The sequence below is a fragment of the Seriola dumerili genome, unplaced genomic scaffold (genome assembly GCF_002260705.1).
Source record: "Seriola dumerili isolate Sdu_G_001 unplaced genomic scaffold, Sdu_1.0 BDQW01000121.1, whole genome shotgun sequence".
NCBI classification, from domain to species: Eukaryota; Metazoa; Chordata; class Actinopteri; order Carangiformes; family Carangidae; genus Seriola; species Seriola dumerili.
Window position 1 is genome coordinate 2,224,367 of NW_019174376.1, and position 144,179 is coordinate 2,368,545.

A 144,179-nucleotide genomic window follows, 5' to 3' on the forward strand; every position below is an offset into this window, starting at 1 on the left:
GGTGGTCTTTCTCCCCCTCTCTCCCTCCCCCTAACCTCCCTCTTTCTGGAAGGTGGGAGTTGAGGAGGAGGAGGAGGAGTGTTGGGGGGTGGGTGGGGGTGGGGATTGCAGGCATCACGTGACGCATGTTTCTTGCTGAGAGGACCAAAATGGAATCTGGACAAAAACACACCACTTGTTGCTGCCTGCCTCTGGGTACGTGTGTGTCACGTGACCGACGGACGATAATGCCAACACAGAAATTAAACACATCATCCAGGTCATTAATGCCAGAGAGAGCTATGAGGAGATGTTTCCAGATTCTGCTGCATTGTCACTGCTCAAATTAGCTCTTTACATTTCAGATTACAGATTCAACACACCGGCCTCAAAGAGGAAGGAACCCAGAGCACTCAATGCAACCGTGTTCAGCCTGATAGAGACTTATCACTGCTCTGATATGGCTGTGATAAACCAGATCAGCCCTCTCCTGTGTCTGGCTATAAGAGGACAGTTGCTTCCTGTATGGTCTATTTGTTTAAGAGCATTCCCATTAAGGAGCCTTTTGGCCTTAACAAACTTGATAAAGACCAGGGAGGGCGAGGAAGCTCCCCTGCCGAGCTTTTCACACGTGGCCAGAGGACAAGTGCACTTTCCTCCCTCGAAACTCTCCCCTGTCTCAACCTTGAGAAGGGCCCGAGTGCCTCTCCGTAATGGATTACATTCAAAAAAGCCCAACCCATACTGCATCTAACATTTTACTTGATTATATTTCCTGTTATGATCGATTTGCTATAATCGAGTAAAATGTCTCAGGTGTTTGCACGCCGGTTTTCCACTTCACACAAGGTTCTTCTTTACACTCGAAAACTTAATCAAGTCATACTTACGAAGTTATAACAATTTCAACAATTTCACAAAATATCATGAACTCTGACTATATTCTTTTTTACCTCTTGTCCAGCGTAATGTTTATGAAAAAGACACCGATGATGCACAACCCACACTCTCACTCTTAACCAAATAAATCGTAAGTATTGTCTCTTCCTCTCGTGTTTTTGGAGATCTACTAAAGACCTTTGTCACTTACAAATACACTCTTTCTCTATGTATGTGTGTGTGTGTGTGTGTGTGTGTGTGTGTGTGTGTGTGTGTGTGTGTGCAAATACTGTTTAGGAAGGTTGTAGGTTTGTGTGCTTAGCACTTCTCACTGTCACTTTGGAATAAATAAGTGTTTGGCTCCTCTATTGAATCCAGTGTTGACGCTCTTCAGTCCAGGGCCACTACATGAAGACCAGCAGCCTAATCTTTCCACATTAACAGCTACACTCACCTCATACAGAGATAATTAGATTAGATTCAATCATCTATCTCAGATTAGAGGTTGATTATGGAAGGCTTCAATGCATGAAAGAAGGGAAGAAATGCTTTTTGATTTAAAGCTAAATAAGCAGCCAGCACATTTCAAGAAGCGCAAAAGTTACTCAAATATTTATCAGGGAGTTAATGGGGCATTTACAGGAGCTTTTCCACTCCTAAAGCCCCACACAATCTTCAGTGATTGTGTTGTTTTGTTGGTGTCCTCACAGAAACTCACATTTGGAAAAGATATTGGCACCTCAAGTATTTCAGGTTACAAGAAACAGCTGTTCTCGGGTGGCCCATGCCACCCTTAACTGTCCCAGATGATTTTAAACTAAGCTGGCAGTCAGACCCCCACCAGAAGGACTTCCTAAAGACATGGAGGCATGAAGCAAAAAAAACTTGCATTTTCTGAGCTCTGAAGTTTGAAGAACCTACGTCCATGCCTCCACACAGACAAAAAAACACTGGACGCTACTTTGCACAGTGAAGGAACCGAATGAGTGAATGAGTCCACAAAACCCAGGGTATCAAAGTGGCTGAAGCATTATACTTTGTGGTCGGTTAGAAGAAATATTGTGCTGAATAATTACTTAAATTTGGAGTGTAGAGGAAATGTAAAGTAGCCATTTTTAAGTAAGTCAATGCTCCCAATACGTACAAATCACGCACCATCACCTGAAGAGGTTACAGCTAAAGGAGGACTTACTTTACCAACTTTAATGACACATATGCACGGTTTTTTTTTCTACTTCAGAAAGTACGCAAGTGATTAATCTCAAGCCGAAGAAGAAAACGCAACTTTCCAAACATGAAAAAACGTGTAACTTGTTATTTATCAGTGATTTCAAAAGCGAATGTGAATCATCAGCTCTGCTTACCTCAGGATAGCGCAGGGATATTCAGCATGAAACTTTCTGACTTGTTTCCCACAGTCCTTGGAAGAGCTCAGTGGGTCCAAGGACTGTGAAAGTCTGAGTTTCCAGTAAAGCCTCCCGTCTCTCTCTTCTTTCTCTCTACTTTCTGGCAGACGCACTCGGATGGAGATGACTGACTTCTTCACAGAAACCGGGACTTTATCCTGCTTCAGAAGCGCTTTTCCATGGCGTTTTTTCTTCAGAGTCACTTTACGCAAACGGAGACAAAATTGAACCCCATGTTCGGCTATGGAGTCCCGCAAAGCGCCCTGGAGTTGGCTGCACAGCCAATGCGGGAATGCGCACCCCCTTCTCCTCCTCCCTCCCTTTCTCCACAGTCTGTGGACCACCCCGAAACAGGAAGTTCACTTTTTGTTTTTCTTAAAAAAGGACCATGCTGCTTCAGTTTTCCCCTCAAAGTTAACACGCTCCAGTTTGTCCTCTCAAACTGATAGGTTTTCAATTTCTTCCCTTTTTTTTTTTTGTAAATAAATACATGTACAGCGACACAATTAGTTATATAAAGACATTACAGCGTGCATATGTTTATAAAATACTTGCATGGACATGGCTGTGTCTATATAAAGTGCGTTCCTCTCTAGTAATTGAGATAATGTGTCTATAAATGTTTTTGTTTACTTTAATAGTGTAACTTCATAGCAGCTTCTCGGACAGCGTGTGTGGCAGACTACGTGTGGGGATGCTGCAGATTGCTGCGCCTCGCCAGTAAAATCCACCACAAAACCTGGACCGGAGTTCAGTCTGCAGCTCAGGACCAGGAGCAGGGCTACAGGTCTGTAACGCTGTCTTTGTGTTTTGTTTAAAATAGCATAGGCTGGAGGAAATCTATACCAGTGTGAGGAAATGGATTAGGTAATAGATGTACTGATACATTTTTATTACCTCAACAAAAAATATGATGCATTTTCCCAGTCTTCTTAATCTTTAATATCCAAAATTAGCCGAAGCCGGATTAGGCAAAGGACAACTCCCCGAAAGGGCCCCTAGTCTCGCTGTGTGCCAGTTGATTTGTTGTGGTTTGAGAAATTGCAAATTTGTTTTGGAACCGAAAGTAATAATAATAATAATCATCTGATGCAAGGCTTACGTTTGTATTGGCTAATCTAGTGGCCATGTCATGTAGTGTCAAATTCTAGTTTTAACATCTGTATGCTATTATTTATAATATATGTTTATCTTGTGCTCATATGACGTATAGTCCTGAATAAATTTGTGTTTGATCAACTTACCAGAAAAACCTGGGGCTTAATTATCCCAGCACAGGGAAGTTTCTGTGTCTCTAGGTTTAAAATGAAGCTGTGATGTATAGTCTGCTGCACTATATTTAATTGAAAGGTAAAGGCAACACATACGTACAATGCACAGGAGCGCAGCAGTTGTGGGGTAGAAGGGGCCCAACATGAACTTTTTGCCCCTCTGCTTCTACATAGAGTGTGTAATATATTGTGTTTGTGTTGTAAAAATATACTTCTGTCATTTACAATTTACAGGAAAATGGCATTTTGCTGGTGTTTCTCTACATTTTAAAATTACTGGTGTGGGCATTTTTTTCTGCTTAATAGAACAAATTCACCATGTCTGTTGCAATCAGTGAATAATTACCTCATAGGCCTTTTTTCATGGAAGTAGGTTTGAATGATCACAGCAGGAAAAGCACGGCTCTAAATACTGAAATTAAGGACGGGTGAACTCCATTTAGCTCACCGCCACACTGTCATGACTTACTGGGGCACTTGACTAGAACAGCCATTGTTAATGTTATAAGTAACACCTGTGTTGTCCTACTTTGACGAATCAAAATGCCTGCTGTGAAAAAGGCCTTGTTTAAATTCCTGAGGCATCAATAACAGCCGCAGTCTTTGTCAAATCGTTTTCCTTCACGGTGTTTCATGTTATATCTGTTTTCTGAGGCCTCACTCCAAATGGTGGCACATGCCAGGCACTGCTGTTGCCACGGTAGATCAGTGAATTATTGCCCTCTTAAATGTTTTGAATGACTAATTGCCTGCGGTTGGATGACTGGCAGTCAAGTTCATCCCAAGGTAAGGCAATATTTTATGATAATTTAGGCTGTTATGAAATGCAATAGCTCATCCTCATTTTTCAGGCCCGTGTAATGTTTTTTTTTTACAGGCTGGGGTTGTTTGTGGTTTAAGACATTAGCAGGATCCAGTGTTATTTCCTGTCTGTGTTATTCATCATTGATTCTCTCTTTTGTGGTGTCTGTGCTTCAGCTTGGGATCTTGCTGTTTTGTCTTTAATATTTGTGTAATATATTGATGCTATCAGTTAATCATAGTAAAATGTGAAGGTGGTATGAAGAGATCAGGTTAACATTTGTAAAAGTTTAAAGTTCCACTATCATAGCTTCTGTTGTTTGCTGTTTGTTTACTAGGTATATACTGTACGTTACTGATATAAGGTGACTTGATTTTGTGTTGAACTGATGCCAGTGGTACAAAGAGCTGTGGAAATTAAGTCATGTATATAATCTTACATATGCAGTCCATAGCTAAGAGGCTTTGCTGTAAATAATATCCACCTCTGAAACAGCAGCCATCACCCCAGTACAATGTAATATAAGAAATACATTTAATAAATCAACAACATATCTTTACTGGTTATTTAGGATAATCCACAAACCTCAATGGTAACAGTTTTCATGGGAACAATTCTTTTGCTCTGAAACTCATCTGCATGGTGAACCACCAAAGTAGATTAATGCATGTATTTTTTGTCTTTTCGTAATTTGAATGAGCTGACCCACTAAAAAAGGAGTATCTCTAATATTTATACTTGAATAGACCACAAGGTGGACCAACAAGTCAATCAGCTACTCGCACAATGCTGCAACTTATATTCATTTTGCAAGAGGCATTCTTGTTGGATACTCATCGTGTAAGTATATGGATCTAAAATTACTAAACTACAAGAAAGAAAATGCAAGTTAAAATGTCATATTTTTAACGTGAAATTATATACCATTTTTTAGACTGGTATACTGTGTTTATTGAAGTGATAAAAGGGATTAAAAAGGGTACAGTAGATAAATAATCATGATGAGAGATGAGTCTCAGTCACCATGATTTAGCCAAACAGTGCTGTTTGAATCACAGGATCATGATTTTGTCTGGAGTTGTGTTTCCAGGCATGAAGAAGTTTTAGTTTAAATTTGCACTGAGTCAAAGTCGGAACAGTTGGTGACCTGAACTGAGGCTGGAGTCCATTGAGAACATACGGCCAGTGGTTAAATCAGATTTTGTCAATGAGAGTTGTGGGCTTTAGTCCCAGTTTAGCTGCTGCTGTAGCAGCCAAGCAGGGAATTCTTGGATGTAAATCGGCCCACAGATGCTGGAGCCATATGCTTCATCTGACTGCAGAGAGAATCCAACACAGCCTTCACTCTAGATTATCAATGGGGAGGGATTACAAAGGTGAAACAGACAATCCAGTGAGTCTAAGTATAGATGGTATTACTGGTCTTACTGGATTGTGTAAAACATGTATTTTTGGTATTTGCAAAATCATATATTTTTAAGTTGTATTTTTACATTAACACAATTTACACAACACACCAGTATTATCTGAACATTCAAACACTGATTACTTATCACCTCTGTATAATGGAAATGATAGTTGAGAGGTGTTAAATGTAAAACTATTAAGTACTGGAAAACACTTCTAAAAATTTACATTAGTTGACTGACAAATAATGATCATCAATATTTGAAAATCAGATTCAGAATCAGAATGTGCTTTATTGCCAAGTTTTCACGTATGAGGAATTTGCTTTGATGTTTTGGTGCATAACAATAAATATAGTAAGAAGAAAAAAAATATTAAGAAAAATAAAGGCTCAGTAGAGCAGAGTGGGACTGCAGAGTAGAACTCTTTTCACATTACACTCAATAATTAGATTTTTTGTCAATAAAGTCTAATATGAAAACAAAAATCAAACTTTAGCAATGCTTCCATACCTGGAAGAAATATTGCTTGTTTGTTTGATATGCTATTGTGAAATGTTTTTCTCAATGAAGTACTGAGAGGACAGGTGATGGGATAGAGTTAAAGTACCTCAAGCCTGCCTAAGCATGTTATCACAAAACCTTTCACTGTCCTTAATCACTAGAAACAGTTAAGAGGTGTTTGATTTGAGTTACACTTTTCTCTTAATCTGGGGTGATTTATATGCATTGATATGACAATGTGAGACAGTCCCACAATTATCTAGCAAGAATATCCACGTAACAAGTGTAAATGGTGCCTTGCAGTTTGCTAAATGAAAAACAAAAATAACTTTAATATTTAATTGTCAAAAGAAAGTGTCATTTGAGGTCTACTGAAAGTTAAAGAAAGTGTTGCATGGGAGGAGGGTGAAGGAGCATCCAGCATTTAAGGCCACTGGAGGATACACAGGAACGTGCGTGTTAGTCAAGTGAGAGGAAAGCATCTGTCACTAAGACTTGGGGCAGCTGGACACCATTCCCCCGTGCAGCAAAGTCCACAAAATCTTTTACAGGATTTGTTTTTCCATTGCAGATGGTCCTCTGCACATGTTTTCTTCCCATTGGTCCGGGGTCCCGGGCTGACTGTGCTGCAGCTCTGCAGGTACTACATAAAAGGGCGCTCTGTGCCTGCACTAGGTTTCACCTCAGGCCCTGACATACTGAAGACAAGACATGGCAGAGGAGAGACTGCAGGGGGCAAACACTACACAAGGAGGAGCAGGTCTGCATGAATGCTGTATGCCTCCAGGCACTGCTGGGTGCACAGGTAAGAACTGCACAAAGATTGTATTTTAGTTTATCTAGTAAAATGATGCATTGTGCATGTAGTGCAACTGCTTCTGCAATGCATGCACACATTTAAATGAATTACATTTGCAGGGATACTTGATATTTGCAGCATATATTTATAACACATATACTGTGTAGTAGTTGTAGTTGCACTGGAGTATTGCAGCATGCTATAACACATTCAGTTTCATAGTATCTCCACCATGCAGTTGAATTGGTAATCGTTATATTATGTCAACAATTTGTTCAATCAATGCATTTGTTAATATTAACAGAATACATGCAGCTGTAAATGCAGATATTTTGCATACCTAAATACTCAAGCATATTCTGTAGATAAATTGCATTTGTGTGTTTAAGGTTCAGGATACTTACAGACAAAATAAATGAAATGGAGGTATTCAACAAGCAATAAATATATTTGAAGAGTTGTGACCAACGTAATCAAATGTATACTGCAAACTGTATATTTGTTTGACAAATGATGAATGCAATCAATCAATAACTGTGTTTTAACATTAATTAGTTCTGTGATATGTACTTGAAATATATACAACACCTAAAAGATAACATTAATGATAATTTTTTTTTATTTCCCCAAATAAACCCAATTTATTCCCACAAATATTCTTTTTCCTTTGATTTAGTATAATATATTTTATTGTAATAGTAGACACATATACTGTGTTTAATGGCCTGGATTGTCATTGTCATGTTTCTCTAGGTTGTCTCTCTCTTCTTTCTTTGTGATGGTGGAATATTTAATTCACTAATAATGAATAGAAAATAATAACTGAGGAAGACTCTCTAGCGTGCGTTACAAACGGAATGGCTGGCTCACTAGCCAGTCTCGAGTCATTGTAATCCACAGTACTGTTTTGAATGGATTATATACACCAGACTGTAAGACAATTTGTACGAGAGACAGGCCAAGTCAGGGCATTTTACTATTTGCATTTTTTTCTTTTTAATAATTTAATTAGAATAAAATAATAATATAATAATAGTATAATGAACAATAAAAACCAACAGTTTTCTGATATGGATATTCATTTAAAACAGTCACTTTGTTTCACCCACAATTTCCCTATATAATCAAATTTTTAAATGTTGCAAAAGAAAATGTAACATTTTCTAATGAAATATTATAGTTGATTAAGGGTTCAAAGTACTACATATTTATATGATTGTATGGTATTAGAATATAGTCCTTTCCCTGTGTGATTTGTACCCATTCATATATTGTTGTGTCTATGCCATATCTTTCTGTCTTTTTAGATATTATGTCAATAATTGTTTAAATTAAAATGCATCTCTCAGAATGTATGCGGATATGAGTGCATATTTTTTTCATGCCTTAATACTTCAGGATATTCTAAATCAAATATGATGTGTATTCAATGCTCAAGACAGCTACAAACACGTCAAGTAAATGCTATAGATGTATCCAACTTGCAATAAACACATTTGATCACACTGTAGTTTTTTGCCAGTGTAACTTATTATGTAAATGTTTCATTTTGCCTCTTCATGCATGTTATTTAAAAGGTGCTTTCTTTTTTTATTTGAGTCACAGTCACCAGAGGGCAGCATAGTACAAGCCTGATAAGAAGGCAACCCAAAATGCCATGAAAACAATTCTGTCCTTTATACAGTATACACCATTATAGAACCGTGTATATACACAGGATGTTATTTCTTCGGGTAACATATTCAGTATATTCATAATATCTAAAAATTGTTTATAGAGGTATATGCATGCAGTTATAGATACATGGGCTCTAATGAGGCACACTGAAGCGTTCAGTTTATGGTTTTATATGTTTTTTTTCTATTAATATAAAACATTTAATGTATACACACACTTTGGATATCCATTATTGTAAAGTTTAATGTCAAAATGTTTGTATCTTTTGCACACATATTAATATCTGTTGTCCTACATGTTTGTTTTCTTTGTCATGTGTTCATTGCAGACCCAAAACTTCCAGCAGCTGGATTCCACATCATCTGAGAAAATACTTTTTTATATATCAAGAGAGACATATATAATTTCTTTGTCCTGGATTAGGTATGTATGCAATAAAATGCAATGTACAACTGCACATATGATTGACATCTATACCATCTGATTTAAGACAAAAGGTATATGAATATTCCATCATGTACTTTCTCTCAGTTTAAATCCAAATTGAATGTGAGTGGTCTACCTTTTCCTCCTTTGCCCTATGTCCTATATTGTGTCTATACAGTTGAAAATTTAAAAAAAAAATCTATTCCAAGCAGTAGCAAAAATGTAGAACTTCATATTACATAATATGACTTTTACCTTCATTTTTTTAAACCAGAATCTGAGAGAAAAGTTGCTATAAATCTTGATTACAATAATCATTAATATTAATTGGGCCACACTAAAGAGATATTCATTGCTGTATTTAACTGAGACATTTACTTTTTTAATCTTGACTAGCATACACTCAAAACTACATCTGCAAGCTGTCACATGAGACGGTGGCATACAATAACCTGATTGGATGGATTGTGTTTAGTCTTCCTTGACAGAATTAGGTCCACACAGGAAATTGTGTGTGGTAAGACCTGAGTGGGGGTTGAGGTGGAACAGCAAGGACTCTGACATTAATTCCCTGAGCTGTACTGATGCAAGCTCCTGCTGGATCATGAACTATTTAAATCCAGCAGCCCCTGTCCTCACTGAAACGCTTCCTCACAACCTGCCTGTTTTTTCGAACATACTGATCTTAAAAAAAAGGGTTCAATGAAAGGAGTCGCAAATCTTAAGGTCAAGGTTAGAGACTATTTGAAGAGTTTATGTACAGTTTTCTTTTTTCAGATCTGAGTAGAACAGTTTTTATAGCCACTATTTGGAGTGAGTTTCAAAAAATCTGACTTTATCCCCTTAAATGTTACAGCCAAAAATTACATCATGGCTGACAACTTTCACATCCCCTTCCCACCCACAGATCTGGTCCAGCAACACTGAAATAAATGGTCTGAAAAAAAAAACAAAGTTTATACCAATTTTCACCAGGACTGTCCCAAAAATCATTATCAGAATAATCTGAAATATGGTCTAATTACATTAAAAACTCACATGGTGTGTTTTGTCTTATTTCTCTATTCTGTAATTTTGGTAATTTGCCTCATTTTCCTCACAAGCCACTCCTAAAAAAAACTGTCCTAAAAGCTACTGAAGCATTGTAGCAATGAACTGACAAAGAACTATCCCATGACTACGAAATTCCTATTAGTGTTCAAATGCGTTTTAGCCTGTGTCAGCTCATTGTTAGGTGCTTTACTGTTTTGGTTCACTCTCAGTGCTCTCATAGTACGGTTTTTGGTCACAATAAGCAGCTGTTTTCAGAGAAAAAGAACCTACTAAAAAACCTACTGAGCACTACCTGTCGCATACCAACATCAAACAGACAGAGTTAGAGACTAGCTGGTGAACATAGTGGCGCATTTAGCAGCTAAAGGGCCAAATATTTACCTCTGGAGTCACTGGAGACCAAACAGAGCTATAGGAGAATAGGAGAGTGAATACTGGGCTTAGATTCATCAGATGCACAAAAACACAACTCCGCATCTTTTAAATGTGGTGGCAAATGTTCAACTTGTACAAAAAGATCACCACATTGGCTTAAAAGGTCATAATACTGTATGTCATCGTGGGACTTACAGATTGTTTCAGCTGCCCCCATTTGGTCAAAATCTGGCCAACTATTGCAGATTTAAGAAATATCTTATTAGATAACTGGTTTTCCGAGAAATACATAGTATATATGGCCCTATAGTGATGCTTTTGACCACATTTTGGTCAAAAACATTCAGAGTAGTTGAGAGCCCAGGTGGCATAGACAGAAAACACCCACCACAGACATTAATATGACAGTGGCATAGCATTGGGCATACTCTGTTTACATCAATGTGATCATTCTATGAGCTACTTGCCCTGTTTGCTTGACATCTGACACATGGAAAGTACAAACAATGATTGTTGACCATGTGCCATTCCCATAAGGACTGTGGACCAACTGAAAGTGTGACCAAGTAGCTACACGAGTCAGGCTGGTTCCTGGTGCACTGCTCAAATTCTCGTGTACCCGAACCCCAACCACCTGAGACCAAATATCTATGTCAAATTGCTTAGACTTTGGGGGGGGGGGCATGGACAATTTCAACTCAAAATCAGCTTCTCTTAACAGCACCCAGACTAGGTTAGGGCCAGTGATGAAATAAGAATCAGAGCAGTCTATGCCCCAGTTTTGGGACAATTCATTCCTTAGCCATTGTTGGACCAAGCCATTTTGGCTATGTGGGTTGTTGAGCACATCTGCTATGTGTTCATGTCCTCATGCCTCAAACTAATTCAGCAAACAAACTCTGGATTTTTCAGAAGCTCTTGTCCAAGATTCCATCTATCAGTACCTCCAGGCCAGTTCCTTACATGTTGACAAGACAAGTTGGTCCTTCTCTTGGAGTGACAGTCAAACAAGGTATGTATGTCCATCACATAGTCACAGGTGCTCACCATGTCAGAAAAAATTAACTTCTGATGCATGTTGTATGTAAAGATTTCTTGGTCAATATGCCCAAGATTCATAGCTCCTCAATTAAAGAAACACAAGAAACCAGTAAGGACAATGTCTATTGCCTTTTGAGCATGTTCTAGCTTCTGTTATTGGTTACTGTATTGTTGTTCGTAACCTTATCTAAAAATTCTAAACAGTCAATATACCAGGAGCACTACAAAAAGGCTGAGTTAGCGCCTAGTATGATCATAGCATAGTGTTTTTTCGCACTGGTACATCAGTTCAAGTCATCAGGCATACCCTATTCTTTGGATACCTTATTCGTGCAGTATCCTGCTCAAATAGTGTCTCCAAGAGCTGGGCATGTATTACTTAATCTTACTTTTTTCTGTCCACTTTGTTTTGTCAATTCATATTTATTAGATCCATATGGTGCCAAAGACAATCCACAGTGTGGGACTGTCTGTTGAAACTGAGTGTCCTTTTGCAGTCCAAAGTCTAGGCTATCAAGTAGGTACTGTCAGCTGCAAGTAACATTAAGCTGTCTAATGTGGTATGATATTGCTGTAAGGCATTTGAAATGTGCATGTTTTGATATGTTCATACAAGAGACTCATGCACCAACTCTGACTTGCCGCAGGCTGAGGGCTTACCAAGGATTCCGAGAATCCTGCCTTTTCTCGGGCTTGAGAGAAGTTGGGTTTTGGTTCTTCCAATAGTAAGCCAGTATTCCAAAATGTGCTCACTTGTAGATATCAAATAATTTGATCAAACAGCTCCAGTTGGAGGCTCAATGGTTGGGTCCTGTCTGACAAAGTAAAAGTGATGTTTCAGTGAGCTACAGCACCTGTAGTCTTAAGCATAGCTTTTCAGTCTCACAAAATGGCTTATTTGTGAACAGGTCCTATAACACTTCTTTGTGTCATCTTTGACATATAACCTGCTCCAAACATTTAAAAAGCCCTCTTCAACCATTTTGTCATATAAGAACTGGGGCCACTCCGGGCCATGTCCAGAGAGTAACGTCCAGACATTGTCCAGAGTTGCCCTTTCACACATGTAGCCCTCAACAAGAGATTGCCCTTGTCAGATGTGTTCTCACCCACTGGAAATACTCTGATTGATTTAGGCAAAGGGTGGCACTGGATAGAGCTTTCAGGAGGCAGGATAGAAACGTTCGACACAGTGACCTATACTCTTTTCACACATTGGCTCAACCAGATATAACAGATTTTTCTACTATAGGGAGCTGGAAGGGTCAAATCCATTGAATGTCCAGTCCAACTGATTTATACATGTTCACTCTCACATACAGCTCCAATGGGTAATGAGGGTTCCAGTGCATGTGTGAAAGCACTACACCTTACTAGTCAAGTCTGGGCATTTTCTACAGAATTCTATAAACTTCAAAGTACAGATGCCACTTTGCAGGGCAATGGTGTGTTGACACTTTTACAACCTCTTGATTTTCCTCTTGATATGACACACATGATGACACACAGCAGAAGCATAGTCCAATTAAGTCTTTAGCAACAAGCGGAGGCTTGGAAATCAGATGCTACTGCCTAATCATTAGTTAAACATGTTTGACTTGAAAATTCCAATTTGGCATGCCCAGACTAACTACTATTAAAATGATGCTCATGACACTTTCAGAAACAAGGTAGCCATAAAGACCCAAATTGTCTTGAAGTAAGTTTTCATGTGTTTTATAGTAGTATACCCAACAGAAAAGCATGGAACAATATGTGAATATAGGTCATGGGGGTTGCTGTTTATCCAAGGATACTTTTTTTTCTACACAGACTCTAGCTAAGTTCACAATGTTGGTAGAAACATTAGTAAATGAGTTTAACCCTAACCCTTCCCTTTCTCATTTTAAAATGTGCCTTGGGTGAGTGTTCATACTTGCAATGATCAGTATTCCCATCAGTTGCCTTTCTGCTCAGCAATGGGCTAGACTACCTGTGATATATGGATACTACTTAACAATGCTGTTTGACATGTTATATGTCTGAAGTTGTCTTCAGGCTCATGATCATTGTTGATCCCAACTGCCAGTGGCATCAGTAAAAAGTTCAGTCACCACATTACAAATCATACACAGTATGGGACAGATGTTTGATATTATGAGGGACTTTATGTCCACAATACTAGCTGTTATCTGCAGCTTCATCGCCTGCCATTTTCACAAGTCTAGTGCCCTCTGCTGACCAAACTGTAAATAATCTTAAAAACAGATGCTAGATTGTCTCTCTTATTGCTGACATCTTAGAACTGTGATAAACAAGAGGCTGCACTGACATGCTGTTCATAATACTTCAGACAAATGTTTGCCCAGATATGATGTTTTGATTACTCAAGACCCCTGACATTAGAACAAGAATACCACAGACAAGTTTTCCTCCCTCAATATTAATTTGTACAAGATGGATACTGACACAAATTAGTGTTATTTTCTTTACTTTATGGAATTTCAGCGCATCAACTCAGATATTAGCTCTGCTGGTCTCCAGCAGTTGACAATCTTGGATTTTGAAAGGTAAACGTGCGGAGTAAATCGCATGATCACAGTAAAGAAGGGGTCAGTTTAATTGGATTTTTCCTTGTAGTAAATCTGAACGAGTGACCCTCAGTCTTATTACTTAAATAACGCCACCTAGTGGCAAAAACTAAGAAGTTTGAATGTGACGCTGAGTTTTGTCAACATTGGCAGTATAGCAGCACACAGTACTGTTTTGGTAGACAAGCCACTGAATACATTTTATTAAAAGAAGAAAATGATCAATAATCTTCCTTGCAGTTAGAAATAATTTGATATTTAAGTGATAGCTGATCAACACCAGTTAATATTAAATGTACATTTGGCTTGACTTTTTAGCTAGTGAGCAGCATCAACACTGCCAGACATATTATAAGAAGTTATCCAATATTGAGAGAAATGGGATTTTAAGATAGGGTGACTCATGAACGTATTATTTCTACAGTGCGTTTTACTACATATTTATTCAAAGTATTTTGTATGTTTTGATTATATTCTTGAAGAGTTATGTGAAATTCTCTTTATGACAATCAGATTTTTTGAATTTGCTATGATGAGAGTAAGTTATGCTCCAAGATTTCATTTGACAGGTTTTTTAGTAGTTGCCACAATCCTTATTTGACAGTTATCTAAAATGTGACTTTACATAAAGTACATTTCTATTTTTTTAATTATTGATAGCATATAGACTTTTATTATTTCTACTACTTTATTTATTTGGAAGACAGCTGAAACTGAATGACCTCTACTACAGTGGACACCAAGTAAAAAGCTAAGCTCTAACTCAGTGCACATTAAGGATGAAGGATATTGTTCTGTAACAAGGTACTTGTTGTGTAACACACTGAGATATAACAGGTAACTGGGTCTGTTGTAATAGGATCATCCAGTGGATTTAAAAGTAATGTGTAAAGTAAAGTGCTTTATACGCAGGAGCAAGAATGCAGGCAGCATAACAGATCTAGGGCTTTTGAAATGGTTCTCAGTATATGACTGGGGTTTAGTCCTATGTCCATAATTTACATTTTACGCCAACTAAAGCAGTGTTTCACTTAACTGATTATTTGGAATGACTGAATACATATATAACAAGTTAAAATATATTCTCTATAATAATACAGTAATATTCTGTGCTTTCACAGCCTGGATTCCTTCAGTATATGTGATCACTGACTGATTTACTAAAGTTTTAACACTGCCAATTAGATGATTATGATCAGTAATGAAATGAAATAATACCATTAACTGTCTATTACGTGAGACTGCCATAGAGATATCTCAGTGGAAATATCAGTCAGCAGTCAACTGAACTTCACATTTGTTTCAGTATAGTGCTTTGTACCAGTTCACTCAGTTGGCTAACCTTAAACTGGTAAATTAAATAATTGATCTGTCCTCTGCTTAGGGATTTAATTTGACCGAGTCAACAGCGAGTCAACAGCGAGTCTGACGGTGCTTCTGTAATCCAAGCCAGACTCACTTTTCAAGCATATTTGCAATATGCTGTAGACATGGGTAGTACAAACGTGTGAATTCATAACCCTGAACATATTTCATAGAATGATTAATATATGGCAAATAATCATTACTCTACATAGATGTTTGTGCTCTAATCTAAACACCCTGTTGTTTATTGTTTTCCTGAAGACTGCTGGGGGAAAGGAGAGTGTGAGAGGGATTTTTCCCAGGTTGTCCTGTCATGACACTGCGGGGGACGAGTCTGACTGACACTTTAACCCTCCCCGGGGGATTTGCAGGATTGTGAGTGGAGTGAAGGATTAGGGTTTTAGTGGCACACAGCAAACAGTGTGTCTGTAGGTCAGTGTGTCAGTATATCAGTGAGTCAGTAGGCTTTTATTTTTCCAAGAGTAGGTCAGCTATTTGCTTTCCATGAGCGAGGCCAATGCAATTACTTCTTAGTGTCAAAGAGTACTCACTTAAACACATGTTAACACTGAACTTTCATCATGATAATGCTCTAAAACCATCACATGTGCATCCACACACTCAGCCGTCACCCATGTTGTTCACCCAACATAAACAAAAGGCGTTTTACATGTTGGAAATTGGATGAAAGGGCTCCGTGCTGGCATTTTGGTGGCCACACCATTGTTTGACAATTTATTGATTTGTTGCTGATTAGATCCTGTGGCTCGCTTCCAGTCACTGTGAAATGCCACACATCCGCAAATGCTGTTGTGATGCCATGCCACCATTTACTCACTAACTTAGAAGCCAGAAATGTTTTTTATCTCCTGACCAGTACCTGCAAATCTAGCCAGCTGAAAGAACCACAAAAGCACAGATGACGCAAGCAAGAACTACCTGTTGTTTAAAGGGTCAGTTCAACTAAATGACTTATTGCTTGGGGTACTAAGCCAGACAGACTGTTTTGTTGTTGTTGTTGTTGTTGCGCAAGATTTAAGGTATCTGCGTCTGAAACATTTGTAGCCACCCAAACACAATGGATGGATGTGAGTGGAAATTTTGTGTCATTCAAAGCAATAAAACGTTTGTTCTCAACATCAATGTCACCTTTCGGATAAAAAGTCCTTATTTCTCTGGATAATCCACTAGCATCACTGTGGAGAGTTTTCACTTTTCACTTCAACTACAAGATAGTGCCACAAATGAAAGCAATTGGGATGACATCTTCGGCAGAAATCACCTTTAATCAGATATCATGGTCTAGGAAATATATGTATGATATATATGAGTGTTAGAGCTATGGTTTCTGGAAAGACACCTTGCATTTTGCAAAAAATTTCATGTCATTTTTATTAATGCCTTTAGCACAAAAAAAACCAAAAAAAACAAATTCTGTGCACTTTCTTTCTATTGTTGTGGTGACAGAAAACCCAGGTAGGATATCCCAACAAAACAGAGATCAACATTTCCTGTCCAAATATATCACAACAGGTTGTGCTATTCCAAAGGATCAGCTAAACTGCAGTTAGGCATGTGCTCTTCATTAGACAATGACACAATCTACTGTGTGCTGGCCCCTTCCTTCATTTATTGGTGCCCATTCTTATCAACCTGGTACTTGGTTTGCTAATTGCCACTGAAGTAAAGTCTTAACGCTAACACTATAAAAGCAGCCAGGTGTACCGCATTGTTGGCTCAAACACTCCATTAACTGTTGTTTCCTGTGAGGCTGGGAACAGGAGCCTGTATGCTGTGGCGAACCAACAGCCTCAGTTTAGGCTGAAATTTCAGACTGAGATAAAATAAAGGTGTGTACTATCGAGCAGTCTGTTCTCAAGTAATTTATTATCTAATACACTTTCAGTTGTTTCAGAGTTATTCAGGAAGTATTTGCTATTTGCTGATTCGCAGTTAGCCTCTATTTTGCTCCTTACTCGTTCCTAGGTAACTACTCAGGATTTTATGTACTATGTAGTGAAGTGTTAGCATTAATTGTGTTCCGCAGTCATCTTACTCCATTAGAAAAGCAAATTACAAATTCACATTTTTACAACAGTTCACCATCACCCCAGTAGGGGGTGCCCAGTTCCTAGATTTCATCAAAACTGGTGGCATCAGCAGAGTTAGCCATCAGTAATTAATAAGTAGATAGGACTATATCTGATTTATATCTTTATCTATTTACAGATTCTTACAGATTCTGATACAATTTCTAGTGGCACAGTTAGATCTAATCATATATGCATGTGTTGTAATGTGTGGGGGGCGTGTCTGGTACTAATGAATGAATGTATTTTCTAGTGAGTCTAATGGGTGTGTCTTGCTGGCCAAAAATGTACAGACACAGTAAAACTTTTTGAACAGTTACGTGGAAACGAGCTTGCTCACTAGAAGTTACTTACCCTACACACCGCGCTAGCTTTTTCTGTGTTACGTCTTTGTCTATCTGAAGTCATCTCACCACATTTCATATTATTGTTCAAACACTTATAATAATGATAATGTGAATCATTAAGGTCTAATGCAGGTGTGATGTATTAGGCACTGGTAGTTTCTCACATTATTACCCAGTAATCTTCAACAGATTGATGAGGCTGTTATACATTTTCAGCTGACTTTACAGGAGTGTCAGGAATGGCACTGCGGCTTGATATCAACCTAAGCATGTCACACCAATGTGATGCACCTGACACCTACTTAACGTTTCGTCAGTCTACTACATTTATTTGTGCTCACAGTTCCGGTCAGGTGCAAGATGCTGGTCACATAGTTAAGGTATTGCTCTGCTCAAATTTCAGCACTACCCTTTTCATGGACAAGTAAAAGTATTCTTGCAGGGTTCGTTGTTTAACGTCATCTGCTAATTTTATGAGTTCTATGCGCTTCATGATAAAACACTTGCTCCTTTGCAAAAGCGGAAAGACTGATCTGGATAGGGTTAGGTGTAACTTAAGGAAGAAAAGAGGTGATTAATTTGTCATGATTGAGTCTACATACCAGTCATAGTGGTTTATGTGGGTTGGTTATTAGTATATCTAAATATGAGAGTATCCACTGAGAGTATCTGCTGCGTTATCATGGAGAAAGTTGACATTTTAGACCAGTACTTTGGACAATATAAACAGTATAAACAACCTGTATAATCTAAAAAAAATATTGTGTGTGATTACCCTCAGACACTGATTATAGTCCATTTTGGATGGTGAAACATCAGCACCGCTGTTGGCTGTGCAGGGGGAGTTGGCAGATTTTGGCAGAAAGGAACATTATGTTATGACTTACTGTTTTTGATACTGTTTTTGATAAGTCAGAGATTTGGGGAACTGATCTTTAGGACATTCAACTTGATATGATTTTAAAACATGGAAGAGAGGTTTAGATGAATTTGCTTGAGTGTGTATTGTTCGCTAATTCTCTTCAATATGATAATTTAATACCATGGGTGTGGTTTAAAAATCAGAATAGAGCATAGAAATCTTTACAGGTCAGTGTATGATTGTGGTGCACCATAAAATGATGTGTTGTTGTGTTGTACTGTATTGATGCAATATATACATTCTTTCTAGTTGTGTGCCTATTTACAGTTCATAGGACAGTGACCAGTCCCAAATGCAAATGCGTGATGTGAAAATGATATCATGCCAAGGGAATGTGACAACTGTTTACATACCAAACACAGACAGTCCATAAAGCCACTTCTACTATTTGTATGAGCAAATACGACCTTTGCCTTACAGACAGTACCAATGTGATTACATGGCAGGCACCTTGTTTCTCATGCTGGGTAAAATTGGAAAATGAATCACTGTTTTCACATACAAAAAATTACTTATAAAGATGCATTTGAATCTGTGCCATCAACATGTGCGCTACTAAGAGGAATACCACTGACTTTTATCAAATGTATATTCAAATTGCTTGTAAAAAAAACAAACAATGCATTGTTAAAAGCATTGAGGGGAAACTTCTAACATTTCCTCCATCAAAACATATTCCAACTGCTCCCAGCCAATACTACAGTCAAAACTGTAACAAGGAGAGTCAGAGATATTTCTGTTTTAATGTACATTATTTTTTCTGCTGTGGTCAGTTCAAGTTGTATATATTTTTCTAATGACCATTCTCTTTTTTCTAAGGTGCAGTGTGTTGTCATTGTCGCTAAAGAGGAGAGATACAATGATTAAAAAAGAATAATAGTAGCAAGAATTAGGTTGATTTAAAAATATTTATTCATTTATTAAAAATATATTTTAACTGTAATCATGTCATTTCACATTGAGACAAATGTGTTACATTTATTTGCTATACAAATAATTCATTTTACATAAAATATAGTATGATATAAAAAATCTTCTAATTTCCAAAACTTACAGTATACAGAAATTGCTGCATCATCTGTGTGCTTTGCAAGCATATACAAAACCACACACTGAAACGCAACTAAAGCTTAAGAAAATAAGCTGATTGACATTTGCTCTCTGTGGACCTATTGACAGACCCTTCAAGCAAAATTTGCTCTAAAAATACAGTAGGGTGATAAAGTGCTTAGCAAGTTATTATACGATGGCACCTCAATGTCACATTAAGTCCTGGGACAGGAAGTGCTTACAAGATAAAACAAACAATAAACTCCAGCATTTTTTACACAAGCTTGAACTATACAGCATTAATACAAATTAAGCTTTTAGAGGCAACAGAGAGAGGTGAACCAAAGTTGTGGACTATTTGGTCAAAATGTGATAAAAGATCTTGTTTATAATCTGTATCATGGCAGTACAATACAAAACCTTAAGTACAGTTTACTAACACAGTAAGGACAAACCCATTAAACAACATTCAGAAACCTGAGAAGATCTTTGACTTTAACACTGCTTAGTGCAAACAGAGGTGGAATAGGCCTATAGATGTATTTAGTGCTAGCAGTGTAACACTTTAGTTCTTAGTTGGTATACAAGGAATTATTGCATTATGACATCAAATTACACAAGGCATGTGCTGACAGATGTCAACATCAACACCACCTTAAATCTAGTGAGATAAGTATTGATGCAGGCATATATAAATATACTTCACTTGGTCATTTTCCTGGTATCGACGTACAACTGTACATGCTCAGAACAATTGTGATACGCAGATGTTTTAACGTCCCCCCAAAATGATTAACAGATTACCTTTAGCTGGAGAGCTTCTAATTTTACATCAGCCCAGAAAACTTTAGACTTTGAAATATATAAATGCCAACGTGCAACAGCACATGCTCATTGACCCAACTGCCTCACAGACCTTCACATTACCTGACACTGAAGCAATATCTAAATGTTTGCTCACGCTGCTGAAAAATGACCCTGGGTTCATATGCTGTCAGAGTCACAGTTACCCAACTGATTAGCCGACTTGTGTAAATAATACAGTGGAGATGCTGATTAAACATATTTCAATGTGTGTGCAGCATCGACTGCTGTCAGACAGAGAACAGGGCAGATTCCAAGCTGGTTCAGTTCTGTTTAGAAAAATTAAAATATATCAAAATACGAGCACAATATGAGCATTTTGTCACAGGTCCACATAAAAAGAAGGTCAAGTATTAACTGATACTCTTTAATATTTAGACTTCATTTAGCCAAAATGACTTGATGCTCATTGTCCAAGTTGCACTTTGTCATCACGAGTTAAGGAAGAAGGCACACTTTAAATCAAGGATCGCTTACATTGTTTTCAAAGCCTTGCTTTAAAATGGCAGCAATTAAGTCGACCAAAAAAAATTTGCCATGAAAATATAACTGTAATGTAAAATAAAGTATTTAGTATTTATTTGATTTATTTATCTATGTTGTATGTGGACCCTGTGACTATAACATGAAACATACCAGAAAAATAGATAATGTGTCCTGAAAGAGTTAAAAGTGATTTCACTTCTGTTTGCAATTTCCTGAGATCCTTATAACATTTTACTGCATCTTTGAACTGAATCCCAGCAGCAATAGTGGAAAACAAAATAAATACAACATATGACAAAAATGAAAAAAAGATTTACACTACAGTAAAGGCGTCATATTAATCTCTATGTGTATGGTGTGACCTCCATAAACAATTTCTTTAATGTAAGTGGGACTTCAGTCAGCCCTGTCACCACTATAAAACGTTACATTAAAGCCACACCTGTCTTTTCTGGATAGGCTGAGTTTTTCAGCCTGCTCTTTTCATATTGCATATTACAAAACTGTAAAATTAAATGAAAACTGTTGATGAGTGATGGCAGTTGCTTTTATCCAAGGCGACTTACAAGTCAGGGCCAACATGTCTATTTCAACATGCCTGTATCTAATTTGGGACAAAGTAAACCTGTTACCTCTTATTTTTCAAAAGAGTTCTACTAACAACATATGTAGAGCTTAAAAATCTATTCTTTTGGGGGGAAATTAAACTCTTATTAGCCTATCTATAGTGCCAAGAATACATCTTTATATGATGGACACTTTCCATTTTGTTGCTCAAAATGAGTCAGGGTGTGGAAAAGTGGCTTAAAAGTTGGTTGTCCAGAGCCAGACACATCTCCTCTATTCATGTGTGTTTGTATCTTTATGTGAGTCTGTCTGTCTTCAATACACACAAAACCAACCTATGTTAACTATACCATGTCTTTCTTACTCTGTCCTTTATGTACATCCACAGGACTCCACTATCATGTCAGGAACGTCCATTTTGACAATGCTGTGCTGAGAGTCAAAGAAAACCATGGACAGTGGCCGGCGCTCAGTGGGAACACAACATGAAGTTGTAGCTGTGTTGATGCCGTTGATTTTCAGCTGGCTGAAGACAGTGGCATGGAACGAGGATGCTATTCCTGGGGAGCCCGACAGATGCTGGGGGCACTGACCGATGCAGTAGTTCATATGGTAGCCTTCAGGTGCAATGATCCACTCATCCCACTGTATATCCTTGAACTTGATGTAGAAGTCTTTCTTGCAGCACACAGTTACATCGTCACCACAACGCAATGAGCGCTTCCTGAGCAAGTGTTTGGAGTGGTCATCACGGAGACGCACCTGGGCCACCAGGAAGGGCTGGTAGGGGGTGTCAGCAGAGCCATCTAGGGAGCAAAGGTTCTTCCCATCTTCATCACAGCTTACCTCCAGCCGTAGCCGACGTTTACCACCGTCGAGGAACGCCTGCAGGATGCGGGTGATGGGGAAGGTGTGCCAGTTACTCTCCTGGACTTCCAACATCTTTTCCATCACCAGGGTGCGGTTAGTGCCAGACACCCCATCGTCTGCGGAAAGGAAGACTCTGGCTGGGAGGCGAGAGTCCCGATGGGGGTCCTCAGAGGAGCGGGCATAGATCCACAGAGAGGACTGGAGGACCTGGATACTCTGGCCACGCTCCTGCAGAAACTGGAAGGTAAGGCTGAGGCTAGCCTCTTCACCATTCCCTGTCTCACCTAAGAATCAAAGGCAATTTAAAAACAACACAGACTGTTAATATTTTGGACACTAGAGAGATTGTGACACCAGCAAAGGGAAAATCATTTTAAACCATGCTTGTAAGTTGCAGAATCATGTATAAATAAAGGACAAGTCAATGTATTTTCACTTATATTAGGCATTTTACCTTATGATTTGATTGACACTAAATATAAACTCACAATAAGCCCTGGAGGAATATTATACTTATGGTTAAATCTAAAGATTGGTGACAGACTGTAATCCTAAACTTTTACAACATCCTATGGAACAGCACAACAACTTAATAACAGGGCAAATGGAAACCCTGACCTAATCTGTGTATATTTCAAGCAGGTGAAGCGCAAGCTCGTGAGGCGTTTCAGCGCCATACAGAGGAAAGAACAGCTTAACGTCATAAAAGGTGATCACAAAACTTACTTATATCTGCAAAGCTCACTATTTCATAGCCTTGCTCTTTGGTAGGTACATTGTTTTCTAGCTCAAGAGTACCGTCCTGTCTGACGCGCCCCGAGTGCAGTTTGCGCAGCGCAGTGAGGAGCGCCGCTCGGGGGACCGTGTGAGTTATGTTTGGTCTCTCCTTCAGGTGCAGCTTCTCCAAAATCTGTTGCTTGGCGATCTCTATCATCAGCCTTTCCTCTGCGTCTTTCTCCATCGCCGGTAAACCACACGACGCGCAGCCCGGGGAGCCACTGACCCAGAGACCCTTCAGCAGCAAGGACACCAAAAACAGAAGTGATGGGAATAAAAAAGAAGGCGTCATCCTCAACCCTGAAGTTAAAAAAAAAAAAAAGCCTATCTGTGCTCGACTTGAGTAGAAAACGAATAAAGAAATCTTCAAATCCTCTTCCCTGAGTTGTTCTTTAGAAGTCACAAGTTCTCTAACTGTTGTCAAAGGTCCTTATAGACAGCTGGACACCGTGAAGACAGGAGCTGAGAGAAAGGAGTGGTGTTTCACCCTCCTGAAGTTGAAGATATCATGTGGGGTAATCCACCAAAACTGGTGACACGTTGGAAGGATGCACCAATGAGCGCATCGGGGCACCGAGAAAATTACTGGCAAAGCATCTGTCTGTCCTGTGAAGTTACAACAGACAGACAGACAGACAGACAGACAGACACACACACACACACACACACACACATACAACACGCACTCACACGTAGGCTTCTGACTCAATCACCGACTCAGAGAGAGGACGTCTTGTGGCTCACGGAATCAATAAAACTCTGTCAGTGTGACACACCTGGTGCAAGATCACACTCGCTATTTTGCATTAGCGAAGCCGCATAAATAAAAGTGGCCTGATTTGATACATTTTTAGCTGGATACAATAAGGTCGTCACTTTCTTTATCACAACAGGTAATTTCTGTGGCACTTACGTTGCCCTCTACAGGGTGACGGAGCGAGAAACGCAATCTGACATCACCCTTCCCGTTCAAAGTTGAAATTCAGTGCCCTTTAACCCAGTTACTGGGTCCACCAGCGTCATCGCCACCAAACAATTAAACTGTAGTTCAAAATGTGCGAACGCGCTCGAGGCTATGAGGCGGGGACCAAACCCCGGTATTTGAAACACGTTTCGTCATGTTGCCTGTGTGTGTGTGTGTGTGTGTGTGTGTGTGTGTGTGTGTGTGTGTGTGTGTGTGTGTGTGTGTGTGTGTGAGAGAGAAAGGGAGACAGAAGGGTCACACACATACACACACATACACACACACGTCTTTTGTATTTTATTCATAAAATAAAAACGACCAGTCCAAAGACATGGCATCACTATTGATAGGCATGGCATTGAATGATGTTGTTGCGCTAGATAGGCCTTTATGACACAGGCCTGCAGCACACACGCTGACTTGATTTAAATTAATGTTATAATGTCTTCTGTGGGCATATAGTAAGTTTGTATGGTGTTTCAAGAAAGTCAGCCTACTGTAACAAATGACCTCTGTAGCCTAGTGTGGACATGCACCAAAACATGCTAAAGGGTGTAGCCTATCAGGTTGCTAAGGTTTAATAAGTTAGTCTACTATTTTACAACATTGGGTAGGGAGCCTTATGCACCTGTTGAAAAGGAATTATTGATTTTGTGTGTGTAGCCTACCACATGGACACATATCAGACAGGGATTGACAATCAAATCAAGAATAAGTTTATTATAGAAATATATGTTAGGCCTACATCAGTGTTACCTACAGTGAAAATGTTTTTTCCCTCTTTGGTCTTTGAGTCTTAGGGTAGGACATAACGTTGAACGACAAGGCCTTACCGTGACACTGAAGTACTTGCCTGCCGACATGTGGGGACTTTTAGGAACTACAACAAAGTTTACTTCATATATTGTCAGTGTGTAAGATGTAAAATACAAGCGTGCAAATTAAAAGTCAAGAAAACTTTTTATTTCACCCCCATAATCACGAATATACATGATTTCTTAAGGAAGATTGAAAAACAGATTAAAACGAAATCATTCGATTTTAGACTTATGATGTTAATATGCAGGCTATATTTTGATAGACTTATTCGATGGGAATGAACTGGTATGGGGGATATTCAGTGATGCAAGAAGTAGGGTACTCAGATCTTTTACTTGAGTAGAACTAGCAAGACCACAATGTAAAGACAGTTGCTCACAAAATAGTGAGTTATTGTAAAACAAGATCGAAAATCGTTTTTTTTTTCAGAAATTCAGAGCCTCCACCGTTGTTGCAGAACAAGTTACAATGAGTAATTCTTATTAGTACACAGTGACCTCATGTAAATCCCAGCATAACTTTGTACAACTCCAGCCTGAGAGGTCTAATCTACAATAATGCATCATTTTTAATAAGCTGATCGTATGTTTTCTAACTAAAGTCGCAGTAACTAGTAACCACAGCTGTCAGATAAATGTAGTGGAGTAATATTTTCATCTGAAAAGCAGTGGAATAGCAGTATGAAGAGATATAAATTGGAAATACTCGAGTAAAGTAAGTAAATAAAAAATGTATTTAAGTACAGTACATGAGTAAATATACTTAGCCTACTTTCCACACTGAACATGCTGTTAAAAATAAAAGCACCCTCATAAAATGTTGCAGTTCATAATGTTAAAAAACCTTGATTGCTTTCCAATCATAGAAACTAAAAAAGTAAAAATGGCACCTTAATGACATACAGTAGACTACGTTCACAGACACAACATTTTGACAGTCAGTAACATTTGACGGTGTATAAGTTTACAGTATCCTGAACGTCTCCCTGCGACTGTGAAGTACGCCGCTGACGTAAACTGTCGGTGAGGGGGAAAAAAGTGACGCTGACACACTCACACAAGCCGGAGCAGAGAAGGGGGAATAGCGTTTTGTTTCTTTTTTCTTTAATTTGTGTCCTTTTATTCTTTGACGTTTTGTTGTTATTTAGCTGTATTGCTCTAAAAGATCTGACTGCCTTGCTCTTCAGTGCTTGCTCTTTATCGTTAACGTTCATGCCGCTCTCCCCTCACGCGGCGCTATTTTGACAGTCGGGGTCGCAGTGAACCAACTCAAGCTAGCAGCACCATTATATTAGCATCGGTAAGTCATTCGGAAAGCTAGCTGTCCGTACTAGCTAGCACCTGTTATTTTGAGACCTGACAGTGCGGATAGAGTTTTCTAACAAGGTTCGCCTCATTGTAAATACATGCTACTTTGTTGGCTAGCCAGCTGTAGTATAAACGCTAGGTTTTGTTGAAGTTGGGTAGCAAGCGTACTCTGAAAAGAAAAGGCTAGCTAGCGGGCTAACATTAGCTAGGCTAGGTGCTCTAGGTGGCTAATTATACTCGCCGGAGGAAGCAAGCTAAAGCTGTGAGCTAGCTATTGTTAGCGTGTGGGCAAGCTAATATTTTCAGTCAACTGCACAGCCAAGGCTTTGACCATACTGCCATCTGTTCCCTACAGACACAACTTGAAGGATTCTACACACGGACTCAAGACGCAAAACCAGCGAAACGGTGAGCTGAACCTTTAAGATGACTTGAGACGATTTGAAGTCGACGATCCATGATCTTTAGTTAGATATGTAACGTAACGTTAAGCACCATCTTTAAAGTCCGCGTTCTCTGTGTTTGACTCGGGATGGCCATGTTAACATTTTATCCATCTAATCTTAACTGAGAGACGGTACTGAAACTCAGTGAACGAATGCGTGACTGAAGTGATCGTGAATAAAGTGATCAATTATCTGGTTGAATCTGAATGAAGTCATTGAAAATTGTTTGTAGCTGTAAATTGCATGCCTAAAGCCCTCCTTAACTGGTGACAAAAAGGTGATATAGTAGCTATGTGTGTCCACTGATGGTCAGAAACGACAGCAAAGTTTAGATGCAACAACTAATTAACCGGAAGTTACAGATCCTTAGTTTGTCTCGTTGATTGAATGGCAGTGGGTTGTGAAGCTAATCTAAGTGCTCTGATTAAAAAAAAAAAAAAAAAAAATTCTCAAACAAATAGGCTAAACTCCTAGGTTTTGTTTGTTGCACGTGACACTTGAAGTTTATATTTTATTTAATTCCTAAGCTTTCTTTGCATCTATAGTGTAAGGCCTTTGCTCAGTGAGACATGATTATATGTATATTTTTTCAAGATTAAATAGAAGCAAGCTTGCCAATCATTCTATGTTTCAATCCATAGTCTGTAAAATACATGAACGAAGAGGATTCACACTTGACTGTGTCTTGGCTTTTGCACTACTTTTTAACACTAGCTGAAAATAGATAGCAAGACTGTTGTGTCAAACAAGATGGGATGACAGCACAGACTTGCGAGGCTGTGATTCAAACATCTGCTCTGGAAAAACATGCATGTGTGTCTGAAAACATAAATATTCATATAAACTGGCATTAATCAACCATGTGATGTTGAGAATTGGCAAATGGCAGGCATGGAGTGCCAGCATAGTCACGTTTGATGTTGAGATTGTCTTGAAAATATCACAATTTGTCAGTTCCTTTAGTTACTGTTTTGAGCAAGATCAAGGTCAGGTTAAGGAGGTACTGCTCCTCACAATTTCAGCTTTAAAGCATTGGTATAGTGATTCTTAGTGATTCTTATTGTACCAGATGTGACCCTATTACAGCTCCTTTCTCTGCATTTGTACATTGGGCACCGATCTTTCCTAAATAACACAGTCCAGTTACTGGTGTAAGGGTAGTATCATTGAGAAAAGGATTATCTATAGTAAGATCTGATGGAGGTGAGTCATTGAATCAACAGTCTACTGTTGCTAAGGCCAGCAATGAGAAAGATGGAGTACTCTGCCCCCCCGATACCCTGCAACTTTCAATCTTCATGTGCAGAACCGTGTCACATTGTGAAATGTCAATGAATTGTTAGCCTTATTTATTACAACTAGGTGAACGGGTGTAAGAATTTATATTTCAAAAGGGTCTTTATTCGTTTATTTGGTTTGCAGGATGCATGACTATGACCAATTCTTTATTCATACACCAGTAGGACATGTGATTTTATGTGTTAACTTACTTGCTTTTTCTGTATTCATGTGCAATGATCAAACATATATACAAGCCATGATGGTCAAAGTGGCTCTAATCCTGTATTTTACAGGCAGATGTAATTTGAAATAGGCAGTTATTATCCAAGAAGACGTGATATCTACGTTTATTTGTCAGCCAGGTATCCATATCTGCTTCTGTTTCTGAATCTCTGTTTGCAGCAGCAGAAGCAGAAGAGTGGCTTTTTCTAGAGAGATTTGAAGAGCTATTTATAGATCTCTGCCAGAGCACCAAGCGTGGTGCTGTTGCTGCTGCTCCTATCTCTCTCTTCTCTTAACCACTCCTGTTTCTCTGTTTCTCTCCATCTTTATTTGTTCCTCTTCTTTTCCTGTTCTCTTTGTTTTCTGAGCTACTTTTCCCTTGATATTTTCACTTCTCAATCTTCCCATTTCATATCTATCCTTCATTGCTTGCTTTGATGTAAATTATTGATCAGAGCAGGAGGGAGGTGACTGGTTGCAACACTGTTAAGTCTGGCCTCTGATTGGGTATAGGTGCCTGACTGACTTCAGTGTCATTGCTGCAAAGCTGTAGGGCTTTCACATGATACTTCAAAGGAAAAGAAAACAGAGAACTTGTCACATGTTGAAATTCATCATTAGATTGTAGGATCCAAGCAGGGTTGGACAAAGCATGTGTTTTGTTGTTATTAATTTTTTTTAAGGTACATTTATTAATACTTTTATTGACTTAATGCAAATGTAGCTTCATTTATTAAAATTTTTGAGCCAAAACAGGCTTCATTTAATCCATGTTGAATCATAAGTTAATAAGAAACTGGTTATGTCTAAACAATGTCATTCAGTAAAAACCTGTTTTGAGTTGTTTGTACATTTGAGGTGTAAACAACCATTTCCTCCCGTCTTTCCTATTAGCTTTACCTCAGTTACATGCTGTGTGTAGCGACGGCAGCACCTTGTCAGGTGATTGTGTCCATGAACGTTTCATCTGTGATGTCTCTGGCCGCTGATCCTTGCTCAGCTCCTCCCCTTTCTCTTTCCTTCTCGCTAAGCCTTTTGCTGTCTTGTCAGTCTGTCCTGAGAAAAGAGGCTACCTGGCTGCAAATGCAGAAGAAGCTGTTGGACTTGGATTGAGGCATTAGGTGGCATTAGTGCATGCCATCCCCTTTATTCCAGTCATGTGGTCAACCTGAGACAAACCTTTTTCCAGGGCCATGCTAGGATTGCAGAGTCATTGGTTGGTTTTTTCATCTTAACATGGCTAAATAAGGAGAGAGGGCCAGTTCTGTGCTAAATCATCATTCATCCATTCATCCATTACCTGTACCTGCTTATTGTTGTGCAGCATGGACAAATCATCATCTTGCTGTGTGGCAACATTGCTTACCAATGAACCAAAAAACTGCCCCGATGCTGAATATAAACAATTTAAAGTGACTCAAAAACAGAATAAATATAGACCACTGATATGCACCCGGACAGATATGTTAACAAGAGGATCTCTGTCCAAAAGCTCAAGGAGAAAATTGAGTCGCTTATTGCCGATAGTCAAATCTATGATTTGATCCACATAATTTAAGTGGTAGACTGACTTTGTAGACAAATTCACAACAACCAAGGTGCTTTTATAGGGATGTAGACCCATTTTCTTCCTCAAATTGTAGTGCTTTAGAGCATTTTAGTGCCATTTTTGAAATAAAGATTTGAAAATTGGCATGCTTAACTATATTGTGGTAGATCACAGCACCTCAAAACAGCGTTTAGAGAAAACAAGATTTTAGTGGAACTTCAATACAGTGGTAAATGGTAAAAGTATTTTCTGATTTGCATGACCTCACTTTTCTGTAAATACCTATGCATTAACTAGACAGTCATACCAGAGAGCATTATTTGCTGTCACATATAATGGATTTAAAACAATGAACAACCACAATAAGCCAACAAACTTCTGATTGAGCAGAAATTTGGTAACTAGCCAAACACTGGTACATGGTCAGGGAAAATGAGAAAATTGCAGTTAAAATTCATTCACTATAAACCTTCTTTTACCAGTGTTTTTTTTGTATGGTGCACAGTGCAATCACCATTTGAAAATGTTTAGGATTACTTCAGGATCTAGTGCTTACTTCCTCAGTGAGCATATTTGTTTCACTTTTCTAAGTGTATTGTGGCAATGCATATTTTTTTGTCCAATAACATTAAGTTGTCTGTTGTGTGCTTTTTCACTTAATTCCTTACCTAAGAGTCTAACAGACATCCCTGGACTTCAGCCACCTTATGTAGAGTTCCCTATTGACATTTACTTTGATGCTGAACTTTTGACTGCCTCTTTTCCACTGCGTCTTTCAGCTGCTGTTTGCAGTGAGGGGGCTGCAGGGAGAAGATGCAAATGTCGTCTTGTGGGATTAAGGTTTTTCTTAGCTAATGAGGTAGTTTCATTACATCCCCCCACTAGTTTCTCTTCAAAACCTCTTGTTTTTATTATTTCATTTTGACCATTGCAGCAGTGCTCTGTTTCACCAGCAGCTGTCACTACTTTAAGCTCATTCAGTTTGTTGAGACACAGGCTACAGATAACAACCTCATACATTCCCATGAAATGGAGAGATGAATGATGACTTGAGTGTGCCTGGACTGTGTCTTCTGCCTGTTTGCAGATGGAGGCTTATACCTTTGTTTTTGTTTTTTTGAAGTTCAAAATCTTAAGTTGTAGTTGTGAAAGAATAAATCTATTTACTGTAATCTCTCATAAGTATCCTGCTGTTGTATCAAGTGACAGACTGGCTGATCCAAGCAGCCCTCTAAACAGCTGGGCTTCTTGTGAGCCATGGGTTGGCTGTCATTGCAATTATATTGTTGCACAGAGGCAGAAAGCAAACAAGATATGTAAGAGAGAGAGAGAGAGAGAATCCTAACGTAAGGGAGGGTTGGAGGAGAAGGGAGCGGTGCAAACTGTGCGCATGATAGCATAAGAGCAGTAGAGAGAAAGGGAGCCAGCCAGCAAGCAAGGCTTTCCGTTTTTCTGTAGTGCTTGTGCTTCATTCAGAAAAAGAAAGGGGGCAGTCCAAATAGAGTGTTCTGTACATTTTACGGGAAACCCATTAACAAAACTGTGCTGTTGGTACGTACAGACAGGAAAGGAACAGAGCAAGTCTGGAGAAGAAGAAAGTATAATGAGCTGAAGAAAGTGACAGAGCTAAACACCCCTGAATCTCAGCTATTTACATGCTGAGGGAAATGGAAGTCATTAATTTGTACTACTTGGCGAGATAAAACTAATATCAGCGTTGTCTTGGTCCAGAGCTGCTTCTGTTGCTGCTTCTCCTGCGATAATGTGCTTTTATCTGTGACACACCTGATCCGACTTGGCTGGATATTCACAGAGCTGAACGCTAAATACAGTAAGCATGTGCTGTGTGTGTATGTCTCTGTGTGTCTTTGTCAGTGTGTGCTAATAATTTGTAGGTGAGATGTAGCTTGTTCATGGTGCTATTCACAGCTCTTGAGATTTCGTTTGACATGTAGCCATTGCCACTGTTATAACTGTTTCTTATCTTGGCATTTTTCATTGTTGCACTTTGTAAAGTTTGTGCTGCAATTTATTTAATTATGCCTTAGTAATGGTGTAAAAATCATATAATGGGGCTTGCTGGAAGATAATTTCATATACAATACCTACATTTGTAATTATAACTGCAGCTCATTTTATCAGTGTGCTTAAGCTGTAAGGAGAATCAAGGTTGGATTTATGTAGATGGATTTTGTACATTACAGGCTGAGAGATGCTAATTTGTGATCCTTAAATGGCGTTTGTGTGTGTGCCTGGTGGTCAGTTTATGTTCATATGTACAGACACACAAAATGTGTTTAGTGAAGCAAATGCTGAGGTAATGAGGAATTCCCTTCCACTGTGTCCTTGTGTGAGAAGAGGGAGGGTGGAGGTGGCCTTGTGGGGGTGGAGAGTCACTAAGAAGTAGGCGTCACTCTGCAACACTGTCATGCCGAGGAGGGAGGGGTACAGTAAAAAAGGAGAACCTATGGGCTTACAAAAGGCATGTGGGAACTCCTTTCCCTCATCATTTTGACTGTTTATGAATGGATCAGGCGTTAGAAATCTCCTTTTTGGTTTCTAAAGAATATATACTCTTATACCTGCATATTTCAGTGTTTTACCCCTTTATTTGTCGAACACAATGTGCGGGAACAAAGAGGATAGAGTGGAGGTGAGAGAGGCAGCACAAGCGTGAGAGAAAGCACAACAGCAGAGCTCTCTTGAATAAAAAATCTGTCGCTATAAATAGCAAGCCATCCTCATGGCCTCAGCACTGTTTCGGGTCTAGAAGACCTGGCTTTTCCTTCTCCTTCTCTGTTCTGATGGTTATAACCTTGCAAAATCTGACTCCCAATCCTCCACATGACTTCCGTTTATCCTTTTTTTTTTTTTTTTTTTTTAATTCCCTCGGCCCAGATCTGTCTTGTGCTGAATATGGGCTGTTTACATAATGACTGTGTGTTTGTGTACATGTGTGTGCATCTTTGAGCATTATAATAAATTATGATGCATCATTGTCCAAAGCAATACACTCTTAATTCAACTAGCTAGATGTTGGCTCATAAAATGATAAGGATCTCATGATTCTACCCGTCTGTCAATTAGAAATAGAAAAGAGACAATAACCACAGCAAACCCCTGAAGAGATCGAAGCCACCCATTTGGTGTCAGGTTGCTGTAGTTAATGCAGTTTTCTTCCTGATGTCATGTTAAAATTGATAAAAGCATAGATAGCTGAAGTGGCTAAAACTCGCTGCGTAGCCCTTACTGACGTAATACAGTCCATCCCCTTGCATTAAGAGGTTGTGTGTGCACCCTTGTCTTGTGCATATGACAATAACTTTTGTTGTTCCTTTGTTTGTGACTCCCCAGGTAGGTGCTCCTGCAGCCTCACTCCTGCATACTAATTGCCATTGCGTGGGAAAAAGACTTAGTCTGACAGAGAGGAAGCATGAGAGAGGGACGAAGGGAGGAAAAAAATCGATAGCAACCCCTGGAGTAACTATTGCTGTAATTGCCTTTAAGTCAGAACGTTCCCCCTTTCTCATGCAAAGCTTTTTAGGAAAAAATCCTTATACATTTTTTATTTTGATTAACAAATACAGAAGATAAACAACACTAGGTCAAAATCTAGTATATGGCTGGGATAGTTAATGGTCAATGTGCGAAATTGAGTTGAAAATTTCGAAAAAGCTTGAAAAGTAGCTTAATGTCGCCAGATGACATAATATGCCAATTAACATATTCACAACATCATCTTGCCATATTTGAATTCTGCCCAGTATCAGCTAGTTTCAGCCCTTTTATCTGTTTGCTTCTCTCCTACTCTCTGGGCTCACATATACAGTTTTTTCTTACAGTCGAATACCCAAGAAAGCTGTTCTCATTTACATGTTTTTCTGTTTCTGGAACAAGTATGAAATAGTAACTGAAACGTGGCATTAAGACTACATGTTAACCAGCTTAAAAGCCATTTCCAAGCTGCTGCTCCGCACTGCTTAAATCCTGATTTTTATAACCACAACGTTGTCTGACAAAATCATCTCACACAAAAATTAAAAACAATGGCTGTGCCATGATTTTGCCTATATTTACTTGTAGAATGATCACTCAGAGAGAAAGCTAGAAGCAACAGAATAACTCTCATTTTCACTGAAATTATTCTCACTGAACAGAGTTGACACAGAGAGAGGTGTACTGGCAACTCTCTTCTACGTTTCTACAGTAGTCTGAAAATGAAAAATATTGTGGATCCACTGTAAACGCCCCCTGATGATATAATGGCAAATGTTTGCACCAAATTATTTTGAAAGACCAATTGCCAGTGGGAGAAGTCCAACACCCGGCTGACCAATGATATAACTTCACTATAGGTGATGGGCTGCAACTCCACCGTATTGGACTGCAGCTGGTGACGGTGGCTCTTGTTCTGCTTAGGTGGGGAACTTGTACATGTGGCTCTATGTCAAGCTGACCAAGGCTGTAGAGCAGAACAAGGACTGCTGTCGCCAGCTGCAGTTAGCAGGTTTCACAGTTAACAGTTAAAAGATTTGAATATAGCAGCCTTTAATAATGCGATCTGTATCAACTCTAGCATTCATTCACTCACTGCTTGAAAACCTCCACAATTCTGTTCTGAAAGTGTCACCCTACACCCCCTTGTCCCTTCTCATGGCCTCTTCTCTCCATATTTCTCTCTTCAGTCGAATTTTCCCTGCCTTGCCTTCAACTATCACATTTTATGAATGTTAAACATTCGTTGACATTTATTTTGATCATGTGATTATGTCACTTTAGTTTGTTCCTTTTTAATGCTGATAGCTAATACTGGCTAGCAGGAATGTGTCTATGAAACCAATATGTGACATTTTTATAACAATAAAATATAGAGAAAACTTTTATATATACGTAAACCAATAGATTGCTTTTTCAAAACACAAGTCAATAAATAAATGATAGAAAAGTTGAGAGGAGGGTGGAGGACCTGCTATATATAACTAGAACAAGTTTAGGAGTGGTAGTTTCTGATATAATTAGAAGGTTGTGATGATGAATAGGGATCGTGAGGGACAGAAAGGCAAGAAAAACTTGAAGGTGGAGACAGATAAATTGCTATCCTTAGGCAGCCGGTGGTATTGGGAGTGGTTGGCTTTTACAGGTAAACAGATGGACTAGCACAGCGCGACGCTGACCTGCTACCGCTGTCAGGTCAGCCACGTGATGTAGTGACTCGCTGCCGTGTGCAGTTTCTCTAATTAACGCTACCTCTGTGCTGGGGCTGTAGTGCTGCCAGTGCCATACACACTCACTCTCACACATGAAATGGATGAGTAGAGAGCAAAGCATCTAATGAACTTAACAATGGCAAACTTCAAATACACAGAGTTAAGGTTTTCTCAATTTACCATGCATAGTGTATGTGGTGAGAAGGAGTCCTTTACTATAGTCAACCCTGTCTCAACTAAGAATGTGTTGTAATGTGGGCTCTGGAAATTTTGTTCCAAACATGTCATGTAGGAGATTGGCGACAAGATCAGGATCTACACAGCTGTATTCAGATTTAGTCTTAGCCCTACTTAGTTGAGCTTACATGTCTGTCAAATGGTTTCCTCAGTATGCATATCATTTTGTGCATGTCAACAGCAGACCTGTCATCACCCCCCTATTTTTCTATTTTAACATAGTGTCGTCATTGTTTGAACATTGCGGTCACTTGCTTCTGGTGTAATGGTAATGCATAAAGGACAGAGGCCATATTTTATCTCTCTGTGCTGACTTATTGTTCTGGTTGCTGTTGTTTCTGCCTTTTAATAAAATCTGTGTTGATGGGTACTAGAGATCTCATCTGGAGTGTGATAGAGAGAGATCTTGTTTTGGGTCTGTTTTGTTTTCAGACCCTGACCTGACTGTGGCCTACAGGATTCGAAGGAACTATATTTAAATTGCTATATGCCCGTGGAGAACCCCTGAAAAAGAGTTGATGGGGGATGATGGGTGGTAGTCTGAGCTGAGTGTTGGTTGGCTGGATGTTGGCTGGATGGTTGTCTGAATGACTGGCGTGTTGCCTTCATGTTGGCTGTTTTGGAGTGCACAAGCCACATTATAAGAGACCACGCTTTCTGCTGGCCCAACAGAGACAGCCTTGCTGGTTGACTGGCTGGATGCCTGATTTCCGGGTTAGGCTGGCAGCACTCGGGTGTCCATCACTGTTTTGGCATGGCAGCCCAGCCAGCCAGCTGTTGTTAAGTGTGGCTGTGGCAAATGGAGGTGTTTGTGCAGATCATAGAGGGCACTGGTCCATCTGGACACATCGAGCTGTTTGTCAGTGCATTATTTAACATATACTCAGGTTATAACTAAAAGCATAAATTTCATCATGTAGACAGAAGTTCCTCTCTGTCTCTTAGGCAATGTTCAGACCAAGAATAGCACTGTGTTTAAAAAATAAAAAATAAAAAATAACGCCAAGAGGCTTCATTGGTGTGGGTGTTTTTGCTACAGACACTAGTGGAAAGATGACATGATCCAGGAAGTCCAGTTTGATAAGGACATCCATCAGTTTGAAGACTAATCGTAGGAAAGGAAATTTGCTAATGAATGATGTTCCTTTGCTTTGCAGCAGAAGTTGTGGCAGGTGCAACTATTTCCCATGAAACAATGTGTTTTTTAGCCAAAGAAAAAATCAATGCCAATGGCAGGTGTATTGAGCTGCATTGCGAGAGTGACTGTGTACTTAACTTGCTACCAGTTTTTAAGGGTTAATGGTTCAGTTTTTAGTGGTAATATTGTGTGAAAATGAAAGTGTTGGTTCTCTTATTTCAAACAAATTGATTATTTATTACTTTAACAAGAAATGTAAAACCCAACACTGTTTCAAGTAAAGTCATTTCTAGCTCAGGTTATCTTTCATTCAGATATGAGCAAAGGCTATACTTAAAATGAACAGAAAATGATCAGCTGACAATTTATAAGTAGTGAAAAGTGTAATGCTCAGACAGAGATCAGCTAATGAGTATAAAGTTTTCACAGCAATTATTTCAACATCAACAGAGAAATTGTTCTTTTTAAAAGTCATATCATCACAGGAGATGGTGAAGTTATCATGGGTTATGCTTGATTGCTTTGGCAGAACATGCAGCTATAACACACTAAATACACATTCAATAAATACAAACATGTTAAAAGAAAAAGAGCTAAAAGAAAATCATGAACCACCTCAAAACAAGACTAATTAGTAGATGCTTCAAAGGCTATTTAAGGGAGCATTTCTTAGTGCCTTACTGAGGTAAAGGATAATTTTGACCACTCGGACAAATTGCCAAAGTTTTCAGTCCTTACTTGAGAGCTACAGGACTGTGGAAGAGGGATTAAGACACCAGCAACTATAGATAGGAACAGGGTGTGGGAGCAGAGTGACATGATTTTGCCAGGAACGCGAAGCAGCTTGGAACATTGGATTTCTTCCTTGTTCCAAGATACTAATCCATCCCACAAGCACCTGTATTCAGATAAGGTTAAATTTTGTTTAGCTGTATATGTAAGAATTTGACCACTGTTTTGCAGTCACAGGGCATATGGTCCCTCACTGAGGTTATTGAAGTTTGCAGTATGTAACAGATCAAACATACTGATTTCAAACGTGCCAGGAACTTCTTGCAGAGTTCACTGTTAGTAGATGAAATGATACAACTTAGGATAACGACAAATTTCACATTCAGGTTGAAACTGTGACGCTGATTTTATAGACATTCATGGTACCTTTTTTTTTTAATTGCTTTGTGCTGAATTGTGCAGCAGGAAGAAAATATTTACTATATTTGCAATGGAGCATAAAAGAGTGGGATTTCTCTTGGTGTGAGCGGAGAGCAAACAGTAGACTGGGAGTGGAGTGATTACGAAATGCTTTGAGGGGGAGCTGAAACTGCTGCTGCTTCACTCTACTCTCAAACTTGATAGGGCAGAATATAACACATATTGGGTGAGAGAGACACAGTCAGAAAGAGACGGTAATAGTGGCAAACAATAAGAGACAGAGATAGACATTTAGAAACTAAAAGAAGAGGTCTGACGAAGTTGTACAGTGAGTTGTATCATCTTTATCATGCATTGGGCCAAGTCATTGGCCTTACAAATGTGGAAGAAGCAGCCTGACGGTGTAATGAAATATGCATTTTAAGCTAGAGGCAGAGCCAGTTGGCTAAAGACCACCAGTTAAACTGAGACAGTTAGAAACATAGAGAAGGGAGAGGGACAGTTTGAGACATTCATTGTAGATGAGAGATTGTAGCAATAAAATTGTGTGATTTAGGCACCAGCAGTTATTGGTGGTCCCTCCCTCAGCGCTGGGGTCCCTGCCTCGCTTCCTGGCTAGGTGAGGTATCCGAAGAAATTCCACTGACTAAGCTTGCTACCCATGCTCTGCTTTCAAACCAGGGCTTTGCTGATTAATGTATCAGTTATGAAGACTTAATATAAAAGAAAATAATATGTTATGTAGTACGCTAAATTTGTTTTATTTTTATTTTTTTTTTATTAAAAACATACCTTGGCTATATTTTATTTTTTTTTTTTTTTTTTTTCTTTTTTTTGAACAGCCTGCATTTTCACCCACGACAGGCTATGTGAAATGAGTGTTACTAGCCTGTCTTGGTTGTGATGCTTTTCATACACATGATATAATACTTACCACACAGAGCCATCATTTCAAGCTCTCAAAAATGGCATGTGCTGTTTGGTGTGCCAAATTCTAATGGAGTGGAAACGACACCCAACCAGCTCTAACTGATACTGTGCTGGTCAGGTTTTGGAGCACACCCACAAGTGCAAGCACAGCAGATTTGCTATTGCCTGTACATGGATCAGACCAAACTAGGTTCCTTCATTTCACCAATTGCTTTTTCTTGGTTATGAGTTATCATGTCGATGATCATGTATGTGCATATTATCATGTATATGTCCTTATGGGGTGTTGACACATATTTTAACGCTTTGAAATTATTTTTTTTTTGTAATGCAAACTCTTAGGCAAAATGGATCAAATAAATATTGCAAATATATTACATCATTCTATCATTATGTTAGCAGTGTGTATTCATAGTCACATGTTTAAAAAGTTAAACTCATGTTTATCCCACTCAGCACCCAGCAGTTTTTGTCTGTCATGCAGCTGCCAACAAAATATGGTTGGAGCGTATTTGAGCGTGTCTCGCTCCTTCCGGAGGCTTCACCTCTCAGCTTGCACTGCTGTCATAGCATCCACAGTTGGTTAATGTGGCAATGGTTAAGCAGCAATCCATTATTATTATGCTTCCAGTAAAGTTTTAGGGTTAACCTCAGATATTAAGCCAGCAACTTTAGTCAGTAAAGCTAGTTGAGTTGAGTAAAGGTGGGTTGGTACATAAGCATGATACCCTCTGATGCTGAATACACTTTGTGCAAATTTTTGTCTGTGAGGGAGGGACAGTCTCTTTCTATCTGCCGGGGTCTTCTTCCTTATCTTGTGTTTCTTGTGTCTATGAGCTCAATCTGTTTAGTTCAAGGATCAGCTCCACAAGACCTGATAGTCACTGCTCTCATCAGGACAGAGTGGGACAGATCTGTCTGCAGTCAGACAGTGTGTGAGGGGAGTCATCACCAATCTGCACATTTAAATAACTGTGTGTGTGTGTGAATGACTCACATTCTGATCACTTCGTAAGCCCCATTAAGTGTGTATGCCTGTGTGTACATGTGCAAGCCTTGTTTGGTCACATGTGCGTATGTTTGTTGTGTTTGTGTGATTGAGCTGTGTTGTTCAGGCTATAAGTAACACATGATGGTGTTGTGCGTTTTGTGTGTGTGTGTATGTGTGCTGTTTAATTTGTGTTTATGTGAGTACCCAGTGATAAATACACTGGGCCTTGTAATTGGGGAAAGGAGGGGGGTCGTGAGAGAGAAAGAGAGAAAAATATGGGGGTGTTGAGGGATATGGCTGCTTTTCTCTTGGTGACAGAGCCTGTTGCCATGGAGCTGGTCCTCCCATTGGTGGAGGTTTGGTCCAATCGCTTAACAGCACAGATTGTTTCATCATTGAGAAGTTTTTCCTCTCTTCCTGTCTCACTAGCCACCCCTTGGTCCTCCATCTTTCTCTGTTCTCTTTTTTCTCTCCTATCTCTCTTCCACTATCTTCCACTATTCTTCCCTCTCACATTAAGAAAAGCTGATAAATTACATAAGGTTTCTAATGAGTGCAGGAGCTGCCACCCAATTTCATTTTGACATAGTAATTCATATTCTTATCAGCAGCTCAAGTTGTGGAGGCAGAATCTTTCACAAATCTCCTCACTGTACTTGAGAATACAAGACAACACCACAATCCCACATTTAGCCCTTTATGTATTTATTGGACAGCTAAGAGATTTCTTTATTTTGATGTATAGAAATGTATGGTAATGGTCATGTGCTATTAAAACAATTTTACTGTTATCCTTTTTGCAAGGTGAAACTGTGGAATCTGCTCTGGTAGTGTCATTAACACACTCCCTAAGGGCTCCCTCTTGATAGAAACACTGATGAGAGATGTCTAGGCTCAGCATTACATTGTCGATTGATGGGACCAAAATAGAATTGCATTAAGACGCAGGGATTTCCCTATTGCTTTTGAGACTAGGTCGCCCATGGTGTATGTGTTTTTTGGCCTTAAAGACCTCATGTGATGTATTTTGTGGTGACATTTCAAGTGGTTGTATGAATTTCATGGTTTAGTGCAAAGCTGCACCTACAGCAAAATATGTCTTGATTATTATAGTCTTCTTTCAATCAGGAAAAAAAACATTTTCCAAATCCGAGTGTAACCCTTAATTTGGTAGAAATCCAGTGTTTATTTCAGCTTTGGCATCAACATGACAAATTTATTCCCTTGTCTTCAAAATCACAGATGGGGTTTTCTTGATTGCCACAAATTTTGTCTCTTCAGTTGTTGCTCTGAAGCGTTTTTGCTGTGGTTGTTCACACATTAGATTTGTCTCTGCCTCTGCTAGTGATGGGAATTGATAAGATTTAATTGATACCAATGCCATTATTGAATCCTTTAATGATTCCGGATCAATTTTATGTGTGGGTGGAAAAAGTGGGCCTAGTTTTCAGCCTCAGCACAAATGCTTTATTTTCTCTTAGTCTGAACACAGTGTAGAAACAGAGTAGGAAAAGGCCATCATGCATCTAACTCAGGTGTGCAAAAGTTCCACTCTTTAATCATTGTTTTCATTTATGCTTTCTTAGTCCAAGAAAAAATCTGCTAAGCCTGCCTGTGTGGCATTAATTTCCATTATCATAACATAGGATATTTACCCTTGGTAACAGACGTGCTGCTCAGTTGGGAAGCAGTGGCACTGTGTGTAGAGTGTCAAATACATGGAATTTAAGCTCATGTTGTGTAGAAAGATGTTTCAGCATTTTTCTAATGCCTCCACCCTTATATGAAATGACAATTTTAAACAAATTACAACTAGCCCTGTCATCTTTCTCTGAAATGAAGGCACGCTTTCCATTTCTACCTCTTCTCCATGACTCTTCTTCCTGTTGTTGCAAGTTTCCAGCGGTTTAGACATATGCGTTTGTTGTAATTGTTTTGCACTGCGCAACTTAATACTTTGTACAAATTTGTTAAAGTATTACAGCCTCTCAGCTCCTGATATCCTATTAGTTTACAATTGAAAGTGCACTGTTATGTCCTGCCCCAGCATCCTTTTGTAACAGGAAATGTCGTATTAAAGTTAAAGATACCATTTCAACATGTTAATGGCAAAAAATCTCTGGCTCTGATCAACATGGAATAATAATAAAGAAATATTTTCGTAGTTACAGAAGAAAGATAATGTAATTTATAGTGAGTTGAGTGTTTTCTAATTATTCTAAATAATGTACAGTATGGGTCATTATATCTACATTAATTAATGCAATTGTTTCATAATTATTATTTACGTGTTTAATTTTGGCCCACGTGGTATTCCATATTTCTCTTCCTCACCCACATTCCAGCACTCCTGCCTTCATCAGTAATACATGTTAGGTCAGGATCCCCTCTCTATGCACTGGCATTCGTTCATCATGCTGAAGGGAGACTGTCGTTCACTTGGCCAACACATCTTTCTTTCCATCACCCACTTTCTCCTTGTGTTCTTATTCATCAGTCTGATTTGTTCTGTCCATACACCTTCTGTATGTTCCCCCACACACAGCAGAGAACTATACATAGGTTGTGACTAGTGAAAGAAACCGAGAAAGAGAGGGAGACTTGGAGAGAGCTACAGAAAGGTAGGTAGGTAGGTAACTAGGGAGGGAAGGAGGGAGAGAATGAGTCATAGCTCGTCCCACAGGACTGAGTGGGCTGGCTGAGTGGAGGAGGATGGCGTCAGCAGCAGGCCTGACAACTTAAGAAGACACATTAAAAGAGGAAGAAAAAGAGAGAGGGAGAGAGAGACAGAGATCTAACACTTCGTAGTGGGTGGATGGAGAGAGAGATGTTGATGGGAGGGGTAGACACGGAGGGGGCGGAAGGTAGGAAGGGGTATCCTCACTGAGACTGAGAGAGAAACGAGAGAGGGGGTGGCAGGGAAAAGGACAGAGAGACATAGATGGAAAAAGAGAAATCCTGTCTTCCGCTTCATGGCCGTTCATGTCCCCTTCATCTGTGTTTTGTGTCTTGTTAGTCTCCCTTTAGGATGTTTTTTTTTTTCTCTTAATCTTTGTTGATATTGTCTTCTAAATTTCCTGGCACTGCTTTTCTGAGCCATAGAGTCATCCTAATCACCTTTTACATAACTCATGGCAGAAAATATGTACAGTATTCTAGAGTAGCTTTGTGTGTGCTGGCCAATGATGCATGTGCCCATATTTCTACTGTGTGAACCACAGACTGTTTTAGTGCGACTGTGTCTGGACTGTTCCTCTATAGTCCCCAGTGCTGTGCCAGCCCCCTCATCCCCTCCCTGTATGAGATTGTGCAACCGACGCAAAGGGGAATCCTCTCTGACACAGACAAACAGTGCTACGCACACACTGCAAGTGCTGCTGATATATAACATGTGCAGCCACTGAGCTTGCACAAACTCTGCCATTACTAGACACGTCAGCCTCCACTCTGAAGACATTACCTTTGCTTCCTTTTGTGAAATGGGTTTCTCTGACGTCAAATGGGCAAGGTGCACGGCTGAATACAGAGAAGAATTGGGTCGAGCTGCCTGTGTATGTCTCTCCCACTGCTGTCTGTGGGTTTGTAAGTTCTTGCTCACTCCTGTTTGCAGCGTTCTGCGCTTCCATTCACCTTCATCTTTCATTCAGCCTCTGCAGAGAAAATGGAGAGGCATGTCTGTTACGCATGCTTCTCCATTATGAAATTTGAAATAATGCAATGAATGAAATAAAGTAATAGTAATAGCTTTCAATCATTACCCATACAGAAGTGTAGGAATACACAGTGCTCATTCTGCATTCACTTGCACTCTGGCTATTGGTAATGAGAAATAACCACGGTAGAAAAAACAAAACATTTTTAATGTCTGTGCTGTATGCTGTCACGACAGCACAGTGTCGTGCGTCTGGCAAAATAATGCAGTTCTGTGTAATTGTGTTGCAGTGTTAGTATAAGTTATTCACTATATAATTTTGAGTTAGAGTAAATTTTTATTTAAGAAATTAAAACTACCAATAGATTAAGGTTGTGGTCAGTTACTTTTCAGCACAACAGTGTAGTTTAAAATTATGTTTTAACCCTCTTGATATCCCAACTTGTCAAACTAATATATTGATTCTCTTAGGCAACAGCTGGTATCAAAGTGTGGCTTTTGGCTCAATGCGCATGATGTCTGTAGGTTAATTAGAAATTAGTTTTCTGAATAGTTAATGAGTTAAACGACTTGATATACACCAGCTTTCTGCTCTTACCACTTACAATGCAGTAGAATTCTTCTCATTTCACCAGCTTGCCCCGCTGCTAACTATTGCTGAGACCCTGACCCAGCTTGACCTGGAGCAGCTAATTTTGACAGTGATCTCATACCTGCTCGAAATATTTAGTCCAGCTAGCCTACTGTCTGAAGTGGTCATATACATTCTGTGTGTCTTAACATAAACACACACACACACACATCCACACAGTGTTGACCAGACAGATTGCTCTCCCTGTCTTTTTCAGTCACTGGCCCACTCACACATACACTCAATGTCTCACTCACGGCTCCCTTCCATTGGCAGTCTTTGGTTTGGTAACATGACACAGTAGGCAGGGCAATGTATGACCCGTGTGTCTCAGCTGGTAGCCTGTCATCAGGAGGGCCTATGTAAGAGTCGGCAAGGCCGGTAATATGTGTGAAGTGGGTCAGAGTGCCCTGCACGGCATTATGACAGCTGATGAGGATAATGGTGATTTTGTGAGTCTGCTTGTGTAACCGCTTGTAAATCTATGCGCTTACCTGTGGTGTGTCATGGTGTTTTGTGAAGCTTGACATTTTCCCCTGACATTAGTATGGATTTTGGACAATTCTGAAAACATTAAATGGGCTATTAATATTTGCTGTTAAATGCCCGGTCGAAGCATCCCTGCCCTGCTGTATTACACCAGCCTGTTAATGTGGTTTTATGAGGCCAACATGATGTGGATAGCCTCTTTTGCTATGATGTAACTGGCCCAACTCTGCTGTATATCTGCAGCCACATGAGATGATGCAGACAGTTGGCAGAGAGATGTCAACATCAGGCCCACCAACATACTGACTGAACTGGGACACACTAGGCAGAGATCAGTGCTGCTGCTGCTGCTGGCAGGTTTTGTAGTTGTTGAGTCTACTATGGGCAGCTCATATTATGACATGGAATAGTTCTTATGCCTGGATGATATTTTGTGTTACTACTGCATAAGAATAGGGGTATTCTTTACTAGTACTAGCTACAGTAGCAGTGTTGTGTTGAGCTCATTACCATCATCAATATTTTTTGTCAATTGGGCAACAATGCTAGTAGCAAATTCTTCCTCTTCATCTGCTTTCCTCAGAGCTATGATTAAGTTTTTGTTGACGCAAACAAAACACTTCCTGTAGCTGCTCCACATTTAAAGCACCAGTCAGCGTTGTCAGATTTTTATTGTTAGGTGTTATTTTAGTTATGGAGTTTTCTAGGGTAATTGTTCATATGCATTTGTTTGCAGTGATTTGCCAGGTGATCAAGAATAAATGGACTTGATATTACGATGTCATTTGTATTTATCTATGGTAGTAGGTCAACTAGGTAGTCAACTGGACTCATTGTGGAGTTGTTGAACAGGCTAGATTACTCATCTGAGAGGCTTAATTAGTACTGAAGCTCTAATTTGACTTTCTACCATTTGATATCCCATGACTTGGATGACTGAGAACCAACATTGTTTGTACAACACGCTAAGATTGCTTGGAAGAAATGGTAGATCCTTTTCATCCTGCCCTGTTCTTTCTGCTTCTGCCTTCCCATCCCTCTCAGTCTGTGCACACTGCAATCCATGTATTTATTTTTAATAATATTCTTCTCTCTGCCCTTCTCACTGGTACTTGCTCAACACAAATGGCAGCAGTTGGGAATGACGTTACCATCTCCTTGGCAACCCTGTGGGCTGGTTTGTGTGTGTTTGTGTTTGTGTGTGCGTGTGCATGCGTGCGTGTGTATATGTTGAGGGAAGCAGGGGGGAGTGCTGAGGAGAGAGCTGCGGGAACATAAGAGAGGAATGGGTGGAGGAGGAGAGAATAGTTAAAGCTGGTTTATTCATAAGCACCCCACCTCTGCCTCTTATTCACAATTTTTCCTGCAGCCCCTCCCTGCCATTAAACCATGACGGTCCGCTCAGCCATGAGGATGACACTTGAGATGAATGATTGTCTTTGCTTTCTAATCCAAAACCATTCATTCTTTTTGTGCTAGAATATACGCTGTATGTGTGTGAGCAGGCAAAAGGGGGAGATTTTTTTTTTTTTTTTTTTTTTGAAGTGACTGAATCAGGCATTTGTATCTGCCTACAGTACATGGTGTGGCTGTATTCTGTGCTGCTGTATGGTCGGCTTATATAAGCAAAGTGGGGTGGGGGCATGTGGGTGTCCTGGTCAGCGATGTGGTGTAATGTTGCTGATGCTGCTGCTGATGACGCCTTTGCTGTTGCATTGCCTGGGTCTTTCCCACAGTGGGAATCCCTGCCTCGCTTGTTCACTCATCTCTCATCTATCCTGCAGCACGGCACAGCAGTACAGAAAGGGACATGCATGAATGGCACCCATCCACGCTGCATGAATACATGCAGACAATCAAGATTGCACTTCATCTCATCTCATCTTTTGCTTTATGCTCATATATGGGATTTCATGCATACTTTTTTATCTTTATTTCAGCACGCACACACAACTTCTGCTGCTGTCGGACAGAAGGATTGTTATTCATCTGTGTTGTCTGTCTGCATAGGTGAATGGTTGTAATGCCTAAGACGTCAAGAGTATGGAGCTAGAATTCACCCCAAAGCTGCCTGTGCTTCTGTGTTATGTTTTTCTATGATGGGAAAATAGGTTTAATTATGTAATTTAGAAAAAGTGAAGAACAGAGAAAATACATGACAGGGATGTGATCATTATAGTTATTGCTGTAATTAACATTTTCGTTGATGATGATTATATAGCCCTAATTGAAGCTGTTGTGATTTGATAGAAGTTGAAGGAGCTTGCTGATAGAAGATGTCTAAATTTTTTTAAATGGGTAAAGCTGGTGCATGTGTTTATGCTGTATGTTGAACCAGGCAATTTACTACCATCCTGTTCAAGTCTTGCATTGCAATCTTAATTGTATGGTGAATTGCTCATATTAACCTTATTAGCTTATTTCAGTGATTCTTAGTATAAGCAAATAGAGCTGACTTTGATGTTTCTAAAATTCCCAGAATCAAAGCATTTTCTTAATAAGTGGTAGTGCCTTACTAAAGAAATTCTAGTTACAAGAAATACAAAACTAGTTGGCACTATAAAGGACCTCAAGTTGAAAGGACAATCATTTTCACTGCACTTGGTCTAAAGCTTTGCTAGATGGATCCTTCATGTATGACATTTTGCTGCTACTGCGATTAATAGTGAAAATGTTTTTTTTTTTTTTAGAATTTTAACCTATTCTTTCCCAGAAAACATATATTTCCCATTCATAAAGAGTGGTGCCCACACTGCAGAAACCTGCATTTTAAGAAGTGACAAATATAAATAACAAGCAATTTAGCAATTTCTGGGAATATTAGACCTGAGTTGTGTTTGTGATTTGTAAACCCTGTGTGCCAGTAGGCTGTGAGCTTTCAGTTCTTTGTCCTCCACCCTGCTAGAATGAGCAGCAGCAGCAGCGATGAGTCACTCAGTGTGTGAAATATGACGTCATCCGTGTCTTCCTCTTCTTCTGCTTTTGGTGCTCAGGGCTCCTAACTGGAGGACAGACCATGCTGCTGCACTGAGCCCGAGGAAAAGAAAAGAGAGAGGCCTCAGAGGACCGCTGAGGTCGTGGCTGGCCTGTTGGTGTGTGCCCCCCCCCCCCTCCCCCTCCCCCCTTGTTTGGCTGGCTAACTGCTGCCTCTTCAGTTCACCTGATTGCTGTAAATATATCTTCCTTTTTTCCATTTGTGCATGTTATTTTTTTGTTGCATTATTGTTCTATTAAAGATGTGTCTTTTGGAACAGGTTTGTGCCCATATTGGGAAAATTAAACCTCTAAATATGTTTAAATGTTATGTTTTTTTAAATTGATAAGTTTATTTTGTAACTGATTTTCATGATTGTAATGTAAAATGTTAGCTTATGCTATAGTACCTTGGTATATAAAAGAAAGTAGAAGTTATAAAACAACCTATTCAGTATAGATTTCCTGATCAGCTGTTAATGTATCAAACTGGATGAAAAAATTCAGTCTGTTTTATCCATCAGTTGAGTTGTCACTCGGGGTCACGTAAGCACTCTAAATATCACATTGGTAGAGCTTTGGCCATACAGTTTTCTCTGATAAAATTAACACTTCTTACTTGTTACAAATCAAGATGTTAATAACCTTAATTACTAAACAACAATATTGTTACTATCTCCGTTCATATTAATCTGTTGTTTTTTTATTTTTATGTGGACAAATTTTGGGGAACATTTCCCCAAAATGAGGCAGCTTATTCTTAATAAGTAGAACAAACCAGTTTAGGAGCTAAATAATCATGTTGTAATTAGCAGTCACGTAACTCAGAAAATGAATCATTGTTAATAGATTTTTAGCATTTTTTCTTCTATATGTTGTTTCCTCACAGCCCAACCCCAAGGGCTAAGGTTTGCTATGGATGTCGCTTCGCCCCCTGCTGCAGCGCTGCCCAGTACACTACCTTAGTGGGTTCCCCTCATATTCCTGTGTGGTTCCCATCCAGACTCCCTCTACAGAGTCCAGCACAGATCTGGTACCACCTACAGGTAGATAGTATAGTAGTGCAGTCGCACACATTTACTATATGTGGTCTGTCTCTACTTTCTCTTTTGTCATTTGTTGTCAAAACGTCACTGCCTTTTGGTGTGTGAAACTGTAAATTTCCCTTTCTTGTCTCTTTTCTCCCAGCCACTCCTGGGTTCTCCACCCAACCCCCTCCCCAACTCCCACCCTCTCCCCCTCCCCTAAGAAGATGTCAGTGAGCCTGACAACAGACATCCAGCAGGAGGGAGAGAGTGGGCAACTCATCGAGCCTTGCAGTCGAGGCAAGACCTCCCCTCAACCACAGGGCACAAAGGAGGGTACAGGGGAGGGCGTGGAGCCTGAGGATAGCTCCCCACAGGATGCACAGGTCAGAAGAAGTGATGATATAAGAGTTTTAGTATGAATTTTAGACCATTACATTGTAAATGATGATGATGGATTTGTTAAATAATTGAATAAAACAAATTAAAAGCAGGAAATTTGAGTGCATTAAATGCTCTTCGATAACCTGGCTTTTTTTCAGTTGTTTTGAATAAAGGAGCACGCTGCTAGAGAAGACTGTCAGCTCACTGCATTGCCGTCACAGAGATATTTTCACAGTCTGACATCGGTCAAATGCACATGTGTCTTTTAAAAACCCTGTTTACATACCCTTTTAGACATAGATATGGTCAAGAAAAATCACTAAAATTGATTTTTTGTGACTTGGCATTTGAAGTGTACCCAAACACAAATGTTTATCTGTAACTATCCATATTATATAGTTAAATCTGTCAGGTAGGGAATTTTTGTGTATTTAATGTGTGCCTTATTATTAAGGTTAGTAAAATAACACATTTCTCTTGCAGAAACGGGCTCCCAACCACAGCCATGGCAGGAAAAGAGCCAAAGTAAGTCATTCATTTTGTTTGGTTTTTGTTTGGTTTGGTTTTTTTTTTTTTTTTTTGCTATGAAGATAGGTATTCACCTATCTGAAAGTAACCCAGATGACTTTATAATCTTGCTCCCTCAAATAACCCTCTGCTCGTTTGTTGTATGGGATGACCTTCCATCATTAACATTCTAATCCTCTAAACTACGGTGGACCACCTTCTTCTTATCATTGACTTAAAACCTTAAATCCCATGAGAGGGTTAAAAGTAGGTGTGTGTGTGTGTCCTGGTGACCTTAGTGAGGCTATGAAGAGAAGGATACACTTGAAACTGTTCAGAAAGACTATAAGTAGTTATATTCAATAACTCTTGTTGTTGTCAGTGTTATATTTTGACAGACTGAACGGTAATGATGATTGCCTACTAATGTTGTGAGCACCCAGCTCACATTATTATACTATAATTCCAAAACAATTTCCCAAACAATAACACTTCAGGACATGAACATTTTGACAACATGTTGTTATAATATATAATAGGGGTGGAACAGTTCACAAAATCCACGGTTCAGTTCGTATCATGGTTTTTGGTTCGGTATACGTTGTTATTGTTGTTTTTTCAATTTTTTTTAACACTCCAGAAATACCATACATCATATGGCCTAATAATCGACCATTTACAGTTTTTAAAAAAAAAAAAAAAGTTATTCTCAAGGACATGTCATGTAGTCATGCAAAAACTGAGGCAGAATGAGGCAGTTTGATATTAGTTACATCATTGTGACAGTCTTAGGTTAAAGCTAGGTGAGATTTTGGTACAACAAAAGGGGGCGGGTCTGCAAAACGGAGCTTTTCATCTCCCACTCTGAAGTAATGTTATGGGTAGCCCTGGAGGTCCATCCATCAGTAGTAAGGCCTACATAGGCTGTGTCGAGCAACTCTGACAATTCCTCGTCTTGTTTCTTCATAAAGTTCGGGAATTACCGTGTTGCTGACTTGCCTGTTTATTTACTGTTCTTTCCTACCCGACTCTCAACTCCTTGCACTGTCAATCGGGGTGATGGGGGTGATGTCTCCGTAGGTGAGCCAAAAAAATGGACATGATGCCGCTAGCATGAACAAAAATTCACTTGGTTACTGGCACAAGGCTTTTTCACGCATGCCCTGAACCGGGACAAGCGAACCAAACGGGACAGATTTTTTTCATGAACTGTTCCATCCCTAATATATAGTAATATAATATAAAGTTAATCAACTGAAACTCACTCACCCTGAATTCTGTGTACAGATGAGGATGTCTGTGTTTGAGGTGCTTAGATAAGTTTGAGGTTTTTCTTCCTGTCATTTGAAATGTTCTGTGGCACTGTTTGCATATTAGCTTTTAGTTGTCTACAACCTGTCCCTGATGATCTATGTCAAATATAAAATATCCCCATACACCAGTCTGGTGGCGCACCTGTAGCTGCACCCGCACTTGGCGCTGCCATTCCATGTGTTGTTGTTATTGTTGACTGTGCCTGCCTCCTCCATCTCTTCACGTTTGATGTCAGACTAGGATGCTTGTAGGGTTATTATACTGCACTCATCAGTCTTGGAGGAATCACATTTCAAAAACAAAAAACAAATACCGTCACATTTTCAGAATTTTGGCATCAACTTGAAACCATGAGTTCTCGTGACAACCCTCCTTAGACATGAGAGTTCAGAACTGTCCCTGTGCGTTTTGAAACTGACTTTTTCTTCTGTGACAGTCCATGCTCATAAATCCTCCTGTTAGAGAGGTTAGATTAAATTGCTGTTATCATAGTGATAACATTTTGGAAGTTGGATCACCCTTTTCCCTCTTGGTTTTAGTACATAATCTGCAAAGGGACAGTGTCCTAATCAGCTTTGTTGAAATGGAGCTCTGTGTGTTCTCCATGTCTCACTTCAGCTTCTCTGCCATTCCTCAGGGAACTCAATTATCAGACATTATTCAGGGTTTTATGTAAGCTTTACACTCTTACAAGGGATTTAGAGTTACTTTTTTATGGTATGAAAACTCAAAGTAACAGCAGAACTTCCTTTAACACAGCAAAAGACAGCCAGATACTGAAATTGAGTAGAAAGGTTTTATTTTCTTATTAAAACATCAGGTCTAAGAAACACTTGTTGCACACACAGCCACACACCATAGGACTGTACAGAATCCATTTTGTTATTTTAAATAATTGTACCTAAACTGTTACTCAGCATCATTATAAATTAGGAGCAGCCCTCATTGTTTTCTCATTTTTAAATAAAGGCAATATAACATCCAGTATTGAGAGATATAATACAGGTTACTAGAGCTCATTATTTTAGTTTTGATTTTTCAAACAAAAATCCTGGAATTGATCTTATTTCGATATAAACAAACAATTAAGCAAATTGGGATACATTTAAAATGCTTCCTGCAACTTGCAGTGTGAGTACTGTTATATAACCCTTTATTTATTTTTACTTTGAAGGACTTGAGCAGCATGTAATTTGTATATATTTTTTCACTTCATAGTACTGCCAGATTTTCTGAGTTCTTGCTGGAAGAGGACCAAGTTTACTGAAAACTACAATGATCAGTGTGGTCAATATTATTAAACACCAAATTTTCAGTGAACATGCCTAAAAATCAAAAACAGTCAGCTTTACAGATAAAACATCTGTGATTCTGTTTCAGTCTAATGCCAAACTGAAGCTGGTACGGAGTCTGGCAGTGTGTGAGGAGTCCTCTGGTCCGTTCTCCAATGATGGACCTCCAGAATCGGTACTGTTCTTGTGTCTAACCTTATCCCCTAACTCCTAACCTTAGTCCATACCCTGGAGTTTGCCATTTTTTGTGTTTGACAATACTTAATAGACTAAACAAAATTAGAATTCAAAGTATTACCATCTTTTCTCATAGCAGTGGAATGTGGTTTTCCAGGATATCATCCAGCTTCACATCAGCTGTCCATCGGACAAGGAGGAGGAGAAGTCCTCAAAGGACGAGTATGAAAATGAAGAGAAGGAGAAGAAGGACAAGACTCCGCGAAAGATGCTCTCACGTGGTAAGACACAAATTTGGAAGTGAAATGTATTTTGTAGCCTGTTGTTCTGGTCTTAATCACACCTATGTTGACAACAGTTTTGGTACAATGTATAATCTTACACAACACAAGATTTAAATCTGTCAACTATGAAAAGTGGAGTTGTTTTTTTATTTTTATTTTTTGCTACAAAAATACAATGAATGCTAAATAATAATCTGAATATAGTTAATTAAAATATTCTGCATATTACTGCATTAGTAAATTTAAAAACGGTTTCATTGTATCGTGTCCGTTGCATGTAAATATAATGTCCACTGTTTTATTAGTACCCAAACTAATATGTCAAGCTAATTTCTCCAGAAGATAATTGGATCCCTCCCTCTTCTTTCTTTAATTACCTGCCTCACTCCCTCTCTGCAGAGGCCCTCAGGCGTCATTAGACTCTGAGAGCAACAGAGATGAAATGGCTAGCCCAACTGTCTAGTGTAGTGGAAAATACTGGAAAATGATCCCCGGAAGAGTGTGTTTGTGTGTATTTGTGAAAGCATAGAACAGCTAGCTGGTGTCTCATGCTATCTGCTTCTAATGTTTATCCTCCCTGAACAACCTGGAATGCTGTTGCTGGTGTGTTGAGGTGCCATTTTGGGAGCTATGCTTAGTAGCAATCTGACTTTGCTCTTTCTATCTCACTTGCACTTTACAGAAGTGTCACCTGCTCTGTTTTCCTACTCATTCTGTCAACCCTTTCTTTCTCTAGCCTGTTTATTTACTTTTTTCTTCTCTCTGTTAGACTCCAGTCAGGAATACACTGACTCCACTGGCATTGATGTTCACGAGTTTCTGGTCAACACACTGAAAAACAATCCCAGGTATGAGATTGCCACCAAAGACTGACTGATAGACATGGATGTAATAACAAGAGTACAACAGAAAGTGAACAAAATGTGAAAATGAACTAGATGGAACTGAGCTGTTAATTTACTTTAATTTACTTGGTCATTACACATTTATTTATATTTGGAAAAAGCAAAATGACTTTTGGTCAAGCTGCTTGGTCTAACTAAATAGTACACTTTTGATCATCTTTTATCCAGTATCTTACATCTGTCCTTTTATTAATGTGCTCATTAGGTAAATACTTGCAACAGATAGATTGAGAGAAGTGTGTAGAGGAAGCACTGACTATTACCTGCCTATTATGGAAACACCTAATTGACCAGTCAACAGGCTAATAATATTGTCTGGCAAAGTCAAAGTTCCCCATTCTTTACAAGAGTTTGTAGATAAATTGTTTGTATGGTGTCTTATAACCACAAAATAGCAACATGATTGTGTCCATTTGTTTCAAGGAAGTCAGATTAAAAAAAGAAGTGATTCAACCATTATTAGAGGCATTTATTGCTGTACATCCTACCTTTGATCTTTGGTCGGTATGCTCACAGCTCTGTAGTCACTGACCTGCTCTCCCCTCTGATCTCTCTCTCTGTCTCTCTCTCTCTTTCTCTCCCCCCTCTCTCTTTTCCCCCTTTTGGCCCAGCAGGGATCGAATGATGCTGCTCAAACTAGAACAAGATATCCTGGAGTTTATTAATGACGACAAGTAAGCCACGTTCTTCATAACCTCTCGCTTGTATTTAAATTTAGCTCCTCCACGTCCATTCCTTTTTTATTTATAGACTGCTGAGGTAATGAGATAAATATGGCAAGTTGCAGTTGGTATTATGGGGCATGTTTAGGTCAGTATTTCTGACTAGGACTTTGTGTTATCCTGTAACCAGAATAGTGTTATTAGACTTGATTATTATAAAAAAAAATTATAAGTTTCTGAAAACAGTAAATCATCTTGTCCACAATTTAACCAAATGAGTTGTCTCCATAGTGTGACATCCTGCTGGTTATACACTTCAGAATCTGAAAACAACAACAACAACCTTTTTTTTTTTTTAGGACAATTCTTGTCATGATACAAGACAATGGATGGTTTTTCAGGAGTTGAAAAAATCCCATAATTAGAGTATTTACCACTTCTTACTTTTCTTACTTTTCTAGAAAATATGTAGGATACAGTTTTGTATGAAAAGGGATGTTGTTTCAAACAGCATGGTTAAACTCTTGAAGTGTTCAGAGTCCCTTAAAATGCCAATCCATTCGTCATGTGTACACATAACATTCAACAAAAAAAAAAAAAAACTTAGCAAAAAATTAGCAGTTCATTATAGTGTATACAGTTCATAGCAGTGTTGAAATAACATAGGATACTTACAATTTTGTCTTTTGTGTCCCCCACAGTAACCAGTATAAGAAGTTTCCTCAGATGACTTCTTATCACCGTATGCTGCTGCACCGTGTGGCTGCCTACTTCGGTATGGACCACAATGTGGATCAGACGGGCAAGGCTGTCATCATCAACAAGACGGGCAACACGCGCATGTGAGTGTAGTTCCTTTCCTTTGGTTCAAGCTTCAGCAGCTACAGTCATACAGCTAGGAGAAACTCGGATCTAGAATGTTTTCTAACCTTTATATAGGTATGAATACCATGTTAAAGAAATCACAGTTTATTCTGACTTTTCTCCAGTCCACATACCGGGATTGTGGCTACTGTGTGTAAATGAAGTCAAGGTGGCTATGTAAATAATAAACAACCTCAAGTTAACACAAACTGTCATGGATGAGGTTGCTGTGATAACAGGAGGCACAGCATAAAGGTAACAGGAGAATCCAACAGCCATCATTTCTGTTCAGGCAGGATGAAGAACAGCCTGAACCAAACATTCAACAGAACAGCAACATATAACTGAATGGAAAGTTTTTCCGTTGAAAGCTGGCAGAGTATCAATACACATGAGAAATGAAACCAATGTAGGCCCTATATACACCTAACTGATTCAACACAACACCCCGAAGAATGGCAAAAACGCAGTGTCCTTTCCATACTGTTTGTGCACTTGAGGCAGAAAGAGAATTTAGTCATTTAGCAACCAGGAAGTTGTTTGAAGTTATGTTATACCCCACAGCTACTAAGTAAAATACGTGTAGATTATAAATGTAACTGGTAATTTTGGAAAAACATACCTGTTGCTTCACAAAGCACCAACAGTTGAGCCATTGCATCTTTTAATATGTAAATTTTTATGGTTAAAAAGTATTAGTAATCAATACAATATTTCCAAATGTGTTAAAATATTACAATTTTCCATCGTGCTTAACAGAAGAGACTGGCTGATCCCAATCAGGGGCATTTACACATTTAAATCATGAAAGTCTAACAATCAGGACAAACAAAATCTGGGCAGATTTGATTTACACATTCTGAAGTACTAATATTGCTACATTCACTGTGAAACTGCTTTTAAACACCCATTTTTGTTAAAAACATTGCTTTTGTCCTTTTTATTTGTTCTACAGCCCAGAGCAAAGGTTCTCTGAACACATCAAGGATGAACGTAACATGGACTTCCAGAAGAAATTCATCCTTAAAAGAGACGATGCCAGCATGGACAAGGATGATAATCAGGTTGACTGCACTATATACCATGATATTTTTGAACTGTTATCATATTCACTATCCATTTCTTTCATTGTTGCCAGATATGTGTGTTTAACAATTTAAGACTGCATTTTTGAGATGGTCCTTTTTCTTAGCCCTGGGAAATTCTTGCTGCAGCTTGTTGCATCAGTTGGAGATGGATCCCACAAGTGTTGTTTCAGCAGAAGTAGAGGGACACAGTAGTGTGACTGTTTATTATCTTTTCCAGCTCAGATGAAAGGAGGCAAGGTCTGTTTGTGATGGCAACTAAGCTGTGAATCAAACACTCACTGATGTCTAATACTGAGCCCCCAGAATAGTTGGGCAGAGTGGTTTCATCAAGTACTGCAGCACCATTTTGGCCCAGCCATGTGTTAATAATTTAATACATCTTATTCAAATGAAGGCATATAACTTCACAGATAAGTCTCACTAGATTTATCAATGGTAGCTATGTGTAACGGCATGCAAAGTCTGAGCAGTGATTACTGTACATTATTGTAGTTACACAGTTGGCTGGTGGGTGTGGAACATCCATTCCAACAGAGAACGAAATTGGCCCGTGAAAGGAGGTTTAACAATCTCTAAGACCTGGGTGGTACCGAGGTACCAGTGGTACCAGTAATGGAAGACACTCGGCCCCCAGCTTTTGGTTGTGTATGTTAAGTCCAATGTTTGTCAGTGATAACGATATTATGCTGATTGGACAATATCATGTTTCTTGTGAACACAATATTTTTGGTTGTGTTAAATTGCTGATGATAAATTTAAGGTTAGAATTGCAGATGGCATGATACCACTTTGCTTTGTTACTATGCAGTAACTTGCACGTTCCTGGTACTGTCTCTTAAAATGACACACAGTATACACTTTTCCTCCTCCACTGCTCCTGATTCGCTGTGTGTGAGCCACAAAACAGTTTAGCCTGAAGCACCGCTTTTTGAGATGCAAAACCTGAATCTATCCAGCGTGCTGTCAGACTTAGCAAAGACACAAGACACACATTTAAATTCTGTTATGAGGTATAAACTCACTACTGCAACGTTTTCCGTTTGTTTCAAAAGGAACTTGATACCAAGTGTGTACAGACGTGCAACAGTAGGTTCTGAGGTTTTGAATTAGGCATCGAGACTCTACTCTCAAAAGACTCCACTATGTACTTTGTGTTCTTTGTTTTGATGGTAGGCAACGGCTCTTTATCACATGCTGTTGTCATTATCTTTTAACTTGTTTCTACTTATCTTTACACAAATCAACAAACTGTGGCTATATACGTATTTGCATAAAGTTCAGGGTGTATTTGTTAATTGAGCATATTAGATTGTAACTTTATTTATTTTATTCATTTATTTTTTGGTATGATTGTTTTCACAAATGTTAGATCCGTGTGCCACTGCAGGATGGGCGGCGTAGCAAGTCTATCGAAGAGCGAGAGGAGGAGTATCAGCGGGTACGAGACCGGATCTTTGCCCGAGAAGTAAGTTTTGGACCTGGGCAGATTAACACACAAGGACAAATTAACATTAAATCACAAGCCATTTCATATCCATTAGCTGTTATCTTCAGCTCTTTGATAAGAGAAAAATCAGGACATCTTAATTAGAATAGAACTGTTTAACTGGTGTAGTGGCGATATTTATACCTGGTTCCCAACATTTTCTGCTAGTGACCCATTAATACAAAGCAGCCTTTACATGTGACCCCTCATCACAGGGAGCACGTCTGTGAGTTGTGAGCAGTTTGTTTGAAGAATGATTTTTATCTTAGCTTTAGGTGACAGTGCTATAAGTGAAATGCATACACAACTTCTGAAAGGTTGACATACACAGAATGTTGGTCTTAAGTGCTGCTGGTTGAATGAAGCATTTCATAATGTGCAGGTGTCATTTTTTTTACAGTCCTCTCAAAATGGATACATCAACGACAGCAGGTAAGATGATGAATCCTACTGGAGACTCTCATTTGTGCAATATATAAGACTCCATTCTGTTCACCTATCCCCTTGAAATTAGTTTGCTTGTTAGGTTTCAGTTATGAGTGTTAGCAGGCTATAGAGCCATAAACATAGCATACCTAGCAGAGTATATGTTGATTCTTCTACAAATCTGAATTCCTGGAGTTTACAAAGGTCTGGCAAATTTGACCTTGTGTAATGTTTGCTGTCAAAGGAGAATTCACAAAAGCAATATACAAACATACAAAAGTAATAGTTGCTTTATTCTTGTCATTTTCTGGCAAATGTCCAGTATGCATTTGCAGATGTTTCTCTTGTATGTCAGATTTTTATATCTAACATTTTTTTCAATTTTTTTGTTTTATTAGGAAAAGGGTTTTATGCTGAAACTGACTATGAGGGACACACTGTCTTGAAGAAAGATTTGTATGTAGTAGAACTAATTTTTTCTAGAAATAAGTTGGCTCACACAGCAGATACAGCCAGCCTCCATCCCAAGGCACCCTGGCCATTGAGGTTGAAAGATTAGTACATAATATGCTGAGAGAGAGAGAAAGAGGAAGCGTGGGCTTTTCAACAGTCAATTTCTGCCTTGTGTGCATTTTTTTTTTCCTTTTTTCTTCTCAGGGGTAAAACTTCTACACTACTGTGCCTACCTCTACCTCCCACTCATCCTTATCTCACCCTTCCTTAAAACCCTCTCCTGTTCTTCAATCCAGCCCTGTAACCCTAGCATTTTCTCCTAATGTTAACCCCAACAGACTTTCCACTGAGGGCTACTGCTCTAGCTCTCAAAAGAGGAGGCAGATCTTTAGGTATTGGGGTGCTGCTGACTTTGACTTGTGTGTTGCCATGCCCATTTTTGAAAGTGATTTGGTGATGATAGTGGTGACTTGTGGTGGTTTTTATATCTTTGCTTGGTGTAGTCGGCTGATTGATGGCTATTCCAGCACTGCACCGTGGGGCTTCCCATGGCCCATGCATGGCTGCTTTGTGGTTTCACTGGGGACTGATTGACCTACTTAACCATCCACCGTCAACTACATTTTTCTATAAAGTAACTGCATTGCTTTCACAGTAACCTGTTTGTTTTGTGGTTGACTTAGTCTTGTAATTTTTGTTAACATGTCACCTGTTGCATAGTAGCGCAAAAATGTGTAAGCAGTACATCCATGAAATAGTGCTGTTAAACTGACAGTGAAATGTAACTGACAAAAGGAAAATAAGAAAAATTAGACCGTGAAGTAGAACACTGTATTAGAGGCCAAGTTGTTTATTTATTTTGACCCCCCCCAAAAAAAAGATTTTCAGTTTACTATAAACCAGCAAATATTCATATTTTAGAAGATCAGTTAAACTAGCACTTCTTTTTAATTGTTAACTATCATATAATCAAACTTATTGATCTATAGTACAACTATCTATACAACTATATATATTTATATATCTATATATAGATATACATTTTTGTTTTGATTGTATAAAAGTATGAAGTCTATACTCTGCTGTTTATAAACATTGTTGCTTGTGTGCATCATGTAATTTAGAGGCTTTAGAATTAGCTTTTAGATATAGCCAACCTTTAATTTTTTTTAAGCTTTTCGTATATGTTTTATTTGCCTTGTGTAGTTGTAAGATATTTTTCATCATCAACCTTTGAATCATGTAATTATTTGGTGACTGTATGTTTGAAGTTTTTATTCTTAGCCTTTTTACACTTAACCATTTTTAGTGTGTTAGGTGTTAAAGACTGAGAGTGGTGGAACCACATAACAACAACAGCCTAGATTCCCTGCTTCTCCTGTTTGTGATGGGCAGTGCTGTCGTGAGGAGAGAGAGAGGAGATAAAATATCATGTGATGAACAGCAGAATCCCTCCTCTTCTACCTCCTCCTGCTCATCCTGCTCTCATCTTTGTCTGCAGAGCAAAGCGAACAAGTGTGTGTGCCTGTACAGAGAATGGCAGAGCAACCACCCTTCCTTTAAGTAGGCTGTGCAGAGAGAAGACTCAAAATAGATCCTCCATTAATTACAGTCTCTCTGAAATATTTATCAGCCACAGCCACTCACTATCACTAGGGTTTTACAACCCTCACCACATCCCCGTTTTCGTCATGGAGATTCCCACAGTCAGCCTTACATGTTTTGAATTCATTCTACTCGTTCCCTCTACATGGACATGCTCGCTCATATCCCTCTTTCAGTCCTTAGAGGATGAAAAAACCAAGTGTTTACTTGCTGTTTTTTCTCTCTCTGCTGTCTTCACTGCAGAGTGGTCGGTGTGTACACCTGCAAGGCTTTCTGTCTACATTAAATTCAGTACCTATACCACAGTATTTATAGCAGCTGACACATTTTTCTTTTTTGATTTTCATCTTTATTTAAATTTTTTATATTCAAGCACAAGCACTGTCGGACATGTTCAAATGGAACGATAATATTAATGTTGACATGTCAGTGGCAGACCCGACCATTTACTTGTGATGGAGGGGTTGCCCCAGAGTGGTGGTTACGCTTACAGTATGATCATTGGTTTTCTTGGCAGCTGCCCTTATCCAGGGTGACAGCATCACAACAACACAATGAGTGTGTATACAGCAATATAGTTTAAAAAAACCATAGTGGTGAACCAGTGGTAGCAAGTGGTTATTTTGTAGATAGTGTGTGTGAGTCTGGGTGTTGATGTACATCTTCTCTTGATGTCTGATTGTTTGTGTAAATCTGGTATTAATTTACAGGTGTATGTGTGTCTTGTTTCTATGTCATTCTTTGTCTTCAATACAAAGTGTTTTAAGCGCATGTGTTACTGTTCATTTTTATTCAAATGTATAACTCATATGTATGCAAGTATTCTGTCATTCTGGATAGTCCTTTATGTGAATGTTGTCTCTGGTCTTAGATGGTTTGTGTGTTGAATTCATGGAGGTTTGTCTCATCTAGTGTCGCTGTAATATCCTCCTACACCCTGGTTTTGATTGTCTGGAGCATCTTTTCTCCCTGCATGTTAGTTTTCCTCTGTGGATGGGTTTGTGTGTGTGAATGTGTGTGGTTGTATGTTTAAAATTGGAGATAATATTGTTTGGTGGCTTGTTGCCTGATTTTGTATCGTGATTTCACTAAACTATCCAATATGCATCTGTGTTGAATGCCTCATCCTAAAGCTCAAACTGTCAAACTTGTCAAACTGTCTTTACTACCTGTTGATGACCTTCCCCTGCTCTTCTGCTTCTGCTCTCCCCCCCTCTGTCCTATTCTGTCTTTCTTTCTACCCCAACCTACCTTCCTTTCTGCTTCACATGTTCACATCTTCTCTTTTTCAATATGTTCTTCATCTTACCCTTATACATTTTTGTCTCTCTCCTTCTCTGTCTTCTTATTCTTCTCTCTGTAATTTGCATATCTGTCACTTTCTACCCCTTAACCATCCTCGCTTTAACTCTGTTATTTCACCTCTTTCTTTCCCCCCTTTCCTGCATCTATCCCCATTTTGTGCCCATCATTTCATCTCTTTCTCTGTCTCTTCTTCCTCCCTGTTCTGTCTTCTCTCAGAGGGAATCGTGAGAGCTCTAGCCGGGCATCTAGCAGTCGTCAAAGCAGCACAGACAGTGACATGAAGTGCCTGGAGCCGCGGCCTTGGAGCAGCACCGACTCAGACAGCTCCAACCGCACCCTCCGGCCGCCCGTCACGAAAGCCAGCAGCTTCTCTGGCATATCCATCCTTACCAGGGGGGATAGCCTTGGCAGCAACAAAGGCTCACAGGGAAGCTGCAAAGGCTCTCGCTCTGGTAAGGACTGAGGAGACAAGTTGGGGAGAAAGGAGACATCTAGGTCTCTCCAGTGTAGGTCACTAAAGCTAGTTGTACTTAACCTCTTACTGAAGTATTAGCTTTTGCTATCCATTATGATTATTGCTACTGAAGCGACCATGGCATAAAGAAATGTGTTGCCCTGAGTCATGCATACCCTTTATATTAAGTGTAATGTCATAATACATATGTTATGACTTATGGTCATTGTAGTTAATGAATGGGGGAAAAACTATATAGTACTATATTGGCCTTACTTTAACCCTATTTATAAGATGACACCCTCTTTTCTAACAAACTGACATGGAAAATGCATTTTGAATGCTTTTTCTTGAAAAAGAAAAGTGAAATGTAAATACCACATTTGACTGGCTTAGTCCAACAGTCAAATACTTGCACACACTTGTGTCATTCTCCTGGAAGTGGCCAGAATGATTTTCTATATCTGTTGGAATTTTTTCCTTTTTTTTCCTCATTATGAAATTCTGTGACATCTGTAACTCTTGGCTGCTTGACAGATGATGCAAAATATGCAGTAGAGATGTCCGGAGACTCATTTTCCTTTTCTCATCCAGCAGGTTAAAATGGGCTTACTAAACACTTTTAGGGTTAACTCTTAAGAGACGCACTATAAGACATTAAAGCCGCAATCAATCCATAATGCTACGCTAGCATTACACTGGCACTTGCTCCTTTCAAAAAGAATGTGATTTTGTAAATATTACCACCCTAGCCTTTTCAAACATGTCATCCAGGAAAAAAATATTGTCTTACATTCAGCTTATTTAAATTTCCCTGCAAGTTAAAACAATCGGGGACCATTTGTAACTATAATTTAACTCCAGGTCCTAAACATTTAAACTAGAGACAGTCTTCACTTTTGCTGAGATTTTAACTTGAGCTTGCATTCTACCGGTCTGGTAAACATACATTATTTTATAAGATATAATAATAATACAAGAATACTTACCAAGACATTATTGTAATTCCCTTGGTTTCATAAATAAAATTGCTTTAATAGGGAAGTTTTTTGGGTTCATCATTTTTGCTCAGCACAGAAATGAATGAAGAAATTATTTCCTATATCTATCATGTCTTTTCTTGCGTCATTAGGCCTGCCCCTAGTCAGTCCTGATGTGTGTCCCCCACCCGCAGCCTCCCAGTCCAGCCGTAGCCTGCTTCCCTGCCCATCACAACAGCCACAACAGCCACAGCCACAGCCACAGCCCCAGGCTCCACCTCAGACTGCCCTGCTGCCCACCCCACAGCAACACCCCATGGGCAACCACATGATTGCTCAGGTAAGTACCTTCACCACCTGTATTTATGTCAACCATACCACTAACAATGAAGATGCACTTTCAAGCTACAGAGGATCCAATTTTAATCAGGGGGTCAATAGCTTTAGTGGTCTTTTGTCCACATTCCTTCTCTGATAGGGTTAGTTATTAAGGTATTGTCACAAATGAGGGTGGAATTTGGTCACATATAAGGAGGAGGAACTTCGAGCAACAATATGAAAGTTTTTGACAGTCAATAACAACATGTCTGATAGCAGCCATTTCCTTTCTTGTTTCTCTCTGAGTAGAAGAAATTGCATTTTTTGTATGCATTGATTTATTGCTTTTGTATAATATTTAGAAACTACATTTGATTTCTATTTCTATTCATCTGTTCATTAACAACTTTTCCTCTGTGTTCTAACCCATATCTTTCCTATGTCTTAAATTCTCTTTATTCCCTTCTTTCCGTTTGCTTCTGTCGCCCTCTTTCTCACTGGCTTGCTCCATTCTCTCTATGCTCTACCTCTTTATTTCCTTCCTATTCCTGGTGGTGTGTATAGCCGGTGGCATCTCTGCAGCCCTCTCAGCCTGTCTCCTACTCCAGTCCTTCCTGCCCCCAGGTTCTCCTGCCAGTTTCTCCTCCCCAGCAGTACACAATGGTACTGACACCTCTTGTAGCGTCATCTCTTGATAGTAATTCAGTTAAAGACTGCATAACTGTCACTATCACACTTCACACTTAACTAATGCTGTATTCTACTAAAAAACTCTGGCACTCTATTACCCTGCTCTTATTCACATCTGTGTGGTATTTAATCACATTGATGGAAGAATTATGTCTTTGCTGCTCTGAACCAGTCAAGTATGACTTTCTCTCAGGCTGCATACCTACCTGGAATTCCCTGAGAGACTGGAACGAGAAAGTGTTTTTGCTATTCCAGGATGTTAATGAAAAAATGAAGTGACACAAAGACTAGATGGTACAGAATTTGTATTCTTTAATGTGAAAAATATACCGTGGCATTCACTTCTCAAATGAATCCATACAATCATGGATTCTCATCTTAGTTAGCTAGACAAGCATGTTCTGCCATGAGCAATGTTTCTATAGACCCAAACTTTACAGGAACACTATATTTTGGGAAATATACTAGTTTTCTGTCAAACCCACAGTCAGACGTGAAGATCAAACTACAGAACTGTGTCCTTAGGTTTAGCTCACAATATTGCCACCATTACATCCAGGTATTGGTGTTGTACAGGATTGCCAAACATTGTACTGGATGCAAAGAGAACTTCTCTTCTTACACCTTGCAAAATGGCAGATGGGTATTTTCCAAAATGGTGCTTAAATGCTCATGTCTCTGTTGGTAATGATCTGTGCTAGTGATCACTCTCTGATAGATCACTCAGTTAGACCTTATACTACAGCTCCAAAATTCACAAAAGGTACTGATATATATGTACCAACTGCAAATGACCACTAATGACATCATTCCCATTCCTCCCAGGGAGAAGAGCTGGCGCCCCAGTTCAGCCAGATGACACTGAGTCGGCAGGGCTCCAGTGAGAACCCTGAGCCTCCCCCTATGTATCAGGCTCCTCCCACGGTGCTGTCCCAGCACCCCCCTCCTCAGACCAGCTATATCATGGCTACCACGGGTCAGCCTATGCCGCCCCCGTCTGGCTACCAGCCTGCCACTGGACACCCCCATCCTCCACCTCCACCACCCCCTCCATCTCAGCCAGTCATGCAGGCTCCACCGCCCCCACAAGGCTACATGCAGCCTCCTCCACCTCAACAGGTACAACATTCTCAGGCATCAGGCATGAGTTAAAATTCACTTCTCAAATTTTTTTTTTAGGTTTTGTTTGAATGTTCTTAGAATACCAATGAAAGGAATAGTACTGTACCAGTGAAATATTTTGATATAATTCTGGGACCTCCCATGCTTGGCACTGGTAATCTTGAGTTTATGATAAGTAATAGTAATTGGTCCCAGGTCAGCAAAATAGACTGAAGTACTGTTCCCTTCATTTGTGTAGCAAGTCAGGCTTTCAAATTTCCAAGGGTACACCCGCAGAGAAACAGAGCACATAAAATAAACTGAATTTGACTGTGATGTCTCTTTGTTCTAGGGCCATCATGCTGGGCAATTAAAGTTTATTTGGAAGTCTTAATTTGATATTCCACACATGCAGAGGGGTTTCCCTGCTTTCCAAGCCAATACAAATGTTTCATAATAAGAAATAATTTAGAGCTTCAACAGTTGACACCGGGCATGCCTAAATAACAGGTCATCTACCAGGACAGATCCTAGGAAAGAGATCACATACTCACTTTCACCATAGCTAAAATGTAAGCAGTTAGTTATTGGTGGAAGTCTGACTAGCCAGTTGCTTGACTTTTGTTATTTGAAGAAATCCAAATTTTTGTCAAAAAAAATTAGGATGAGACTTCTCCATTGAAATATTATCACTGTTAATGCTTGTGAACTGCTTCAAACTTGTTCACAGCCAATTTGAAGATCAGCCCTGACTTCTGGAAGTACTGAATGGCGCACTTGAGCACTTATCGCAGGAACACCATGTAACTCAGGGCTGTGGCTGACAGTACATATATGTGGTGATGATAATGCACAGTACCAATATTTATCCATTTTATCTATTACAGTATATTTGTGGGGTATAGGAGTGAACCTTATGCATAAAAGTAACATCTTAGTGACTCACAGCATTATCTTTTTTTCATTATGTTAATGTTCTTTTTTGCAAAAGTATTGAAAATCAGATTAAACATTAACGTAAATATCAAAAGGAAACCTACGTTCATTTAACAGTTAACTGTTGTTTTTAGTGTTTCCCAGAAGAAAATCCTCTCCTTTACAAAATATGTTGTCTTAGGCCTTTCAGATCTCACACAGACCTCTTTTGGATCATTTATGACAACTGTGATCCACAATAACTGAGAATTTTGGTTATACATTATGGTTATAGAGGAACGATAAACATTATTTACACATGAAGAATTAGAAATAGCTTCTGGATGTTTTATAATAGCTCTGTTGCTTTGAAGCTTTCGCTTCACTATATTTTGTGAATGGAAGAGTTACATTACCACTATGGCCAAACATGATGCATCTAATTTCTGGCAGCAAAGGACATTGTTTATGTCATTGTGCGAATGGTCACATTGCATAAACATAATATTAAATAAGGAGCTGCTACATATCCTGGAACAGTTCAGTTTTAACAAATGCATTTGTGAAAAAGTATTTTGTGTTTAAGTATGAATTTTTCCTTTAGATTTCAGTTCATTACAAACACTCTCTCACGAGCTTCATTCATATCGGACTGTTCCTGCTTCCAGATTTTTGCTACTGTGGAGCATCATGTTCTTTACACCTCATTAATTAGTGTTAATGTAAAGATTTGTTAATGAAAGAGAACAGTACGCTGTGTGATCATCCCTGCACCTTGTTAACACACAGATACAGAGAGATTAGGCCTGATTGCGTTCTTTAATTTAACATTGAGAAAGTGATATGAGAGTCTTTATGGTGGTTTTCCATTATAGGAACTTAAATGCAACAATAACTGTCATTCACCATCCCTTGTAATGACAGAGCTAAACGACAGAATCATGTTTTCTGCTGCTGCTTCTGTTATAAAATAAGGTAAAATAAGGCCCAGCTATTACAGTTAAACAATATCACACTGTTTTCTTGTGAGTAATCGTTTTCCTGGCACAAGGAAATAACTTGTTTAATTGACAATGGCTCAAGCCAGCTCTTCTCACAGTAAATACATAGTTTCTGTTTCAAGCTGTGGTGCAGGTATGCCACTTGTCTCTCACTAGAAAATTTCCAAAAAATGTGTCATCATAACCTGAGTTCTTGTATCAAGTGTCAATTATTGACAAAAATAGAGCCCAGTGTGCCTTGATTTGCTTGAAGTGCTGGCCAATTGAAAATGCAACACCATAGATGTCACATCATTCTCCTTTGCCTCTTGTCTTTCTCTGCTTTGTAAAAACCCCAATGCTTTATTTTAAGGGTATGTGATTTCTGAACAACGTCAAAGTCATTTAATATGTTTCCTACAAAGAACCAGGTAATCTGGTACTAATTACAGGAAAAGTTGTAATTTCCATGAAAGCACTGCTCCAAAACCCGAGAAAATCTTCAGTCATTAGGCACTTACTTTATTTCCTTTTAATATGTTGAACTGCATGCTTGCCTGTATACAAATTTTATACTTGCGCATTTTCACCTTATCTGCTCTGCTTTGATTTAAATAATAAATAAAAATAGATGCCGTGAAAATCACAAATTAAAAAGATCAAGTTCTTGGAAAGGTGGAAAAATTCAGATATTAACTTTCTTATGTACACTTACAGACTGAGGTGTGACATGTCAGCGATGTGATTCCTGTGAAGTTGCAGGATTCACCCAGTGGGGAGTTTGGTCCTCTCACTCAGAGCGCTGTGTGTCACCTTCACAAGCTCAGTCTCAGTCAGCAAGCCTGTCACATTCTTCAGATTGCAGAGGCGGTGACAATAATGAGTTCTCTCACTCGCTGTCACTCACACACTTCCTTCCCTCTGTCAGGCCTTTGCTTGAATCCATGAAATAGTTATTATAATTCATTTGAGGAAAGAGAACTAAATTGACCTGGCCATTAAACACCCTGTGGGAGACATTAGGCCCTGTGAAGTAGCTCTGGGGCTAAGCTGTAAAAGAAGATAATCTGTTTAGTAGAGATTTAATAGCTGAAGTCACAATTTTTTGTTTATTTGAAGGGAATCAGGTGTGAATAGTATTTCATTAGAGCAGGTAAATCATGAGTGAAGTACACTATCCCAGAACCAGGGGGACTTTTTCACAGTAGGTAATTGAGGATTTACTGGAATCAGGTGGACATTTTAAAGTACCCAATAATTGTAGTGCTTTTATGTTGCTTTTGTGCATATACTTGCTTATTGGACCTCAAATGATAAATGCATTGTTCATATATCTAACTATTTGCAATCTTGCAAATAGTTTTTAGATATTCCTGCACTGTAAAACCTAACAATTTTTATAACTGATCCATCTTGTCTCTTGTTTTGTCTTTTCATAGCTTTCGTTCTCCTTGCTTTTATTTTGTAGTTCGCTCTGACCTATATAGACAGTGGCTTTTCATGGCTTTTATCACCCTACACACCTTTCTATATTATCCTCACACTTAGATCTCTGTACTTGTATAAACAGTATTGGCTGGGAAAGGAAGATGCACTGTGTTGTTCAATGTGTGGGTGGTCGGCAGTGTAACAGGAGTGCAAATATTGACACCGCTGCAGCCGCTAGATGGGTTGAATGTTGTCATGTATGCAGATGAAGGTGGAGGCAGAACATATCGATCCTCCTAACATTCATCTTATTCTGTTTTTCCATTTGATGTCTTGTTTGGAAATTCTTCATGCTACATTTAGAATGGCTATGTTAGACACAAGCTGTTCCAGCTAGTACTATGGACACGTACAGCTATGAAACTACTGTGAACTGCTAGAATATTCTTGTTTCTGTGCATCATTGTTGAAGAAGCACAGAACAGAGTTCTCGGGGATATTGTTTTAAAGTTGCTATAATTTTATTTTTACAATGGATCATATGACAATTTGTATGTGAAAGGGGTCTCTCACAGTTTTTAACCTTGCTGCTTTGGTTCTGTCTCATCTGTCATCTCTGTTAACTATCTTTTAATTTTTGTCGCTGCTCTTTTCAACAGAAAAGCTGTAAAAACTGACACTATGCTACCTGTCCAGCAACAAACAGCATACAGACAAAGTTAGTGAGTAGCTGGTGAACACAGTGTGGCATTAAGTCAGTAAAGAGCCAGATATTAACTACATGAGCTGGTGGAGAGCAAAAACAGAGCTAAGAGAGTGAATACTGGACTTTCATTCATCAGATGGACAGAAACATGACTTCAAATGAATGTTAATGTTGCTCTGTACATGCTGGACGTGTAAATATGTAACTGTTTGCTAAGAAGTTTGCCAAATCAATGTAGAAGATGATAACATGTGAATGTAGTGTTTCTAGCATGTTTCCACTGCCCCCAGATGGCAAAAAAAAAAATCATAGGTTTTATGTCTTAAGCTATAATAGTGAGGTCTAACAAGATTTTTTGCTCAGCTTTTTACACTAACTTGCAATTTGTTCCTTAGTTGCTTTTTAAGTATTGAATATTTATGAAAACCTTTTTAAGAGCATAAATCTGCAGTTTTAAATGTTTTCTTAAATGTCTCAAGAACCTGATTCTCTGGCAGAAAAAAAAAATCAACTCATGCCATTTGTCTCACTAAGTCTGTGGTCTTTGTCTGGGGTCTGCAAAAACTGGTGGCAGTGCTATGAAATATATGAGGGGGTCCTCAGTGTTGTTTCTCTGGGGAATAAGGTCGAAGGAAACTGATATAAGTCGGTGCGATTCAGCAACAGTTTTCTTCTCCTCTTCAAACTGTGTTTATTACTTTTTAAACCGTTTTTTTTTTTTGTGTGTTTTTTCTTTTTTAAACCGTTTTTTTTTTTGTGTGTTTTTTCTTTTTTAAACCGTTTTTTTTTTTGTGTGTTTTTTCTTTTTTAAACCGTTTTTTTTTTTGTGTGTTTTTTCTTTTTTAAACCGTTTTTTTTTTTGTGTGTTTTTTCTTTTTTAAACCGTTTTTTTTTTTGTGTGTTTTTTCTTTTTTAAACCGTTTTTTTTTTTTGTGTGTGTTGTTTCTCTTCAGATACAGGTGTCATACTACCCTCCTGGTCAGTATCCCAGCTCAGGCCAGCAGTACCGTGTGCCCCAACCCATGTCCCACCAGGTGTCTTATCCTGCCCAGCGCACACAACCCATGCCTCAGCCCACACAGCAGTCAGGTCAGTACATTGTGCTGTGTTGTATTCTTGTCTCCATAAATGACTGGATATATATGGATTACTACTGTACATGTAGATATACAGTATTAGTGTTTCCTGTATATTGTTCTAAAGATATTGTTAATTGTTGTTCACACGCACACAGTCTTTTTGGTGCTTGATATTTTTAAGTGTTCACATATAGTCTTACCACAATAAAAAAGAATAGAGCTAAATTATGACATGAAAATATCCTAAATCATCCAAAATGAATCCAGAGCAGTATCATCTTGTCCCTGAGCTAAAAACTGCTAAATCATACTCAGTGTCAAGTCTAACAGGTGAAAGGTTGATTTTAAACAACCTTGGTCCTGCATTGTGCTGCCAAGTCAAATATGCTCAGACCAAAATAGAGCTCTGTCTTTTATTCATGGAAAAGCCTTGACAGCTTTATCCTTCAGTCTTTTTCATTTAGAGTCTGTGAAGACTGGCTCTGTGTTTATACAGTAAATGACAGATAGACATTGTTGACAACTTAAATGGACTCTGGCTCGTAGCAGAGGCCTGCCAAAACCACATGGATCATGAAGTTGCAGCCAGTTGCATCAATCCAAGGCTGCTGCCTGGTTTGAAATAAGAGTTTTGTGATGGTGAAGATTTATACATAAAGAAACCATGAACAGTGTGAATTAAGCCCCTCTGGACTGAAATAATTTTCTTCAACTCCCTTCACTCCCTCCACCAAGGAGGTTATGTTTTCATCCATGTTTGGGTGTTGATTTGTTTTTTGGTTTGTTCATTTCTCAGCAGGATTACGCAAAAAGACTAAAGTGATTTGCACCAAACTTGCCGGAGGGATGGGGCATGGGTCAGGGAAGAACCCATTAAATCCAGGAACTTTCCATAACATTGCAAGATGTCAACATTTTTGGCAATTTCTCAGGAAATAGTGTATGGGTCTTCAAATCGGACATATTTCTGGTGTTGATCTACGAGTTTTTACAGTTTCGTGAATCCACATTACAACCGGAGTTGTATTATTATTATTATTAGTGAATATGGCACCAGCAGCGTTTTGCAGTGCTTATAGTAGTATTTAATTCAACATGCAACTAATAAAATTACTGAATAACAATAGTGGTTGCAAAATAGCAATGAGACAATGCATACAATAATTATATAATGTTGATGGCATCTTTTCACACAACAAGTAAAACCATACAGCTGTCCTGTGTAAGGATTAAACTCAATAAATAAATAAGGCTAAGACATGTAGGATTGTTTGGGATGGCAGAGGTGTTTGCTCTACTAAATGCCATTCTACATTGATTTTCTCCTCAAAAGCAATGGCTCACCCGCCAATCCCAATTTCCCCTCTCTTGTGCTGTGCTCCATCTTTACCACCCTTGCAAAATTTTCTTCTCCAATTGTTGTCTGTTGCCATCAGGTCTCCAGACGATGATACCCAGCCAGCAGCCGAGCTACCAGAGCATGATGGGTGTGCAGCAGCCCCAAAACCCTGGTCTGCTCAATTCTCAGAGGGCAGGCATGGGGGGACAGATGCAAAGCATAATGGTCCAGTACCCACAGATGCCATCATATCAGGTATGGATGATTTTAATTCAGCCATAAGGTGTAACTTGTTGTTACAGCACGTTTCTTTTTTTTAGTCGTTATTCACAATGGGTTGCTGTATTTTTTTTTGTTTGTTTGTTTGTTTTTCCACAAAAACTCCTCTTGCATAATAGGTTTCAGATCTTTATAATTTTTGATACAAACATATTCTGAATTCTTTCAATATAGATTCATAACGAAAAATTAGAATCAATTGCCAGTCAGTCTATACTAGTACAGTAGTAATGTATGGGGGGAAAAACTCAGTAACTTTTCCAGATACTTTTGCAATGCTCACGGACAAAAAAAGATGAAAAACAACAGACATACAGTCTTAATTAAAACAGAGCAACACGTATTGGACCAAATCAGATATAATAGTGACTATGTCACAGGTCTGGTATCCCTCTGTTAGTCTTGTCTTCATTTCTCCTAACTTCTCTAACTTTGGCAGTCGTGAGGTAAATCATCAATTATTTTTACCTTTTCCTAAAAACTTCTTCTCGTTTGACCTTTTACCCAGGTGCCTGTGGGAAATGAGAATCAGCAGGTGGTGCAGCAGCAGTACCAGCAGCAGGTGATGGTACCAGTCAGCCAGTCTGTCCAGGGGCCCATGCCTGTCTACTACAGTGTTATCACACCCACACAGCAGAATAGCACAAGGTATGTATGAATATATCATATTTGTACAAAAGAGTTGTCATTGGTATTGAAATATTTCAAATTATATCCAGCCTTCTGTGGAAAAGATATACTGTGCATTAAATGTAAGCATCCGACACTGTGATGACTGAAGCTGTTGCAGTAGCAGCCACAGGTTTATAGGAGCATTCCTTCATATCAATAAAGCAGTTTTTTCTACTCTGTTGTAATTACCATCTGCATGAGCAAGATGTAAATGCTTGAGCTCTGGAGTTTTCTAAATGAAGTTGCAAAATTCAGTATGAGTACAACCAATTTTACTTTGAGTGCATCTGCATCCTTCTGACCAATGTCTGTTAAAGAAACCAACAATAACTGTAATGTAACCTCAGCAGAGTACGAATGTTATATGCTAACAGATAACTGCTAAACATTGAGATTTCAATCCTAGGTATACATATATGAAAATTTTGTTGATTTAAAATTTGGATATCCCTGTAATCGTCTTCTCCCCCTTTGTATGTTTCTCTCCTGAAGCCCGTCAGTAGGATATCTGCAGCCCCCCAGCAATGAGCAGTATCAAATCACACAGTCGCCGTCCCCCTGCAATCCTCAGCAGTTGCAGCAGCAATATTCAGGTGAGTACAGTGAAGATGTTGTGACCATTAGTAATGTATTTTTACCCATTATTTTAGCTTTTTAAAGATTTAATTTTCTTTTAACTATTTAATTTGTGGGCATTATTCTCTCAAAACAGATTCCTTTAGTATTTATCATACAAGTGACATTCATAATACATGCATTATGTTGTTCTTTAAAACTGTAGATCTCAAAATCAAAGTTAAGCCCACTGCAAAGTTGGTGTTGCTCCAAAAACAACTGAGAAAAAGATGCATCACCTTCCATACTGTTGTCCGCTACTGAACATGGTGATAAGACTGGCCAGGTTGTACACCTGTTGTAAAGTTATAATGTCCTTTATACCTAGTAACCCTACATTGACTAATAGTAGAGTTGAAACTTGGAACTGTCCTTTTATAAAATCAGGTGAAAGGTATTCAGGGAAAAGTTCAGTCACACCGTGTTCACACGCTGAGCATGCAAATCGATATCCTTAAAAAGGTCATGTTTGAAGAAATCAGGGAAAACCTAAACCTCACAAAGGCCTTGTGTTCCCATTTACCCTTAAGTAAATGTTGATCATGGTCACGTTATCCTTTCAACCTCAGCTGTGTTTGTGCCATTTACTCAGGTGTATGTTTATTTGTTGAGGGAGTAATAGACCTGAGTTTTGGGTGTAAATTATTCCTAAAGGTAAGTGTTAGTGGGGTCGCCTAGTTTGAAATGAACATTTCCTAATACTTTACCTTCGTGATGAATTAGATGTACATTTTTACACTTAACCTGCACTACTTTATGAAATGAGAATTCAGAATACTTTATGTAATTTTGTTTTTTGAACAGAAAAGACAAGACTTGGTTAACTTGGTTAAACAGAAGCTTTCACACGGCTGTAGGGGCCTGTCAGTATTGTTAAAACTCTATGGACGCTAATGATAGCATAGAAGACCTGTTTTAATTACATGTATGCCTGTCTCATGGTACACTCCCTCAGGAGTACCCCCTCCTGGGCCTGGGGTGATGGTCATGCAGCTCAGCGTCCCCAATGGACCACAGCCTTCCCAGAATCCTCCTCTGGTCCAATGGAACCCATGCAAGTACTACAGCATAGAGCAGAGACCCAGCAAACCAGGAGAGCTCTACAAACCTGACAATACTCCACAGGTACACACACATACACATTTCAACATCTCAGTCATTGGGTGAAATTCTTGAAGTGCAAAGAACCTCATGAATCCAGACTGCAACCCACACATCCATTCTTTCATCTGCATGTATTTGTGCATTCATTATTAGCCTGTCAACCCCCTAGTGGTCATCTGTAATACTGCTTAGCTGTAAAATGTGCTTTAGATCAATGTGATGTCGTTAGATGAAATTAGTCTGTAACTTAGAGTAAAGTCAGGTAGAGCTGAAAAGTTTATCGCTTCATCGGGAATATGGGGCTCTAATGTCGCAGTATTTTATGTTATGCTTTCTATTTTTTGTTTTCTTCTCCAGGCCAGTACCCAGCTGACGAGTCCCCTGGCCTCCCCCACTCAGTCTCCCACCCCATCTCCCTCCGGCAGCGTCAGCAGCGTCTGTCCAGGCCTTGGACCACTACCCCTCATTTCCCAGTTTCCCCGGCCAGGAGGCCCAGCCCAAGGTACAGTTGAACAAGAAAATTGAAGGTTTATGTTAATGAGGAAAATGCATGTAAATTCTTAAATGCAACCGATGACAATGGAAATGGTACATACGCAGTCAGGTATCACACCTGTGTAACCCTCCACAAATAGAATACTGTACGCTTGACACTTGTCTAGGTACTGTATGTTGCTCATTCAACAAATTTTATCCCTGACTCTTGCCATTAAAAGAATCATACATTTTTGTTTTATTCCAGCTGTGTGTTTAAACACCTGCTCAGACTCTTGCTCTTTCACCCATTTTCACTGGAACTCTCTAAACCTTGTCAGGTGGCTTTTGGCCCTGGGCCAATAGGCTGTCATATCACCTTACTACAACTGGTTCACATCGCTGACACCATGCCACCCAGTCAAACCTGCGGCACCCACACATGGCTTTACCTCATCCTTGTCCTTTGACCTAAACATACACTCAGAGTCACAATACCTTGACTGACAAATAGACCTACTATTTGGAATGCATGATTACACGACCAAATACGGTCTTGCATCAGGCTACGATTCCTGTAATGTCACCATGACACATCTGTATAACATCGTCCTCAAAACACCAAAATCAAAAAGTACTGTAGTAGTGAACTGCATTAGGCCATTTTACCCATTAATGATTATTTGCAGCTTTTTCTTTGAACTCTCTGAAGTTTTGTTGAAAGAAAATCTTGAATGTGAAATCTTTGCCAAGTCCGTAAACCCTCATTAAATACACCATTCATCTCCTTTTTGGCTGTTCTATGTCAGCATATTCATTGTTATAACACTGTTTTCTGCTGCCCTTTGGACCAGGTCTCTCTTTAAAAAGAGATTTTTATGTCAGCGAGACAATGACACCTAGTTAGAAAAAAAGAAAAAGTGGTTATAAAGTTTACCTGATCTCTTCTGGGATAATGAAACTCTAAATTGAAGTGTTTTCAGGATTGATTGTTCTGATTTTAAATTTACGATTTAAATTTTTTAGGCGATGGGCGCTACTCTCTGTTGGGGCAGCCTCTCCAATACAGCCTTTGTCCGCCTCCCCTCATACATGGCCAGTCCTCCTACAGCTCCCATCAGGTCAGTACTGGCAGGCCTTTGCAATGATTCCAAAGGGATGCAGAATTGATTATTATTACTGTGCTTCAGTTTATTTCTGGCTTAAAGAGAGCCATCATGAATTCCGCACTCTAAAAACTGAATAAAATACAGAACAAGGCACAGAACTGTTTTCTGAGTATAGAAGTGGCTCAGAAGTGGAAACTCCTAATGCCCTGCAATTCAGTATAGCTACACCTCACTTTTAGATCATTGGTTCAGATTGTACCCCTGAAAAAGGCTGTGGTCTTTATTTTGATCTAAGAACACAAGATGATAAATGATCTGCTTGTTTTGTAATTTGCTCTTAAAGGGTGCAAAGCGTGGTAAAGTGGGTGAAAATGACTAGTAATGACAGAATATCGTAGTTCTGTGTATGAAGATATTGTTGTGAAGTTGGGGAACAGACACGACTTTTTTAAGTCACAGTCATTAAATGTAAGCTATGTGGAAATTGTTTAAAATCTTTCTTTGCAGCATGTTGTGTAGCCATGAGGTAGTAACGTAACTTAAGAAACATTTCAAATGGAAGCCAATGTGAGCTGTCCATCTTTCTGTCTCTCTGCTGCAGGCTTCATCACCTCTCCTGTGCCCACTAGTGTGCAGTATTTTGTAACCGTTGGTGTCTCCATTTACCAAAGACGTATACGTTTAAGGCTTCCACTGATTGGTTATACTGCCATCTAGTGTCTTGTCATGTTACTGCATCGTAATAATAGGCCTCATAATATTGTCGTTGCTGTGTTCAGGGCCAAGGAGTAATGAAACATGGGGGACGAGGGAAAAAACAAACACTCAAATCTGCATCAACAGATCTCGGCACCACTGATGTTGGTAAGTTACAGATGCACCATCACCGACCAGCACATCTACAGCCATTGAATTTTTCTCCAGGTGTTGTACTAGAGGACAAACCAGCAAAGTATGTGGCTTTTTTCTTCCTCATATGCCCCAGCTGGTGTGGATGCCATTAAATAAACATTGGGTTTTTGTGAAAATACTGGCATTAGCTGGTAGCACTGCAGTCAAAGTTCTACAGCCATTGTAAATACACCAAATTGGATTTCTTTTCCAGTATCCTGCTGGCCTCAGGGCCCCTGCACACCCTCATTGGTCTATGCACTGCACATTGCAAAAAAGTCTTAACCCGAAATAAATGAGCACATCTTTGGAACAGGTGCTCCAAGTCGGTAAAGATACAGCTTGAGCAGTGAAACCTGCTGACTTGGTACATCTCTCTCTGACTGTCTTTGCTTCTTCTTTGTCCAGTGGTGAGTCGAGTACTCGAGGTAACGGACCTGCCAGAGGGGATTTCACGTCCGGAAGCTGAGAAGCTCTTCAACCAGCTGTCGATGTGTGGTGCCAAGATCCAGTGGCTGAAGGAGCCCCAGGGAGGACGAGGAGGCTGCGGCCCCTGTCCTGGTGCAGGTCCCTCTGGGCCAGGAGCCACCGCTGGGCCCGGGGCCACTGTGGGGGGAGCAAAGGGCGATGGCAACGACCCCGCTCACCTCTACACAGTAGTGGCAGTGTTCCCCAGCACCATGGCTGCCCAGAGTGCTTCCTTCAAACTTAACAACAGCGGGGCCAGCCTCTTCAAACTGAGGGCCGCCAAAAAGAACTATGACCTGCGCGTGTTGGAGAGAGCCAGTTCTCAGTGAAAGGAAAAGAGAGGGGGAGGAAAGAAAGAAAGTGAAAGAGACAGAAAGAAAGAGAGACTCTTGGTGGAGTGGTGGAAAAGGAAGGAGGACTGAGGGGGACTGCTCTTAGTGTACAATTTAAAAACAAAACAAAAAAAAAAACTTGAGTTAAATGTATAAAAGGGAAGAAGGTGTGAATCATGAGGTGGCTGGTGTTTGGTTGCAAATATGATTTTGTTGTTTGTTTTTATTCATTGTTTTTGTTTTGTATTTATATAGCAGAAGAGCACACAAGACACGCGAGCATGTGTTTCACTGTTGCCGTGGAATGTGTGCTGCCGTTATACAACAACATGCAATGCCACACACATACACAAACATACCAGGAGACACAGACACACAAACGCAGGCAACAGGGTGACGTAGCACATAACAAAAACACACTGGACAGTCGACCTCAGTCAAACCTTTTCCTCCTCCCCTCTGCTCTCCAACCCTCCCTCCTTTTCCTCCTTTTTCTGCCTATGCTTTCTCTCGTTTCTCAACTCTCTGTCACCCAGTCGTCTCTTAATCTCACATATTTATACATTTTCATACGCACAGTTGCGCACTCTCTCTGCTTTCCCCCGCCGCTCCTCCCTCTTTTCTTGCCATGTCTCATACTGCCTCCTACCTTTCTCTGCTCCTCTGTCCCTCTCATGTACTCTCTCTGCTCTCTCCTCTCTTGCTTTCTGTTTGCCTTACTGCTGTTGTGGGTTTCTGTATTGCGCTGTTTTTTTCTGAGAAGTTTTTTTTTTTTTTTTCCTTTTTTTTTTTTTTTTTGTTTTTTGGGGTTCAATATATTTATATAAGTGATGTAAGGAATAAAAGAAATCTATATATTCAGTGATTTTTCTTTCTTTCCCTGAGTGACAAAGTTTAGGCCTTCCTTTATCCTTTACTCCTTCCCTCTTCATCCCCTTCTCCTCTTCTTCTGCCCTCTACCTCACTTCTTCTGTCCTCTCCTCTCTCCAACAACTGCCCCTCGCGCCCCGCTCCACCCCGACGCCCCACTGTGTTTGCGTTTTTCGTTGACAGCTGTGCAGAACGTATCAGAAGAAGTAGTTAAAGTGCACAATGATTGCATATGTCTACTGTAAATTTTATTTAATCTGTTATTTTTTGTTTGTTTTTAAAAATATAAAAGTCGAGAAAAAATCTATCAAAACATCCTCTGTGTCATGTGATTCATTGTTTGACTTTCCTGAAGCTGGCTGAAGACTGAACTGCAGAGCCACAGTCAGGTCAGTTCCACCTCGGTTATGTGTCTATACAGTAGTATTCTCTATGTGCATTTACAAATGGAAAGACATCTTAACAACTGTCCTTAGCATACTTAGGAATTTTGGTGACGGTGGAGAGCGCTGTCAAACACATCACTCCTAAATCTCCCATAGGTGTTGGGTTGAGATCAGGTAATTATGAAGGCTTTAACGTATGATTCAGATCCTTTTCATACTCATCAAACCATTTAGCGCCTTGTATCCTGTATAAAAAACAGCTGCATTCTTTATTTCAGGCCTGTTTTCCTAATGCATCACCCCTCTGTAAATACTGAGCACATTCATGCTCCCCAGAGGAAGGATGTTTTTGATTTTAAGAAATTTCACCAATTTATTATCTCACCTGGAGATAGCACCATCTCATCGATATTGGCAGCAGCCCAATCCAGCGTATCTGAGACGAGCGTGATGACAAGGTAACTGAGGTGGACGAGGAAGCTGAGTCTTGCGCTCCCTGCTCAAGGGGCCTGGAGGTTGAATCAATCCCTCTTTCTCTGAAATGTTCTGCCTCATTTTTAATGTACATTAATCCTAATTTTATTCTGGCTTTGTTTGACATTTGTATTCGGTTGGGGAAAAAAAAACAAAAAAAACATAGTGGCAAACTGTGACATACAGCCACTACTAGAACTACTGTTGCCACTGAGCACCTGCGAAGTGATGCATTATATAGCTATGAGTAAAAATGACTGGAGGACTTCACCTTTGTGTTTTGACAGTGTGGGGGCCCCTGATGGCTGTGGGGCCTCGGGCAGGTGCTTAACACGTACTGCTGTAAACATGTTTATATCTACACGGTAGAAGATCTGTCAGGTTGTTTCATCTTTTTTTCCGACAGTTTCTCAGATCAGTTTCTGTTCAACTATAGGCTACAATCTTTATACCTCAATCTGCTCAAATATGTACATGTAACATGTTTGAGCAGATGAAGTAAAATCTTACACAAAATGTTAAAATATAATCTGACATCTGTTTTCCTATTTTGTCCCTCACTTGTTTTTTTACATTTTAGGAAAAAGCAACAGATAATTTAACTTCATCCCTTTTGGGTTTTCAGTCATCCATCTGTGTCTGACAGAGATACGCCCAGGACATTCCAGCATCCAGGTATGGATGCTTCACAATAGGATTTAAAGTTGTTGACAGCTAATCAATAAACCCTGAAAAACACCTAACATCTGCTTACAACAATATAGTGTGTTATAAATCATGTATTAATTGTATATGTACCAATTAGAAACCATAAATGTGGGGGAGTCAAAACTGCATTAGTCCGTTTACGGTGGAACCAAAGATCAATGATTGTTTTATTCAGTATTGGAAGATGTACTTTAGGTTGTCATTTTAAAGTTGACAGTAGAGATATAGACATGAGGACAGAGAAGAGGACTGACATTTGTAATTACACGAAACACATCTAGGTATTGGGGATAAAATATTTTTATTGAAAGAACAGATATAGTTCTTGACTCCAATCCCAGAGGTGTTATTTAACAAACTCTCAAGACTCTCACTTGTAGACTCAAATAAGTGCATACAGTGTTTCGCTCTCCCCATAAGAATCAAGTCATATTCTGACAAAAGTTGTGGTCATGTGTCATTTAAACATTTATTAAACTCATCTACTTTGTATCTGGAATTATTCAGATTTAAATCCATTATTAGATGGACCCATTGTATTCTTCTAAATGAGTATCTGTCTTATTTCCAAGCTAGCTGCACTGTTGTCCATTCAGTTTTCCCTTTCCCTTGTTTCCATTGCTCCAGGGTTGGCTTAATAATAATTAAGCCAATGAATGGTGATCATTTTAGTATCTATTAGAACCAGGACTCTGAGCTTGTAGATTTCAAGGGGACAGAGCTTTATATTTTATATAAAACACATGCACAACATGCTGAGTGAAAATAAATATTTTGTAATTCAGCAAATTATTGATAATTTTTGGTTGAAATCAATGTTCATCTTCTTGTGTGTGTGTGTGTGTGTGTGCGCACATGTGTGTGTGCGCGTGTGTGTATGTGTGTGTGTGCGCGCGTGCGCGTGTGTGTGTGCATGCATGTATGTGTGTGGTGTGTGTGTGTGTGTGTGTGCATGCATGTACGTGTGTCTCCATGTGTGTGTCCATGTGTGTGATAATATTCTAACTTTAGTCTATACTGAGTGAAGAACCAGAAGCAGAGCGCTCTGGTTTTTTACCACTCAGCTGGGAGAGCTTCTCAGCTTTTAAAGTGCTCAGCTGTCCCAAACAGTCACATGGACAACACAAACACACACACACACACACACACACACACACACACAGTCGGGGCTGGGCTGGGTTGGGTTGGCCTGCTGGCATTACTCATCCCAATGTCCCACCTGTTGGAGCCTCATTTGGAAAGTTGAGCATGTAAAGGAACAACAAGACTGGTAGAAAAAGCTAGAAAGAGTCCCCAGAAGTTTTGTTCTGCAGGGACGCATCCTGACGGCAGTGGCTGTACGAGAACCACATCTCTTTGAGAGGAAGTGGAATTCAAGTTTCACGGTCAGTTGATATTAATTATGCATGTGTGTTCATCCAGAATAATGATCTACCGTACCATAGTCATTTCTAACCCCTTGTTAACAGTTGCTGGGTGCTTGTTGTTTTTTGTTTTCATTCCCTTAACATGTTTTCTAACATAGAGCAACTTGAGAGGGGGGGAAATGCTCCAAACCCTCTGTAGATGCATTGGACGTATATCTTGTACCAGGTTACAAGTGAGTCCTGTTTTAACTTTTGCTAAGATCAAGTTGCTTCCCCAGAACAGACCTAAGTGTCCGCTGCATCTTGAATATAACTACACTTTGTTCACTGATTTCTAAAGTAACGCCAAACATAATGCGAAAAAATTAACAATTTGTGGACAAGTCTGACAGATCAAAGGTAACTGGTTGTTCAGTAATTGTGACTGGAGGCCAAACAGACAGATTATGTTATATTATTAGAGATCTAAAGGGAAAGAAATCCCCTTTCCAGCTACAGAAGTGATGCTGGTGTGTTTTCTGTCTGCAGTGACATCTGCTGGTCCAACCTCTCAATATCTGGAGGAACAAAACCTCAGCGGACCAAACACCATGGCTCATTATGACTCGTGAGTTCAGTCTGGAGACGGAATAAAACACTCTTGATAAATTACCTCATTCACTTGATGGAAAAATGACTACAATAGAGTTTTTCCACACTTGTAAGGAACCTAACAGAGTGGGAGGTTTGTTAATTAAAGGTTTAAATACTTTAAAATAACATTATAGAACAAATAGAATATAGAACATAGAAACTTTAAAAACCTAGAGTGTAACATTTGAGACAGGCACTGACATATTAAGACCACCTTGAGAATGTCACAATTTATTTTCTGCAGTCAAACATTTGCCTCTCGCTGTGACATTTGCTACCCGCTGATGACAGGTTGGATGACAAGGACTCCGTGGATATTCATGACAACCCACCACTCCCTGATAACGTGGTGAGGGAGGAGGACAACACGGTGAGACATCTAATATCCAGCACTTACCATGTGACACACACGTCAAGTGGCTGTTTACAAATCAGATAACCAGAAGACTGGTTACTCAAGCTTTGGTACAGCTTATATTAAGATGTGTTCTACAGATCACAGGTTGTATGAGATTATACACACATACACTCACATGAATTAATCATTTTACTCAAATTCCAAAAACCATATATTCTATCTTAGCACTAGTAGCATCTAGCCATGCAGATAATTTTAGTTTTATTTGCTCAGGTTTTGAGACCTGCTGCCATAGCAACACAACACAATTCTGCTTTAACAAATAACATTTTAAAAACTCTGGATAATCCACAATACACACTGTCAACAGATTTCATCGGGAATATTTTTAATAAGTAGTTTCAGTGATCACAGTATGTTTTGTGGGTAACACTGTCTAATTATTCTAGATGTAGATTTTCAGTGTTGTGAGCACAACAAACAAACACTGTATTGGGATGGAGGCAGGAAGCTTGGATCATCAAAATTAGATGATACAGTATGGACAGATATGATTGATTTACGAGCGATTTCCAAAGTGGGCTTGAATATATCACCTGTAAGCCGACGAACACACTGAGGCATGGTGGTTAGTTTGTTTAGGAATCCTGACAGCTAAATAGAGTTGCAGAGTAATGGTGCTGTAATGTGTGAACTGTCCCTGGTATTATCAGTTATTGTAGCGTAAATCCACAGCCTGACGGCCACAGGACACCTCTAATCCTGCCAGTGATGGAGAGATGGAGCCAGTTCAGTCTGTCAGGCGTCCCCCTGACTCTCTGTGTGTGTGTGTGTGTGTGTGTGTGTGTGTGTGTGTGTGTGTGTGTGTGTGTGTGTGTGGCATCCTTATGGCTCTGTTTGACTAGACTGGAGTCTATTTAGGAGTAGCAATGTCAAGCTTTTGTTGCATTCAGTTGGGAATTCTGTCAGTCTATGTCGGAGGCTATTTTGAGATCTAAGCCCTTTCAACCTGTCCTGTCTGTGATTTGCATATGTGTGTGTGAGTGTGTCTCCATGCAGGAGTCCGAAAAAAAAACAAAAAAACAAACACTCCCAGTATCATGCAAAATTACTTTCTAAACTCAATTATTGGATTTGAGCAGAATGATATTTAAAAAAGAAAAAAGAAAAAAGACAAGCAGTAGTCTTGACACTTGTGAAGTCATTATTCGTGGATCTGGCTCTGGCTGATATGATACAGTTGGTGCGAAGACCAGTCAGACTCCATGTGGCTCAGACCGCAGGGTGCTTCAGTATTAATAGAATTGTTCTCATATAAATCTGTCAGGTGGTGGGTGGTGCAGGATACTGGGACTGTTTGGGTTAAATAAAGAAACAACCAGAGAACAATTCAGTGGAATCCAAAGATCCAAGTTTCTTGCTCAATTGAAAACAGACTGGCAGATAAAATGGCTCTATGATATACACTGTTGGCCATTCTCTACTGTTACATCCAATTGAGGTGCATTGTGTTTCATGTTAAACTGCTTTCTTGTGTTTTGTCTTCCAGCAGCGGTCACATGACCCATTTTTATTCTGCTCCTTCCAGGTATATTTTGTCTACGACGAGGAGGTAGAAGAAGAAGAGAAAGAGGAACCTCCTCCCCTAGAACCAGTTAAACCAGTCAACGACAAACCACACAAGTTCAAGGACCACTATTGCAAGAAACCAAAGTTTTGCGACGTCTGTGCACGCATGATCGTTTGTATGTTCCTCTTGTCTCCTTTTGTTTTCTGCGTGACAAACCAAGTGGTCTTCAGCGGTCTTTAAAAATGATGTCATTCATAGCTTTATTCTTGTTTCTTTTCAGTGAACAATAAGTTTGCACTGCGATGTAAGAATTGCAAAACCAGCATCCACCACCAGTGTCAGTCCTACGTGGAGTTCCAGAGGTGTTTTGGCAAAATTGTGAGCTTCATGTTCCACAGTAGTTTGATGTTAAATCTAAACTTAACTGCAGATCATATATTTTATATCCTGTATTTTTCATTTTCTCTTGTTTCCTCTTTTTAGCCTCCAGGATTCAGAAGAGCTTACAGTTCTCCTCTGTACAGCAGTCAGCAGAATGCCACAGTATCTCAGCTCCTGCCTTTTTGTGAGTCCCACTAATGAAGACTGCTGCATGAAGAGGAAATTCACCCATAAATCAAACTTTCTTGTCATACCTTACAGGACAAATTTCATGTAGTAATGTTCAAAACATTTTTGTCTATTTTGCACGTCCTCAACTAAGTGTTTATTTCATTGTTTAAAGGAGCTATTTATGAGTTTTGCTATTGCTACATAGCCAGCGTTAGCATTAACAGCTGTTTACTCACTAGTCTAGAAGAACTGTTGCAAGTTCAGCATCAAACTTCATTCCTTTACTTACCAAGAGCCGTCTACAGCACTGGAGAGCAATGCCAATGTCAACACTGTCACATCTTTTCTTCAACTGAAGTTAGCACGCTAACCAGCTAGCCCCGGCCCGTCCTGTCACTTTCTGATATAGTGACTCACTTTAGCTTTTCATCTCAACTGAAAATGTAGCGCTGCTCAAAGGGCCTATTATTTCCTCATGTCTTGTAAAACCAATGATTGGCCGAAGCTCTTGTGAAATCCCAATCTCAGCCACCCACTCCCAACAAGAAACCATTTTCAGCTGCACTGAAAACTTACAAATAGCCCTTTTAAATATTCACTAAAGAGGCTTATGTTAAGTAATTGGTGATGAGGTAATCGTTGAAATCATCATCAGACACAATTACAAATCAAAGGACAAGCTGAAAACAAATTCAATATAGGATTTCAATATTTTTGGAAAAATAAGTTGAGATTGTATTGAAATTTAAATACCTGTACGTTTTTTTCTTACCTGGATTCATGTTTTCTCTCAGCACAGTCAAACCGCACTGACCCTGTGTTTGAGACGCTGCGGATCGGTGTGATCATGGCCAACAAGGAGCGTAAAAAAGGGTCGGAGGACAAGAAGAACGTGAGTGTGGACACACTAATAAAACTGAAGCTGTCCTACTACACAAAACCACTTAATTGTCATTTTTCATGATTAGTTTCTAAGCTGCTATATTGCTTTTGCTGAGCTTTTTCCTTTTGTCAGTAAAGGGCTATATGATTGTATGACTATTGTCTTTCCTAACTTGTCCAGATGATGATGATGATGATGGAGGAAGATGAGTCCCAGCCCAAACAGGAGGAAGAAGGAGGTGAAGGAGGTGAGTATATGCTGAACAGGGTTTCAGCAGTAGAAAGAACAAATGGTTTAATGTATGTCCCAGGTTTGAGTCCAGCTGGGACCTTTGCTGCACTGTGTGCCACCTCCCCTGTATCTCGCTGTCTCTGTCTCCATGCTCGCTGTCTCTCTGTGATGTTGGACGATGCCTGATGATGATCCCCGACTCATTTTTGTTGTCTCATTTGTGTACCAGCAAACACAGAAGGAGACAAAAGAGGAGACAAAGCTCCTGCTGATGACAAGGTAAGAGAATGTGGAGCTGAAGGTGACATGATGATGATGTGAATGAAAAATATAGTTATCATGATATCAAGTATTAAGTGTGGTTAAGATGCAATGATGTTGAATCAGTGTTGTGGTGTTTATGTTTGTGTTTTTCCAGAATAAAAAGCTTCAGCCAGGGAAGATTGGTGTGTTCAGTCAGTCTCACTACTATCTGGCTCTCTATCGCTTCAAGGCCATAGAGAAAGACGACCTGGACGTGCAGTAAGAAGCCCGTCTGGTGTTTCTCAATGCCTCTTAAAAAATCTCTGCCTTGCTTGTGTCATTATTTAATATTCAAATATTCGAGTACTCATATCCAACTTATTCTTCAGTGCTGGGGACCGCATCACAGTGATAGATGACTCCAATGAGGAGTGGTGGAGGGTGAGTCTGAGCTCACACACTCGCACAACATATTGCAGTGTGTTCATGATCTAGGTGATGGTTTCAGTTTAGTCTCCTCTCCAAAAGTTATGAAATTTTACAGAGAGACAGCCAGAGGGCTCGAGGATCAATTAATTAAATTCTGGTCATTATCTCGGTCTGGGACTTTTGCCATTAGATGATTATGTTTTTTTGAGCCAGAACAATTAAACTGATTTTATGTGCTGGAGGGAAGGCTCAACAGCAAGTCGCCTGTTTTAGAGCATTGTTTACAATATTTATTTAGCTGTTAAGCCAATCAATATTCAAAGGACTAATGATGAACAAACGTAAACCATGAGGGCTGGCTTGGCTGAATTTCTGCCAGGCCACAGTTTCATTTTGGTCTGCTCGTCCATCATGTAAAGTAAGTTGTACAATAGTTGACAGTTCTCAGACAACGTAAAGTTTTCCTACATTTGATTGGATGAACATAGCACTTGCTAGACTGTCACTGGTCTTTTTTTTTTTTTTTTTTAAACCAAAGAAAAAGTGGTGGCTCTGGAAAAGTGATCAGGATTTTCCCAAAGTATCAGGTTCTAAATAGACCATGCAGCTGAATCATGCTTCCTTTTACAGGTAGTTCCAATTGTTTCCCAAGAGGGTGTATGTTTTATGAAACAGTAATGTCATCATCTAAACACTCTGGTTGGGTTTAATCAATTCACACCAGATGCTCTGTATAATCTTCTAGTAAAAACACAGCTGATCAGACGTGGTTTGACTTTGTGAGGCTACATCTCTTGGTCCAGAGCTGAAAATATTTCAGAAACATTGTTTTCCCACAGTGGATGTTTACTGATCATCCATACACCTATTTTTGTCAGTCACTCAGCTTTCAAAGCCACACCGACCGTACTGTATGTTCATGTTTAAATCGAGCCAAGTATTCTACGTGTGAAACTGGAGCTGTAGCACCTCACTGTTACAGCTTCTGTTCCACCAGGGGAAGATCGGCGAGAGAACAGGCTTCATACCTGCCAACTACATCATCCGAGTGCGAGCAGGAGAGAGGGTCTACAAGGTGACTCGCTCCTTTGTCGGCAACAGAGAGATGGGCCAAATCACTCTGAAGAAAGACCAGGTCAACACACACACACACACACACACACACACACACACACACACACACACATCATTATATAACCGAACCATAAATGTCTCCACTATATTTAAACCTAATCCCAGGCTTATCTCCAAACTGAAGCCCAAAACACACTGGAGTAAGGTAGACTTATAGGTACACAAGCACAAACATGCACAAACATACACACGCACATACTGCATACTTTACACACAAATACACAGAGTAAGTATCCACAGCAACATGCAGCCTAAAGCACTGTCTGATAATTCGTCTTTGAAATTAATTCTCTATAGATTGTTTAATTAAAATCTTAATTAATGCAAAAGAATTTAGGTCACTCAGCTGCTGAAGTTTCATATGCCTTTAAGTTAATAAACATTGATCCAGATGGAGGAAGGTCAAAACAACAAACACAATCATTTTGCATTTCTATATACCAGTAATTCAAAAAGTGATTTAAAAGAAAACACATGGTGCCTTCCAGTTCAGTGCAATAAATATGGTCATGTGTACTGACACAACAAATACAATAGACATCAATAGACACATCAATATAAACACACACCATATACAGAAATACACAGATAAAAGCATGCGTCATGTTAACATAAGGAGAGAAATGTTGCCGTTTCTTACTCACCGGCCTCGCTGCTGTTAAACCTCACACCTGTTTACATTTAACCCTCACAGTAAGCTATAGCCTGAACTCTTAACTCTAAACTCTTATTCCTCTCGTGAAGACGTGAAAACTGTTTCAGTGGCACGCTCTGCTGTCTGCCACAGTGTCTTTATCACATATGGTACCACAACATGCTGTTGGACAGTTGGACAATTTCCAGATCTACACATAGTGGCTTCAACACATCTGCAGATCTAGATATAGGAATGTTCTTTTTTTTGGATTCTGAGTCACATGAATTGAGCTGTTAGAGTCAAATCCTTTTCACAATCTGTCTGTAAAGGGCCTATTTGTAAGTTTTCTCTGCCACTGAACGTGGTTTCTTGCCAGGAGCGGGTGGTGGTCATTGTTGCTTGACAAGAGCTTTGGCCGTCATTGTCTTTATAATACAAGAGGTTATAATAGATCCTCTGAGCAATGCTACATCTTTTAGAGGCTATAGTGAGTCGCTATTAGAAAATGACGAGACTGGCCAGGGCTAGCTGGTTAGCATGCTAACATCAAGAAGAAAAGATGTGATAGAGACAAGAGTTACTGGCGTTGCTTTCCACCTCTGGAGACAGGGAATGAAGGAAAGAAGTTTGATGCTGAGCTCCTTTAAAAGACACATGCAAAAGCTAATGGACCAGTGGAGGATGATTCGTCACTTCATGGTCAGATCCGGTTTGTTCTGCCTCACTTGTTTGCACAGGAGAGTGTTTGCTGTAGCTACTGTTGAAGGTTGAATTTCAGATCAATTTCTGCTCAAAATTGTTGTGTGTTCTCAATAATTTAGTTGTTGATATAACACAGACACAAAAACACGCTCAAGCATCAAGAGGAAAACCTACAGTAATGCCCACCTGCAAAACATATAATTTCCCAGTCTAAGTGTGTGTTTGCTGTGTGTGTGTGTGTGTGTGTGTGTGTGTGTGTGTGTTCTCAGATTGTGGTAAAGAAGGGTGAGGAGGTGAACGGCTACCTGAAGGTCAGTACAGGACGTAAGCTTGGCTTCTTCCCTGCCAACCTGCTGCAGGAGATATGAAGAGGGCCAGCAGGCGTCCCGTCAACCCTCCAGCTCTCATGGCGGTTTCATCACCTGCTGTCGCTGGAAAGCTTGTTCTCGGTCCAAAGCAGCAGCACTGAAACACTTTCTACTTGAATTTGTATTTCAACGCATTTTCCTTTGTTCCTTTTCAAACTTCACACATGACCATCCAAAGCCTGCATGCAGAATATATTGTGTAAGTGTACCTACTTACTATGCGGAGACAGATAAATAGTTTGCACCTGTTGGTTGAGTCTGAGGATTATGGCTGTTATCAAAAGGATTGAAGAGCAGCAACTTTTTTTTATTTATTTTTGGCTTTATTTTATTTTCTGGCTTATACAAAAAGTGGTTGTCTGGTAACAGGTGAAGCATTATTACTCATTTGAAATATGCTTTTCATTTCATTTTACATTGAAGCAACATGTTGTTTGTTATGTTTTGGCATAAAAATACAACAGCATTTCTATTTGTGTGTCCAACTTGATTACTATGTCTGCTTTTATACCAGCCAAACAAAACCAACTGAGTCACAGGGATGAGGAAGGAAAGTAGTTTGGTTTGCACATTTGAATCAATCACAATGTAGCAGATCTATGACTTAAAGCTTCCACATTCTGAATCCTTCCAAAATTACAGCAAAATTATCATTATTATTATTATTCTTCTTGTTGTTATTATTAGTGTTGCTGTTGTTATAACAATAGTGGAAATCTTTCTTAATCCTACTTAGATTAATGTGAGGTTTACGAGTACCAGATGTGAACCCAAAAGCACAACAATGAGGCATCAGAGTCTCAATGAAAGTTCAGTTTACCGACTACAGGCAGAGTCACAAACCAGGTAATCAGACGATCAAGCAAACAAATCCAATGGGGGGCAGGCAGGAAATCAAAGGTCCAAAAACAGTCAGGCTGGGTCAAAAACAGGTAGATCAGGCAGAGCCCGGAAAGTAACACTGGAAGGATTGGCGGTAAAACACAAGACAATCTGGCAGAGGTCAAGGGAAAATGGACTGAGGGACTGATGAGAGCCGGGGAAAACCAGTTGAAGGTGATGAGCAGTGTGCATGGGCTAATAGGGAGGCGGGATCTGAAATAACAGGAGAGTTAGTGATGAGACAAGGAAACAAAACTAGGTGAAAACAAACTAAGAGTTGGAGGGATTCATGACAATTAACACTATTTGAGTGTTTCATTATACTGATGTGTGTGTGTGTGTGTGTGTGTGTGTGTGTGTGTGTGTGCGCGCCTGTGTGTGTGTGTGTGTGTGTGTGTGTGTGTGTGTGTGTGTGTGTGTGTGCGCCTGTGTGTGCCTGTGCGTGTGTGTGTGTGTGTGTGTGTGTGTGTAAAAGAGGTATAACAGAAGCAGAAAAAAAACCAGGTGAATCTGGGAAACAATGACAGATTTAAATGAGATGGAGGCATTTCCAGAACTTCAAAAGGACACAGAGGTATTTTCTGTATCTACCCTGAGTGCAGTGTAATTAGCCAAAGGAGAGTCTGTGTGTGGGGAGATCAGGAATGCAGGGAACAACATCTGTAGGTCTGTGGAGACATTCCAGTGGTGACGACAGGCCTGAATAACATGGCACCTACAGACAGAAACACTTTCACCTTGGCTTCTCTCTCCATACACCCTCCTTTACCTTTCATCTTTTCTTCTAAATGATTTTTAGTAAAGAACCCTTCCCTTCTTTGTTCTACTTTTGCTTTTCTATTTGTTTTTCTAGTGTAGATTGATTTCCTCCTTCAGTTGCTTCTCTGTGCCTGTGCGTCTGGTTTCTTCTCCCTCACACACACACACACACACACACACACACACACACACACACACACACACACACACACACACACACACACACACACACACACACACAAATACAAATACACTCAACAGCCGCGTTCAGATGCAGATGATGAGTTGTCTGGTCACGCCTCCTTTCTCCTCTGTTGTCTGTCGGAGGAAAGGAGCAGCGTGGCCCAAGCAGGTAGCGTTGCCAGGCTTCAGCAGTCCTCTGATTGGACAACAGAGCACCCCCTTCAGACACGGGTCGCTTCTTTCTGAGAAACAGCCTCTGCTCCATGCCGCTCTGGACTGAGGGACCGCATGGAAGATATCACAGCTGCCATGTTATCATCCCCGACCCCCTGACCCTGCCACTCCAGACAGGCAGGATGGAGCAGGGATGCCAAAATGTCTGTGGCTTTGTGTGGGTGGATGATTTTATATGCGAGTGTGCTGGTGAGAGGGCAAGGGCACGGAGGGGGCGACAGCAAGATGCTGTGGCAATGAATCTGTTCAATTCAAGGGAATTTCATTTTTGTTGGGGACACCACATTGAGAGCCAAACTTCAAGTCCAGCTGCAGGTGAAAGGACAGAAAAATCACATTAGTAAGCAAAAGGGGCTCATTTATAACCTGTACCTAAATAATACAGTACAATATTTACATCTGACAAAACGATCTCAACTTAAGATCCACTTAGAGGAGGGTTTGCGCCATTGCCACGGAAACAGAAAGCAGATGTTCAAACCAGCTGTTTTTTCTGTGCGATTCATCCATGTTGACCTAAGAATTGAGCCTCACAGTTCACCTTTGGCCCCAGAAACAGTGTGGCAGTTTAGACATACATGTTTCCATGGCAACTTAGGTAACTCAAGCTGATGATGACTCTGTAAGATGGTCAAAAGCTCCAGTATAAGTGAGTTACCGGAGCATGAGTTGAGATTGTTTTGTCGATTGTTGTTTATAAGATCGTGTCAAGTCCAGTTTTCTCATGTTCTGGAGATTATTTTAGAAAAGAAAGACAATATTAATAAATAGAGCAAAGTTCATTTTTGATGAAGAAATAAGATTTTAACTTCAATATCAAGTGCTTTAAAAACTTTCAGCAAGAACTTGTCACAAGAATGTTTTCCACAATGTTTAACTACAAACACAGCCCACATATTGTGCATAGAAGGGAATTTTAATGATTAAAACTAACACATATTGCAACAATATATTACAGACTGAATAGCAGCATGTTGTATTTGGACACAATTAACATGTAACAGTGATTTTACCCAACAGAGGTCCCTGTTGCACCGGATATAGAGCAAAGCAAAGTGTCATTCTCACTGAACCAACCTCACACACCACAGGGAGACAGTGTGTTGTGTTTATTGTGAATAGCAGTTGTGAAGCTGCTGTGTTGTCGGTACAGGCCAAAGGATACCGAGCTCATAACAACAAAATGTGTTATTTCTTTATCTTAATGATCATGTGGTCTAGAATAACTGCAGAGCTACTGGAATGACTCATTTGGTTTCTGAAAATCGTAACATATCCCATATTTCCATAGTTTTCAGACAATTAGATGCAAACATTTAATAGGCAATGGTCAGTATAAATATTCTGTATGAAATTAAATCCAGTCATCAAATTACTGTTAAAAGTTCCACAATCCTCCTCTCCTTAATTTGCGATTCGGAGGTGTTAAGCATCACACCCATGGATGCATTTTGAGACTGCACTCAGCTTGTTAGTTCAGCGGAAGCCTCCCTGAATGTGTGATATGTCATTTGCAACACATGTTGGCAAAGCATCATGCAGCACTGGAAAGTAATACAACTTTGTGCAATGTCAAACCACACTTATTGGATGTGCATAAAGTGACACATTCCTGTTGAAGAGTGCAGGCTCTGCATCATCCAATTGACCCACCACGTTCAGAATCACATTTAGCATCCAGTCGAAGAGAAAATCCATCTTTCCTCTGCTAGCCGCTGAGAAATGTAGCATGTGTGAGGAAAAATAATAACATAAAACTATATTAGAGATCCCCTTTGCCTAGCAGAGAAGGTATTGATTTTTAGAGAAAGGTTTCAGAAAGTCTCTTCCAAGGGCCAATACTAATGCCACTTCTCCACCCAGACCTCAAAGCACCACAACAACATTTTAGGCCGATCACAAAGCTTAGGGACTGGATTTATTTTTAGAAAGTTTTTTTTAATTCTCTTGCTCGCTGTCTGTTTTTGTGATTTACAGATGTGTGTGTATGTGCATGAAGTAGCACAAACGTGTATGAAATCTCATATTTCCTGACAGAACATCTGAAGCGTTAGATTAAAGCCCTGACATGATTCTTTTAATAACTGTTGCAGAATAACACGCCTTTTATTCCCTTTCATTTTCCATTGAGGCGCCAAAATTCAATTATCTAATCTGATTTATAAAATTATTAATCTCCATTACTCATACATTCAAAATGATTTTGGAATCCTGTGAGATAGAAAACTGTGTCTTTATTTAAAGTCAAAATGTAATGAGGTGAGTGATGGTTGGGTAGGGTTCAGAGTGGACCACACAGAGGTGGTAAAGAGATTGAAACAGTTTCCTGTCTTGCACCATTAAACAATTCAAGGTGTTTATATGCACTGGCTGCCAAAAAGACACCACAGGGGAAGATAGCATGCAGCCTGTTATCACAGTACAGTACATAAGTGTGTGTGTGTGTCAGTGTGTGTGTGTGTGTTCACTTCTGTCCATCCATCTGTGCGAAGAAAGGGAGAAAAGGACAGAAAGACAGGAAGTGCTGGTGCATACGTGAGATTTCATGCTTGTGCAAGAATAAATTTATGATCGTGATGACACTCAAACACACACACACACACACACGCACACACACATAAAGAGAAAGACAAGTTTACAGAGAGAGTCCTGAGGCCTAGAGAGAGAGAGTGAGTGAGGGAGGGAGGGAGGGAGAAAAGGCTAGAGAGAAGACTGCAGGGTTAGAACCAATTAGGCCAGGAGAGGATCCCTCCACCTGCACTGTGAGGCCCCCAGGGGAGAGTCCCAGTGACAAGATGAGGGATCATCATCATTACCATTATTTATTTGCTAAGCAGAGGCCGACTCTGGGGCCAATCCTAATAGGATTCACGAATTACAATGAGCGCCTTGCTGTTGGGGCATATAGGATGCTCAAGGAGGAGGGTAGGGTTAATGCATGGATAAAAGCGAGCATACATTTAGAAACATCAGCAGCAAATACAACTGGCTTATGCCAAAATAAATGCCTTTTAATCAATTATGCAGACCTATTAAAGGCTCCCAGACTGCCATCAATAATGTATGGGGTATCCCTGTACAGTAGTTTGGTTATGCAAAGAAGTCAGGTCAAGCTGACCCCCTGAAATCAATCCTGCTAATTCAGATGCATGCTACTGAATTCATGTGAGCAACACCAGGATAGCCAGGTAGATGACACAGTTTGTATTTTTATTGTTACAACTTCCTGTCCATCATGTAGTTACCATTTCCACTGGGTTTCTTTATTTCTGTAAAGTTTAGGGTATTTTTCTTTCTCTTACAGAGACTTAGGGCTGGTCAGGAACTGCTGTCTATATGAATACTTAATGTCACTGAGCAGTTTTCTCAAACTGTAACTTTTGAAGATAAGCTTAAATCAGTCATTTGAGGCACTTGCACTTTCCTTAACTGTTTTCTTTTCATGCTACTTTATAGTTCTACTCCACTACATTTACCTGACAGCTTTAGTGACACACACAACACATGGAGAGTTTCTAAAATAAGATGCTTTGTTTTAATTCAGTAGAGCTGCAAAGGTTACTCTATTAATTAATTAGTTGATTGGTAACTATTAAATGCAGAAAGGTATTTCTTGGTTCCTGCTTCAAATGGCTGAGGGTAAATGTGACGGCATTTCTCATCACTTTCTGCATTTTTACAAACAATCAAACGATTAATCAAGCAGATTCATCCATAATGAAAGTAATCATTACAGCTTTACATAAAATAGTATAGACAAAGCAAATTTATTTGTAGCTCATTTTCATACACAGAGATCATTCAATGTGCTTTGCAGGGAAGGAAAAGTACAAAAGTAAAATGCTGCTTTTACATTAATGCTATATCATAATGTGATATAATTATACATAGAGTAAATTATAACAACAATAAAAGTCATAGGGGACATTTTTCTGCATTGAGCACTTTTACATTAGTAAAGGATGTGCCGCTACCTCCATTGTTGCTGAACATAAAAAAAGTTCCCCCGGACCGGAACTTCGGATTGCTCGTTTTTTTTTCTTACTCAGGTGCACGTGTCAGTAGGTTGGCAGGAAGTGGTCGTTCACAAACGTTTGGTGTCTGTGGAGTTAACAGACAACATTCATCAAACATGGAACCAAACTTCAAACTACATCAGTAGAGACTCCAGTGGCCGCAGCAGCTGAGGACACGTGTGTGAGCAGACACAGGTGAGGTAAAGGTATCAGAGAAGAGTAGTTACCGGTCAGTGTGAGGTCACCAGTCAACACTCCTCCACGGCCCAGCCGCAGATTGTAAAGCGCTACACCAAGGCCGTTCACACACATTTGTTTACGAAAAAGGGAAAACTAACATTTTTACTGCGGTTTCCTCCATCCCGACAATGGACCAGGCTTTGTTTTGAAAAAATCCCTCAATTACACTTCAAACCTGGACATGATTAACAAGTAGACAACAGTGACGGTTTAAAAGAAAAAAGAAAAACACAAATCAGTGTTTTATTACCAACCACACCTCATCAGACCAGGTATAGATAAAAAAAAAACAAAAAAACACTTGGACTTGTTTTGGACCATGATCTAGAGAAGTGGAAACTGATTTCCCCAATAGAGGGAGAGGGTTTTAGGTCTTTTGGCTTAGTTATGTAAAATGATCAGAACGGTTAAAAGAAAAAAAATGCCAGTAAAAGTCCTGTATTCAAAATTTTACGTCATAAAACTACAGCAATGCCTATTAGCAAAAAATGAGGTCTACCACAAGTGATTATTTTCATTATCGATTAAGCTATAGGCCTTACTTACATAATAACCTGCAGTGAGAAACCCAGTTTAATATTTTATAAAACTAAAAATCAACAGCAAATATTCATATCTGAGAAGATGTAACCAACAAGGTTTTCGTATTTTTGCTTAAAACGACTCAAATGTTGAATCTAATATCAGCATACTTTAGTTGGCAATTAATTTTCCATGAGCCATCTAATCGATTAATTGGTCTAGCCAACAAAATATAAAAGTATCAAAACGAGTGCTCATTATCTGCACCCACTGACTGGTATATTGTTATATAATTTATGTTACTGGATTATTATTATGGACACATTAATGCATTTTAATGTTGTTGATTTAGATGGTGTTACTGCACTATTACCTGCTTTTTAAAATGTCCAACAGTTATTTTATAAACTCACTGCAGATTTTGAACGTACATTATTATCGGTCATGTAACTAGCTATGTATTGGAGTAAAAAGTATAATGTTTCCTTCTGAAGTGTAATAAAGAATAAAGTGGCACAAAATAGAAAGTAAAGTACAAGTACTGGGTGAATTGTACTCCATCAAAATTCTTTGATAAATGTACTTGCAGTAAGTCACTTACCACCACTGTGTTTTCCACACAGACGATCATTTTCACTAAACATGGATGAGGCTGTGCCTCATACAGGAAAGGCCTGGTTACTGCAGCTGAGCCACGAGACAAACCTCACCTGTGCACCAGTGACTGAAAGGATATTATCCTAAGATGGTTCAGCATGGACACTTTGTCATCCTCTCCTGTTTTCATGGTGAGTAAAGCTTAATTTTTTTTTTTTATCCCTGCCATTATTGTGAGTCTGTTGTCTCGTAGATTAATTTGTACACCGTGCAGTCTGTGGCTGTTCGTGTTATTAAATCATGGATGTGATATTAGGATGCATGTAATATACTTGCAATGAAAATGAAAAAAAATGTCAGACATCATAGACGGGATCTTCCCAGAATGCAAATGAGCAAAAGCCCAATTTTGACACTGTTAAGTTATACCTCCGTCGAAGTTTTGTCTACAATGAGCGTCAAATCATCTGTGTGTGTGTCAGGGAGCGTTACTATGATCAATGTGTGTGTCCTTCTTTTTGCACACTAGGGTTGGTTTGCATTGGAGAAAGCAATTTGTGTGTGTGTGTGTGTGTGTGTGTGTGTGTGTGTGTGTGTGTGTGTGTGTGTGTGCCGTGTCTGCCTGTGATTCAGGTGTTGTGGAAGAGTGACTATAGTTAGTCCATAACTCATGATGCTCTCCATTCAGAAGACACCTTAGGGCCCGCATTACACCCAGTGAGACTCAATCACAGCCTACGCTAAATCGATAATCCTGGAGAGAGTTGGTGGGAGGGAGGGAGAAGAAGATGGAGAGAAAGTGGCTGGGGGAGAGAGAGAAAGGGAGGGGGAAGAAGAGAAAAGGAGACAGAAACTCCAGAGAAGGAGGGGGAGAGAGACAGGAAAGAGGGAGAACAGGACCAGGATCGGAAGATGAAAGATGAGGGCTGGTTTTCCCACAAACTCCCAAAGGCCCCTTTGCTGACTGTGTTTTTATCTAGGGATGAGAGGACATTGTTGAGGTGAAAGGAGAGGAAGGAGAGAATGACTGAAATGGAGAAAGAAAGAAGGAGAGCAAGTATAGCTACACTGAAGCAACAAGGTGTCTTCTGCACAAAAACCCTCCTCCTCAAGACTTTATGTCATACAGTCTTGACTCAACTTGCTCAGTAAAGCAGTCATGCTCTAGCTCATTTTCTATGTCCTGTGTCTTGCTTCATTATAAATGAACCTACCAATTATTTACTCCGTCAATAGTAGTAAAAGAAAAGTAAAAAGCAAGCAGCGTATGCTAGTTTTGTCTAACTAACGGTTCAAAACTAACAATTTACTGTGATGTGATAAAGAAATGCAACAAATGATCACATTTGAAAAGCTGGAATATTAAATGTGGCATTTTTACTTGAAAAATAACTGAAACAATTGATTAGTCAAAATACTCACAGATTCATTTTCTTTCAATTGACTAATGGCATCAATCGACTAATCGTCGCAGCTCTACACTGAACACTGAAGTGATTTTATTCACTCATTTGCTTCTCCCTATATAACAGAGACTTGGTAGTTTGCTCTGTAGAGTTGTACATTGAGATTTTGGACACTTCCCAGTCAGAATAAACAGGGAAAACATCTGTTGATGGTGATATGAACATCATACCAACAACATTATATAAAACTGACACCTTTCACTATAGTGTCAATGTCTAAGCTGAATCTGAATATGTCACATGACATGAAAAAAATGTAAATATTATATTTTAACCATTTAAGCAACAGTGGAGGCCAATGTAGGCTATAATTATATAATATGAATAAGTTACATGCTCTCTCCCTGTGTGTGTGTGTGTGTGTGTGTGTGTGTGTGTGTGTGTGTGTGTGTGTGTGTGTGTGTGTGTCTGGCTCTGAACGAGGGTAAATAAGGTTAATAAGGTTTATAATGAAAAGAAATTCAACATTCGAATGTTGATAGCCAAGACAAACTCAATGTGGAAAGATAGAGCTGGCAATTGCAGCGGCACAGCAGAGACCCAGGCGGTGTGACACACACGTGTGCGAGCCACAGCAGGTCAGCGATGTAGACGCCACGCACATGCAAGGTAGGCAGTGTTTCCCCGAGCGTAAAGCTTCATCATAGGCTAGTGGGAGCTGGCAAGACACTTTCTGTAACTATAAGACAATCTGTGGGCACAACAGGGCAACAACAACAGGTTGGCTCATATATGGGCAGTGGAAAACAGCAGAAAATATCCATCCATCTCTTCCTTTTTCCTGCTGTGTTTGCCCCTCTCTCCATCACCCCTGCGCTCTGTCTTTTCACCCTCGTTCCCTCATTCACTTTCACCCACATCCTCCAACTCTCATTCTTGCACCTCCCAATCTCCTCAGCTCCGTCTCCTCTCTCCTCACCTTCCTCCCTCTTTCTCTCTCTCCGAGTTGTCACAGCGCATGGGCCCCCTCTGTGTCTTTTTCTCAATCTCTCTCTCTCTCTCTCTCTCCACGACTTGCTGTTGTTTTTGAGTGATGTGCGGCTGATGGCGAATGCTGGGCGATGACAGATGGATGTGACAAGCAGATGGTTTTGCTTGTCGTCTCTTTAATCACACAAATTCAGTCGGCCATGAAGCCAGAGCTCTGTCTTGTCAAAGCAACACAAAGTGGAGACAAATTTATCCAGCACGCCATAGATTTTGATACAGAAAATGTGTAGGCATTTGTGAAGAAAAGGGGCTAAACGTAAATGGGAGTCTTTATGTTGAGGTCGGCGCTGATATTGTTTTGATGTGTTGACGTCTGTTTGGTTGCATTGCAAGAAGTTGAACTTTTAATTTGACAGCTATGACGATGTGAAGTTGGTCGAGGCAGATTAAACAATTGTCCTTGTCATTGTGATCTTTGGTATTGTTTGACATTATATGCTGAGTGCATTTTTGATAGCAAATGCAGTATTATGCTAATATGTTGGACAGATACAAGCTGGTGCAAATTTATGTGATCACATTTGATTTACAAGCATTTGATCCCTTATTCTCACCTTTAACCCGTATTAACCCTGAGTAGTGTGATTCAGATACGTACTTTATGTTATGATAGCACGCAATCAAGTCAATAAGGATTTGACAAATCGAGGTTCTTTATCACATTACAAAGTTGAGGAATTACAATATTGCGATAAAACTATCCTGCTTTTTAATTTGGAGAATTTCCCGCAATGACTTAACACAACCAGAGATATTAAAGGCATTAGTTACTTTGGTATTTAATGGTCCAGCAAAATCTTTACCAGTAGCCAAAACTGTGTCCTCTCATACAGTATATTCAGTGGCTTTAGAAAGTATTCAGACACCTTCACTTTTTGCGCACTTTAATTGCAAACAGATAATCCACCATGAAAAAGTAAAAACGTGTTGAAATATCTCATTTACAAAAGTATTCAGACCAGTGGTGTGCTGTCACAAGGCAAGCAGTGTTTGTCCTGTTAATGTTGAAAAAATGAACATCAATTAGAGCTTTACTGAAGTGGAAACATCTGATTACATCTGAACAACATTCTGTATCTGATATTGCCTGTGTGCGTTCATCTTTTACTGCCCTCTTGCGGCATCAGCAGGCTATTGTCTCTAGAAACTAGCTTGACTACGAGTATCTGTCATTTCTGGCATTTTTGTGGTCATGACTGTGTCCTGCTGACAAAGGCTGGGGCTCGTCAAGCAGTGCGGAGAACCACATTTTTGGAGGTTTGCGCATGCACATTGAGGATAATCCTGGGATCTTTGATAAGTGACTAGATAGAGCTAGATAAGTGTGTTTGTTTGACTCAGCTTCTACTGTTCTGAGATCAGTTATGATATGGCACGCATTGTATGTACGTGCAAGTGTGTGGAAATAAAAGCACAATCATGAGACAGGAGATTTTCTACTATTACTGAACTTCATTGGAGTCCACGTGGCACACACCTGTAAGGTCCCACTATTCACATTGCATTGCAAAAAAACAAGCCATGATGTCTGCCCAGATTTAAACCCTGCAGAACATCTGAGATGGCCACTCACAGATGCTTCCAATCCAATCTGATGGAGCTTGAGAGGATCTGCCAGAAAGAATGGGATAAAGTGCCCAAATCCAGGTGTACAAAGCTTGAAGAGACTCACCCAAGAAGACTCAAAGCTGTAATTGTTGCCAAAGGGGTTTCTACAACAACTGAATTAAGGGTCTGAATATCTCACACGATCTTCTTTATCTATTGGGAACATTCATAATTGATCATTACCTGACTACAGTAGGTGTTCATTATAGGTAGGCTTTATTGCAGAAAACACAGAATGTGTTCATCTACAACCCTCAGAGAGGGTAAAGGAGAAAAAAATGAAAAGTGAAATAAGAAAGTTTTCTGGTAATTGCACTTTAAGCCATAAAGACATCTGGAGACACACACACACACACACACACACACACACACACACACACACACACACACACACACACACACACACACACATCACAAACAAACAGACTGTAGCCAAACAGAGCGTTTTCAAATGAGGGGTGTAATTAACACCTAAATGATCAACTCAGCACAATAAGCTGGCAATTGTCTGATAAGGTGTAATGTTGAGCACATTCACACGCACACACGCACACAGACTTTAACACACCCACAGAAACATAAGCCACACTAGTGCAGTCTATCTTTACGCTGACAAGAAGATACTGCGAGTGATTTCTCCGCTGGTGTAGAGATAAGCCGACATAAGTCTATCATTTCCCTCCATCCCACCGTCAGTCCAGTTCTCCGTCTCAGTGGCACGACTACCACGGCTCTCAATCTCAAGGTTAGGCTGGCAAGGTCAAATTGACTTTAGATTAATTAACTGTCAATTAAGGGAGTAATTGTTTCATAATGTGGTGTGCCCCCGAGACAAGGTGTATGTGATCGGGGCCAGCACTGTCAGAGCTGGTTTAAGCCGATAAGGTGGTGAGTGAAGCCTCTCGGAGAGAAAGGGAAGGGAAAGGATACATGTGTATGTGTGTGCTTGTACAGTGTGTTTTCGTGAGAGGAAAGAGCTCGCTAAGAGGTGTGTGTTTATGTGAGAGAGAAAGACAGCGATACAGACCTATAATGAGAGAAATGAGTGATACATCCTCCATTATCCCATAACAGCAGCACTGCTGGATGCCACGCTCTCCTCCACTGCCATCAGCGTGCACATGGGTCGCCCTGAGGTGGCTCCACATACATGCACACAAATGTCAACACAGACACACAGAACGCAGACACACACACACACACACACACACACACACACACACACACACCGGTGGTAGTCGTACAAAATCTTTCACACTGGGGTCGTATTCTTCACTCAAATCAACATTCGTCAGTGCATGCAGAGGCAGATGAATGGATGTGTCCACTACCACAGCCCACCAGGTGAAGGAGAGAGGAGCTCAGAGAGGGAGAAGAGTGATGAAAATAGAATCAAAATGAGAAATAGCGGAGGAAAAACAAAACTAAAAAGAAAGCAGACATGAATAAAAGAGAAGAGGGGGAGAGGGCGTGCAGTGAACGTTGATGAAATGGTGATTGCCTCTTGCTTGCTAATGGTTGGCCTGGAGGGGTGTCTGAGAATGACATGAGAAGCTAAGCTCTTCCCTCTCCATTTGTTTCTCCTCTTCCTAATATAAGCAGTGAGGTTTGCCTTTGCAGACAATCGCAGATGTTCCATGTAGAGAACAGAGAACGAATCGATAAGAATTCAATAACTTGATAATTGTCTGAAACCGCAAACCTTGCAAATAAGAAATATATTTAGTTTTTATTCCCCTGAGGGTGAAGTCATACAGTGCCACAGCTTACCTCAGCAGAACAAGTAACAAAGTATTTTCAGTATCAGTTTTCATAACCTCTTCTTTTATGGAAACGCTCATTTAAATACGTTTTTCTTTAGACCAAAGCTGCTTGTTTTTGTGAAAAGAAGATTGGTGATAATCAGAAGTATCATTCTGGAGCTGTGTTACCTAATCACAGGAAAATTTATTTTATTATAATCATACGCCACTAAAATTACAAGTGCACACTGAAAAGAACCAAGCTATGTGCTATGATCCAGCTGATCTGAACAGCAGCTGGCAGAATGGTAGACGCACACAAACCACTATGCTGCATGTTTATTCATTAGAGTTAATTCATTAAACAACGCACCTGTGAATCAAGACTCACTAGATTTTTTTTATCTGGCATTTTCTGATCTATATAACAAGCTATGCATGTAAGGATTGCAATTTCTTACCAGTCTATTGAGAAAACAGTTGAACTATACGTATTCTCCACAATCCACTGCACATTTGCTGCATTTGTGTTCTGTGAGTGTTGTTGAATCAAGTCAAATTTGTTGCTTTCTGTTTTGTGCCCCCCTATGGATTTTGTCAGTGTAGTGTATTTATTTATTAAGTATTTGTGTGGCATATTTTGGCACATTTTTCAAGACAGTTCCTCTTAACATATGAAATTATATTTATTTAATATTTATTTTTGTATCGATGTACATGCAGAATGTGCTAGTGTCCTGTGACTTTGAAAACATATCAAAGTGCTGTCAGATCTGGGTTTTTTTTTATTTATTTTTTTAAGATGACAAATGCTAATACCAATAATTGGCATTCAGCCCATCTAGTGTCAAATTAAGCTCACTGCAGCATACATTAAAAAAAAAAAAAAAGAAAAAAAGTGTCAATCACATGCTATGCTATGTGGTGGCCTATATGTACAAAGCTTTACTCCATATCAAAGCAGGAGAACATTAGAATTGAGAATGAAAGCTAAGAACTAGCAGTGAAAGTAAATGAGCCAACAAATGATCTGAAAGTGAGAAGCAGTTGTTTTACACTCTCAAATCAGAAGATTATGCAATCAGTATCACAATTAATGTAATCTAAAATCTTTTCTGATATTGATATGTCACAACATGGCAAATAGCACATAAATTGATATTAAAGTCGTTGAAACCTGTTCCACTGTTATGACATTTGAGAGTTTTATATACACGAGAAACTCAAGTTTTTAATTTGATTTTGCTTGACATTATTCATTTAAGCAGATTTTGGAAAATAGTAATGAAATATGATCATAAGTTCATGATATGATTCCATTGTAATGTGCTTAATGATATTGAATTATTTTTTTACTTTTGTTTTATGTTCAAAATTCAACTTAACAGCATTTTTTTATAGTTGCATAGTTGCATACGTATATAAACCTTCACCTTATGTTGGTGATTATGATGATTATGTAGCTAAGAAACAGTCTGGCACATAAACCCTGTGTGAAGCAGCAAATTATTTTTATATACATTTCCTTACAGGTTAAAAAGAGATAGGACATATTGATTATTAAGCTTTAGATGTGGTGGTTGGTTTTGTTACCATTGGACAGAGTTAGGCTAGCTGTTTCCACCTGCTTCTTTATGCTAAACTAAAATAAACTAACCAGCTGCTTGCTTCAATTTCACATGTAGTGTTGTGCAGACATGGCGGTCGTAGCAATCCTGTCAAACTCTTCCTTTTAATCTGCAAGGATTCTGCATCTAGGCAGTTTTACACACTCACTGTCTTACAGTACATGGCACAGGAGAATATTCCTTGAACACTAATCCATTTCAATTACAGGATATATCTGTGAGCTTGTAATTGATTGTTGTGACTAGAGACTCTCTAGGTAGTCAATGCTATCACCCATGCCTTTGAACTGCATCTGTACATTGTTTTCTATCAGTGTTTTTAATTGTTTTCCCTTGTTGCTGCACTTTGCATTTTCCCAGAACTGTCGAGTTACATAGAGTGATTACAGCGTGCCCTGTCTATTGATTGAAAAGCTCCTCTGTTTTGCGTTTGTCTGTTTGGAAGTCTAACACTCGGCCTGTTGTATTCATGTGAGGCGCTTTAAACAACTGAGGTGCAGTCTTGATGGAGCCGCTGGAAACTGATGGAAGCAAGCGAGTGTGTGAGGATGGATGGATGGATACATGATAGACAAATGGATGAATGATGGGGAGATAAATGGATAGGTAGATGAATTGCTGGATGGATGCACAGATGGATGTGTTGATGGACTGATTATCTGAAAGATGGAGGAGAGGCAGAAGAATAGTGAAATGGACTGGGTGGATTGTCATCAGACGAGCTGATGAATAAATGGGCAGACAGATAGGTAGATAGCCAGGGAGAGATTGATAGGTGCTTTCCTCAGTGGGCCACCTGCATCCTCAGCATTTAGAAGAGGGTGGAGAGCAGATACTCATCTGTAATAGGGGTAATGGAGCTCAAAATAAACTCACAAACAACTCTATTTCTGTCGCCCCCGCTTCCCGCCCCCCTTCATCCTCTCAGCACACCCTCACTCCCTCTCACACTCTGAGTACAAATATTTCCCATCTAGCTGGTGCTCCATTTTGACATTTTTTTTGAGGGACTACACATGCTGCAAAGTGAAAACAAGCTCAAACACTGTAAAGCAAAATGCCCATTCCTTCCCAGTCCATCATACCCTCATGATTTAGTTTTCTAGGAAGCGTTCACTTATCACTGGTGAAATCTAGCATCTAGCATTTTTCTTTGTATTTTTTGGAATAAAATAAAAGCAAGTCTTGTTATTCATTATCGATTAATCCACAGAATATTTATTTTGATTAATAGATTGATAATTTTGTCTATGAAATGTCAAAGGACAGTGAATAAATGTCCATCCTATTCCAAAGCGGCATCCTCAAATGTCTTACTTTGTCGATGCTAACAGTCCGAAACTGTAATCAGTTTACAGTGATATAAATCTAAAAAGAATCCAATCCTAACACTGAAGAATCTTGAACCAGAGATTTTCTTGAAAAATGACTGAAACAATTGTTAAATCATCAATATACACTGTTGCTCATAAAGTTGGAATAAAATATTTTTTTACCTCTTTCCATGAAATGATTGTGACAATGTGATTTATTCTTGACAGATAAAATGTATATCTTCTCGAAACTTTAGTAGTCAATCTCTTCCAAAGTGATTACTGATGCATCTAAATAGGAATTAACAGAGGATTGTGTCTGAAAACAAAATTATATCAACTTTATGGGCAACAGTGTGGTTGCAGATTTTTTTTTTCAAATTAATCGACTAATTGTTTAATCTCCTAAAGTCTTGTTTTTTTTTTTTACTCGTAAGCAATGCCTCCATCTTGTAGATGTATGATTTATATGATTCATACATGTAGGATGTGCATATATATTTCATATGCATGGTTCTGTAATGCCATGATGAGTGAGTAAACATTTACCTGTGAGATAAAAACAACAAAAGGGTGTTTAAGTTTCTCTGCATGTTTGTCAGTTTTCTGATGCTATTCAATTAAAATGCTTCATGCTATTTCTACAGTGACAGTTACCAGTGTAATACATTACTGCCATTCTTTCGTCACATCCATCCTCCTCTCCTCTCCTCTCCTCTCCTCTCCTCTCCTCTCCTCTCCACTTTTGCACGGACTCATTATGCTGTCCTCTCTCGGCAGATGGGCCGGACACACATTGGTGGCTCAGTGTGTAAACTAAATGGTAGTGAGGCGGTATGGTTTGACTGGTGTGTGTATGTATGTGCATTTCCTATTAACGCCACACGCTCTCTCTCTCTCTCTCTCTGTCATGTGACTGCGTTTATGTTAAGTGTGTGTGAATGTACGCTGTGTGTTGACAGGTGGCGGTGGAGGTGTTAATGCCACCAGCCACACACTCAATACATTTCCATGTCTCTCACCCTCCCATCTCATTTAATAGTCATCCTGGTGGCATCTGCATTCAAACCCATTTATGCTAATGATTCTAGGTGTGAGGCTGCTTGCTCTATAACCATTTTATATTAGCTATATTGATCATCGCTTCACTACAAATAATTGTGCAGATAAGTGTTATCTACTGGTGAGAAATGCAGGACATACAGATGGGCAGAAAAAGGTGAAGAGTCTGCAGAATGGGCAATGGAAATAAAAAAAAAAAAGAAATCAATAGAACGTAAGCAGTTTTCCACCCACCTGAGAAAAGTTCAGAAAAACTACTACGCTGCCTTTCTGGAAAAGGTTTGAGTCATTCAAACCAGTGAAAGGTTGGGACAGCTGAAGAGCAGTAAATGTTACTGGTCCAGTTGCAAAATGCACTGTATACTTTTTGCAGTTGCCATTTGCAGTGGTGTTGGAGACATATTAACCATTAATCCACTTTATCCAGTTGAAGACATACACTACTTTTTTTTACTTTTTTTTTTAAATAAGCCTCTTCTCTTTTTAAAGCTATTTAAATAGTTGCATCCATAAACCCTATCTATTGGGATTTTTTTTACTTTGTGTATCTGTTTGTAATATTTTAAGTGGTGCTAGTAGGTACAAGTCTTTGAAAAAACACAAGAGTGACAGAGGGAAAGATTGATGGGCATTGGCTGTATTGTTTCAAGTCTTTGTCTTCGGGTAAATCTTTGATAACACTGAATGACAGAATGGTGCCAGTGATCAACAAATACCCTCCAGAGAATTTACCAGGCCTCTACAAACAGATTCTGAAAGATGGACTGTCAAATCAAACCTGAGAGAAGCAGTTTTGTAGTTACGTTTAGTTCAGAATCTACAAATGAATATTGGGACTCGGGGAGCAGATATTAATGAGGGTTAGGGTGTTTCCCTTTGGTGCATATTAGACACCAGTGGCTATTATATATTCAATTAGATTAAGCTCAGCTTTAGCAACGCTAATGGTGGGACTCTAGGGATGGCAATCCCAGTCAGCCTGTTAGCCTGTTCTTCTCACACTCAGGTCATGAATTAATTATCTTGACTACGGTTGGACCAAATTTCGTACAGACATTTATGGTATCTGGATAATTCCTTGCGACTCTGATGATCCCCTGACTTGTAACTTATCCACTTGACTAACACAGGATATCTCTCTGAAACTAAGGACTGAATTATTGCCTCAGCTGAACTCTGCATGTAAACATAGTAAATGTTAGCATGTTTTTCCAAAGTGCAACTTCAACTGAGTCTGATGAGATGTGATGTCCAACAGTATACAGAGGATAAACAATTTTTGCTATTGCTACATATCCAACATTAGCATTAACAGCTGTTTAATTACCTATGTAGAAGAAACATTGCAAGTTCAGCATCAAACTTAATTTCTTTACTCCTTTGCTACTTCCTTTAGCATGCTAACCAGCTAGCCCCGGCCCAGTTTGCCTGCCTCTTCACTTTCCGATACTGAGTCACTGTAGTGTTCAGTCAGCCCTGAAGAAGTAGTACTGCTCAGAGGGCGTGTTATAACCTCTTGTACTGTAAATGCAACAACAGCTGAAGCTCTTGGCAAGACTAAGTAAACAGCTGTTAATGCTAACATTGGTTATGTAACAATAGCAAAACTTACAAATAGCTCCTTTAAACAGTATTTAAAGTAATGACAATTTCAAGGTATACACAAATGGAAATAAGTGATAGTAAGTAGGACTACTGTGAGATCTATATAATGTAGGGAAGGTTATGAGTTCTCTGTAAGTCCTTCACATCAGCCAGTTGGACTCTTGGAATAGATTAGGTGTCTCAAAACAAAAAGGAGGACAATCTTTTTCTGCTAGTTGTCCCCTTATGTCTACACAGTCTGCAAGACTGATCAGCTTTTTTTAACTTTAATATAGTATGTAGGCGTTTGCTACGGGAAATATTAAAAACCAAAGGGTGCTTTATTTTTCTGTATGGACTGAATTTTTCAATCAAAATACCTTCATCACCCTAAAAGCTGCTAAGAAGGTGTATGAATTTATTAGCACTTTGCTCTCTGTGGGCCAAGAGCTCTTTCTCATATTGCTATTTGGACCTTTATTCTCCACAGTTTTCTCTTTTTTCCCCTCCCCTGCACCTGTTTGATAGTTTAGTTTCTTTCCATAAATGTGACTGCGGTGAAGTGGAAGGAGAGCCACTGAAGGGTGCGTTTCAGTCATGGTCCAGCAGTGCCATGCAATTTTTATGGCAAGGATCGCTCAGATCTGTGCTTACACAGCCTGCCTGCTCAGGTAGATGGTATTATATCTGTGCTGTATTTGTATAGCTTTGTTAAGTAATGCTCCCAAGAGCTAATCCAAATGCTTGCAAACATTTTTTGTCGTTTCTCATAATGGAAACGTGGCTAGAGATTCAATGATTGTCATACAACATGGAGCGGTCCATGTGTACTTTGACACCGGGACTACTATATATGCAACCTCTATAGATGTAGACAGGGCTGGTGGTCCCTTTCCTGTACTCAGACTGTCCCTGCAGACTGCTGTTGGCACTGTTTGTCTCTTTACTTGATATCACTGAACTATTTGTTTCATTGGGCTTTAGGTCTCCTGGGACCAGAGCAGCATGGTAACCAAATGTGCTATTCTCTCCCGGGCTAATTTAATTTAAGACGCCATTCATTCATTTGTGGCAATTCTACACCTACTGCACAAGGATAATTCCCTCTAAAGAGACGCAAGCTGCTGCCTGATACACACTGGACTGCTTATACCATCTCTGAATACCCCAGTGTACTTTATACAGTGACATACCCAAAGGTCAAATGCCTTGCCCTGTTTTACCACAAGCATAACATATTTGTTGAACATTTTTGTTCATAATAATCTGTTTGGTAATTGTTGGTAGGTTTATTTAAAAACAAAAAAAAAACAAACTCAAAAATAAAGTGAAGTCTGATCATAGGCATTTCATAAAAGAATGCAAAAACTTTTGAATAATTTTGCATTTTCTGATTTCTATCAAATATGAGGAAAATTTGCCTCTTTTATGGATACAAGAACAGTATTAAATGCAGACAGTCTCTGGTATGACTTGGCATCAGGATAAAAAGAATGCCATGATCCGTGGTTGTTATTAGAGCCTGACCCAGTATTTGATCCATTAAGAAACAAGAAATTCCAGTAAAGAAATGCCGAAGATATGTTTGTGGTGATTTTTAAAGTGTCTCCTTTGAATAGTTTGTCCACCAGAGAGCACTGGCAAGTTTATTTTTCAAGCGTAAAATGCTCCAGTCAGTATGCTTCTTCTTCACAATTCACCCCAAAAATGTATACCCATTCATTCAGTACCTACTTATATACAAGAAATACGCTACACACATGCATCAGCACCTACATGTGCAGTACATGCAGGTGTTAAATATGTGCTCACACACACGCACACACACACACACACACACACAAACACACACACACACACACACACACACACACACACACACACACACACACACACACACACACTCTTCTATTGGGTTCTTGCCCCAAAGGCAGTACAATCAGTCAGGGTCATAATATAAGGGGAGACAGACTGACCTTCACAGCCACAGGACTGCTAGGACACAGTGGGAGAAAAGAGGGGGAGAGAACAGAGTTTGGATGCCAGATGTTAAAGGATACAGAGACGTTAAATGTTGAACAGTAGTTTTAAAATATTGTGTGTGTGGGGGCGGGGGTAAAATTATACACTCCAGAAAAGAACTTAAAGTGTTAAATTTTTAAAGTGAAAAACAAAGATGAGTTAGTCTGTATAGTTTCCAGCTCTTTGAGAAATATTGCTGACTGGCTGCTTATCTGTTGCTAAATGTGCTATATTTCCTGCTCATATATGCAACACTGCTACCTTTGTGACAGTCATTTTCAGTTATTACGTTTTTTTTCTTTAATGGAAATGTCTGACAACCGCAACCCAATCAGATACCAGTGTTTTCTTTTCATCACCTCTTTCCAGACTTTTTACATTTTAGTTAACCCTGAGGAATATTATTATATACTGAACACTGATTTAATGAATAAATGAAAGAATACGCTCAAATTTAATCTGATAGTATAACGATAGAATTGACTGACAGAAATGTTATATCCAAAATAATTGTGTTAACCCCCTTTATCCAGCCATAGTACTCTATCACTTCCATTGTTCTAAATAGTGTGATGATGACATGTGATACTGCACTGATCATGTTCATACTGGCACTGGCTTTTTTTTTTCCCCCCACACTGCCAACATGACAGTCCAAGGTCTCAGGTCAGCTCATTAAGGTTTCTGACCCGAACAACCTGGTGCCAGATTGCTTTGCAATGGCCCATAACTCAGACAGACAAACATTAACAACACCTTAGTACAAAGTAACAAGTGACAGTCGAGTCCAGACAAACCTCTGTGGTCGTAATATGTTAATGTTCTGTCAGATTAACAGAAAAGTTAACATCAGTGGAAACGTCTAGGAAGATTGTTACACAAAACAAAACTATCTCCAACCCTCTTCTGTTCTTCACACACCAATCATGCCTATGACTGCTGTGTCAATATTTATACTGTTGTGACCTTCCCCTCTGTAACCCCCTGATCCTCTTCAGTATGTATAGTTTACTGGCAGACTGTCCAACACTGGATAAATCACATATGATCTGTACTCTCTCTCTCTCTCTCTCTCTCTCTTTCTTTCCAACTGCAAGCAGAGATGATGGACTCATGTTGGCTTGACAGAATCAATGGATCCTATAGCAAGAAGGGCAAAAAGACAAGATGCAGAGTAAGGTGTTTCTTCTTGTTTCTGTGCATTTCTGTGTGTCTTGTGCATGTCTTGGTGAAATGTTTGGCTACAACAAGCCTTCAAAACATCTTCTACAATTGATGTGATGAACAGTATTCTTCCAAAGATACTGGAAAGCGCTGTCAGACACCCAAAGTCTCCCATAGGGGTCGAACTGGGTTGAGATCAGGTTACTGCGAAGGCCACAGCAAATGATTCAAATCATTTTCAAATCATTCAGTGCCCTGTGTGGAAGCATCTACTTTATGTTTCTCCACGTATTTATTTAGGCCCTTTAATTTATAGTCTTAAGTGGCCACGTTTCGGTCACTACTTCAAACTTGTTCCATTGTCTGACAACAGAAACAGAAATGTTGTAAATGAGAACAGCGTTATTGGGAATTCAGCTGTATTAAAATTCTGTATAAGTGAGCACAGTGAATAGGAGAGATGCAAACAAAGGAGGAGCTGAATCCAGCTGACACTAGGCAGAATGAAAATATGCTGCGTAGCGTATTACGTCATCTAGTGAAATTTAGGCAATTTTTGTGCAGGTTTTAGCCACCTTCCACTATGAGTTGTTTACAGCAACTCCACAACAGTTAACAACTACATCCTCACTTTCACACATTGACCATACACTGTTCAGCCATATTCTAGGTTTTGACCTTGTCTTGTTCTACATCCGCTGATCCAATTTAGATGCAATTTAAAGTGAGCTCAGAAGCCACAGCCCAAAACCTGTGTAACATCCTGATTATATACTTCCAAGAGTCCACTAGGACAAAGTCTAAGTAGTCAAAATGAATTATTTATTCTCTCAAAACTCTCCTACTGTTATAGAGAATACCCACTGAAATAAAGGCAAACTTTTCAGTCACAGGATGGTTATCTCGGGCTTTAAGGCTTTGTGCACCTGACACCACTGGACGCGAGAGCACAAGCTTTTCCACATTATTCACTTAAAAGTTGAACGTATGAACACATATGGTTCAGATGTTTAGGAAGTGGGGATGTGTACCCATTTAACAGCTCAAGTGAAGTTAGATAAGGGGCTCCAGTGCACGAGAGGCCTCAAGAGACGCATGTTGACGGGAAATAATGAATCAGGAGGAACCCTCTGGAGGTTCAGGAGATGAGGGGAAAGGGAGGGGAGGGGGAGGGGAGGGGGGGAGATGAGGAAAAAATGGCTATGGGCTGTTGATGTTAAAAATCCATCTGTACCTGCGTGATGTCTGTGTTGCGTATGAATGTTTTTTTTGCATTAATGGGTATGCATGTATATATGTGTATATACGCTCTTACTCTTCAAGTGTGCATACATAATCTGTGGCAGAGCAGCTATCACATAAACCTGTTCCCTAGGCAGAAAGAACACAGACAGTGACAGACGAGTGTCAGTGACTGAAGAGAGAGATAAATGTCTATTTATCACTTTTTTCAGACGGGAGTTTTGCACAGAATTTTTTTCCCCCCAGAGGAGTTTTGTAACACTAGTCAGAAGAAGAGGCAGCACTCTCAGATAAACGCACAATATTGAATTAGACAAGTGGCCAAGGAAATTAATGCGTCCATCAGCTCCACATTATAAATTCAAATAGTTTACATATAGAGGTGATCATCAGGACCTATCTAAAAAAAAAAAAAAGATGACATTCTCTGACAGCAAAAGCCCCTTTTCCTCTTTCTCAGTCAAGAGGAAATATGATTGTATTTCTGTATGTGCGGAGTAATGGAAGATAAATTCTGTTCAGGAAAATGAATTAGTTAGAAGAAGAGAGTGTCTTGGTGAGAAATGGCTCTGTCATGAAGAGAAGGCACAACAATTGCGATAATAAAGCAAAATGATCTCAGCAGCCTGAGTAGTTACAATAAGTGCAAACAGTATGGATACACACACACACCATCTGGTTACTTCCAATACTCCCAATTATTTTGAAAGAGCACAATCATATGCACATCACATGAAAGTGCAAAGCTATTGAAAATCAGCATTGATGAAAAGAGTAACACTTGCGCTCTGACTCAAAATGACAAATTCATTTACACGGGCGATGTTTTTATCACAGTTGGATCTTCATCAGATGAAATTGTTTAAAAACAGTTTCCACAGCCATATAGATACCAAAGGAATGAACAACTCAAGGAAGTACACAATAAACTCAATCAATAGGACATCAGATAGAAAATAAATAAATAAAAAATATCTCCTAGATAAAAAATATCCAGAGTAGTTTAATTAAACTCTCCACTTGTATGCATATTTTTTTTATGTTTGTTTATAGAGAGAGAGAGAGAGAGAGAGAGAGAGAGAGAGAGAGAGAGAGAGAGAGAGAGAGAGAGGAGAGTAGAGAGAGACGAGAGAGAGAGAGAGAAGAGAGAGAGAGAGAGAGAGAGAGAGAGAGAGAGAGAGAGAGAGAGAGAGAGAATTGTAAATTGTATTTCCTTTTTTTTTTTCACACCACCCAGATGTGAAGTGCTGACGTCAGGTGGTCTTCACTAATACAAACATGACAGACAAACATGCTCATACGCACAGGCATGCTGATACTGGCTTACAAAAGGCATACAGACTGAGTGCTGGCACTCTGGCCTCTGTCCTGTTCCAGCTTGGATCTTATCAGTGTGTGTGGTGGGTGGTAATCAGAAGATATAATACATCAGGCAGCTGGCCGGCCAACCACAATGGAGGGAGCATCACTGCTACAGCCACACTGCCATCACACTCTCAGCAGCCAATGTGTCCTTGAAATGGAGAATGAGACTGAGGTGGAAAAATTAGAAGTCCAGCAGCCAGTAATGATGAGTTTGGCCAACCCTGTCCACACTCAATCTGCTCTCACTTTCTTCTTATTGGATTTCTTATTGATTGGATTCCACATAGGGTCATTTTCTACTGTAAGGCTTGTATGACTTCCCTGTCAAACATCTGTAATAGCTGAAATCTTGTATATTCTACCTAAACGTTATAATATGCATTTCTTTGAGATGGGCATTTAACATTTTTACATTATGAAACTGCCTCAAAGGATTCGCAGGACACGATACAGGTATAATATATATTATCCTGTGTATAATAAAAGCCAGTACATGTGCACATTTTTTTTTAATGCAGAGTCAACGTTGTTGAAAGCCTTCTTAAAACAGTGTGATGTTATGACTCCTCTCAGTTCATGGCTTGTAAGGATTTACCGTAGATAGACAAGTTGCTCCGCTGTTGCATTTGTACTCACTTTAGCTGCTCAGGGTGTGTTTACTGCCCCCGGTGGTCGATACTCATGTTCATTACATGGAGAAATGCAAGGAATGTAACGTAAAACTAAATGCACAACTGAAGGTTATACGTACAGCAGGACCAATGAATCATGCTGAAACGATTATTCATTTAGTAGAGAGTTGATAGTCCATAGAGAATGATTAAAATTCTAAGTCATTTATCAAACAAAAATGCCAAATATTCCCTGAGTTGCTGCTCTGTAACATGGATATCTTTGGGGTTTTTGGACAGTACTTCACCTCAGGCTGGGAAATTGTGAAGAGGGGTTTACCATTTTCTATCATTTTATAGACTACAAAAATTCATCCGTGGATCGATTAATAAGTCTGCATTGTGCACATCTTTCTTTGTATGATGCTTGACTTACTCCTCTTACATCCAGCTGGTTCATGTTTCTGTCTGCTTTCTTCTGTTCTTATTTCACTTCAACGTGTGTTTCATGGTTGTTGTAAGGGCTAATTACTCAGTTGAAAATCAACCTTTTTGCTAACACTAGCACATTGTCCACGTTGATTAATGCACATTGTCCAGAAGAAGTAAATCAATAGTAGAGTAATAGAGTAATTTAGAGATTAATCAATAATTAAAATACTTCAGTTGCTTCCCTGAACAGATATGAATTTGGTATTCATTTTCTTTAAAAGGCAGTATATTAGAGGAATAGAAGAATTCAACTCTTTAACTGCCAAATCCTTCAGGTACCAGAGTCTAACATCACCTCTAATAAGTGAACAGCATCAACACGGTGACATTGTGCTGTGTGGGATTGTTTAATCTAAATTCTCTTATTCCATCTGCTACGGTGCCTCTCTCCAGGGGTCCAGTGCTACTCTGGTGCTGGCTGTCACTGCTCTGCTCCCTGCCTGCCTAAATGAACAGCCCTGCCTGTATCTCAGGGTCACCTTCCCCCAGCTCCAAGCTCCCACTACCACCACCTCATTTCACCTCTCTTTCTCTCCCTGTTTTTACTACCTGTGTTTTTCATCATGTCTTCACTGTCACACACTTTATTGCTCATGCTCTTCCTTTCACTTTGACTTTCCTGTCTGTCAGTTGTCTCTGTAAACACCTAAGACTTGAAGGTTGGCTGCAGACTCAGCCTTGCACTCCCTGGCTACTGTATGTTGTCAGACAATCAAAGCATCGATTGTTCGACACCATGGCCAGCGTTGCCCATCCTTAGAAAGCTTAGCAAAGCAAAATGAAGCCACACTATGTAGCCTCTTGTTTTTGTGTTTTTTGCTGATACAGTATGAAGAGTAAAATATCTATTGCACCATTGCAGCCCTGGGGAAATATTGGTTGCCTGCCAATTAGCAGAACCTTCAGGCTTGACGGAAAACACATGATGGTTTGATTTTCAGCCCCTTAAGTTTGGGCTAAGCCCCAAATGTTTACAATGTCTGGCTCCGCCCCTAGTTGAGGCAGGTTCAGATTTTGGCAACGAGTGACTTGTCCATAATGCTTAGCTAAAGGCTATGACCGGGATTGGTTTTGGTTTCTGTACTACAAAAACCTCTCACCTACAGTCGGGCTGTGCCAGAATTTTCCAAGTCGAGCCCGAGTCGCCGGTTTCAACCGAATATTTGACTCGTCTTATTGATGGATATATTTCTTGTTTTTATGAATACTCAACATTATCACTGATGTTTGTTTCTTGAATCCACCTTGCATACGAGAATGAAAAATAGATTATTCACATTACTGCTGATGATGTTTTTCATGATGAAAAAACAACACATTTCTACAAGTCCGGTCCTGGTCATAGTTCAGTAATAAGCTGAACGTCACTAGTGTCAGGCATCGACAGCTCGGTCATCTGCAAAGTCCATCATCCTGGACAGCAGGAGAACAATCTGTACCAGCATCTGGTTCATAAGTAGTTTATCTGCCTCGCTTACATTCAGAAAGAAGTCAAGTCACAAGTAATTTTGAAACATAGTTCGGTTTGTTAAAGTTTATTGCCTGCTATTATCCTGCATTACTCTGTGTACCATGACACAGCTTAAAACAATGTGCAGTGAGTCAGCGGGCAAAATGAGATTCGAGTCGGGGGCTTCTCATCTGATGATTCGAATCGTTGACATTTAGGGCGCTGGCCTGAAGACAGTTTTATAAAGCTTAATCCAATACTTGTGCTACTTGTGAGTTCATATGATTTAAGCCATGGTTTAAAGAGTTCAACTGAGCGATGTTGAACTGAAAACAAAAAGTGGAATTAAATTGTTTTATTCAAAATATATCGAACATTTTTAATATTCTATTCACACTCTATTTATTATTTAAATTATTGGTGCTATTATTTTTATTTCAATAACTCATACTAAAATAGTTCACATAAATATACTACGAATTAAAAACACATTTTCAATAAAATTGACCCTAGGATCCAATTAAACTCCTAATATTCACAGTAATTACACTGCACTTAGAGCACGAATTTCTACCCGGGAGCCTTTTGATTGATCAGTGGATCAATCCAGCAATTAATCACCTCATTAATTACATCAGGTGCTGATTGTGATCAGGTTGAAGGTCAAACTGCAACGAGAGACGAAACGATATACACCCTGGATGTTGCTGTTAAAGAAGTGGTTGCCAAAGTTTTATGCATCACAATTTGCTTAAATTATCACAGATATCTGTGAGTTTTTTTCCATATAATAGGTGACGTGAGTATTACAGAGTATTATTAACTACAATCACCATGGTTAAATGCTTCAGGATACTAAGCCTGAGGGAACATGCTTCTTTGGTACAAGACCCAACAAAAATCACATCATTTTTAAATTTTTTACAGTGAAAATGAAATGCAAATACAATCATTCCAACTGAAATCGTGACTCATATTGCAAATGCAGAATCTGCCAAAATAATTGCTATATGATTTTTTTGCATATTGTGCAGCCCTGATATGTAATATAATAACAGTATAATATTTCCTGACCGAAGCAACACAAATTGCTCTAAATTTGTATTTTTCCTTGCAAATGCAAAGTATAGTACATCTTTTTCATTTTCAAAATTTTTCAGTGTTTGACAATTTATATAATATTATATTTAATTTAATTACAACTTTTTAATCTCCATACCCAGTCAAAAATGCAGCAACAGATATAGACAGAATGGCAACAGAAATTTTGTCATGATTCTTCCTGACTGGAAAACCGTAAGATTTCTAAGCTCTTTATCTTCCTGTTATGCTTGTGTGACAGGAAAAAACACTTTTACTGGTGCCATATCTCTGGCAATGTGAACACAGCGTAGCTATGGAGTGTTCATCAGATACAGAGGCCTGATAGTGGGGGGCAAAACTGACGAAAATCCTGAAATAACATCTTATCCCATGTTGATAGCACACTGTTCACCTTTCTTTCTTTCTCGCTCACCCTAACCTCACACTGATGACTTGATAGCACCAAGCCTACATCAACATTACCCCCCACCTCCCACCCCCACCCCCCCTTTCTTATTCCCTTTTTGTGAAGAACTCATTGTTTATCACACACAGACCCAAACAGCGTTCCTCCCCTCCGGGCAGCACTCATTGCTTCTGTAAGTGATATGGTTGTTGGCTACTAATTGCATTAGCCCAGCGGGTTATTGAAGTTTTGCTCTACAACTTGTGGTCAGTGCAGAAAAAGATGACCTCAGTCACCAACCCAATCAGTAGGTTGAGCATCAGTGAGTGCACGCAGGCCGGGCGGTGAGTTGTGCAACACAGCGTGATTCCCATTAGTGTCAGCCACACAGGGAAATATGGAGGTTATTTAGTTCCAACAGAGGGACACAGAGCAAGGATCTTTACATTGAACTGTCACGGTTAAGAGCCCCCCCCCTGCGCTGCCTGCTCCGGATTTTTCCAGGAATGCAGTTTTTATGATGCCTTGAAAGATCTTTCTTTTTGGATTCACTTGTTATTGTTGCATTAAAAACCTCACATCAGGACATGATCATAGTCTGGTGGGATGTTTATGATTAGTTTTAATAATAACGTTGGTGAGCAGCTAATTAAATTGTATAACTGCACATGGAGGGGGCTGATTAAGAGGGGGATTCAGAGGGCCTGGAGATGACAGCAGGTCATTATTCAAGCTGTGGGCACTCTATCTAGATACCTTCAAGTGTGTGGATTTGAAGCCACATGTGAACACACACGCACAAACATCATTCCAGCACATCTTTAGAAAAAAAGTGTATATACAGGAAAACAACCATGCAGTAATTGATCACACACACGCTCATACTCCTCTTCCTCAGTTTTCAGTAAACACGGGTCAAGCATCAGAAAAGGATCTCACTTCAGATGTACAAGTGGGAGTTAGTGATGCTTAATGAGTTTAAAAACACCCTCCACTAGAGGCCAGATTTTCAGGCGGTTGCGAACACATAGCAGCCATGCGCTGTGTTTACAGAAGATGTCTTTTGATTTAAATATAGCATGTGTTTTCATCCTTCCTTTTCAAAGTAACTACCTGTCACTGGGTTATTGGAGGCAAGAAACCCGTTCACGGTAAAGAAGACTGTATATTTAGCACATGACATATGAGAAGATGAATTGAAAACAATAAATAGAGGCGCAGAAACAAATGAACAGTTACCTTCGGTTCAACAGTGTGGAATAGAGCATAGAGATGAAAGGAAAGGAACGGAGTCGGTTTACAATGTGACTATACACATACATATTAATGAAAGGTGCAGTTGTAGGCAAAGGACTAAATGACTGTGTGCACCAGTGCCGGGAAACTTTTAATGATACATCAGTCAGAAAAGAAGGATTTTAGTGAAATACGTCACTCTGTCTTCTCATGTCCAAATCAAAATTCAGCATAAAGCCTCCAAAGGAAAAGGAGTCAGGCGATGTGGGACATGTTCTCAGGTACGATCGTCAGATTAGAGAAGAAGGGATATAATCTTTACTTTCACTGGACTCACTGCGGAAGAGCTGAAGAGTCTGAGTCTGGCTGCTGAGGCAATTCCAATTTGTCGCGAGGGCGTCGCTCGTTGGTCACAGAGAGTTAATGAGGCGAGGCCCTGAGCTCTAAGTCATCCTGCCACCGCTGCCGATCCCAGCCCTGATTACTGTAATGAAATGGTCAGCAGATTATTAACCAAACGCCGCTATATATCCACACAAACACACACAGATTGAATCTCAGACACACACACACACACACACACACACACACACACACACACACACACACACACACACACACACACAAACAAGACAAATATGTACAATGTAAGAGAGAAAATATGTGACACCCAAGTGATAGAGATAATACATAACAGAAAAATAACAGAGAGCACGCAGTTGAATTTCACTGAATTGTTCTTCTAGACCGATAGACTGGAAAGTGTAAATGCACTATACTAACAAATGTTTTTTTATAGTGTGCAGGAAAATGTTCGAGGGCTACACAGGCTCTCCCACTGCGGTCGGGATTTATTTTGATTCCCACGTTGACACAGTCTCTGAGCTGGTGGTACAACAGGTTACTGAGTCAGTGCACTGAATAAAAAAGTATTTTTGGGTTCATGTAACTTTTGTTCCTTAGTCATGGCTTACAGCAAGTAACTGTGTAGTGTCGGACCAAAAAACTTACTAACTAAAGTAAACAAAATAAACTTTTCTACTAGGGTTTGGACAAAAAAATAAGGGCGCTGTAGTCAGATCCTCCTTTTTAAAGTTTTTATCTATTTCTAGGATTTTTTCTCTGTTATTTCCCAAATGGTATGTTCAGTATGCTTTGCAGTCCTCGCCACTGGTGTTGGGTTGACTTGAAGGCTCACATTATTGATTTCCTTAAGGCTAGGTATTTTGACTGCCTGGTAATGGGCAAGGCTTATTAATTAACTCAGGGCACAGGTGTATTTAGTGCTGATGCGTAGGAGCATTGGAGTTGTCGACTTTGTTCAGCTGCTGACTTTAAAGAGTAACTTGATACCAGGCTGTTCCACTGCCCTCACATGACCAAGCGAGCATCACGGATGGGTGTGGTTTGTTGTGTGTGCTGTTTTCACCTGTAAGCACACAGAACAGTGATGTCACACTGTACTTGACACACCCTAGAGTACACATATACATCACTGCAGCAGGTGGGAAGTTAAACCACTGGAGGTCAGCAAAAACAAGATTTTCAGCTGGTGTGAAGTTGCTCTTCAAAGACCCTGAAACCGGGTTTCAAAGCTTAAATATTTCCCTACGACGACAATCAAAGTTAGAAAATATGCTAAGTTATTATTCGTTTTATTACACTCGTAAAACCCAGCTAATCTGAGTCATTTAGACTATCAGGATGTGGTTTGATCAGATTTGGTTGACAAATCCAGGATTGTCATCGTTATTTTGATCCAAAATGTTGCTAAATCCTTATTAGTGCACAGAAACACACCTTCCGACTTTGGCAAAATGTGTGTTAATATAAGACAAATGTTTCTATTTTAGGCTGAATGTCTTGTGAGAGGCAGATGCATGAAGCCTGTTTTTTTTAGCCTGCATAGATCGGGTCCTCTGTGACATATTCTGCACAGAGGAGAGATTTTGGCCTGTGTACAGAGCAGACCGCTCGTCCGTCTGCCACCTTGCTGCTCCCACAGAGAGCAGAGGTATTTTTCACTGAATTATCTTTCCTTAATGACCAAGGGATTCTAATTAAAGGCGTGATTAGGGATTGCTCTGAGGCACCTTATTGGAAATTAAGTACAATCCATTCTGCCTGACAGCGAGTTTCTTGCGATACACTTTTGCTGATCACCAGGTGAACAGCAGGGGCGAAGATGCTCAGTCTTGCTTTTTGAGTTTACATCGGTACAACAGGCCAGGCTTGTGGCCAATTTTTATCCACAGAAATATTGTTGGAATGTGTTTTCTTCAGAAGGTAAATGAGACCCCCCTCCTTCCCACTGAACTGTAGAATGGATTGTAATACCTTTTTCACTCTCCATTGTCTTCATTTTCCCTATCCTCCTTGGGAATAAGGTTAATGCCTCATGTCTCATTTAACTTATTTCATAAGTGGGATCCTCCAGGGTGCACCTGGAGTATTGGGAGCAGTTGTACTGTAAGTTGGGCATGTCCAGCTTAGTGTCTTCTTAACTCTTAAAGATTATTTTCTCTGACCTGACATCCTGACAGATTAGTGAACAAAACTGAAATCTCAGCCCAGGCTGCATTTTTAAATAAATAATATCCATTTCCAGAACGGAAAATTGGCTGACCATTGCATGATTTTTTATAATTTTTGTATATCCCTGTTAATGCATGCAGTTACATACTGAACAAAGCTAATTACTGAAAAAAAGAATAGACTTTGGAAGTTGGAAGTATGCTGACATGTTTTATGTTTTAACCAAGTTATGAATGGTATTCAAGTTTAAGACTTTATATATGTATAAAAAAACAACCTAGCATTATTTTATGAATTTGTCTTCTGGCGGCTGAAAAAGTAATAAAATTGCATCCATTCTGCAGTCTGGTCCTATTAAACCTGTTCCTACTTTACATACTGCACACCCTAAGCCTGCACACACACACACACACACACACACACACACACACACACACACACACTCTCACAGACTTTAATGACTCTCCAGATACAATATCATCTACACACAAACACAACAGAAACAATTCTATTACAGTCTATTGATTTGCCCCATGCAGCAATAACAACTGTAGAGTATTGATTCCATCTAATTCAGCTATACATTATTTGAAATGCATTATTTGAGGTCTGAAATGCTTTAAATTCATATTTTCCAAGTAGCTTATTTATTACAGAGACATCTAGAGTAAATTTAATATTTTTCTTTATTACATAGAAGTAGTTGTATACAATAACTAAGAATAATGCATTACATGTATTATTGATATAACATGGTATAAATTGACACAGTAATCATGTTTTTATTCCAGTGGTCAGTAAAGTAAAAACACTACGATGATAATGGTCAGTTTCCTTGAATCATCTAGATATACTCTGTGTTCGACATCGTATGGCATTGTCACGCAAGCTCAGCCGAGACTGTTCTTGTTTGTGATTCCTCGATGGTGGAACGAACTACCAAATGTTATCAGAGCAAGGACGTCCCTCTCTATCTTCAAGAATCTCTTGAAGACTCATCTCCTCTCAGAGTACCTACTCTACTAACACCTCTAACACCCTAACATGCCTAACTTGCACTTACCGTTCTCTTCTTTACCTGATCTCTTTGCACTTTGTCTTCATGAGTAGGTTTAGTACTTAGTGCTTACTACAAGGTCTCCTACTGCACTGAAACTTTTAAGTCGCTTTGGATAAAAGTATCTTGCCAAGTGAAAGAGTAAGTGTAAATATACATTAGACTGCCCTCTGCCAACTTTTAGACAATTTTTCATCAGAGAAAAAGGAATAATTACTTGTTTTTCAATCTAGACAAAATGTATATGGCAATCCTGTCAAAACAGGGAAATCCATACTCTGAATTTTAAAGATGCATGTTCTGCAATTACTGCATCCTTTACTATTCTGACAAAGTTTCTTGAAAAGGTCACTTCTATCCTGTTAGAAATGAAAATCCTTTAGGAGAAGATTCTCTACCCTTTTGTAACCTTTACACAAGAAATCCCATTGGACTGCCTCATTGTGCAGTGGAGGGGCTCATAAATCTATATCCTATGGAATGGATGTCTCTAATCAATGGCTTTGGGTGCTTGTCTTCTCTAATCACCTGGTCAAGCCCACTGATCATGACAGCTGGGTCAGAACTAAGGAAGCAATTACCAGTCACAATACATGCTTCTGGTGAGCCATGTATGCATGTACATATGTGTAATTATGTGCATACTTGAAAGCCCATAGAACCTGCACTACTGGCTGTAGGTGTTAATTGAGCTGCTGTTGGAGTAAATGGATTGCAGTGCTTCAGCCTCACCAGCTGAAGTGTGGAAAGTGTGTACGAGTTTGCGTGTGTGTGACAGGAAGGGTCAAATGTTCCCTGAGGCCCGCAGGCACTCCTGACCCTCCTACAACACCAATTTAACCATCAGTTAGTCCATGTGTGGCATGGGGTGGGCTGTCGATGGTGGGCTGTCGCCACGTCTGAGGGCTGTGGATGTGTTCAGGTGACATCTTAACTAAGTCTGCTCCTATCAATTAGAGTGAAGAGGCGAGAGGCTGCAGCGCCGAGGGGAGGCCAGAGGTGAGAGAGGGACAGAAGAGAAATACAACGAAGGAATTGAGGAACAAGGCACAGCACTACAGAGAAAGAGGTGGGTGTTCAGTGAGTCTCGGAGATAACTACGTTTGGAATTAAAGTGTTACTTTAGTGACTTGGGGGCGGGTAGAACGTGGCAAAGTATCTGTAACTAATTACATATTTACAAGCAAATAGTCTTTACACTAGAGATATATGTCGGATATATAGTGGCGGTGTAGATGTCTGCTGAGAAATTATGATAGGGATGGCAAAGATGTGTTAGTTTTTTAACTGTACCATGTCTCACTCAGTACGTGTCTTGGTCGCAGTTCTTTAAAAAGCAAACTTGAGACCCTTCCAATCTATCACAGGTCCTCTGGATACATGTCTCCACTCTGACTTTCTCAGAAGGCTTAAGCAGAACAGTTACAGCTTGATATGAATCACAAGATATGTTTCGGGAACCTGCTAGCTTGAGCTCGCAAGCTACAAGACAAGAAAATGTTGCGAAAATGCTGCACAATCATTGGATGTCAGGAAGCCAATATATCCCTGCACAGCCTTCCCAAAGATGGTAATATTAGAGAGCAGTAGCTAAAGTGTATTTTTTCTGAAATAACGGAGCGTTTTGGTCTGAATTTGACTGTTCAGCTCATCTCAGTGGACTTTTACGTTTGCTGGTGAGTTTTACCAAGCTACAGTACTAAAGTAGTCACGATCCATGGTACCTATGGTTGGCTTGGCTGTGTGTCACTCAGAAAACAGTCAGCCAATCAGAAGAGAGGCTCAGAGACCGACACAAAAAACTCTGTAGTTGCTAGAGCTTCAGAGAGATGTGTGAGAGAGAGATGTAAAACTATACTGAGATGGTTTTTTGGCACTTAAAACCACAAATATATCTTCTTATGGATATCAAAACTTAAAACACAGGAAAAGTGTAAAATATGGGACCTTTTTAAGTATTATTGAAGAACTGGCAACATCAGACCCCAGGACGTCTACAGAAACCTCAACTTATAATAGGATGGCGTGAATAGAGGATCTTCAGACAGATATTACAGAGCAGGAACTGGAATAGGCTTATTATAAAGCACAAATTCTATTAATAATCAATTTAGATTGATCCAAAGTAATTTGCTTATGAGAACATATCTAACCCCTGAAAAAAAAATCAATAGATTGAATCCTAAATATAAAACAGAGAAAGGAATACTATTTCATTGCAAATGGAAGTATAACTTTTGGAAAGGAATAATTGACACGATTTCCAACATCATCAACATGCAGGACCCTGCTAGAACACCAACTGTTTTTGTTTGGTGTTGGCTGAAATGGTGCCTTGTAACTTGGCTCTAGTAATAGTGTTTTGCCCAAAGTGAGATTACTTTAGTATGTTCTGTGCAGTGAAAGTGGTGTGTTGCGAATTTTGTTCTTATTCGTTTTCTACTGGATGTGAGCAATTCCCGTCTCAAGTTAGCGTAAGATGCGCATCAGAACACCTATGTCTAATGTTTACTGTGTAAAATCGCACACACTAGTGGTGTTGTGCTGCATCTTAAGTCTCCAGAAACGCTGCAGTTTTATCACATTTGCATCAACACACCTCAGCTACTGTACCCTGACAACTTCTTCTGGCTGTCTGGTCGGTTCAGTGTGTGCTACGATAAATGATGAACGGCTCAGAGCTCTGTGATCTGGTCAGTGGAGTTTCTCCGCAGCCATCTGCATGTACAGCAGAGAGGAAGAGAGAGAGATGGGCAAGGAAGGAAGGTTTGCAGTCACCTTTTTCAGCCCACTTAAGTTATCAGACCTGTGAGTAGATGTGTGTTCCAGGACGTGTCGCTACACTGTCACATCGATGTCAACTGTCAACTGTGGGTGTGGACACAGGTGTGAAAGAGCACATTTCTGACATCTGTCAAACAGAGAGGGAAAGGAAACACAGCTTTTCTGCTGTGTTCTGGTAGTAACTTGATCTTTAAACTCTTAAACTAAACTTTAAATATCAAGATCTGCATTGGCCTCAAAAATTGAGGGTTGGCTGATTCACCAGAAGTGGACCTCTTCACTTGGGACATTGCCTCTGTTGCCTCCTTTAGATAAATCCCTGTGGGACTCTTACCAAAACAGAAACATTTAATAATAAGCTGTAATAGATGTGAATGTTGTTGATGAAAGCCTTCATTAAATGGTCATTACAGCCCTTCAATGTGAAATCCATACCGGGTTGTAAGGTAATAAGTAGACCCTCTAGGGCTCCTTTTGCACTTCCATGGCAGTTTTTAGCCCTTCACCTCCCTTTATCTACCATTAACAGTCCAGATGTCTTACTCTTTTGTCCTTCATGCTTGATTTTAAAGCATTCGGAGACATAGTAAATGTTTGCTACCACATTTGTGCATAATGTGAGGCTGCAGTGTCAAATTTACCAAACTAATTAAAATTGTACCTGCATTTTCACAAAAGTATATTTAGCTTGATTCCATCTGTCTCCTGTTCTTCCCTCATCTCCCTTTTGATTTTGCTCTGGAAAAACCGCTTGCAAAGCCACTATTAGCATGACTGCTGCGGCAAACAAATATGCTTACATGCAAAAGAGTGGTAGGTAAAAAAAAAAAAAGAAAAAAAGAAAGATTAATAAATGAAATAAAATATGAATAAACAGACCAACACAGTTTATAATATAAAAGCTGACATCTTAATACATACTGGCTATTTAATGGGTGTTCCATCACAATCAACCTCAGATATAGATGTAGTGGGCTTCTTGTGTATCAGACAGTGCTTCATCAATCTTAGCGGCGCTGTCCCCACAACAAAAAGGAGAGGAAAGCAAATTGCTGTGTTTAATTAATGCACTGCCTCCTTTTGTTACACTGCTGCTCAGCATCTTTCAGTCCACAGTAGGAGAGGAGGAACAAGAGAAACTCATTCACACCGCACTGTACGCACGCAGAGAAAGCAAAAGAGAGAGTGAGAGGTACAATGATGGAGATGGAAAGAGCGGATGGAGAGAGAGAGAGAGAGAGGGAGAGAGAGAGAGAGAGAGAGGGCCTTAAAAAATGAATGGCCAAGTAGAACAAGCCGCATCCATCGGCAAACTTTATAATGAATGTCTAAGTTTGGCAAGCATGATGGATGAGTGGGGAATGGTGTTTGTCACAAATGCAATCTTCTTTGAATCGCTCTGCTGTTTCCCAGTTCAGGGCAAGGGCTCGTGTGCTGTGCTGAAGCAGCTAGAGCGTCGGCCTAATCATGTCATTAACGTTTAATGATCTGACAATTAACTCAATGACTACAGAGCACATATGTATAACAAATTTCTCATATCAGTGGGTGTAAATGCTAATCTCGTTAGACTTGTTTACAGTAACATATTGGACAATTAAAGGCAAAGCCGCTGCATATTCAATTACCTTTGAGTGATGTGCTGTAGCTGCGGAGCTGAAGTGACATCGGGCTTATAAGATGGTCATTTTGTGCTGAACCTCACAGCTAGGCCGAGCTTGCTGTGTTTAGTCTGTAGTCAGTTTAGTCAAAAATCCCCTGATGCTTGAAACAAACAAAAGACTTATGCACAATTTATATTATTTCAGATTACATTGCAGTAAAAGAGATACAAATATTTGTCACATGCAGTTAATTAAAAAGGGATGTTTCACATGAGGACTGTAGTTTTTCACTCTGATTTGTGAGTGCAGTTTTAAAGCCCATTTACTGACATTATGGAATCAGACATTTTGTTGTCTTGTGCGCTACAATCATTTTTTTTCTCTCTGTCTAAATGTTTCTAAATTATTTTCTCTCCATCTCATCATCCCCTGTATATTTTGCCTTCTCTGTTCACCTTGGACTAGTATTGAGGACAAAGGCCATGTTCTTGTTCTTCTTTTTGCCGCGTCTTACACGCAGCATCTCTACATTATGCCCATGTTTAAACTCGGGATATGCTGATCCGATCCACTATGTTGATACTGGCACAGATACTGACCTGATCAAGCAGATAGGGTATTGCATGATGCGATTAATCCACATTGAACACAGCTTTTTCATCAACAACGCTGCTTAAAGAATTCAGTTTTTCTGCCACCAAGTCGCTGCAGGATGTCAGCTAGTGCCACAACAGTCCCTGGCCTCATGCTATCTTACGTGAAAATGATTCCTTTGAGTTCTGTGCTGTGAGGTATATATTCCTCAATTTGGGAAAAAGACAATCCAAAGCATCACCATTGGATTGGTACTCTGTATCAACAATTACCCTGGTCTCGCAATCGGTATTATGAGAGAAAAGGATGCATCAGTTAAGCTTTAGTTTAAACCTGTGTGTACATATTTATCCAATCTTTATCCACTGATGAATGTTTGTGTATGTATTTTGTTTAAACATTTTAGCAACATAAAAGTCCACTTTTTTTGTGATTTTCAGTAGAACCCAGATGAAACACATTTGAGGAAGTGAAGAAGTTGGGGTTCACGTCTTGTTTTAGTCAGACATACTGTATGTTGGCACAAGTGATGTGATATCAAGCAGTACTGTTGGCCGTCGTACTTTTTGCCCATTGCCAGCGCCTGTGTCTCCACGATAGAAGAACACAGTCTCCCACAGTGTGCTCGGGCTAAAGGACAGAACAGCAGGGTCCATTTCTCAGAGATGTGGGTGGCCGGCTGCTTACCCACCCATCAATATCATGCAAGTATGTTGCTGTGACCTGCCATCCGTGTCCCCTCAGCTTAGATCAATAACACGAACAGATTGTACGCCCCCCCCCTCACCCAAAACCCCATCCCCACCTCCACTCTCTGAGGGATTAGTGTGTGCCTTTTCAACATTATTATCATAAATCCTCTCCTTGAAAGGGCAGTGTCAGCTAGACTGTTGGAGCACTATAGAAATTCAATTGACAGGATAAGCTCTGTGGGATATAACAGAATAGGTAGTAATTTAGTGCAACTGATAATGAAGCGATCAAACACAGACTGCGATGTGTTAAACTCCTTATTTTAAACTAGCTAGGTGTTACTCTGACACATTTTTGGGATGAGACATGCTCTTGTCTTATTTTATGATACATACAGAAGCTCGACAAAAACTCTGAAAATACAAAACATAACAGCAAACGCCAAGAAACAGGGGAGCATCACTCACACACAGTGGGTCAAAAACAACCAAAGGAGATAGGCCACATGCGGCAAGTCTCAGTGGGAAAAGAGGACGCGTGGGATGAAGGGGGAAGAGAAAAGAGAGGAAGTAGAGGTGTTCACCTTGAGAGTGCTCATCCATTACAGGAAGGCTGAGGCCCGCTCTGTCACACTGTCACAGTGATGCCACCTCTACACCACCCGAAAGGTCACCTAGCACTTCACTGCACAGCTTCACACACAGAGTACACACACACACACAAACACACACACACACACACACACATACACACACACTCTCCATGTGTGCATTTACAAAAACACAGATGGACACACTCCCATCTGTCACCCTATCGCTGACAAGTCACTGCTGCTGCCACACACACAAGTAAGCACAGATATGCATACACCAGCTATACATGTGAGAGGAAGGTAACACTCCACCAGTCACTTTTAAACAGAAACTGAAAAGACGTGATATTTTGTGCCATTTTGCAAAGGACCACTGTGAAACCGCACTCATAGTTCACCTATAATACCTTACCTCCCTCTTTATTTGTTACCTTATTTATAAATCTAGTTGTGAATGGTGTTGGTTGGCACTGAACAACAAGCTCATACGGTGATACTTTGAAATTTGAAATCACACCTTGTAAAAGATATAGTGAGTTTCTGTTGATGGGTCTTTGTGGATTTGGATTGAGTAAGTCACTTTTAAAACGTAGGTGTTTTAAGTTTTGACTTAATGTGCTAAATTGTAAATTTTTTTTCTGTGGAGATTTTCTTATAAGTAACGCAATGTTAGTTTTTTTTTTCTTTCTCATTGTGCATAATGACTCGATGCAAGTAGGCGTTAAATCTGATTAACATCATAAGACAATAACTAGCTTTCAACGTGAAATGGCAGAACAGATTAAAGGAGAAGAAGAGGCTAAGACTTCTGAGGCTTGACATTAGGCTAGAGGACAGTGTGTTATTTCACACAGAGAAATGTGTGACACTGTTGTTTAGACAATCAACTAGTGCGTAGCGAAACTGATCACAAAGGATGACATGCCATCTCTGTCTGTCATCTGTTGGGAAAATAAAAAGAGCAGCTCCCTCATTCAAGGTCAAAGATCATCTTTGATTAACAGCTAGATCCTGAAGAATATCTGCGTGCCTCCATCCCGAATCAAAATCATAATGTATTAATCCAAACGGCTCATTTAGACCGTAACCGTTAATACCTGACAACTGTCGCTGTTTATTTTTTACTGCATGGCGACAAAGCTGGCAGCACAAAGTAAAGAATTACTGAAACTACCTCCAGTATAGCATCAAAACTGTATGAGAAAGAGTAGCAATGTTAACACTATTGATGTGCGGCCACTTCCGAAACACAGCTGGGTGCTTGTTCCTCATTACTAAGAGTAGTCACAACAACTTGTTATTTCTGTAGCACTGCTACAATTATCTTTTTCCTTTTCTTCCCCCCCGTTTTTGCTTAATAATTCTCACTTAAAAAATCACAGCACGTTAAAGCAGATGCTTACGGCAAACACATCTATGAAGTGCTGTTAAGACAGCACACCAGGCAACAAAAAGTGAAGCTTTACAGGTTGTAACTACGAGGTGTCGATAAAATGAAAGTGTGTGTTTGTGTTATTTGAAGTGAAGATTAGGGAAATTAAGATTATACCGGATGAACATATGTGAAACATATGTTATGATCATATGAGCAATATTATAAGGGCCATTTTTTTAGTGTGTGTGTGAATGTGTGTGTGGTGTTTGTGTGTATACTATACTCTGTATCAAGTCTTGTTTGGCAGCTAGAGCTCCCACACACAGCAACACTGAGGCTCCATTTACACTTGTCGGTTCAAGTGTCTCATTACGCAGTCCAGATCCAGATGAGATTTAATACGCGTTAATTTACACTTAGCCACAAATATATGCGACTCTGTTTGCCAAATCACAAATGTGATCGCAGTCTGTCTCAGTTTTCCTGGGCTCCATGCAACTCAGAGGATGGTGATAATGCACCTAAATGCCACAAACACAAGAAGAAAAATACCCATCCACAAACACATGGATGAATTACATTTATGAACTGAAGCAAAAGATTTATTGTCTTCACAAACTCTCAGTCACATTTGTAATTTGGTGTCTCAAATGCTTCTTGGAGACATTTACACTCGCGCTCTTTTGATATATGTATCCTACTGAGATGAAGTGGTGAAGTGTAAATGAGTCACAGAGGAGGCTGCCAAACAAACTGTCATTTGACTCCTTCAGAGCAAAGACCACAGCAATCATTTGTTGGAAACTTAGACTCAACAAATAGAGGCATATTAACTCCTCTGTGTCCCTTTCACTTACTACTTATTTGCTTTCGGTGCTGTGAAGAAGCATTAGAAACTGACGAACAGAAAGTGAACCGGAGAGTTTCAAAGGTTGGAGGAGGAGCAGTGCGAGTGAGTCAGAGAGGTGAGAGACGGTGCAACAGACAACACTCACTCTGCTTCTTTAAGATCTGGCGAGAACAGGTGGTGTTATGATATCAGAGGTGCTTCAGAGGCTGCCGTGCACAAATGTTCATCTGAGCGGCCAGTTAGCGGTTACCTCAGCATCTGCTTACAGAGAACAGCCTCACAGCAAGAGGTTTAAGACCATCCATAACCCAGTAAACCCGCAGGCTTTCTGCAATGTGGAGTTCAACAGACTGCCTTTTTAGAGGTGGACGGTCGTAGATCAGTGGGAAACCAGTACATTATCAGTACTCTTGCCGTGAATAATGGGGATTACAATGGATGCATGTATATTACGCATTTGTTTTTTTTTAATGTACAAAGTCATCTAAGTTTGTTTTTTTTCACTACTTTAGCTGTTTAGAAATTGTGAATTAAAGTGTGAATTATTTTTGCTGACAAAATGTGTACAACTCAGACTACTGGAGTGATCACTACACTAAATCATTCACCTTCAGGCACACATTATTTGTTCGTAATGTCCATCCCGACTGATCCCAGATTTACAGGAAATATTTAGGGTTTAACTTCCAAACATTAAAAACATAATCCTCATTCCCCAGCGGTCTTATTTTCATCACAGATGTCTCTATTTTCTCTGCTCTGATTAATACCATAGCTCTCTGGTAACTTGCTTCAGCAATTCATAATATCCTCCAGACAGTGATCAATAGGTCTGAAGTGCTGACAGTTTTTATCACCATCATTAATTATCCATAACGGTAACAGTAAATGCTGCCAGGGGTGTTATGGCTTTTATACAACAGTTACAGCTACGCTTTTTTCTGCAAAAGAGTGAGCAAAGATAACACATCACTGATTAGCTCCCTGATTAACACAGGGGTTGCCATAGCAACCAGTACATTTGCTGCTACAAAAGCCATGACTTATGGAAATTCATGGCACAGTTGGAATTGACTTTGAACAATGGAACTGCTTGGGTAAAAATTTGTACCGAAGGCATATGAAACATTTAGGAAACACTGTTGTTCATTCACATGCAGGAAGTTGTCAGTTAGTTTAACTGTACGTAGTGTAAGATGTCTCTGCAGGACCGATCTATTTTTGAAATTTACTGTGGCGAATTTAAGCGTGGCCGATGTTTGAAAGTGTAAATATAGGCTCTGTACATAAAACGTGTTCTGTGAATGAAATGGGAACGTATGAATTAGACAGTAACGTACACGAGCATAAGCTAATTTTGGACAATTCTGCAAAACCCTGAAACAAGTTCAATGACGACAGCATTTTTAAAATTTTTACTTTCTGTAATTTTTGCACATTTCAACTGCAGTATGGTTAAGGTCAGGGAAAGTTAGTGCTTATTTCACATAACCTGTGGTTTAGGTATTACTATATGGGGCATTGGCAGTGAACGTTGGTGTTGGACATAAATTGTGAGGTATTCAAGATTATTTCCCAATTAACACATTTTCCACCAAGAGTAAGGTTCTTTAAGATGTGAAGAAATAATAAGTAAAGTTCATTAATTTAAGAGATTCCTCAGCCTAATCGCTTTCATTTTCTTCTCACTTCAATCAAAGTCAAACGTTGAAATGGATATTCATACGTGTATAGAGTGGCACCATTTGTCTGCACTTGAGCTTTTTATAATATTACAATAGCCTCATTGAAACAGTCCCTGACATTCATGATTGTAACTACAGAATCCAACATTTGGTCGACTTTAAATTCTCTCCACTGCCTCTCAGACAAATCTTCTGGTGCCATCACCACCACTTAGACTGCTTTGCCAAAACCACTCAGTTATATCTCTCTATCATAACCGCCCATAAACCATCCTGTCCTCACCAACTGTCTTGTCAACATAAAATGCCAAGTGCACTAAACTGCCCTGAAATGAAATGTGATATCCTTGAAATCTTGATTGTTTGCCCTACATGTAATAAAAACCCTGGTCGCCTATACCTCAATAAATAAAGTGTCCAAGTACTTAACACCAGGAATTTCATGTGAAACACAAAGTCTGGCTGTGTTATTATTCCTGATTGGCGCCAGTACATTTCCTCCAGCCTGTTTACTGCCCTGTGGTTGTTTCATCCTGTAACCGTTTGTGCAGGCGTCCGAGTTGTCCAGTTAATGTATCACAAAGCATTTAAGTTGTTAGTCGGTCTGCGGGGGAGGATGGGATCGTGAGGACTCCAGCTCGCGTACCAAACCTCAAGGTCTTTGCAGATTGCCTGTGCACTCTGGTAGATTACTTTTAAAGTTAAGTTAGAGCAAAGGCAGCGAGTTCTCAGTGAGTGGGTTCACACTCGTCTAGGTAAGTAGACTTGAATCACTCAAACAATTATACATCAATTAAAACATTTTCAAAACACTTTAATTTGCAGTATATGGAAGAATAATTTTTTATTTATTTATTTTTTTTAAATAGAAGTAATTTGGTTAAAGTCTGTTAAAGAGTACATGTACCTGTCTTGAAAATGACTGAAGTTGAAGAGCCACTCACCAGAGCTACACTTGAACCATGTGTGATTGCTGGATTTTTTTTCTTTTGACTGACCCATTATTTAGTGTTGGTGAGGTTTTAGGTCCTTTTCACTAAACGTGTATAATAAAAAGAAAATGTGCTCATTATTCACATTCATGTCAAGTTCCCTGAGTGCAAGAGGCCCACAGTCAGTGCAGCAGATACCACTGAGCTGACTTTAATATATTTTGGGAAACAGTCAGAGCCTTTTGACATTTGAGAGGAAATACGAACCTACAACAGAACAAACCCTAATAGTGTCTGAATGTGGCGATTGTACTGTAGAAGTTACACTTCACCAGCCTTTACTGGCGTCTTGAAAATGCTCGCGTGTTGAAAGAATGGATAGCTTCTGATTTGTCTGCAAATTAGCAGGGGGAAAATATTCCACGCCAAAGCACAGGTCACTTCACAGGGCCAAGCCTAGTTGCTGAGCGAGAGAAGGGAAGAAACGGGGCGGGAGGGAAGAAAAAGAAAAAGGAAATAAATCAAAAAGTGCAAGATTACAGCCTAATAAGTGTCAGGTAAGAGCAGCTGCTGACAGCCCCCGTCAGTGAAACCTGCTTCACTCAGGCTGCAGAGTGAGAGGAAGGAAAAGAGAGAGGTAGAAGGAGGAGACCTGAGAGAAGGGAAAAGGTTAATTGTATCTAAGAATACTTACGACTGTTTGCATTTTCCATCATTTGCTAAAGCCCATCTTAAGGTTCCCTGACCTTTTGTTTGCTGCCTAATGAAACTAATGTAATAAATCACACAATGACACACCTCTTCCTCCTCTCCTACTCTTACTTGTGTATTTTCTGCTGGTGGAAGTCCATGTGCCACCTTTTTGTCTTTCTCTAGTTCTCTCTCTCTTTCTCACTTATTCTCTGTCTTTGCTGGGGTCTCTCTCCCTTTTGTGGACCCTGGGCCTGCATTAATAACACTGACACTCCAAACGCGGGAGATAAAAGGAAATGAAGATGGGAACCAGAGTCTCTCAATATGTGCACTTCATCATATACCAGACAGCCTCTGAAACAAGGGGAGGGGGATGTGAAGGACTGGGGAGGAAAGAAGAGGGGGAGATGTTGAAGGAGATGGAGAGAGTGAGAGTTGGAGCAAAGCGAACGGGAAGAGGGGTGAGGTCAAAATGTGGGTGAGTTAGCTGGAAGGAGGAAGGGAGGAATGGGACTAGTTGGGGTAGAGAAGCCGACAGGATTATTATAAGAAGTGGTCTGTTGTTGGAAAGGTCTTTTATGAGATCCGAGGCTGTTGGAAAAGGATCAGTGGCCGTTGGCGAGTTTCTTAAGGTCAACAGTGAACTTAGATCCACATGGAGAGGCAGCGGAGTCAAGAAAAACAAGTGGCAGGGATGAAGCACACACATGTCTCTGTGCTTGCACGTTCCCATCCAAGCTGTGTTTTTTATTGAGCAAATCTTAAGGTCTAATTTTTATCTTCATCATCATGACATTAGCCGTAGTGACTTCTGTATAATTGGTACCATCTCTGTATTGTCAACAGATGGTGGTAAAGATTAATGATGGTGTACTGCTAACAGACTTAAAAATAGACTGGTAGCACTGCTGCTTAGTTTTATTCTTTTTTTTTCACCTTTTAGGGACATGAGTGGTGCATTTGTACCAACTGTATTTCTCATTTTTACTGTCATACACCGTCAGAATGTCACATGCATATCAAACTGTGCGTGTTTCCTTTCTGAGCCAAAAAGGGTCTAATTTAAATGTTTACATTTTTAGAAATGCCAGATAGCATCACTGTCCTGTGAACACCCTGTTGTGTCAACTGTGTACCTGAATCAAATTTTAATTAGCAGACAGAAGATTACTTCTGGGATTTAAAAGCTAAGTCCCATCTCTTCGGGTATCTACTGTGGCTGTCTATTGAAAATCTGGTATTTTTTCAAATTTATTTATTTAAATAAACTGAAGGATGAAATGTGCATTTGAATGTGCATTAACTATTTTTTGGCCACTTGTGGGCAGCAGAAACGAGCTATACGTACAACACCAGCATACAATCATCTTTTACTTTGACGTTGCTAAAACGGTTGCTAAGAAGATACGGAGCAGCATTATCATTCATCTTGTTCAATATTCATTTTCTTTTGAGCTCTATTTTAATTTCCACTGACTAAGAAAAACATCTTGGCTGCTAAATGCTCCACTTTGCTCGCAAAGCCGGGCGCCATCTGAGTCTGTCTGCTGTTTGGTGCTGGTAAGGAAGTGTAGAGTGTGTTTTTAAAATAATTTTTCAGTGCTGCCTGAAATGATGCTGATGAGAGCAGTGAGTGTGATGAAGTAAAGGAGTAAAGCGAGAAAAACAAAAACGATGAGCTGAAAGATGCTACAAAATTCTGAGGGGAACTGCAAAGTCGGGTTTGTAACTGAGTCATTTTTAATATTAAAATATTGATTATAGCTGCTTTAAGGATTGAGAAGATTCTCTTTCTTTATCTTACAATCCACTTTAAAACCCATTGGATTATCTCAGTAATTGATTTCCATGAGCTTTAAAACAACACTGCTCTTTTTGTTCACTGTTATCTTTCCAAGTTCACACAACGGTATTAGAACATAATTACAGGCTGGATTGTCTTTAGCTTTCTTCTTGTACTTTTTTTTTTTTTTTTCTTTTTTTTTGCAACTTCAGAAACAGGAACATGGCTTTCTGTGGCGAGGCAGGGTAATTTCTAGAGAGACAATTTGTTACAGTCGTGACCAAAGATGCAGGGCATTCTGACAGAACTGTCCCTGTCATCATCAACAGCCTCCTCCCTCTCATCATCCTCATCATCATCACCATCATCAGCATCATCACCATCATCAGCATCATCACCTCTCAGCTGCAGAAAGTTCCAACAAACATTTATAAATTTTCATCTCCCTCCCTCCCCTCCTGCCCCCTCTCCACAGCCACCAAAAGCATATCTGCACTAAGTGTGTTTTGTTCTTTTTTTTTTTTTTTTTTTTAAAAGAAAATAGCACACACTTTGTTTTCAGAAGCAGATTGTTCAAAACTCCCACCAGTAATTAACAAGCAGAGAGACATAGGGAGAGCGAGAGGCAAACAGAAAGACAGATCCTCAGTGGCTTTAATTGGAACAACATCTCACACTACACAGAAGTGTCGTACCGTTCCCGTCAGCGGCAGCCCCCTGTTTCCCTTCGTGCCTCCCTGTGCTCTGCTTTTTCCCACTTCTTCGCCCCCTCTCCACTCGCCTTCAATTAGCACTGGCCAATCAGTAGCCCAATTAAGTATTTCTGTGACTTTCTGCCTCTCTCCTCTCAAGCTGATGAACACTCAAACATCTCCCAATTAGAGGGATATTTATTAGGTTAACGAACAAGGGGGTGACTGACTGCAGGCTCGTCGTCTCACTCACTCTTAGCATTGATACATGTGGTAGCGTTTTTCTTATGAAATAGAAAATATTGACCTTTAGTTAGACACACAAAAGGACGGAGGGTGGGTGGATGGTACACACCATTCATTATGTTTTATATTATCACCACAGATTTAAAAAAAAAAAAAAAAATGGCCTTGATGTAACCGATGTGAAAAGATTCATCTTGAGCCGATCCCAACCAATCCCTCCCTCGCTCCCGTCCCTCCTTTTGTCTGCCACACGTTACTTCACAAGCAGACAAAGTGGAGGCAATGAGTCAAGGCGGCCATGCGTGGCCTCTGTGTGCGGCTCCATGAGCTTTGTTTGAGCTCGAGGATGCTCAATGAGACGCAGAGAGTGTCATTTCTCAGGCCTGTCCCACAGGCTCGCCAAGAGGGCGGAGAGGGGAAAATGGAAGTGTAACAAACAGACTGTTCAATTAGGGGTGGAATGGTGTGAAATTGCCTCCAAATGATAAGCCTCTGTTATAGCTGCGAATGTATGCTTGCCTGGTAGGTGAGTATGTATCTCTCCAAAAAAAAAAAAAAAAACATGCACAAATTTCAGAGACTGTATCCCCACATGCATCTTTATGATTATAACAAAACAGACATTATAGATATCAAACACTGTGCAAAGTCAGGAAATGTAGGAAATACAAACATTATTTAGTTAGTGTGAGGAGTTCGGTGCTCTGACTTATTGCAGAGGGACTTAATGTTTGGGGATAAACTGTCCATACCAGGAACCACTACTGGCCAGTTTATAAATTACACCCAGTGAAAACCAAGACAATCTTTGTACAATAAATCCTCCCTTCATGAAGCTTATAATCTAGTTATAATGTGTATAAAAAGAGGTGTTGATTCATTTATTTTATTTTATTTTGGAAGCTGTTTAATTGTATTACATTATACAGAGAGGTGTTTCTGTTATTTATCTCATTGACATAAATAGGGTGGAAAAAATGAAAGAAACACCTGTCAATGTAACAGCAGCCTCCAAAATGACCATAAACTTGACTGAACATTATATTTATTGATTTATAAGATTATAAGATATAAGATTTATTGCAGGACTGTTGTCTTGAACTGCATTAGATGTAACTGTGTACCTAATAAACTGACAACTAATTGTATATTTAAGTAAAAATAAAATTTTTACCAATACAGATAGATAATCACGCTTCATGTCATAAGCGTGCCTATCACCGGCGTCATCCTAAAGCACTCGGTATGTGCTGATTTGGTCACGAGGAAGATACCTGTAGAGCTGTGACTCAGCTTTCATTATCAATTAATCTATTGATTAATTTTGTTTCAGTTAAATCGCAGTGCCTTTCACAGTTTCCCTCAGCCCAACATTTTCAATGGCTGACCAACAGTCATTTAACAGAATGTGCAATAGAAAAAAAAAGCAGGAAAGGGAGGGTTGAGTCAGAGAAGTTAGAAGGAGAAGAGTTGGATTGTGCACATTTAAAAATGTTTTTAATTATTTAAAGCCAATTAAAAAGATAACAGTCCTGTTTATGGCTTTTTCACTCCTCCTGTGCCATACTCGACTCCTCTCTGACATTATGGATGCACAGGCCTGCAGCCACTCCTCTAAGCTCATACATCACTGGATAAAGGTTAAGGAACAGAGTTCTCCTCAGACAACTGGCCCAGGAAAGGGCATGTGTAAGTAATTGAGCAGGGATTTCTTTTTTTTTTTTTTCCTCTCACAATGAAGAGGGTGAAATCAAGTATTCAAACTTGGCAGAGGAGCATAACTCACAGAGGAACGACAACCGTGCAAGTACTTCTACCTTGAGATAAACAGGTTGATTAAGATACGATGACTGTGAAAATCCAGAGGAGACACTGGTAGAATTTCGCTGGCCCCTCTTTCCCACATATCCTCACAGGAAGGTCAGCACTCATGCATGAGGGTTCAACTAACCAGAGTTGTGCTGAGGGAACGCTGCAGAGGAAGGAGAGAGGGGGTGGAGAATGACAAAGTAAATGCTCCAATCCAATCCAATCCAGCTTTATTTATAAAGCACTTTAAAAAAACAACCAGAAGGTACCAAAGTGTTGTCCATGATAAAATTATAAACCCAAGATAAATTAAAAGACATAAAACATCAATAAAAACAGATATATAATAAGAGAAAGCAAAAAAGAACATAAAATAAGATAAAACAATAAAATAAAATCACATCTTACATGTTCTTACAATGCTCATTGAGTTTGCTTTCAAAATGCTACTAAATGGATGGTACCTACTATATGAAAAAAAAAAAATCAATACCAGTAACAGCAAGCATAGATTAGATTATAAATGCCAGTTAAACATTTGGTTCTGAAAACAAGTCGACATCATGTAGAAAATGACAATATTATTATTTATTATTTTTCTGATGTCCCCCTCCAATCAAAAATGTGTCTTGCTTATTGTTGTTGAATGTTTGACCTTCGGGATGCAGAGTTTACAGTAGAAGGTTGCTTATCTACCGATGGTGGAAAATCTTTTTGTGGAAAAACGTTCTCCCATTTAAAAAAAAACAAACAAACAAACAAAAAAAAAACACTCTATTTGTACAAGCAGCTTAGAGTTATAGTTTTATTGTTAAGCGACATTTAGAGGCCGTGTGAGACAGCAGTCTTTTCAGCAAATGCCCCAAAAGGACGAGTTTTGAGTGACACAACCCTCAAGTGGCCGAACTAAATACGACAGGAGCAAAGGAGGCAGAGGATGTTATATAGGAACGAAGTCTGCATTGTGGGGAAGTCGGGGGTGGATCAATGGGTCGACAAAACATTGGACTTTAGCACAGGAGACCGCTGTTCATATCCTGTTTCAGACTGACGGTCAACGTTGTTTCTTTTACCCATAAACATGATCATGCTATACCCTTAACCGTGTGTTTCTTATTGTAACCATGACGAAGATGACCATGACCCTTCTGTGGCATTTCTCCTGCTGCCGGTAGGGGCACTAATTCAAGAGATGCTGCTCTGGGTCATATCAGAGGGTCGGGAGAAACGACCTGCTCTATATAATCTTTTAGACTGGAGGACTTGTTGCTCTGTGCTCAGCTGTAATCTGAGTGAAGGCGTCTTCATACGAGCGTGATTTTGTGTCATCACATGACCAGTATGCTGCTTACATTAGGGTGATGTAGGAGCTTGAAATCTCCAGTGCACGTACACAGAAAATGGACTTAAAGAAAAGCATCCTGTGTCCAGCAGTTAAATGTTTGAAATGAAAAATATATGCATATTGTGGATTCTTATAACTAACTATATTATATGTGTTTTTTTTCTTTTTATGGAAAAGATATAATATACAAATAAGTTTTCAAGGCAGAGTATTTTAATATGTTTAGAATCCTTAAAATGGACGACAGAATATGATTATGCAGTATCATTATGATACAGTTCCACTGGAAGTCGATAAACAGTAATATTTAATTTTCATCCAGCCATGATTTGAAGCCTGAAATGGATGAAACAGTGAAGTAATTTTCATATCGCCAGAAAGATGCACCAGAACTCCACCACCCGCAGGGAGAGGGTGTATCTTAACACATTCACATTGACTTCTCCATTCAGCCGTGATGGTTGCTGCTTGTATTTGACCCGAGTCTTATCTACAAATGTAACAGGGTCAATGTGCTTTATCCCTAGTCAGTTAAAGCACAGTTGGGATTTGGGCTCCACTGCCCTTTTGATGTGTTCACCACTAGAGCCGAACATCAGCTGCCAGAACCCAGAAAAAGAATAATTATATTTTTATGGATGACTTTATCGAGCAGAGGAAAGAGGCTCTCACACTAACAATGCCATGCAGGTATGATGTTTAAATCCCTATCCTGCTGAAATCAGCAGACCTTACCATTGGTGTTTTTCCTCAAGCAGGTTCCTGACAATGAAAAATGTCTGTATTCTCAAGTTCAGTGTGTGTGTGTGTGTGTGTGTGTGTGTGTGTGTGTGTGTAGATGTATGAGAAAGAGCGAGCTAGAGACAGTTACAGAGAGAGGGGGGGCAGTGGATAAAGAGCATCAGTGTGTATACATGACCCTATAAGCAAGTTGCCTAAACTGTGTGCGGCTGCTTACTGTGGTGTGAAGACCTTGCACAGTGATTCTGTCCAGTTAGTGAGCCCCCCGCTTCTGTTAACCTTGATCAATAGCATGAGGTGACCCGAATCAGTCCCTGCACAGTGTGTTGGGGGGACAATCTTCATCCCCGTACCAGCTGGCCCTCGCAAACCCCACCCAAGATGAGTAGAAACACTAGCACACATGCATGTGTGTGTTTACCTCCATGCGCACATTGCCGCTCACACCTATTGCACCACAACAGACAGGCGTTTAGCAGATGCGGAGGAGGGGGTAAAGCCCCCTGCAACCATTCTGCAGCCACTCGATCGAGGAAGGAGTCATAAGATTTATGGCTGACAGGCTCTTAGTATTTTTTATGCATTCCTTTACCATCCCTCTCCTCTTCTCCTTGCCATACCTTTTGTTGATCATGCTGACATAAGCTGAAAAACCTCATTGTGGTGTTCAGGTTTCTCGCCGCTCTATGTCGGTGTCCTGATTAAACCCCCCTCATATGAAGCTCGTGACCTCAGCAGACACTTACATAGGAACAGTCAAGGTACCATCGAGGAAATGTTTTAGTAATGCATTTAATACTCGAGGAAATAAAAATGAGACGTGGTGGTGTAAGAAGGAGGCACGTGGTTAAAGATATTTCTTGGTGATGAACAACTGTTTTATTCATCTGCTCAGCACCTCAGCGCAGCATTTCCAGCTACAGCAGGTGTTCATATGCTTAATGAGCATCAAAGAGCAGCATGTTACTGTGTGTGAGAAACATGATTTAATAAAAAAAAAAAGCCTATGCTATAATTACATACATAATACATGGAAACATAAAAGTCAGATAATTCATAACTTTACGATCGTTGGCGCAGGTCCACCGCAAAATCTGCGATATGTTCGCAGTGCGGATTCCCAAATTTGGTTCACTCAAAAGCAAGCTACGTGGCTGCAGTGAGAATTCATGAGTTTAGCACAATTTATGTGTCCAATGATTCTGCTTTCTTTCCAGTCCACGGCTCTGAAGTACATTGTTACTCTCACTTAATCGATAGGTATAGAAATTGCGTATAGACTGTGGAGGCAAAGTAATCCAAAGGTAGACCACCTAAAGAGAAAGAGCAAGCAGCAGTTACACTGAGCAGCTAATCACAGACACGTGATGGTACAGTAATAAATGTAACTCTCCGAACTCTGATTACCAGTTGGATGACAAGGGTGAAATCTCAAGGGCAGCAAAACGAGACAGAAGAACGATGATGATGAGATAAGCCATAATTGGAATATGCGGCCTATCTTTCTGTCTAGTGCCGCAGATGAGATGGAGGAATAGAGCTTTATGGGTCCAGTCCCCCCCCGGAGCTGCACGGTGCAGAGATGACTGTCCACTCCTGTCTGTCAGTGTATGCCGGTCGCTGCTGTTTCTGATTCACCTCCCAGAACTTTTCCTCTGCTCGGACTCTTGGGCTTTAATTATGCCTTAGGCACCACTAGGCAGCCTCTCTCCAAGCATAAATACATAAATACATGAGGACAGACCAAAAAACATACAGACAGGTGGACAGAAAGGCGCACAAAGTCATGTGCCACACACACATTCACGCACACACACAAACACGATAAGACGCGTCACTGGAGCTGCAAAGAATAGCACATTAACACAAGTCATTTGAATGTAACACAAGAAGTGTCAGTTGAGGTCCCAAGGTTCCTCAGTCCAGCCAGTCAGTTAGTCTTTGTCTGGGCTCCACTGCCTCTGAATATAAAGCATCGTAGTGGCTGTCTGTCTTGCCGTGCTTCTCCCCATTATGAGCCCAGCAGCATGTATAGCATACATGTGGAGGAGGACTGTATGTACAGACCATTAACCAGGGATAGGGATCAGAATATGATTTGATGGGCAGTGTGCGGGGAACACGGTTCTAACACAGGCATGCGGCGTTATACAATAAATTTTAGATAGGAGGCATTGTGCCAGCACAACTCTCACGGACAAGCAGAGGGAGGAATGCTCCTAGACTGCATTATAACCTCCGATCAGACACAGCCAGTGTTCCCAACACCTTCAGACTCCATCATTACCTATTCAGAGCCTATTCCAGCGGACTGTCATGGGACTCATTACTCCATTGCTTTGTGAGGCTGCAGACAGTCGCGCGGCTGTGCGGTGGGTAAGAGAGAGAAGGCGTAAGCTGACCCGGGGCACGGGCGCTGACATGGAGTGTCTATCAACACACAGGTAGAGTACACAGGGTTTGACCGCACTGAGGGAGGTTTAGAGGTAGAATAGTGGCACGGATGGACCGCCAACTGTTCCTGGCCCTGCTGGAGTCCATGCAAGCTGCATGCAGGCGGAGATAATGTAATGAAAAGTGGGAGATAGATGGTATTAACATATATATGTTTTTCAAATCTACCTCAATGCAATACTCAAGTTATTGGTGTGAAAAGATTCCTTTGTAACACGAGTCAAATGAAAGTGACTAAATCCACATTTAGTTCAAAGTTCAGCTAAAGGTAACATGATGCTTCGTCAATCTGAATTGGTTGAATCAAGAATCTTCCAAAGTGAAAGTCATTTGTGTTTCCTTGTTGAGCTGCAGTGTAGGGATAGTAATGCAAAATAGGACCTGGGGCCAGATGCATAAATGATGTGTACACACAAAAACCATGCGTACGCCATTTCCCGCACATAAGTATTTATAAACACATAATGTGTGGAGAGAATGTGTGTACCTCACGAATGTCTCTAGTCTCTAGACGTCTCTAGTTCTAATAAATGAAGTTCAGAGTGAAACAGGACTTTGCATTTGGAGTGATTGTACTACAGTGTACTGATGCACGTTTTTGATTCCCACTTGTAAGCGCCTCAGTTTTCAAAATTGGTGAAATTGTGCTTCTTTCTCGACTTTCTTTTCTGTGCCATGCCTGATAACTTTTGGCACAGACAGTGTTTTTTTTATGCAAACTGACTTAAGCAAGTGTCTTTATCCATTTATGGCTAATTGTGGAAGTGGAAATGCGCCCAATTTCTCAATGAGTGAGATTTATAAAGTGGAGCTATGCGACTTTATAATTCTGACTAACAGAATGTGTATGCATATTTCTGGTTTTGTGCATACATATAGTTTTAGTCATTAATCTACACAGAGTTTTATGCATGTGGCCCCTGGAGTCTACAGCCATGCAAGTGGCTGTATGGCTTTACTTGTATTTAAGCTAAATGCAAGGTACATCTTGTTCACCATCTGAGTCTGATGGAAATGTCATTCTGGTATTTTAGTTGTAAACCAAACA

General features: G+C 39.7%; 3 protein-coding genes and 3 long non-coding RNA genes across 11 annotated transcripts; 5 read left to right on the forward strand and 1 right to left on the reverse strand.

Annotated features, from left to right (window-relative positions):
* Positions 1–2,944: 2,944 nt before the first annotated feature.
* On the forward strand, positions 2,945–9,115 carry LOC111224030. The gene is made up of 3 exons (XR_002665202.1): positions 2,945–3,051; positions 6,819–7,052; positions 9,052–9,115. It is a non-coding gene; the product is annotated as an uncharacterized LOC111224030 (long non-coding RNA).
* A 10,740-nt stretch (positions 9,116–19,855) lies between these two features.
* Positions 19,856–24,001, reverse strand: LOC111224021 (inhibin beta B chain-like). Its single transcript, XM_022748374.1, has 2 exons — positions 23,476–24,001; positions 19,856–23,033 (listed from the first exon to the last, which is right to left on the reverse strand). The coding sequence occupies exons 1-2, from the start codon at positions 23,816–23,818 to the stop codon at positions 22,252–22,254; spliced, it is 1,125 nt and encodes a 374-aa protein (XP_022604095.1). The 5' UTR covers positions 23,819–24,001; the 3' UTR covers positions 19,856–22,251.
* LOC111224022 lies at positions 22,911–23,724 on the forward strand. Of its 2 annotated transcripts, none has more exons than XR_002665199.1 (3): positions 22,911–22,993; positions 23,392–23,458; positions 23,642–23,724. It is a non-coding gene; the product is annotated as an uncharacterized LOC111224022 (long non-coding RNA). The 2 variants fall into 2 exon arrangements; XR_002665200.1 differs by having other exon boundaries at positions 22,957–22,993; positions 23,389–23,458.
* Positions 24,002–26,382: 2,381 nt separating the features above from the next.
* Positions 26,383–47,601, forward strand: LOC111224026. Its single transcript, XR_002665201.1, has 3 exons — positions 26,383–26,608; positions 26,972–27,024; positions 47,535–47,601. It is a non-coding gene; the product is annotated as an uncharacterized LOC111224026 (long non-coding RNA).
* Positions 47,602–47,674: 73 nt separating this feature from the next.
* r3hdm2 (R3H domain containing 2) lies at positions 47,675–77,995 on the forward strand. Of its 5 annotated transcripts, XM_022748295.1 has the most exons (25): positions 47,675–47,710; positions 48,404–48,560; positions 48,703–48,925; positions 49,407–49,448; positions 52,125–52,211; positions 52,350–52,494; positions 53,267–53,345; positions 54,017–54,076; positions 54,766–54,906; positions 55,884–55,992; positions 57,386–57,481; positions 57,903–57,934; positions 61,508–61,743; positions 62,878–63,065; positions 63,608–63,706; positions 64,559–64,852; positions 69,817–69,952; positions 71,379–71,536; positions 72,069–72,208; positions 72,725–72,825; positions 73,803–73,972; positions 74,309–74,453; positions 75,452–75,546; positions 76,314–76,398; positions 76,834–77,995. In XM_022748295.1, the coding sequence occupies exons 3-25, from the start codon at positions 48,767–48,769 to the stop codon at positions 77,220–77,222; spliced, it is 3,186 nt and encodes a 1,061-aa protein (XP_022604016.1). In that variant the 5' UTR covers positions 47,675–47,710; positions 48,404–48,560; positions 48,703–48,766; the 3' UTR covers positions 77,223–77,995. The 5 variants fall into 5 exon arrangements, with proteins under 5 accessions (XP_022604016.1, XP_022604012.1, XP_022604013.1 ...); XM_022748291.1 differs by lacking the exon at positions 63,608–63,706 and having other exon boundaries at positions 57,885–57,934; XM_022748292.1 differs by lacking the exon at positions 63,608–63,706 and having other exon boundaries at positions 57,885–57,934; positions 69,823–69,952.
* A 3,625-nt stretch (positions 77,996–81,620) lies between these two features.
* Positions 81,621–88,770, forward strand: stac3 (SH3 and cysteine rich domain 3). Its single transcript, XM_022748364.1, has 12 exons — positions 81,621–81,637; positions 81,955–82,033; positions 83,610–83,766; positions 83,872–83,969; positions 84,075–84,156; positions 84,938–85,035; positions 85,207–85,273; positions 85,487–85,536; positions 85,676–85,779; positions 85,890–85,941; positions 86,927–87,064; positions 88,672–88,770. The coding sequence occupies exons 1-12, from the start codon at positions 81,621–81,623 to the stop codon at positions 88,768–88,770; spliced, it is 1,041 nt and encodes a 346-aa protein (XP_022604085.1).
* The last annotated feature ends 55,409 nt before the right edge of the window (positions 88,771–144,179 follow it).

Excerpts from the sequence above, each read along its gene's own strand:
- LOC111224021 (XM_022748374.1), bottom strand. The coding sequence starts at position 23,818 with ATGACGCCTTCTTTTTTATTCCCATCACTTCTGTTTTTGGTGTCCTTG. Across the intron at positions 23,034-23,475 it reads AGTGAGCTTTGCAGATATAA|GTGAGACAGGGAATGGTGAA; the intron begins GTAAGTTTTGTG and ends TTTGATTCTTAG.
- r3hdm2 (XM_022748295.1), top strand. The coding sequence starts at position 48,767 with ATGTCAGTGAGCCTGACAACAGACATCCAGCAGGAGGGAGAGAGTGGG. Across the intron at positions 55,993-57,385 it reads TGGACAAGGATGATAATCAG|ATCCGTGTGCCACTGCAGGA; the intron begins GTTGACTGCACT and ends CACAAATGTTAG. Across the intron at positions 61,744-62,877 it reads CTGCAAAGGCTCTCGCTCTG|GCCTGCCCCTAGTCAGTCCT; the intron begins GTAAGGACTGAG and ends TTGCGTCATTAG.
- stac3 (XM_022748364.1), top strand. Across the intron at positions 83,970-84,074 it reads AGAGGTGTTTTGGCAAAATT|CCTCCAGGATTCAGAAGAGC; the intron begins GTGAGCTTCATG and ends TCCTCTTTTTAG. Across the intron at positions 84,157-84,937 it reads ATCTCAGCTCCTGCCTTTTT|CACAGTCAAACCGCACTGAC; the intron begins GTGAGTCCCACT and ends GTTTTCTCTCAG.